We start from the raw sequence: 121,577 nt of genomic DNA on the forward strand, positions 1-121,577 counted from the left end.
CAATGAGCAAACAGATGCTTCCTGCTAATCAGCTGCTCTGCAGGTAATGGGTTAGTATCTTCTGTGTGTCTTATTAGCACTATCTTTTCTTGGTTCAGTGTGAGAAAGCCAAGTTCAAATACTTGTTCAGCTCAGTAGGTGGTCTTATGCATGTAATTGTAATGTAACTTCAGAATTGTTATGAGTTTAAAATATACACACACATTGCTTCTTGGAGAATAGGTAGGATACGGATGTTAATAAAGGAACAGAATAGATCCAGAACTACTTCCCCCCCTGCCTTTTCTTTTCCTTGAACCATTTAACTTTTCTTCTATACATGGCTTCTATCTTATCTCAGGTGAACTTTATTGCTTTGAAGCACTCTCACTAGGCTTATGTTTAATCTAACGCTGGAATTGCCTCTCAATAGTCATAAAATCTGAGGTCCTCCGTCTTAGGATCAAACAACACACCAAGAGCAGCAGACCAAAGTGATCTGGACTGTCCAACATGTGAACCTACTAATAGTCACAGAGACTGTAGCTCAAGGACAGAGAACATGCATTGCATGCGAAATCCCTGACATCTCCTGTTGAACAACTGCCAATCAGACTGAGCAGCACTGGACTAAGTGAAGGTATTCAGCTAAATTCTACTTCGGGGAGACCCACTGAAATAAACAAATTTAGTAATGGGTCTACTCTGAATAGGACTAGTGTTGAATAACACCTATAATCTGGTGGTATAGGCAATGCCGTTTCTGGGTGTGGATTCATTTCAAGTTACCCAGAAGACATTGCCTCGTGTCCACCCAGCATAGAATGAAATAGACTCTGCTTCAACCCATGTCACTGGAGAGGTTGAAAGTGACCTGAGAGGCAACCCAAAGCAGCACTGGCTGTTTAACCCAGCAAGCGAAGGTAAGGCTGACAATATGAAAGGAAACAAGTTTCGACACTAAATCCTCTGGAGGATGTGATACCCAGGCATGTGCAAGCAGGACTCACTTGGACCAGGCTTCAGCACATAGCATGGCAGCAGCCCATTACTCTAAATGCCAGAGAGGAAGTCACACCCAAGAAAGCTATTTTAATCTTCATAGCAATGTTCCCTTTCTTGTCATTTGGATCAGTACTGATCGTGGCTTATGTCCCAGCTTTCATGATGTACTTCTATATCATCCCACTATGCCAGTATAATGCCAAGGCCAAAGCTTCCGTTGATTTGGGTGAACAATTGCCTACCTATAATGACAAGATAGTAAGGCAGTTAGCATGTCAGTGTTCTCTTTAGGCAGGGTGGTCACAAATTTGACTCATTCTTTAGAACAGGTTGGTCCATTCCAGTAGAATTGTTCAATTGAAGTAAAACTGTGGCACTACTGTTGAAGCAAGAGATTTATTTAATTTGTATACGACTGCACATTTGTTAAAAGTGGAAAAGTAGCGTCAACATGTATAATTAAATGCATAGAAACTGGAATTGTGGAAGGCCACATTCTATACTGGGATTCTGATTTTTTTACTTTAAAAATATTAATGGGAGACTCCCCAAAGGTTTCTGAAATATTATTAAATGGCGTGGGAGAAAGAATGTAAATGGTTGTGTCTATTTTCTTTAGAACCATTATCTGCTGCCAAGAAAAAATAGTACTATACAGTGGTACCTAGGGTTAAGTACTTACAGTGGTGCCTCGCAAGACGAAAAGAATTCGTTCCATGAGTCTTTTCATCTTGCAATGTTTTTCGTCTTGCAAAGCACGGTCCGTCGCAACTGCGCCTCTTCAAGCGGCTTTTTAAAAAAAGTGCAAGACGTTTTCGTCTTGCGAAGCAAGCCCATAGGGAAATTCGTCTAGTGAAGCAACGCAAAACCGAAAAACCCTTTCGGCTAGCGAGTTTTTCGTCTTGCGAGGCATTCGTCTTGCAGGGCACCACTGTAATTCGTTCCAGAAGTCCGTTCTTAACCTGAAACTGTTCTTAACCTGAAGCATATGTAACCAGAAGCGTATGTAACCTGAGGTACCACTGTAGTCTAATGCTTCAATATAAAACATACTGCACTGACTAGGCCCCACAAATGAAAGCAGGACACTTCTAAGTAAATATGTACTGATTTGTGCTGAACCATCTATGAATAACACATAATGTGAAAAGAAACCTCTCAGTGCTGTAGTATCTATCCATCTCCAGAACTCAAACTCTCTTCACAGAGAACTCTTGGAATTCTAGCTCAATGAGGGGAATAGGAGTCTTCCAACAACTCTCAGCACCCTTAACAACATACAGCTCCCAGACTGCATTGAGGAAAGCCATGGCTGTTTAACGTGGTATAATAGTGCTTTAAAGGTATGGTATGAATGTTGCCCATGGCATCTTCCCCCAAAGAATTATGGGAACTGTGGGGTGCTGGGAATTGTAGCTCTGTGAAGGGTCTTCCTAATGACTCAACTCTCTTAACAAATTACAGTTCCCATGATTTGTGCTAGAGGAGGAAGTCATGATTGTTATAGCCATGGGTAGGCAAGCTAAGGCCCGGGGGCCGGATCCGGCCCAATTGCCGTCTAAATCTGGCCCGCGGATGGTCCGGGAATCAGCATGTTTTTACAGGAGTAGAATGCGTCTTTTTATTTCAAATGCATCTCTGGGTTATTTGTGGGGCATAGGAATTTGTTCATATTTTTTTCAAAATATAGTCCAGCCCCACACAAGGTCTGAGGGACAGTGGACCGGCCCCTGCTGAAAAAGTTTGCTGACCCCTGGTTAGAGTGCTTTAAATGTATGTTGTGGATGTGACCTCTGTTTTGTTGTATTTCTTACTAGAGGGAGTTGGGTATTTTTTTTTTTTACAAAGACCAATGCTTCGAGCTTGAAGGGACTAACTTCAATCTCCCAGTGCTGTCCAGAGGCCTGCTCTGCATTTCAGACCAAACACACTGCTGTAACCGTGAACCATCTCTACCGTACCCATCACACAGTTCTGCTTAGAAGGAATAATGAAACATAAAGTTTATGATGACACACCTTTTATTTTTTGCTAACCAACAACATTGATACATTTTTTTCCAAAAAAATAAAATTAAAAAAATCTAGTGATTCCCTGTGCAGATTGTGTATTGTAATCCTCACAGCCTGGCATAAAAGACTATAGTTACGGGTTGGAGGGTGATCTGAATCCTGGTTGTGTGTGTGCGTTGCACTTGTCCAACTACAGTAGTTTAACCCACTCTAGCAGCTGTGGATCTCTAACGGCCACACACACATGGCTGTTAGAGTGGGACAGACAAGTTGGACAAGTGTTACCTGGAAGATTTGCTTTTGTTGGCAGAATCACTGGCCTTTGCCTAACTTAAGGAAATAGCCACAGATTCCTTCTAGAAGGGGACATGTCCTCATTTCACCTCCCTGTGGGGGATGATGTCATCCAGCTGTTTCTGTGTGAACTGAGACTGCAGTTTGGGTGGGTGGCAGGGGTGAACATACTGAAAGAGGCATAGAGACTCAGGGGGCAGTTATTTGCTCTCTGTAAGAAAGACATCTGGATGCACATTGTACCCCTGCAGTTCTCACCACTGGGAATTTGGGATATGTCTGTGTAGCAATAGTTTAAAAATATTATTTCACCAATGAATTGGCCCTGTTTGGCCCTAAAAGGTTTCCCTAAATAATACTATTTTTGCATCCATTCCTCTAATCTCCCTTGGCAGCAACTTGACTTTTGAGCAATTTCTGTGATTCATAGCCAGCAATGAGTTTCGGTTGAGAAAACATTGATGTGAAAGTGGAGCTTCCAAATTCCTTTATGATAGTGGCAATGTTCTTCCTCTTTTCTGACAGTGCGACAGCAACATGTTATTCCTAATACAAATGGCTTTGTTTTCTCTAAGCACATACTTTCAATTCCAGTTCATTAACGTCAAAAAAATATGCAAGAAACAATTACATAGAAGGCAATGATTTTTTTTCTTCTTTTGGTCAGGACCAAAGAGGACAGCTGAATGTTAAGAAAGTCAAGGGTTTCTTTTCTTGGCATAATCTACAGTGTTTTCAGAGCTGTATATTTTAAGAGCCTCCCTTTAGGATGGCTGCATAAATTGGTGTGTTTGTTATTACCATATGCAAATTATGCTTTTCCATCCACACAGAGCACAATAACAAAGGTTGCCCTTGGGGTGTCTAGCTTCACTCAAGAGCTGCAGTTACAAATAAAATAAAATCATAATATTGGTACACTTCACACTGCAGTTTCCAAGTCTGACAGATTCTCAGTGTGATAAATCTGGAGCTGCTTGCTGTACTTGGTATGCTGAAAATAGATACAGTGGTACCTCAGGTTACATACGCTTCAGGTTACAGACTCCACTAACCCAGAAATAGTACTTCAGGTTAAGAACTTTGCTTCAGGATGAGAACAGAAATTGTGCTCCGGTAGTGCGGCAGCAGCAGGAGGCCCCATTAGCTAAAGTGGTGCTTCAGGTTAAGAACAGTTTCAGGTTAAGAATGGACCTCCAGAATGAATTAAGTACTTAACCCGAGGTACCACTGTATATGACTGCAGTTTCACACTATGCTGCCGTAAGGTCAACTGTTCTAGTACAAAAAATACTTTCATTAAATCAGGGGGAAAAATCACCTTTAACAATGACACTAGGATTTTACCTTTAAAACTTTTTTTGTCTAAACAGATAAGTGATTTGAAACACAAACTTACAATAAATGAGGACAGACAAAATATGAACACTAAAAACTGATATCAAAACTACTGATCTAACCCAGAGAAGTCCTTAATTAGAGGGGAGAAGCAGAATATTTATTTTTCCCACCCTATGATTTATTGTGGAAAAGCACCTACTCTGTTCCAGTGTGGCCAACCCCCCCCCCCGCTGTAATGTAAATGTGTTTCATTGGCTCCCGTCCTGACCTCTCTGTGGTGTTACAGTAGCATAGTAGGATTCTGTACTGCACAGGTTTCACAGCAGAAGTCCTTGTGATGCTGTTGCAACAGTGGTAGTTTCCTTGTTGTATCCAGTCGTAACAGTTCAGGAGTGGAATGTATATAAACTCTCATAAAGAAAGAATTATCTCTCGTAGGCTGACTTTAAACATTTATGAGCTTCACGTGATGTCAGAAGCTTGCATTTACACAAGTCAAATAATATACAGTAGTAGTATTCTCCTCCATGAGTGAAGCTACTGTAAGATGTCCTGCTACAGTATGCCCTAGAAAGAAAGCCCTTTATATTCCCCATCCCAGGGATCTAATGTCAGTTCTTCCATGTGCTCTGGAAATCAGAGGCATAGCTCATTTATTCACCTATGCTCTGATGCCTATCCTCAGATGCACTGTCCTCACAGTGCCCCAATTATGAGGATTGTTCCTATCCGCTGTTGCCAAATTCATGGCACCCCTATTTGGTATTCAGTCTGTGCTGCCGCAAATATCAGACAACCTTCAGTTTCTACTTGATATATATATATAAGGACCCAGGGAATTCAGCATAGGGTATTTTGTTCTTTATGAATAAAAGTGAGCTGAGAAGTTTGTTTTACAGTACAGTATAGCACTTCCTCACTACAACAGTCTGATATAAACCCGTTCCTGCCATCTAGTGGTCAAAAAACCAAAAATTCATACAGTAAACCTTTTTTTAAAAAATAAAATAAAACAATTTTCAAACATCTAAAAATTATCCAGTGACAATTATATTCTTAAAAATGGTTCTGACTGCTATATAACCAACTGAACTAAATCTAGTAGGATGTAATTTGTGCCAAAATAATTTGGCACCTTTAAAACAAAATCAAGTGTAGCCTGCAGATTGAGGTTTCAAATGAATTTGCTTTCATTACTGCTACATCTCATATCTGGCTGTTATCTTACAAGACAGCAGGCTGTAAAAAACACTTCTTGTTACTGTAAAAGGCACCTATGTTTATACCTAAATTACGGAACCCTTAATCTTATTAGGCTTTTTGTATGATTAATAGTGATACCTCAAGCTTTACTCAGAAGTAAGTCTGCCTGAACTCAATGTGTTTATTCTTTGGTTAAGTGTGTTTAGGATAGCAGCAGCTTGCTTCAGTCTCCTAATTTAATGTCACGTTATAAAAATAATAATGAAAGCCTTAAAGAATAGGTAGTGTATTAAGGAAACAAACCCAGTCAAAGGGGGCTGATTCAGCCTTTGTCTCCATCACTACTACAGATTGCCTGGATAGTTGCACTTGGAGAGCAGTTCTCACCCCAACCCCTTTTAGAGCCAAACTATTGGCTTCTTCCTTCTGCCTCACAGGGTCTCATGCAAAAATCGAATAGGATGATGGACCATGCCAGTGGCCCATTTAGTCTAGCATTCTGTTTTCACAGTGTTCAACCAAACGCCCGTGAGAAACTGGGAAGCAGGACCCAAGGACAAGAGCACTCCCCCATCCTGGAGGGGAGCAACTGGTATTCAGAAGCAAAGCTGCCTCCCAATGTGGAGACAGAGCATAACCATCATGGCTAGCAGTCATTAATAGCCTCCTCCTCCTCCATGAACTGGTCTAGTTTTCACCTCTGCAGAGATGGGGTGATGGATCCAATTGGTTTCCAGACGGCTCTGCAAAATCTTTTTTGAGGCGAGGCGACAAAGCATTCCAAGTGCACCGTAGAATACCAGCGCACCTCTGCTCTGTGCGTGTTTACTCGAGAGTAAGCCCAACTGAGCTCAATAGGCCTTACTCCCTAATAAGCGCTCACAAAGGACTGCAGCCTTTGGAACTTATAAACAGCACTGAGAATAAAGATCGAAGGGCGCAGCAAGGAGGTTTACAGCCGGCTCTGTTTTCCGCGCAACAGACACCCGCAAACAACGAGGAAGGAGGAGCCGTCCTGCCGGAATGACCCTGCACCACAGAGACAGAAAGCCACCATCGCTATCTAACTTTTGCATTAACTGAGCCGGTTTCCCACTTGAATTCCAAGGCAAAGTACTATAGAGTTTCCACCTTGGAGATATCAGAAGCCTAGAGCGACGCCTCTCTGCATTGGCAGAGCCTTTCCATCCCTGACAGAAGTTCACGCTCTACCACAGGGACTCTACTATTTCTATCTCTCCTCCTCGGCTCTAGTCCCCGCCTTTCCCTCGGGAAACTCCCCAAACAGAAAAGTGTTTGTTTTCCCATCGGCTCCTTGGGTCGGGATCATAGAGATAGGAACGAATACCTATGAGCCGATGGGCGGCGATACTCGTTAAGGTGAAAGGTCAGCAGGAAGAGCCGCTCGCAGACTAGCGGAAGCGGAACTGTTTTCGTCACTTCCGTGCTTTTGCTTTTTAGAGCTTTGGCGGGCACACGTGCTGCCTGCGAGTAATTTTTTTGTTGCCGCAGCCGCCCTTAGGTTGGTCTGGTTGCTATGGTGAGTGGAAATGTGTCTCTGTCGCGCGTGAGCTGAGCCGCGACGTGGGGGAGGTTGGCGGCTCGCGAGTCCCAGGCGAGTCTGCGGGCGGGAGGCGAGGGAGAACGAGAGAAGGAGGGTCCTTCCTTGGGAGGGGGGAAGGGTCGTCGGGCATTCAGAGGTCCCCATGTCCAGTCCTTGGCATTGCCCCGCTTCTGAGGGGGGGGGGAGCGTGGACGAGAAGGTTGTACAGTGGTACCTCGGGTTACAGACGCTTCAGGTTACAGACTCCGCTAACCCAGAAATAGTACCTTGGGTTAAAAACTTTGCTTCAGGATGAGAACAGAAATAGTGCGGCGACAGCGGGAGGCCCCATTAGCTAAAGTGGAACCTCAGGTTAAGAACAGTTTCAGGTTAAGAACGAACCTCCGGAACGAATTAAGTTCTTAACCTGAGGCACCACTGTACGTCGCAAGCCCCCCGCGATGATGCTCCTTTTCCTGTCCCGCGCAGAGTCTGCCTCTCAATCCAAAGCCCTTCCTAAACGGGCTGACTGGGAAGCCAGTGATGGTGAAGCTGAAGTGGGGGATGGAATACAAAGGCTACCTTGTCTCCGTTGATGGCTACATGAACATGCAGGTAAGCAAGGTTGGCTGGTGGGGAGCTTGCATGACCGCTCTTTAATTAACACACACTGTTGCTTTAAATATTAGGTGCTCTTTGAGCATTTTAGAACAAGGTTGAAAACTTGTAGTGATGTAATTCAAGGTGACGATTCACAGCAAAGATAGCTAAAAAAAAATTTTTTTCCCTAGCATTGGACACAAAGCATCCCCTTACAGCATAAAAAGTTTACAGAAAAATGTTTCAACGGCTTCTTGGTGCGCACACACAAAATCCAGTCAAGACTGTGCCTTTGTCTGGGGAGGCTATTTTGTAGCCCCTGTGCCATTTGAACATTTTTAGGTATTTAGTAGCTGGTGCAGCAGGGAGAAAACACACACTGATGTGCCTGTATATTAAAAAAAGAACCGCAACCCATCATTGTAGAATATGTGGTTCTGAAATGCAGAACGCAGTGGGAAACACAAATTGTCATATTGATGACGATGTTGTAGGTCATTATGTTCAATGTTATTCTAAGTACTCTTTATGTCACCCAGTGCTAAATGCTATATGTAGCTGAAGCTTGAGAGTGTCTGGTCCAAGGTCACCCAGTGAGCTTCATGGCCGAGTGGGGATTTGAACCCAGGGGCCTAGTCTGGCATTCTGACCATTCTGTCTCACAGGCAGTATAAAATTTCAGTATACCCTCCTTTAACATAGAAACAGCAGTATAAAACGCAGGTATAAATTCTTACTTAAAAGGAAAGAGAATTTCATGTACACAGTTTCACCTCAAACTCAAAACTATGTACTGCTTCCCCCCATTTTCCAGCCTTCTCACTGTTTTCGTCTACTGTCATTGTCAGCAAGGGATTTTTATTCACTTGTCTACTGCTAACTCAGGGTGGATTGGTTTGAAATAAAGATGATTTAATCAGGCTGATTATCTGAATAAAGAGTGCATACCAACAGTGCAATACAATGCATATCTACTCTGAAGTTCAATGGGGCTTATTCCCAGGTAAGTGTGTATAAGGATTGCAGCTTAATTGTTTGATAAAACGTTAGTGGGGTGGGACCACTGCTCAGCGGTACAGCTTCTGTTAGGCATGTAGAAAGTCTGCGGTTCAGTTCCTGGCATCTTCAATAAAATGGATCTTGGGTAGAAGTTAATGGGAAAAAGCAGCTGTTCAATGTAGATAATATTAGGCTGGATCAACAAAAGCTCCGATGGTAAGGTGATTTTATATAGATTTCAAACTTTAATAAACAAGCCTTTATTCTACCTAGGAGTATAATCTGACATTTCTAATCATGCAGATCTTATTACTTTGCATTACATCATTTTGTATATGAAAGGACAAATAGTGAAATCTGGTTTTCTATGCATGTGCAAGGATTTTTCAAGATTAGGAGTCTTATTTTGAAAAACACTGACCATTCTGCCCATAAATATAACTCTAAACTAGACTGCTGCCTTAACTACAAGGAAGTAAAGCAGACAAAACTAATTTTGCCTATGTTAAAATAAAAAAAATTCCTTCCAGTAGCACCTTAAAGACCAACTAAGTTAGTTCTTTGTATGAGCTTTCGTGTGCATGCACACTTCTTCAGATACTTCTTCAGATACAGTGTACTGGAAGGAATTTTTTTATTTTGACTATGGCAGACCAACACAGCTACCTATCTGTAACTTTGCCTATGTTGTTTCATAGCTACTACATTTGACACCAACCACACTTTCCCCATAGCCTTTGACTTTAAATCATTGTGTGATAGTTTTTAGACTTGTACAAATTTGTCATGTTTGTATTAAATTTGGGTTTCACTTAAAAGCAGACAGGCCGTTTTAAAAAAGTGACCTTTCATACAACTTTAATTGGTTTACCTTTAAGATGTTTTTATTTAACACTGCTGTAACCTCTCCTCCTCTGTAGAAGTCATCATTCTAGTCTTTATTTAAGAGCTTTGCTTACTTTTACTTGTTCTTCACTCACTCCTCTCATTTCTGTGTCTTTATATATATTGCTTGGTCAAAAGAGAGAATGGCCTCCCACATTGATTGGGTACTAGGGAAAGCAGGTTTGTATCCCAGTTCTATGTATTTTATGCAAAAGTAAGTCCTACTGAATTCAGAAGGGCTTACTTTCAGATAAGCACTGCAGCCACACAGGACTGGGCTGCCCAGATAACAGAGGAACAAAGGGAAGACCTAATGTATTGTGCTAATTGCGGCAATAAATATGGACTTTAAAGGGATACTTTATTGCATCTCAAACTGTTCAGTGTAGTTCTAACTATTTACAATAGACGCTTTCTGTCTGGGCAAGCAGTTGGCTGTACATCTGTCTGCACATCTAGATTCAGGCTTTTGGTGCTTCTCCTGGAGCTTTTCCAACCCAGCTGGTCATCAGAATAACTTGTAACTATTAATCTCCTCCTTCCAAATCTGTTTTCTTTTTGTGCTCATATTTTTAGATTGTAAAATGAGGCACACAGATAGCCTCATTTAAGTTACCTGTAAGTCACTTTCAAAACCTTTTTTTTGGTTGAAGAGTGGGATAAAAATGCTTTAAATAAATAAAAATATAGAGTGCTGGATTTGCAAGTAACCAGAGCCATAGCTCAGTTATTTAGATTCTATAGCTGTCACTCTGCAAAGTTTGTGAAAACAAGAGGCTGTCCTTAAACAGTGCTATATATAAAAAGAATTAATACAAGATAATTTAGGATATGCAGGGAAAGATGAAAATTACTTTAAGGAACTGCAGAAAGAGGGGGAGGGAATTCAAGGCTTGAAATGTTAAAATTATTGTTGAACGACTTGTGAAATGTTTTTCTTTTTGTTATAATCTAAAATTAAAAAAAACAACAACAGTGCTATATTCATGACTTAAAGAGAACTGTTAACACTGAGTAGGATTAAGGCATGCTTTTTTGTTTGCTGAAGGGATTCTTATCCAGTGGAAGCAAATATTTAATGTTTGAATTTATATTAGATGTAAGAAAGTTTTGTGGAAAACCTTTATTGGTATAGGAACATATGCTATCCTTTGTAGCTTCTTTTCCTTATAAAATTGTGTCATTTTTTTTTAAAGCTTGCAAATACAGAAGAATATATTGATGGCGCATTATCTGGACACCTTGGTGAAGTTCTGATAAGGTAACTAACATTAGAATTAACGGTATTTACATGCTGTGTGTGTCTGCGCGCGCACACACACATGTGCATGTTAAAATCCATTAATTAGAATATTAAAATACTGATACCAGAAATTTATACTACTTAAAATGCAACGTGAAGCAGACTAACTTTGGTGAGAAGAAATTATTTCAGGTGTTCTCTGAAATCTGTGCCATCTTTCTGGTGATGGAAGGAATCTCAGTGGAAGAGGGGAGGGGCAATTTTTAGCAATTACTGCATTTTTCCATCTATAAGACGACGTTTTTTACCCAATTTTTTATGTTTGAAACTGTGGGTCGTCTTATCCATGGAATATAGCAAATAAATAAATACAGTACTTGCTCTAGCAGTCACATATCCTGGCAGTGGCGAGCCACGGGGCCTCCATAGTCTGCTTGCCTCCTCCCACTCTGTGTGCCCTACAGCTGGGAGGGAGGCTGTCGGCAGTCCGTTTTTGCTGTGCGCCATCTTCGCATGGCTCCATTTGTGCGCGGGCAGCGCAATGTTACACAGGAGGAGCGCGGCGATTGAAGTAATATCCCCACCTCTGCACCTTTCACATCAGCGAAACATCGCGCTTGGCACTCCTGTGTAACATTGTGCCACCCACGTGCAAATGGAGCCACGCGAAGACACCGCGCAGAAAAAACAGATCGTACACAGCCTCCCCACACAGCTGTAGGGCGGGCACAGTGGGAGGAGGCAAGCAGACTAAGAATGCCCCGCAGGAAAGGTGCTGCCGCTCAAGTTGGCTGCGGCGATCAAAGATATCTCTCCCCCCTGTGCCTTTCTTGCCTCCTCCCACTCTGCCCACCCTACAGCTGTGGGGGAGGCTGCGTGCAATCTAGTTTTTTTCTGCATGGTGTCTTTGCGCGGCTCCATTTGTGTGCGGGTGGCGCGACATTACACAGTAGGAACACATGGTGCGATGTTTAACTGATGTGAAAGGTGCAGAGGGGGCAGTATTACGTCAGTCGCCGTACTCCTCCTGTCTAATGTTGCGCCGCCTGCACACAAATGGAGCGGCGCAAAGACACTGCACAAAAATGGACTGCCTACAGCTTCCCTCCCAGCTGTAGGGCGGGCAGAGTGGAAGGAGGCAAGCAGAATATGGAGGCCCCGCAAAAAAGGCGAAAAGTAATTGGGGGGGAAATTCACCACTCTTCCCCCCCTCCAAAGAAAGCTCAACTCTGCCCCCCCCCCAGCACAGTCATTGCCAACAAGGGAACAGCTGATAGGTGGCATGTTAGATGTGTGCACGGCTGTTAGCCTCTGAAGATCCTCCGCCCCAAAATTTCAACAAGTCAGGGCAATTTCCCCCCATTTCTTAATTTGGAGTCCCGCAAAATAGGGGGCATCCTATACATGGGGGCATCCAATACACGGAAAAATACGGTATCCAGATTGCTGCACCTCCTCTCAGTATGTTGCAGGGGGTTTCCTGTCTCACTGACAGTGTAATTGTGATGGGTGAGATGGCAGAGAGCACTGAAAATTGTCTCAGTTCCCTGTACCAATAGATTACTTCTGTCAGTAGAAAGACAGTACAGTGGTCCCTTGGTTTAAGAACAGCTTAGTTTATGAACAACTTGGATTAAGAACACTGCAAACCTGGAAGTAGGTGTTTGGGTTTGTGAACTTTGCCTTGGAAGCAGAACATGTTCCGCTTCCTGTTAAGTGTGTTCCATTTATAAATTGAGTCCCCTGCTGCTATGGGAAATCTCAACTTGGTTTAAGAACACTTTGGTTTAAGAACAGACTTCCAGAACAGATTAAGTTCGTAAACCAAGGTACCACTGTACTGAATGCTACCTGTATGTAGAGTTGCTTTATTATTTCTTTCTTATGCAACTGAAAGAGAAGCATTTGTGTAATAGTAAACCTATAAAGTTTAGTATTTAAGCCTACACCAATGATAGCAATTGGGAAAAAATTGTAACAAGCTGTATGCAATGAACAAAGGTAAATTTTTATTTATTACCAATTAAATCGAACATAGCAGCAAACATAGAATACTTCAAAATAACTTGGTATATGAAATAGAGGGGATGTGTAACTAGCTTTAGAAAACAATATTCCAAACTCATGTGGATCACAGCAGAACTAAGTAACTTTTGGTTTGATTTGCAGGTGCAATAATGTCCTTTATATAAGGGGTGTGGAAGAAGAAGAAGAAGATGGAGAAATGAGAGAATAACTATTTTTGGGGGAAAGTTGCTGTTGTTTTTTGACTGTGCTAAGAAATTTAGTTGTCCGGTTTTGTTTGCTTGCTTTTTTTGTCAAGTTTTGTCAAGTAACATTTTTTATGGCCAAACAATAAACATTGTCATTGAAGAAAAATTACCACTATGGAAGAAAAATAAACATACTATTTCTGACAGTTCTTAATGGATAATTATATTATAGTCAAACAAATATGTATTTTAAAAGGAAACTGGATCAAACATCTGTCACAGTTTACCTACTATAACTCTGCTAAACAGAGCTAGAATCAAGATCTAGTGCTATTCCAAAAAGAAATGTCGTGAAACAAGAAGAATTCAACAGAAATAGTAATCATCTTCACTTTTTGTAGTTAAATCTACAACTTGTACCCCTTTTTGTTTAGCTTCTGGCGGCTGGGAGCGGAAAACCAGTTTTCTTCCCACCTAAAATGAAGACAGAAAATATAAAACTACTTTGTTAAATCAGCATGAAAGTTTTTCTTTGTAAACTTTTTTTTATAATACAGATTCTAGTTTCTTTTTAACATGCACACTATCACCATGTTGCAGTGTGCCCCTAACCATTTTTACTCAGTATTGGGTACTACTGAGTTCAGTAAGATTTACAGCCTAAGATATATTTTTAAGCACTCCTACTAACCCTTGTCTTTGGTACTGCAATTGCTCTTTCCAGAGCATGCTTCAGCCGTTCTTCCTGGATTCTCTTCAGTTCTTTCAATTTATCTTCACGAACTCTTTTAAGAATCAGAGAGAGATTTTAGGAATTAGAGGACGTTAGTATATTGTGAGAGGGAAGTGCCCACATCTTCTCCCTCCAGTGATGCAGCCTTGAATTGTGCCTATGCGTGTAAAATTCAGCATTACTGTGGTAACAAAAATGAGGGCGCTAGAGACAGTTTTGTGCACAGAATTTCTAAGGGATAAACTAGTTGCAACACCGTTCGCACTGTGAGCAATTGGTGAATTGATTAAAAGTGGCTGATCCACTTCAATTCTTTCCCTCCTGCTCCAACCTTAGTCTGAATTGTTGAATTAGTGTTTGCTATTTGAATTGAGAGGAAAGCACTGGCAATAACTGTATTGCTAGAAATAGCAAGCCCCAGGGACCGGGCCTGGATTGACACCTCCATGTCTGCTATTTACCCAGATCCTACGTAATTGCTAAATTATGTGAATGATGTTATGTCTAGTCTGGCCATAAGAAGGTGGGACAACTAATAGTCATTTATAAAATACTTATAATACTAGGGTGAGGATGTCCATCTAAACAGAAATCTTTTTCACTTTGTGAAACTCTTAATGCCTATAGGCTAAAAACTGGCGACTGTTGTCTCAAAAGTTTGGTCCAGAAGATAGTGTTGCAAGCTCAGATGTGACTAAGTGATGGGAATACATAACTGGCATACTTCTTTAAGCACTGGCATTAAGGTTACCTCTGCCGTCTTTGTTTTGCTCGGAGTTTCTCCATAGTTTCAACAGTCTCAAGGTATTCTGGTGGAAGTATTTCCAACATCTCACACAGTTCTGAAACTCTGATTTCTATTGCTTTCAGCATTTGAAAGGCGGTCATGCTGGATACTTCAATCGTTCCACAGCAAGCCCTATACACCTCTGTTATTTTTTTCTTAAGTGTATTCAGCGATTTATCCTTAAGATTTAAGAAAGGGATTTTATGTAAACCACAGCAAATGCTTACATTATACTAAACAAAAAAAAGTCTACACTGAAACTTTAAAATAAAATGAACTCGCAAGCAATATAAAAGATATAACCATTTTCTAAATATAATATAGACAAATCATTCTACAATCCTAAAAAGTGAAACAGTCCTGAAAATGTGATGGCCACTTATTCAGCACATAAGGCAAAACCATAAGAGAACTGGCAGAATAAGGCACACGGATTGCAATGTTAAGTCAATGCAGTGTTGAATGTCAAGTAGGATTAAATCCAATAAAGGCACAAATAAATAAAGTAGCTCAATGCGTTTTTGAGCTTTTGGGGGCTCTCCAGGGGGAAAGTGTTTTTACAATATTACAGGGACGTAATTCCTGTAGATCCCTCCTCCAAATCATTGTCATTGGAGTACCCTGGGAAAATAACTTACTGCGATTAGAAACTAAACCAGCTCAGGGAGTCCCTGATACGCCTTGAGATGTCTAGTTAATTGTGCAACTCAGAACTAGGTGAACCCCTAAATCATATGGAGCTGGTGCACATTCCTGTTTCCAGTATATGCCTACACCACTACTTCTGTGTCCACTTTTTGGGCACCAGGTAGGATGCCAGTGTTGGGCTCCCTGGTACTGTATCCCCTAGCCTTACTGGCCCTGGTTCAAACTGCTACACATGGGCAATGTGGTATCACATAGACAAATTGTGATACTTCTACCCAAGTCATTAGAGATAGTATTAAACTGAGTTGTACTCAAAGTAGACCGGTTGGAATTAACGACCCTAATTTCAGTGGGTCTACTCTGAGTAGGAGAAGCACTGAATACCACTGGCGCTGTGGTCTTGTAGCCTGTCAAAGGTTTTTAGAACACTGAGAGCTAGTCTATGTTATAAAGATTGTATAAATATACAAAATTACCATGGATATTGGATTATAGTCTCCGGAGGAAAATACTTTGATTTTTAATTCCAGTTCAGCACTTTTCTGTTCTTCTTTGAGGCGAGCAGCTGTAAGAGCTTTTTTCTCATTTACTATATCATTTATCCTTTTTTCCCTATAAAAAAGGCTGTGAAAAGTTGTAACTAGTATTCAAAACTATTTTGTAGATTAGTTTTTCTGCGCAATAACCCAATTCTCATATTCTGGCTGTTCTAGGCAAAGCAGCATTTTTATTCTACAGACTTTAACAGGTTTAATAGGATTTCTGTCTCCCCAGGAAATTCTGAGAATCGCAGTTCAGTGATGATGGGCAAAGATCTCTCAGAGCTTGTGCAAGTGCTGCTACAAGATGGTTAACGCTTGTAAGTGGCCTACCTGTATAAACAGAATAGGCTCAAGGGGAGTGAGCTCATTAAAAATCACTCCTTGAATAGAAAAACCATTGTTTTTCTTTTTAAAAAAATTGAAGATACCTGTAAAACAACAGGGACATACTTGTGCAAATGATGTTGATATTGGAGAAAACGTTTAGCATGGAAACGTATATATACATCTTAAATAAAAAGATGTAAAAAGACTGATGATGGCATTGAAATTGTTCAGATGCTTTCGTCAACAAACTGAAAGTTGAAACGTACTAACCCTCATCTTGAACACCTACAGTCCCCAGTAGTATTTACCTCCTAGTCACTGGGGGGGGGGGGACCCCGCCTCTCCAATAACGTTGATATTTTCAATATCAATTGCACTATGTTCCACCAATATTCAGTGTTAGAAACCCAAGATATAAAATCTAATCGCCAAATGGCACCTTAAACCTAGGTTACAGTCACCACAATGAAATGTCTAGGTGCCTTTTTTTGCAATAAACTCTGCTAATATTATTATTCATTTCTAGGCTGCTTTATATTTTAAAGAACAGATCTCAAAGCAGTTTGCAAGACATTAAAACATCAAATAAAACAATCCAGAATAAAGCAAATTCAAGCTTCAAGGAAAATTATTTCCAATCTTTCTCTAAGGGACACCATGTGGGGATCTGTTAACCCAGTTAACAGATCCCCACATGGTTGCAATTGGACCCACACCAGTTGCAAAACACACCTGGTGCCTGGCTAATTTCTAATACTGCCAATATTGTATGCTCCACTGTGGAACTAGTCCAGGCTGAAGTCTCCTAGAACTGCTGATTGGCTGTTCAAACTGGTCCATTAAGAAGCCATGGGTGTTCTGTTTAAGGCATAGTTAACCCTAGTGCCCTACAGATGTTTAGGGCTATAACTTCCATCAGCCCCAGCAAGCATGGCCAAAGTCCAGGTCTGTGCAACTGTATCTGAAGAGTGCCATATTGGTTATCTCCGATTTAAGGAATCGGTGTAAAGGCTACTGCTAAATAACTTGGTGATTTTCTTTTATTCCTGTCTGTGCTGCTTTTCTGCTCTGGCTTTCAGCATGATAACTTGTTTTGTCTATGACTTGCTATGGTGCTTCAGCTGCTACCAACCTCAAGCCTAAACTAATCCATGGTCTGCAGTTGTGGTGGGGAACAGAACATTCCCATCTCATTCCATCAAAGCCACTTCACTCTCCTCTTTCGGAGCCCCAGCAAAGCATTCCCTGAATTGATGAGATTTCTGCTACACATTAACTCTACTTCTATTTTTACAAAGTTCTGTCCTCTTGTCATGTTAGTTTTCTATACACATTGGCTTCACTAAACAAATATGTAGTAGTCGTGTTAGTAGAAGGGAAGGGGCCCCACTTTGTACCCGAGGAGGAACAGAAGCAGCGTATTTCAAAATGTTTCACTTTTAAATAACTTACATTCCCTGAACAATGGCGTGTTCTCTCTGCCGTGCGTCTTCTAGTGTTCCACTGAGATCTTGAATATTTTGAAACAGTGATAGATTTTGTTCCTCAAGATGCCTGTACATCTGAAGCAACTCATCTGGATCTTTGAAATATATCTCTGGTTCCTAATGCAGGAGAAGGAATACTATAGAGTTGCTGAAAAATGAGTCATATCAATGCAGTTGCAAACAGTTCTTGATAAAATAAAAATTGTTAAAAATGGGAGGGGAGATTTTTAACACTGGGCTGCGTTAGGTATGATAGATTGCACTTGCCTTGCTACTAAATTTTAACAAAAAATGTTAAAAATTATTGTCCAAGTGAAGGCCAATTCACAAGTTCTTTTTCTGCTGCACGTTAATCTCAGAACACTGCTTTGAAGCCAGATTCCCTTATGCATGTCCACAGCACACTTGCAGGTATGAATACGAATATGCAAATTCTTGATCTAGAGGGCCAAGAACACTGAAATCTACACAGAAAGTTCCCTTAGGTATGAAGAATTTACATTTCAACATACGGATGGAATCCATACATGCAGGAATCTTACAGCCATGCTTGCAGCCAGTGGCTACCTCCTAGCAGTTTTGGCCCAGAGATTGTGAAGATGTTGTGCAATTGAATGAAAAGCAACAAAAGGTCCCATTTTTATAGGATTCTGTTGTATTTAACAAAGATTAATTCATCACCTCGTCAGTGTCTAGATCTTCAAGCGAAATATCATCATCTGAAGAGGCAGAGATACTTTTTTCACTTGAACAGCTGTTATAAAAGGAAAAATTAATTCAGATTTGTGTTTATACATTGAAGTTTGCCAAGTCAGTGCTCAGTGGTGGAAGGAACATTGTGTTCGATAAAATTGAGACCTTGTTCTTTGTAAGCCCAGGCTAACCTACGTGCAGTGCTCCCAATGATGTTATGATTCCAAGTCCCCACTGACACTCTAGTTAACATGCTGATAGCCAGGGGGATGATAGATGGGAGAGCTGGCGCTCAAAAGCAGAATTGTACAACTACAGTGGTACCTTGGGTTACAGATGCTTCAGGTTGCATGTTTTCGGGTTGCGCACTGCGCAAAAACCCGAATGTACCAGAACGGGTTACTTTCAGGTTTCGGCGCTTGCTGCAGGTTGCGAACGTGCCTCCCGCCATGGATCATGTTCACAACCAGAGCGTCCACTGTACTTCCACATGTATCCAAAGGGATAAGCGCTTCTCTTTCTTGAAGAGAAGCTCTTCATGTTACATCTACAACCCGAAACAGAGAGAACTTTTAAAAGCAATTAAATTTCATAGAGTACCTTGCTAGCGATTTTTTTCTCCCTTCTACTGAGAATCTTTTGCTCAGTGATAGTCTTGATGCCCTCTTAAAAAACCTGTAGTCGCCTCCTTCAAAAATTAACAAGTCTGTATTATTACCTTTATTCGGCAACAGGGTTATAAGAACTATATTACATATCTTACGTTATTTTCATTAATATCGGAGTGCCTATCCTGTGGCCATCCAGATTTTGCTGGGTTACAATTCCTAATTGTAATGCTGGGTTGCTCTGAACTGGAGTCCAGCAACATCTTTAGGGCCACAGCTTAAGACACCCTTGCCTTATATTAAAGACAGGATGTGGAGCTGCCTTAAAGAAAGACATCAGGATCCTGCATACAAGTATTCGTTGTGCAGCTAGTGCCTGTTAAACTTTGCCCAAATGAACTGTTGCCTGTAGTCAGAACTAGAAAGGCATCCTTGCCACTAGCATTTACCATGGGGGGGGGAGGTAAGGGAGTGGGGGTATTTTGTCTGCCTTAACTTATTTCACCCTATCATTCCTTATGTATCACTTCCTGAGTTTTGCTTAGATAAGAGGTGGTCCCTGATCCCATTTGCCATAATGTGAGTGGCTGAAATTCCTGATCGCCTTCCTTCAGCTACTCTCTGTGAGCAAGCTCCAGTCGACACTTAAATTACAGAGCAGAAGCTTCCCTGGTGGAAAGAGCGATGTATTCCCTCAAACTGTTGCTGTACAGATGGGCAATGGGAGGCGTATGCTTCACAGCACACAATTTAAGGCTCTTAGATCATATACAGCTGGGACACAATCCAATACTCAATATACTTTGGTGGCAGGGATGGTGGGACGAATTAGAGAAGCCCTGGTATTCCACCACAAACCCAAATATGTCTCTCCCAATGATGATATGCCAGCAGAACGTCACAGATATACCGGTACTACTCCATACTGGCAGAGTGGCCAAAATGTAGTGGAGGGGGGCAGGGGAGACTGATCCCATCCCCAACACTGGCATAACATTATGCCAACTTCCAAAGTGGGGGGGGGGGAATCAAAAGCTGCATACAGAAGTTAGCAGAGGGGAAATCTCCATTGCCTGCCCCATTTCTGACTGCCCTGGCTGGCAATGGTGGATAAGGCATTTGGTCGAATCCTTAGTCTGTTCCCAGGAGCTGGTGCATCACCGCCTTTGATCAAGTGCAATACCTCAGGGTACCCCTGGGGATCTGGGAGGAAGACTCTGTCCAGAAGCCCAGATGGGGAGTGGGTGTATCATGGCTGAATGGAGATTTGAACCTGGTCGAATGCTCTAGCCCAGGGGTCAGCAAGGTTTACCTGCCATGGGCCGGATCACTCCCACGGAGATCGTTCGTGGGCCGGACTGGCACGGCGTGATACCAGAAATCACGTCTGCGCATCTCTGTGGCGCCAGAAATCGCTTCTGCACATGCCCAGACGCCGGAAATCGCGCCTGCACAGATGCGATTTCTGGTATCTGTGCATGTGCAGATGTGATTTCTGGCACCGCTCGGCGAGTGCCCGCGCTGCACTGGGGACTCGCTCTGCAGGTGGTTCAGGGCGGCTTGTGGGCTGGTAAAACAGTCTTTGTGGGCCACATCCAGCCCATTGGCCACACGTTGCCGACCCCTGCTCTAGCCACTACACACCACTGTGGCTCTCGCAGCCCTTCCTCCATTCATAATACGGTCCTGCCTGGAATATCTGGTGCAGGCAAAGATGATATTCCTACAAGAAAGTCCTTCTTCCCATTGGCTCCTTACCTTGGCTTTTCTGATGGTCTTTCTTCGCATCAGTTTCAGAAAAACATACTGATGTCGATGATGAAGGTAGCAGTTTCTTGGGATTATGTTGCCCTTTGACATGAGCCCATTTGTCTAAAGACGCGGTTCAAACAGCACAGGAATATTTGGTAGTAAGTAACTTGATAGGCTATTTATACACAGCAGCTTGCTAAATCCAAACCAGAGTGGGACACACCCACACCATACTTTTAAAGCACTCATACTGTATACTGGTTTAACAGTCATGACTTCCCTCAAAAAATCCCAGGAACTTTGATTTGTTAAGGGTGATGACAGCTAGATAGAACAAATGGTCTAACTTGGTATAATAATACCACATCCTTCAAGTACCAGAGCCAAACTGATGGTGAGGGGAAAAGGAAGGAAGGAAGAAGGTTCACAGAGAGCAGACACCACTGTGAGGTAAAAGTTGGAGGGAAACAGTACAATAGACACAAAACAAAGGCTAGAAAGTTGTTGTTGTTTTTTAAATCTCTCAAATACAAGGTAAACGATGAGAAAAACCAAGGCTCCTAAAAAAACCAGTCACACCCAACCTTCACTGACTCTAGGCAGGACCAGTCAGACCCTGAAGTGGAAGAGAAGGCAGAAGGCTAACAAGGACTGCCATCCCATCAGTTGGGAATGTCGAGTTTGCATCATCCAGCAAACTAAAATACTGCTTCACTGGTCTGCACTTTATACATCAATGGGGCAGATATGGGAACAACATTGATCCTTAGACATTGTTTCTCAGTTTCCACTCTGGGAGAATTGAAAAAAGGGGGAACTGAAGTGACTCCTAACATGCAGGGGTGCAGTGCAATATAAGTTTCTAGTGGACAGTACTAAAATGACATACTTACTTATTTTTTGGTGTAATATGAAAGAAGTAGACCCCATCCTGCTTTTCTCACGAGCAGGAAAAGAAAACAAAGACTTTGAAACGTCTCTTTTATCCTTTTTCAATAGCTTCTTTTTTGCCATCTGTTGTTCTTGCCACTCTTTAGGAGACACACTCAACAAAAAAGCTTCGTAGGATAAATACAGTCTCAGATTATCTTCACTGTTTGCAATTTCACTGCAGACATTAAAGGACGATCATTTATAAGCAAGCAGTCATATTTTAGTGAAGTACAACAGCCAAATGTTATAAAGAAAATAAACTGACATTATTGTAATAAACAATGCAAAAGCAAATGAACAAGAGTTTTTATCACAGTTATGGGAGTCACATCAAGGTTTGTTTCATCTTAGAATTAGCATTTTAGCTCAAAATATTAAGTAAGTCTGAATCTTAATACACACGCACACAATTTATTTCTCTACCTGCTGTTTGTGTGCGGGGTGGCAGCAGCGTGCAACAATATGTGTGTTAGTGTTTAAATTCTATTATTTTGAAAGTATTGAATCCATAGCTATCCTGCCTACAAGAGGTATTTTCCATTCAGAGAAGGGCTTTGACATATTATGTGCAGGCCTTGAGCAATATAAAAAAGAACTAAATGCATAACTAGTATTCCACTTGTGCAAGCTGTAGTATGAAAACTGCTATAGAAGTTATCCCTTATCTGACTTCTTGTAGTTTGAAAACCAATTAGGAAATGCAATAAGAAGTGTTGAATAAGTGAATGACTTACACATAGATGTATAAACACCCTGCAAGCAAATCAGGATGAACACTCATTGCTGCATAACCACCTCCCCAAAAAACCTGGCAGCAGCCTAGGTTATGCTTTGCTAAATATGTGAAATAAAGAACTCACCTTTTAAGAGAGAACAGCTCATTCATTGCTGACCTCACTTCCGATGTCACCTCCATTTTAGCTTTTGCTTCATGAGTTGCACTAAAAATAATATAGATGTTGTAATTCTGGGTGCATATAGGCAGATTTTAAAATAGAAACACATTTTTCTGCCTGCACCCCCCAGAAAATAGGTGAACAGTCTGGTTTGCTTTTGTCCACAAGTAGCACAAATCTGCAATCACTCTGAAAACCAGTTTCAAACTGTTTCCTTAGTAATCAGTGCATTACAAAACCAATGAACATTTTCAGACTGACGAATTGTTCCGCTAATGACAGTCACACCTTGCACAGCGCATTTAAAAACCTCTCAATGTCGGTATGGAAACTTGCAGCCATAAGAATCAACCAGAAATTCCTTTTTTTTTTTTATAAGATTTTTATTGGTTTTACAAAAGTTTTTATAACAAACAAACATTAAAAAACAAAAGACAAACAAACAAGTATAATTTCATAATGTCCTTTCATAAACTTCTTTCCTCGGACTTCTCCATACCTCCCCTTTCTGCATCCTCATGTCCAAATTTTTATAGCAACTTGTAAATGTTTTTTCCCGTCCTAATTCATCATAGTCCTTTCTTAATCTAATCTTATATTACTGCAACCCTTTCTCTCTGTAAAATCTCGACATTCTAAGATTCATCAAGTTTATAATAGTCCTTAAGGTAAATCTTAAATTTCTTCCAGTCTTCTTCCGCAGTCTCCTTTCCCTGGTCACGGATTCTGCTCGTCATTTCCGCCAATGTCATATAGTCAATCACTTTCATCTGCCATTCTTCCAAGGTGGGTAGATCTTGTGTCTTCCAATACTTTGCGATCAGTATTCTTGCTGCTGTTGTTGCATACATGAAAAAAGTTCTATCCTTCTTTGGCACCAATTGGCCGACAATGCCCAAGAGAAAGGCCTCTGGTTTCTTAAGGAAGGTATATTTAAATACCTTTTTCATTTCATTATATATCATTTCCCAGAAAGCCTTAATCTTCGGGCATGTCCACCAAAGATGATAAAAAGTACCTTCAGTTTCCTTACATTTCCAACATTTGTTATCAGGCAAATGGTAAATTTTTGCTAGCTTAACTGGGGTCATGTACCACCTATAGATCATTTTCATCACGTTTTCCTTTAAGGCATTACATGCCGTAAATTTAATACCGGTGTTCCACAACCTTTCCCAGTCAGCAGACATAATATTATGACCAATGTCCTGTGCCCACTTAATCATAGCTGATTTAACTGTTTCATCTTGTGTATTCCATTTCAACAGCAGGTTATACATTCTTGACAAATTTTTAGTATTGGGTTCTAACAGTTCTGTCTCAAGTTTTGATTTTTCCACCTGGAAGCCAATTTTCCTGTCTTGTTTAAAAACCTCCATTATTTGATAATAGTGGAGCCAATCTTGTACTTTGGGTTTTAGTTTTTCATGGCTCTTTAATTTCAATTTCTCTCCATCCTGTTCTAAAATCTCACAATACTTTGGCCATCCGACCTCCATATTGACTTTCTTGTGTGCCTTAGCCTCTAAAGGTGACAACCATCTAGGGGTTTTGTTTTCCAACAGATCTTTATATCTCATCCAAACATTAAACAGCGCTTTCCTAACAATATGATTTTTAAAGGCACTATGCACTTTAATTTTGTCATACCATAGATATGCATGCCAACCAAATGCATTATTGAAACCTTCTAAGTCCAAGATATCTGTATTCTCGAGGAGCATCCATTCTTTCAGCCAGCAGAATGCTGCTGCTTCATAGTACAATTTTAAGTCCGGCAGGGCAAATCCCCCTCTTTCCTTTGCATATGTTAATATTTTATATTTTATTCTGGGATTTTTGCCCTGCCAGACAAATTTCGCAATGTCTTTCTGCCACCTCTTGAAACAGTCCATCTTGTCAATAATCTGCAAAGTTTGAAATAAAAATAACATTCTAGGCAATACATTCATCTTAATCACTGCAATTCGGCCTAACATTGACAATCTCAAATTTGACCATATTTCTAGATCTTTTTTAATTTCTGACCAACATTTTTCATAGTTGTCCTTATACAAATTCAAGTTTTTAGATGTTAAATTAACCCCTAGATATTTCACCTTCTTAACCACCATCAAACCTGTCTCTTCTTGAAACTTATTCTTCTCCATGTCTGTTAGATTTTTCCCTAAGACTTTAGTTTTTTGTTTATTCAATTTAAATCCAGCTACCTGTCCAAATTGTTGGATTATTTCCAACACTCTTTTTGTACTAGTGTTTGGCTCTTGCAAGGTCAATACCAAGTCATCTGCAAACGCTCTTAACTTATAATGTTTGGCTCCGACCTTTACACCTTTAACTTGCTGGTCCTCTCTAATCATGTTCAGCAACACCTCCAGGACCGAAATAAAAAGCAATGGAGAAATTGGGCACCCCTGTCGTGTTCCTTTTTCTATCTTAAGTTCCTCAGTTATTACATTATTTACAATCAACTTAGCTTTTTGTTCGGAATATATTGCACCCATACCATTCTCAAATCCTTGTCCTACCCCCATCCCATGAAGATTCTTTTTCATAAAACTCCAAGAAATATTGTCAAAGGCTTTCTCCGCATCCACAAATATCAAAACTACCTTAGTATTTATGTTCACCTCTAACTTTTCCAAAATGTCTATTATATTCCTAACATTGTCTGAGAGGTGTCTCTTTGGGAGAAAGCCTGCTTGGTCTCTGTGAATCTTCTCCATCAGTACTCTTTTGAATCTTTTTGCTAAAATGTCTGCAAAAATTTTGTAATCCACATTGAGTAACGAAATTGGGCGGTAGTTCTTCAGTTGAGTCTTTTCAGTCTCTGTCTTTGGTATGAGTGAAATATATGCTTCTTTCCACGATTCGGGTGCCCTTTTTCCCTCTAAGATCTCGTTACAGACGTCCTTTAACGGTTGTATCAGCCATTCCTTTAAAGATTTGTAATATCTGGAAGTCAGTCCGTCTGGCCCTGGAGATTTGCCCAATTGCATGTCCTGAATGGCACCCTCTATCTCTTGTTCTGTAATTCTCTGGTTTAGATCCATCTTGCTTTGATGAGAGATTTTCTGTAATCCAAATTTGTTAAGGAATTTATCTATGTCCTCTTCATTTTGTAGTCCTTGAGAATAAAGTTTTTTAAAATAGCTCACAAAACAATTTCTTATCTCGTTGGGTTTAGATATAGTCTTTCCATCCACTTCTAAACTTGTAACTGTATTTAATTTCTGTCTTTTCTTTAGTTGCCATGCCAAAAGTTTACCACATTTGTCTGCCGACTCAAATGTCTTTTGTTTCATTTGCTTTATTTTCCACTCTATCTCTTGGTTCATCAATTCCATATATTGTGTTTGATATAACTTAATCTCCCTTAAAATCTCCTGGGACTTTGGGTTTGATCTTAATTTTTTCTCTCCTTCTTTTATCTTTTCCAAAAGTTTTTCCTTTTTCTCATTCTGCTTTCTCTTCTGTCAGGGAACTGACCTCAGAGGGAAAGGAGGTGATAGGGCTCCCAGAGACTGGGAGAGACTCAACAGCCAAAGCAGGGACCAGCAGGGGGAGCGCGGGGTCTCTGGAGGAGGATCTCAGGGATACTGAGAGAGATGCAGCAGCGCAGGCAGGAAGCAGGGGGGAGAAAGGGGTGAGAGACACGTCCAGTGAAAATAGTGGGGAGGTGTCAGAAGCAATTGCAGGGAGACCCATGCTTCGTCGGAAGCTGTCACGTCGTGAGTCCAGGAGACGTGTTTCCGTTAAGGAACTTCTTTGTTGGAGGCGTTTCCGCAAACAGCCACTGTCGGACTCTAACAGTGACTAGAGCAGACATGTCTGAGGAGCTCTGTCACACACAGAGGTTTGTGGGGCCGCACAAACTCTGAAGGGGCACCATTTTAAGCACAAGCAGCTAATCATCCCCTAATAGCAGTCCGACAGTCTCTGTACGCTGCCTGTGCAGGAGAAAGCATCATGAGCGACCCAGCCGGAGCAGGGGGAGGAGCTGATCCAAGCTTGGAAGAAAGATGCCGAGCATTGGAGGTCCAACTGGCGCTGCAGACGGCGAGGCTCGAGGAGAGGAGGGCTCAAGATGCAGACAAGAAGGGGAGAACCACTCAGTTCCCCAGAAAGGTACCAGGATTGGTGCAGAAGTTTGGGGGGGACCCCAAGGATTACCATGCCTTTAGGACTGAAATGCAATATGCCCTGAATGTCCAGTTTGATGAGTTCCCTGATGAGGAATCTCGAGTTGCTTTTGTAATTGGGCATCTTGAGAAGGGCGCGCGAGACTGGGTTCGACCCCTGATGGCAACGCACAACGATATCCTAAAGGACACTATGAAATTTTTTCGTGCAATGGATATCATGTTTTCCAGCGACGTTGAGGAAGGGGCGGTGCGCAGACAGTTAATGGCTTGCAAGCAGGGAAGCAGATCTGTCCGTGAGTACTGGACTGAATTTACCATGCTGATTCACAGATTGGGGTGGGATTTATCGGCAGCACCCATTCAGATGCTATTTGAAGAAGGTCTTTCTTCAGCTGTGAAAGACGAGCTGGCCAGGAGCCCCAGGGCGGTGTCTATGGATCAGCTGACCAAATCTGCGCTGACCATTGGAGCGCGCCAGGAGGTAAGAGCCTTGGAGAGGCGGGAAGGGAGAGGGGAACGTTGGAAGGAGTTACGCATTCCAGACATTCCTGAGCCAGCTTTCCCGCCGGCAGAGCCGATGGAAATCGGAACAGCCCGCGCGCGCGCAGTTTCAAAGCCCAGTGAGGGGGCGAAGAAGGAGGGAAAGGGAGCCCGGAAATGCTATCTCTGCCAACAGCCAGGCCACTTTGCCAGAGTCTGCCCCCAGAGGAAGGAATGGCAAGGGATGGTGGGAACTGTTGAGGGGGAAGAGCAGGGAGAAACGGAGCAGGTAAAAGCCAACGCCTGGTTGCCATCAGGGCACTGCAGCCAGGCCAAAGAGCAGTGAAAGTGCCCCTTCCCCAAGTGCCAGTGCCAGAAGCTCCTCGACCGGCTCTAGTGATTGAAGTGTCGCTAGAGCTGCAAAATGGACACCCCCTAAAAATAAAGGCACTGTTGGACTCAGGCAGCTCCTGCAATTTTATGAGCAAGGAGTTTGCTGCTGAACACCAGATACAGACTATCCCTTTAAGCAACCCCCTGCAGGTGACCACGATCGATGGCAGGGAACTGTTGGGAGGAGGAGTCAGCTTGCAGACCATCCCAATGATAATGAGGGTGGCAAGGCACACAGAACTGATAGCGTTTAATGTGGCCACCTTGGGAGGTGCTCCCATTATTTTGGGAATGAGCTGGCTAGCCCTACATGATCCGCTGGTGGGCTGGCATCAAAGAGTGGTTTCCTTCGGTTCCGCACATTGCTTAGAACACTGCAGGGGGGAAAAGGGGTCAGCAGGGGCCCAAGCCACCCTGGCAGGGACTGAAGTAGTGGAGAAGGGGAAGGTGCCACCACAGTATGCTGATCTCAGCGACGTGTTCAGCGAGAAGGAAGCTGACCAACTACCTCCGCATAGACCCTTTGATTGCCAGATCAATTTACTCCCTGGAGCACAGCTTCCTGTAGGCAAGTTGTATGCCATGTCAGACAGGGAAATGCAGGAGTTGCGAGCGTTCATTGACAAGAACCTGAAGAGGGGCTTCATCAGAGAGTCCAAGGCAGCGGGGGGTAGCCCAGTGTTTTTTGTGGACAAAAAAAACACGGACAAGCCGAGGCTGGTATGTGACTTTCGGGCCCTAAATGCAGTGACAGAGCCGGCGGCTTTTCCTATGCCCAGGATTGATGATATTTTGACCAGGGTGCGGAAGGGAAAGATTTTTACAAAGCTGGACCTAAGGGGGGCGTACAACCTGATACGTATAAGGAAAGGGGATGAATGGAAGACCACCATGTTCACCCCTTTGGGGGCATTTGAATACTTAGTTATGCCTTTTGGATTACAAACAGGCTCCGCGTGTTTTCAAGCTTTCATGAACCACGTACTGGGGCCTTTGCTCTACAAGAATTGCGTGGCCTTCTTAGATGACGTGTTGGTGTATTCGGAGAATGAGGAGCAACATGTGAGAGACGTCAGAGAAGTGTTGAGCAGGCTGCAAGCCAACCGACTGTGGGTGAAACTGGAGAAGTGTCAGTTTCATACCAAGGAGGTGGAATTCCTGGGGTACCGCTTGTCAGACAAAGGGTTGGCCATGGACCCCGGCAAGGTTCAAGCGGTGCTGGAATGGAAAACACCCAAGACCAAGAAGGATGTGCAGAGGCTCCTAGGGTTTGGAAACTTTTATCGTAAGTTCATCCGCAACTTCGCCCACCTGACGGCGCCCATCACGGACTGTCTCAGCAGCAAAAAGAAGTTTGTTTGGACGGGGGAGGCGGAGCGAGCGTTTGAGGAACTGAAAAGGGCCTTCGCCTCTGGCGAACAACTTCTACATGTGGATTTACAAAAAAAGCTGAGGGTCGAAACAGACGCGTCGGACCGAGCCATAGGGGCGGTGCTTCTTCTGCAGCCGGGGAAGGAGGGGTCGGAGTGGCGACCGTGTGCCTTCTTTTCGCGGAAGCTGAACAAGTCTGAGAGGAACTACACGGTGTACGACCGGGAACTTCTTGCAATTTATGAGGCCTTCCGGAGATGGAGGCACCTACTAATTGGTGCACAACAGAAGGTGCAAGTGTGCACGGACCATAAGAATCTAGAGTATTGGAGAACTGCGCGAGTGCTCAACCAACGGCAGTTGAGATGGGCCCAGGAGTTCTCCAAATTTAACTTTGAGATTTGTTACGTACCAGGCCCGGAGAACGTTAGGGCGGACGCTCTCTCACGCAAACCTGAATATTTGGAGGGAGAGGGTGTACCCGAAGAGACCCATGTCATTCCCGAGGACCGCTGGGTGTGTGGGGCGGCATTGGTGGGGCAAAGGGAACTGGTAGAGGGAACGGGGCAGGATGTATACGCCCAGGACAAACTCAGGAGTCTTAGGAGGGAGGGAGACAAACCCGGGGGTTTTGAGGAGAGAAATGGGGCGTTGTACTACAAGGGAGCGTTATACATACCTGAAGGGGAATTGAGGGAAAAGGTACTCAAGCAACTGCACGATAACCCCACAGCAGGGCATTTTGGGCAACACAAAACCATGTGGCTGGTTACCAGGGAATTCTGGTGGCCCAAGGTCAGGGAAGATGTGCGTGAATATGTGAGAGGGTGTGACCGTTGCCAACGAGCCAAGGGGGAGAGGCGGGCACCGGCAGGTTTATTAGAACCACTACCCACGCCGGAAAGACCGTGGGAGGCAGTGGCAATAGATTTTATGACTGATCTGCCCAGGTCCAAAGGGAAAACAGCCATTATGGTGGTGGTAGATCTGTTAACCAAGATGGCACACTTTATAGCCTGCTCACATGCGGTCACAGCAGAAGAAACCGCCAAATTGTTTGTGGAAAATGTGTTTAGGTTGCATGGCGCCCCCTTGAGGGTGGTTTCGGACCGAGGGAAACAATTTACTTCCAGGTTCTGGAGGAAGCTCATGAGCTTACTGCATGTAGAGGTTAATTTCTCTACTGCCCGTCATCCAGAAACCAACGGGCAGGCGGAAAGAGCTAATGGTGTCCTCCAGCAATATTTGAGGTGTTATGTTAATGACAGAGAGAATGATTGGGTGGAGAAGCTGGCGTTGGCAGAATTTGCTTACAACAATGCAGAGAACGTGTCCACGGGAATGAGCCCTTTTTTGGCCAATCACGGGTGTCATCCCCGAGCCTTCCCAGGGGGGGAGGGGGAGAACTGGAGCGTTCCAGCAGCAGAACAGTTCGTTGAAGAAATGGAAGCGATCCATCGCCAACTCCAACTTAATTTAAACCGGGCGAAGGAGGAATATAAGAGGCAGGCAGACAAAACCAGAAGGGAAGGGGAAAGCCTTAGGGTGGGAGACCAGGTGTGGCTGTCCACCCAAGGGTTACCATTTAAAGGAGGTTGTAAGAAGTTAAGACCCAAAAGACTGGGCCCATTTGAAGTCACGCAACAGGTCAACCCAGTGGCTTTCAGACTCCGGTTACCGAACCACATGAAGTTGCACCCAGTGTTCCACAGATCGTTGCTGTCACCGTATATAGGGGACAGAGAGGGGAGGGTCAATAGGGGACCAGCGATGGAGGAAAAAGAACACAGCTACCATGCAGCGGAGATCCTAGATTCCAGGTGGAAAGGAGAGCAAGTAGAGTATTTGGTAATGTGGGAAGGGGAACCGGAGTCGGAAAAAACCTGGGTCAGAGCAGAGGATGTAGATGACGAGGTTCTAATTGAAACTTTTCATCAGAGATTCCCTCGAAAACCCCAGCCAGTGGCGAGGTTCCGGAGGGAATACTTCGCCACCACAGACGAAGAAGAGGAGTTGGAGGGGTTCTCTGATTCCGAGGTGGAGGAGGATTCAGCGAGTCGGAACAAAGACCGATGGAGGGAGATGTTCGAGACGTCGGAAGATGAAGAGGATTCGTTTCGGGGTTTCAGCTCCTCACCGCCCAGAGGAGAGGGAGGGGGCGGGGGGGAAGGGGGCCCTGGAGGGGAGGTGGATGTCAGGGAACTGACCTCAGAGGGAAAGGAGGTGATAGGGCTCCCAGAGACTGGGAGAGACTCAACAGCCAAAGCAGGGACCAGCAGGGGGAGCGCGGGGTCTCTGGAGGAGGATCTCAGGGATACTGAGAGAGATGCAGCAGCGCAGGCAGGAAGCAGGGGGGAGAAAGGGGTGAGAGACACGTCCGGTGAAAATAGTGGGGAGGTGTCAGAAGCAATTGCAGGGAGACCCATGCTTCGTCGGAAGCTGTCACGTCGTGAGTCCAGGAGACGTGTTTCCGTTAAGGAACTTCTTTGTTGGAGGCGTTTCCGCAAACAGCCACTGTCGGACTCTAACAGTGACTAGAGCAGACATGTCTGAGGAGCTCTGTCACACACAGAGGTTTGTGGGGCCGCACAAACTCTGAAGGGGCACCATTTTAAGCACAAGCAGCTAATCATCCCCTAATATCTTCTTTATTGAGTTTTGTTGAATCAAAAATCCTCGCATCACAGCTTTACTTGCGTCCCAGATCACTCTTTTTTCCACATCGCCCTTTAGATTAATTTCAAAATAGTCCTTTAGAGTTTTTTGGGCCTTCTTGTGGATCTCTCTATCTCGAAACAGGGTGTCATTCATTCTCCATCTAAACTGACCAGTTGTTGTAAATTTCATTTCCATCTTCACGGCGTTATGGTCGGAGCAGGTTTTTGGGCAGATTTCTACCTTCTTAATCTTCGGAGCCATTCCACTAGTAACCCATATTTGGTCGATTCTGGTCCAGGTCATCTTTGCTTGGGAGAAAAAGGTTCCCTCTCTTTCAAGAGGGTTCCTTGTTCTCCAGATGTCTATTAAGTCCATATTTTCAGTCATTTCAAAGAAGGTCTTCGGGAGTCTCCCTTCTTTAGTAAGTGTCAGTCTTTGTGTCTTGTCCATGTTTGTAGAGACTACGCCATTCATATCTCCCATAATTATCATATTATATTCCAAATAGTCCATCAAGGTTTCATGAAGTTTTTTGAAGAATTCTGCTTTACCTTCATTTGGTGCATAGATCCCAATTATCAAAAATTTTTCTCCTTGTACCTGTATCTCCACCGCTAAATATCTTCCTTGTTCATCCTTGAACATCATTTTTGGGGCCCACTTCTCTTTTACATAAATCACAACTCCTCTTTTTTTCACTTTGTCCGACGAAATAAATTCTTGTCCCAATCTTTTATTTATAAGCAGTCTCCTGTGAGCTCTAGTTATATGAGTTTCCTGTAAGCAAATCAAGTCCAGTTGTTCTCTGTACAAAATATGGAATACTTGTCGTCTCTTCAAAGGCATGTTCATCCCATTACAATTCCAACTAAGGAATTGCAGGGCCATCTTGTTATTTTTCTGGTATTCCTCCAACAGCTCCCAATTGTTGTTCCTCCTCTGTTGGTGGTGGAAGGTTCTGTCCAAACGAGAGGTTCAAGATGTCTATTACACTCTTTTGCTCAGCAATTGGGTCTACAGTTCCTTTCTGTAAGTCTTCTTGATTTCTTTGCAGGAACCTGTCTTTATCCTGTATCGTCTTTATTTTCACCTTCTTCCCCCTGTAATCAAAAGACAATCCCTGTGGAAATTCCCACCTGAAGAGAATGGTGTTCTTCTTCAGCAGGTAGACCAAATCCTTATAAGAAGCTCTCAAGTCCAGAATGTGTTTAGGAATATCTTTAAAGATCTGTATCGGTGAGTTCCCGATTTGTAAGGCTTTTTCAAAATGCAGTCTTAAAATTTTGTCTCTTTCCTCCTTCGATCTCAAGGTAATCAAACAGTCTCTCGGTGCCTTTCTGTTCTGTTTTTTGCCCAGTCTAAATGCTGTTGTGATTTTAAATTCGTCTTCCTCTAGATCTTCCCAGGCATCAGCAAACTCTTGCATTAAGAAGTCCGTAAGATTATCTCCTTCGTCCTCTGGAATTGATCGTAATTTCAAATTCCTTTCTTTTCTTTGTAGTTCCCACAATGCCAGAGTTGCGTCGTGGTCATAGACCTTCCTGGCAATCGGTTCTAATTTTTCTTGGGTCTCTCCAGCAATAGTTCTGGCTTCCTCCGCAATTTGACGTGTGGCAGAATTTTCTTGCGTAAGCCTGTTTATAGATTCTGTATTCAGGTCAAGTCTTGTTGTTAAATCTGTCAATTTCTGTGAATTCTCTGTCAATTTCTTGGTATTTTCTGCCGTCTGCTTTGTTAGATTCTCCAGAGATTGGTTTATCTTAAGAAGGGCTTGCGACACTGCATCCATGGAGACTGCTGTACCTTTTTCTTGTCCTGTTGTCACTGTAGGGGTTATGCCTGAGATCGAGCCTCTTTTCTTTTGTTGCTGTAGCTGTTGTTGATGTTGCCTTGTCTTGGCTCTCGTGCTTATCTCGTCTGCTGGGCCACTCATATCCCAAGGTCGTTTCCCACGGGAGTCTTCTCCTAAAGGAAAATTCCACTGTCCCAAGGTATAGCAACTTTTAATTTACCCTCTAGAGGGAGCAAATCAAAATGTCCACAAACAAAGACAAAGAGTATTTAAAAAGCAAGTATATCAGGAGGCTTCTATATGTATATTGCAACACTTTCCCAATAGATACAGTCCCAGCCTTCCCTGATATATTGTAGCCAGAGTCCCAAAACTTTGTATCAAGTAAGCAGTAAGACTTCCACTTTGTTACTTTCACAGGAATCTAGAGTCAGTTCAGTGTTCCTTTATTTTATAAGCAGTTTGTGCCAGGTTGAAGGCTGCAGAGAATTTCCTTTTCCTTTAAATTGATCATGCAGCTTATAAAGTCGCTTTTTCCTCCCCTCTGCCCTGCAAGCTAGAGGGGATAGTCAAAGTCCAGATGTCGGATTCAAGCAGTTAAAAACAATATCCCATACGGATGCAGCTTAGTAACTTTCGTTGCTTTAATTGTCATGCAGTCGGGGGAAGGCAGACTTCCTTAATTTTCGCCTTTCCCGTTTTCAGCCTAATTTCAAGTAGTTTTGACACGAATAGAGGTTCAATCTTACTCACGGGTCTTTTTTGTCCAAATTATTCAGGAAGGAATCGGCGCTCTCCACTAATGGCGACGCGGCTTCACCCTGCGGGCTGGGTAGCGATTCTCAGCACCGCGCTCCCCGTTGTCGTTCCGGAGCCTTTAAAAAGGCTCTTTCTGCGGTAAAGGGGGGCGCTTCAGGTGCCCACCGAATCTCCTTGTTCACAGGCTCCGTTCCTGTGATTTTAGGGGTCCCCCGCTTGCCGTAGCGGGTCAGACCCGAACTCGCAGAGCCGTCCTCTCTCCGGAGCTCGGAGAGGGAGCAGCCATTAGCGCTGGCGCCGAACCGGAAGTTTCAAACTGTTTCCTTAGTAATCAGTGCATTACAAAACCAATGAACATTTTCAGACTGACGAATTGTTCCGCTAATGACAGTCACACCTTGCACAGCGCATTTAAAAACCTCTCAATGTCGGTATGGAAACTTGCAGCCATAAGAATCAACCAGAAATTCCTCACCTCTTAAAAGTCAATGGACTAGAGGAAATAACATTAGAGAATGAAGCAAACGCCAACCCTCCAACCCATCTCGTCAAAGCCATTATGCCCAAGCTTGAGGTAGAGGCCTTGCTCTCTCCCACCAAAACCTATAACACCCTCCCTGCTGACACCCATTCATCTTGCCCTCTTCCTGCACACAGATGGCTACTGAAAACCGAACTATTCAAGTGAGCTGCTAACATTTTGATGAACTGCTGTTTCAAATATATATACCGTATTTTGTGCCCCATAAGACGCTCCGGCCCATAAGACGCACCTAGTTTTTTGGGGGGGAAATAAAGAAAAAAAATTTTCCCCTCCAGGTGCGGGGCTGGAAGAACCAGGTTGGGGAACAGTGGGAAGGCACGCTCTGCCTCCCCGCTGTCCCCCGAGCTTGTGGGGCTGGCAATGGGGAGAAGTGCACCAGTCCCGGGAGGGCAGGCAGCTCTGCGCCGCCATCCCGAGCGGGGCGGGACTTAGCGCCCCGCTCGGGATGGTGGCGCAGAGCTGCGCTGGTCCCAGGACCGCAGGCAGCTCTGCACGGCCACCGGGAGCGGGGCGGAGCTTCTCCCCCGGCTCCCGGTGGCCGGGCAGAGCTGCGCTGGTCCCAGGACTGCAGGCAGCTCTGCGCAACCCTCGGAGCCGGTCTCCCGAGGGTTGCGCAGAGCTTCCTGAAGCCTGGAGAGCGAGAGGGGTCAGTGCGCACCGACCCACCTCGCTCTCCAGGCTTCAGCGAAAGCCTGCATTCGCCCCATAAGACGCAGGCACATTTCCCCTTCATTTTTGGAGGGGAAAAAGTGCGTCTTATGGGGCGAAAAATACGGTAATTCATCTGATACCGTTGTCAGTTCCTTATTTGTAAGTACAGTATAATGACCTCCCCCCCCCCCCATTCATTCTTCTTAGGTATATTAGCAAAAACTGGGGCAGAGACATCACATTTCGGCAACTACATCAGCAAAAAGTAATCTCTGGTCAGACATGATGTTGGGATCTAATGGGGGCAATCTTCTAGTGGCAGGGTAGAATGATCTGGGGTTGTTGAAAGCTTGTTTTTGGATGTAAAGTCCCCAGGTTTCTTACTTGTGAGCGTACTAGCAAGAAAAGAAAACAGTGGCTGGGTCACATCATGCTTGAAGAATGTCTGCTACAGCGATACAGAGGACCCACGTGGCCTTCCTGTTCTTTGCAATGGCTACTGGGGCAGCCTGTGTGAGCACATTTGCGTGGGAAGGTAGGAGGGCACAAACAGGACCACCAAGCCCTATGAGAATTCTCCGTGTGCAGGCCCCACAGTCAAACCATCTAGCTTGTTATTAGAAGAAGAAGAAGAAGAAGAGTTTGGATTTGATATCCCGCCTTTCACTCCCTTTAAGGAGTCTCAAAGCGGCTAACATTCTCCTTTCCCTTCCTCCCCCACAACAAACACTCTGTGAGGTGAGAGACTTCAAAGAAGTGTGACCGGCCCAAGGTCACCCAGCAGCTGCATGTGGAGGAGCGGAGACGCAAACCCGGTTCCCCAGATTACGAGACTACCGCTCTTAACCACTACACCACCCTGGCTCTCATTAATAATAGAGATTGCAACAAAGTGTCTAACCTTTTAAGAGCATCAACAGAACGTCTGTCGTTTTCTTTGAGAAACTCATCAAATGCTATTGCATCTTCTTCTAATTTTGTTTCGGCGAGTTTGGCCCTCCTCTCTTCCTCCGATACCATTTCCTCCAGCTTGGCTATGGTGCGTCGTTTCGTTTTAACCGCATACTGGGAAGGGGAAACATTGCATAAAGTTAAGCACAAAAGGATCTTCGTATTCAAGCGCCTTGCAAAGCTGAATGCAAAAAAAGGCTATGCAAGGCCTGGTTGCTACTCTTTCAGATTAGTACCCTGAAGGCTTTTCGATCAAGCATTCTCATCCTAACAGCAATAAAGTTAATAGTCCTATCAGACAGCTAGTGCATGCTACAGAGAAACCATATTCTCATTAACTTAAGGGTAAATCGGGGTTTATGGAATCTTTGGGTTTTTAGTCAGAAACTTTTTTCTGTCTTCCCTTGGGCAGGTTTATTATGCTGTTAATGGTACATGGGCAAAATAAAAAAAATTCCTTCCAGTAGCACCTTAAAGACCAACTAAGTTAGTTCTTGGTATGAGCTTTCGTGTGCATGCACACTTCTTCAGATACACTGAAACAGAAGTTGCCAGACCCTTCTATATAGTGAGAAGGTGGGGAGGGGTATTACTCAGAAGGGTGGTGGGAATGGGAGATTGGCAGATAGCTGAGATGAGCCTGTTGACGACTCTTAACGACTGTAATAGGTCTTACAGGAAAAGGCAAGGGGTGAGAAATGGCTTAGTCATGTATAGTGAGATAAGAATCCAATGTCTCTGTTCAGACCAGGTCTCTCCATGGTTTTAAGTTTGGTAATGAGTTGCAATTCAGCAGCTTCTCTTTCCAGTCTATTTCTGAAATTCCTTTGTAGTAAAACAGCTACTTTGAGATCTTGTATAGAATGTCCTGGGAGATTGAAGTGTTCTCCTACTGGTTTCTCTGTTTTGTGATTCTTGATGTCAAATTTATGTCCGTTTGGTACATGGGGTCAGAATGGAATACTCAGGCTTATTCACTAACCAATATAATTAGTCAGGACACTAAATAGTAAATAATGAATGTATAGTTTAGAATTAAGACAGTGAGTACATATTAAAGGATGATTTATTCCAAACAAAATCAGTGCCATACAGCCACCATGTTTAGTGCTCAATTACTTTGATTTAGTGATCTGTTCTGAACTAAACAGAAATGTTCCAGTGTGTAGCTGAAGCTACTGTAACTAGAACTTTCCCATTTTTAAGTGCACCAACTACATGAAACAAAATGGTTACCTCCAGTAGAAACAACTCTTTCTGTTCATTGATGTATTCTGTTATAGACTGCTTATCACTCTGAATACCTTTAAAACAGTTAGAATTGTTAGATTCCATCTTCAAACCTCTGCAATTTGTAGGTTTAAATAAACTTAATGTGTTCTCAATTATAAACAATATTTGAAGTATAACCATCTTTCCAGACATTATCTTGGATTCACTAGTTTTGCATACTATCTCAATGTGGACCCAATGCCAAACCATGGTTAATGAAGCTATGATTTGGTGTGATACCTGAATCAATGAACCGTGGTTCATGATGAGTCAGCAAACTAGAATCAGAAAGAGGTTTGCCACGATATTTGAATTGACAAACCATAGCTACAGCTGCTGCTCTGGCTCTAAGGTGCAGGAATCTAGAATTCTATATTATCACAAGTTGTGGACCTTCTTTTGAATTTAAATATATATCTTAAATTACGTATGACCTATACTACAGGTTCTATAGTTACGTATGACCTATACTACAGGTTCTATAGTATATAAATTAATCTATAAACAAGTTAATCACAAGAGTCCAAGTTAATCAAATTAATCTATAAACAAGTTAAGATCCTGCATATGAATAGTTGAAAATTCTTGGTAAATACAAGATCTGGTAAACTCAGGTTTATATTTTTGTAACTCATTTCACTCACACTTTGCAAAAGCAAGAGTCCAGTCCAGAGCAGAAGTCTCTTTCTCTATTTCTTGTTTTGTTTCTCTTTCAATGGCTTCTTCCAGCTTTTTGAGAGCCTTTCGAGACCTAGCTCTTGATGAAAATGTGCTCTTTTCATGCACCTTCAGATTGTGTTGAACTGTTCTAACCTGAAATTGAAATCCATGTTATCCAGCTTTTGAGAACGGTACCGTAATCTCTTCTCTCACTTAAACTTCACACTTAACTGAACTAGATGAGACACCCAAGACCCATGATTGGATCTACTGAGTGATGTATAAAAGCAGACATGGGGGAGGAAAAAATGGATCAAAGTCACTGTGCTGGGTGAGGGTGTGTGAACATTTCTCCACGCGTCATTTCACTGACTGAAAAGGCTCTAAGTTATGCAAGTCCAAACAAATGTGAACTTTGAATGATGCCAGAAGCTAAATGACAGCCAATACAACAGCCCAAAATTTGGTTTAATATGTTTTCTTCTTCCAAGCCCTCAAAGTTGCAGCTTCTGAACAATTTTTGAGGATGCTAAGGGGTGTGTGTGTGTGTGTGTGTGTGTGTGTGTGTCTATGAGTGAATGCATGTACACATGAGTGTGGGCATTTCACCCAGAAGAGTGAGCCTCATGCCAAAAAATTAATAAAAATTAGCCACCCATACGCATCCAATTAACAGATTTACATGCTTAGAGGAGCTTGTCTCATAACATTGTTTTACAACTGTTGCCATTACAGTGGTACCTTGGGTTACATACGCTTCAGGTTACAAACGCTTCAGGTTGCAGACTCCACTAACCCAGAAATAGTGCTTCAGGTTAAGAACTTTGCTTCAGGATGAAAACAGAAATTGTGCGTTGGTGGCACGGTGGCAGCAGGAGGCCCCATTAGCTAAAGTGGTGCTTCAGGTTAAGAACAGTTTCAGGTTAAGAATGGACCTCCGGAACGAATTAAGTACTTAACCTGAGGTACCATTGTATATGAATTAGTGGTACCTTGGTTTACGAACTTAATCTGTTCCGGAAGTCCGTTCTTAAACCAAGACGTGCTTTCCCATAGCAGCGGGGGACTCAATTTACAATAGTAAATTGAGTAAATTTACAATTTACTCAATAGGAAGCGGAACATCTTCTGCTTCCAAGGCAAAGTTCACAAACCCAAACACCTACTTCCGGGTTTGCAGCATTCTTCATCCAAGTTGTTCATAAACTAAGCTGTTCTCCAAGGTACCACTGTATTGGGAGAAGTATGTACTATCTCTACACAAAACTGCCCCACTTTTCCAACCTAATAGGGCAAACGTTTTAAATAATAAATACATGAAGGTATGGGAATTCTACTAGAAAAAATGACTTATAAACTAAGAGCCTCTAGAGGTAAAAAAAAGTAAATTTCTGTTTGGTTGTGTTCTGTATTATCTACGAAAACAATAAAATCAAACTGCTCACCTGGCCTATAAATGGCTGTGGATGATAGAATAAAATAAGAATCTGTGGAGCTTCACAAACCCTTGGAAAATAAGGGCTCTCCATGTTAATTGTGTTTTTAAAAATGTTTTAGACTTGTTATAATTTCTATTATACTAAAAGTCTGGAAGGTATTACTGATACCTCTGGCCTACTTTTGCGTCTCTGCTCTGATATTTCTGTTTCCTGTGATGTTTTCATTTATGCTTGATTTTTCATTTAATGAAAGTTTGAAAAATAAAAATAAACAACTAATGAAAACAATTACAATGGCAACTATAGTCAATTATATATTTGACAATTGGAAATACATACCTTTTCTTTTTCTGTGCACTCAATATCTCTATAAAGATATATTTCAGCATCCATGGCTTTGAAAGGGCTCTTTGGTTTGCCATCTTGCCACATAAAATATGAAAGAAAATACTATTTGCTTTCTAATACCATTTAGGAATATTAGCATTCAACTCCCAGCCCCCCACAATCCCAAACCATTAAAAATGGCAAATCTCAACTCAAGGAAAAACTAGCTAAAGAGTTATCCAGCAGGAATGAGAATGGCTTTTGATTTTCATTCATCAGTTCTGTGAGTTTCCCAAATCCCTTTACAAGAAAAAAAGCATAAAATGATATATATTATCTGTTCTGGGAGCACTTTGTGCTGAAGTTTATGGCTGTTTTATATTTAAGTACCAGACTAGCCGTCAAAGGCACCTAGGAATTCCATGCCAGTGAGTGCCTGGAATTCCAAGTAGTAAAGTCAATGAGCAGATGACTTTTCTCTTCTGCGAACCTGCTTGTTTTCCATGTTCCCGGCAGAGAAAGGAAAGTCTCTTCCTCCGCAACCAGCAAAGAAGTACATCAGGCTGGCAGAGAAGGAACAGACCACAGTCTTCCTCCTTGCCTTGGAAGAAGACAAATATTTTTCTTAGCCTGCCTTTCCATGCTTCCGCCGCTGTGGCCAGCATTGAAGCTTGCACAGTGTACTAGGCTTTAGGCAGGTTAGTAAAAAAAAGTGTGTGGGGTAGTAACTTCTGTGAGCTTAATTAAAAATGAGTTATGGAGCAGAAATTTAGTAAGTGAACAATTTAAATACATGCGCCATGTGTAGAACGATGGGGAAGAAAACAAACACAAATCACTGCCCGTAGCAGCAGTGATGCATGTCAAGGGACAAAGTAGTAGTGGTGGTCTTCTAGTGATGGTGCTGCACTCGTTGCACCAGGGATAAATAATAAATAAATTCTTATTTATACCCCGCCCTTCCCAGTTCAGAAAACCGGGCTCAGGGCAGCTAACAAAAAATTTAAAACACTTAATTTTAATATAACATAGAAGCAGCATAAAATACAGTATAAAAGCATGAATAACAATAAAATTCAAAGTTCAAAAATCAATTTGGGGGAAATCCATCCAATAAACTTTAGCTAGTCAGCAGGGCTAGCTGGCTGAATTAGTCCTACTTGGGCCAGCAAGGAGGCCAGGGGAGAATTAGCTGTGGGGTCTCAGAGTGGGTAATCTTCATAAAAGGGGAGGAGGAGGGAAGAGAAGGGAAATAAAAGATCAGGCTGAATTCAAATTAAAGGCCAGGCGGAATAGCTCTGTCTTACAGACCCGGCGGAAGCAGGTTAAATCCTGAAGGGCCCTAGTCTCATGGCACAGGGCATACCACCAGGTTGGAGCCATCACTAAAAAGGCCCTGGCCCTGGTGGAGGATAGTCTTGACTTCCTTAGGGCCTGGGACCTCTAAACTATGGTTATTCATGGACCTTAAGGTCCTCTGTGGGGCATACCGGATAGGGATGTGGTGATAGTCAGATGGGGGGGGGGAGTTCTGGGTTGAAAGCATTACCCCTAGAAGGTGCATGTGCTCCTGTGGGGCTGTTGCTGCAAACCTGGAGGTTCCTGACATCACGATATTCTGCAAAGTGCAATCCTGCAGCCAGAAGGGTGCCACTTCACTCTTGCATAATGCAGAAGTATCCAAGGCCATCCTATTTATGGGAACTCCTAGATGCACCAAGCATGTGTAGGGCCATCCTGAACTTCTTGGTCTGCCATCGGTTGCATTATAAAGATCATAGCCTCCACATCCGAATACCTCATTAGAGTTGGGTCCAATGCATGCCCAGATACCACGCAGAGCCCATTACCGAATTTGCTGTTTTCCCCATGTTCCAGATGTTGACTTTCTAGAGCCCCTGACAGTTCAACCTACAGTTTGTAAAGCTATTTGATATTTTGAATTACCCATATCAACTTTTGATCCCAAACACTGTGTTGAAGCCATCTCCATACTTTAACACCCTCCCGAGATCTAGAAAGAAACACAATTGCAAGAAAGTTTAAAAACACATTTGCTTTTTAGCTGTTTGAAAATTCAATACAGGGATAAACAACAGCATGAACAAAGGCAAATGACTGTTTAATCTGACAAAATTCAGCATTAGTTGAATGAAACAAAGAGACTTAGCATATAAATGTAGATATCTTGCATGAATGTGAGGCTTGCTAGACAGATCAATAAAACATTTTTACATTTATCTCCCTGTGTATTATAATGAATATTTATTGCCTTCAAGGTAATGCTAAACTACCATGGGGGTGGGGGAGAAGGGATTACACGACAAATAAATGGGAAAGCTGGACAATGTCCCCCCCCTTCCAATGTTACATTTACTTAGCTTTGTTTTAAATGAGGCGGGATGGGAAATGGCCTAGACACGCGTCTAGATGAAAATAGACTCATCAGGTGCAAGTATGAGACTCTGCTGATATAACCTTTTTCTTCCTTTATGAGAGAAAATAAAAAAGCAAGCTTTGGGCTCACACATATGTCTTCTGCTGTACAATGTTTTCCTTGGATGACATCCCATTTTAGTCAGAACAGACCCATTAAAATCAATGGCCTTAAGTCCACTTATTTCACTGGGGTTGCTCTGAGGAAATAATACACGTACCAGTACAACCCTTCATCTGTTCTCTAAAATCTCTCTCAACCTATTATTTATAGCCAGATCGAAAGAAGGTTATGGCCAGCAGGTTCAGAGAGTCATTATTTTATTTTGGGTACACTGAATAAAATTTCGCCCACGACTGTACGGGGGTGTGTAAATGCATAAGCAACCAATCCGCGGGATGTAACACGTGTCCAGGCGAAGCTGCCTTGATGCATGTGCGGAGCGCTAGGTGGGACGCACAGCTGGTTTCCCACTTCTGAGATGAGGACTACAGGTTTCCGGAGGAGAAAGTGACTTCTTCCAGGTAAGCTGTTTTTATTGTTATTATTTATGTGTGGGGTGTTGTTGTTTTTTTGCAAAAACTGGGCGAAGGGAGGAACCAATGCACCGCACAGCGGCTGCACCCCAAACCTCCCCGAATGCAGCCCCTGCCCTTTCTTCGAGAAGTCTGCCTTCCTCCTTACCGGAGAGCGCCCGGGCAGTCGGAGGAGGTAGCTAAAGACATGCGAGAGCCGCTACCGCAACAACGGCGCCTCCCGGGCTGTGAAGGCGGTTGGGAAGAAGAGGCGCCCCGGCAGCGCGAGGCGGGAAGCAGACGCCGCTCGGCGCCGGCGCAGCTCCGCCCACCCCTGCGTGAGGCCGCGCGCGCCTTGGCAGCTTGCAAGGAGCTTGGCGAGACTTTTCTTCGCGCCAGGCCAAGCACCCCTGGGATGGAAGCGGAGCTGGCCTCCTCCAATGCACCGACCCTGCGCACATGTTTGAGTGAAGAGTTCCACATTTGCCTCCTTCCTTCCTTCCACCCGAACATGCATAGCATTGCCGTTTAGCTTAGGGTTGCCATATTTCCTGACACCCTCAAAATGGTTGAGCTTTTTTTTTTTTTTAAGGAAACCACCAAAATTGTTTATCTTATGAAGGCTTAACGGGAGCCAAAGCTCAAGTCCCCAGGGTCTGCTTTAGATGCTACATCTAAAACAGGACATAATGAAAAGTGCCTCTGAGCATGTGCAGAATGTTATTGTACGGGAAAGTAATTGCCATCTACTCTCACACTGCCCAAAAAAACCTAGCCCAAAATTAGAGATTTTAAACTCTTCCCTGACGTAAGGCAAGCCTAGTTTTACTGCCCGATGCAAATTTATCTCAGGCTTTTCCGATTGCAATCAATCGCGCTTCACAGCTTGACATGTGACGCTTCACAGCTTGACATGTGACCCACCAGCTAAGCCTTATTGCTGATGCCCGGCCGCCACTGGGATGTTTTTTATATTTGCATCATCCTTTGTCATTTGCCATTCTGGCTGCAGTTGATGGGAGTCCGAAGCATCATTTGGACTATTGAGGAGCATTAAAAATGAGATTCCCCTACCTACAATTGAAATAGCTAGGGGTCCATTCTGTATAACCACCTCAGAACAGCACCAACTCATTTTGAATTCTGTACAGTCCAAGCCCACCCCCACACCCCATGTGTGTTTGCTTGTTGTGGGTGAAAACTGCCAACTAAGAGAAATGATGACGATTCCAGGAGCAAAGAGAAAGACCTTGCCCTGGGAAACTCGTGAGCATTCTCCCTGCCTTGTTGACGCTGTCTGGGCCAGTCCCAGACTTCCCAAGCTCTTTCGTATCTGTCTGGAAAGAGCAACATGGCTGGTGAGTATAAGCTCCTGCTTGAAGGCGCCCAACAGCTGGTGCTTGTCTGCACCAAAGGTGAGAAATACCTCCTGGAAGCTGGCATGCAACATCTGGCCGTGCTGGAAAACGGCAGCGTGGTGATTGGCAAGTAAGTGAATCTCCCGGGAGGGGGGGTGTTGCTTGCTGGGGGCGGGGGGAGTCTCACCAGCAGAATCTCTCTCCAATGGGAAGGTTTCTGTTAGTTTGTTTTTGTACTGACCTTCTCTAACGACAGGAAAATAAATGAAGTTTTTACAGAAAATATAAAACAAAATTATTTTCTGTCTCTCTTCTGACAGTCACCAGCCGACCAAAACGTATACTCTTGAAATAAAAAAAAGATCAACTTTCTTATAGCCAATGAACTAAGTCAGGGGTATGTAACCTAAGGCTTAGTGGCCCAATCACCTTCTCAATCTGGTCCACGGACAGTCCGGGAATCAGCATGTTTTTATATGAGTAGAATGTGTCCTTTTATTTTAAATGCATCACTGGGTTATTTGTGGGGCATAGGAATTCATTCATTTTTTCCCCCAAAATATAGTCCGGCCCACCACATGGCTGAAAAGGTTGTTGACCCCTGAACTAAGTTGTTAGTTACTTTGGACAAGTAACAATGTGACAGTTAATGAATTTTAATTTCCTGTCTACACTGAAGAATCCAACAATGATGCTAGCTAAATAACTTACTAAAGAAGGCATTGGTTTAAGTTTTAAGTACATTTGCTTCAGAAAAGAAGTTTTAGATCGGGGTATAAAAAGTAATTCTGTCTCACCTGCTTTGAAATTAATGGTAAGCCTTTTGGTCGGTTTATTTTCAGAGACGGTTGTATAAAGGCTGCGGGCGACTCAAGAGCCATTCGCAAGCAATTTTCAGGAGCATCTTTTGAAAAAGTCATTGATTGTTCAGGAAAATGCATCTTACCAGGTAGGTGTCTAATATTTCAGAGTTCAACACACCAAGCAGAAAGATGCAATATTTACATAGGCAGAGATTGTCAGCTTCAGTTAGTCTAACATCCTCTGAATTATTTTCCTTTGGAATAAAATGTGATGGCTCCCCCTCTGGGCTACCTTAGCACACAAGTGGGGACAAGGAGCTGGGTAGTTTCTGAAGAAAATAAGTATTGACTGTGTACTATAGCTCTGTGTGTGGTAAACTACACTTCCCATGATTCTTTGTGGGAGGGGTGTGCTTTAAACATGTGGTGTGTACACAGCCATTAGCCTGGATTTTGAGAGACTTAAGTCTATGACCCTACTGCTTTCCAAAGTGCTGTTTGATCTAGCATGGACAATGGGACAGCCCCACATAATTTGCTAGTAATGGGTATACTGAATCAGTACAACCAGCCACTGAAGTTTAAGCAAAGCTCAGTTTAGAAATAAGGTTGTCAGTCACCATATCTTATCAAAAAAGTCTGTGCAAGTTAGTGCCTAACATAGGGTTGCCGTATTCCCCAAAGTGAAAAGTGAGCTTTGGGGGGGGGGTCAAAGTTATGGAGAGCTTTAGGGGAATATCTCCCTTCCCTCGAACAATTATTAAGTTTTGGGCTGCTTTTTGCAATTACAGCCACAAATCTTTCAGGATGACCTTCAGTTGCTGCCTCTCAGTCTCTCCCAGCCTCCCCTACATCACAGGCTCGATGTGAAGATAAAGGGGAAGGGGCTTCGTACGCTTTGCTGAGTTTCTTGCAGGAAAGGTGCAGTTTAGCAGATCCTGATCCTGCTTTGGTGCGTGTCAACAGCAGTACGGCTTGCAGAAATTAAGCATCCGATGCTTTTTTTTTTCTTTTTTCGTTTTCCCTTTTGGAAAGTGAGGGGTGGAGAAAATGTCTGTTGCTCAATGTTTGTATTTCAGGCAGCTTTTGAAGGCACCAGGGTCAATGACATAAAATAAAAGACCAAGCTCCCATCTGGAAGCATTCCAGTCAAAATCCCAGGAAATCTCGAGAGAAAGAGTATGTGAAGAGTCCTGCTGAATCGGATTTCAGGTTTCATCTTGTCTAGGTCTAGGTTTCTCTTGGTAGCCAGCCCAATACGATGAAGCAGCCAGCAAAACAGAAAGTGGCACACGTGGTTCTCCCCTTCTTCTTCTTCTTTTCATCATCACAACATCCCTGTGATGCATGTTAGCCAGAGGGCTGGTAAACGACCCAGTGAGCTTTATGTCTGACAGGGAATTTGAACCCTGGTCTCCCAGGACCCAATCCAGTGCTCTAACCACTATGCCACACTGGCTCATAACAGCATTTTATATACTGAAGGATCATGCTTTTTGATAATGTTTCTCCAAGGGCACATAGATAAAATTATTAACTGCTAATGTTTCCTGATTTTGTTTCCTAGTGGATATGTCTGAGATCATGCAGTTTGCTGTGTTTGTTTTTGTTTGTTTTTTTAAAAAAACAGGTCTGGTAGATGCACACACACATCCTGTATGGGCTGGTGACAGAGTCCATGAGTTTGCGATGAAGGTAAACTTACATACTGTAATTGCAAAGGATTTCTTTTACCTGCGCCTACCTTCTTTTACTGTAGATTAAAGTTTCCATAAACTGTTGGCTCTGACCTTTAAAGCCCTAAATGGCCACGGTCCTGTATACCTGAAGGAGCGTTTCCACCCCCATCGTTCAGCCAGACACTGAGATCCAGCGCCGAGGGCCTTCTGGCGGTGCCCTCATTGCGAGAAGTGAGGTTACAGGGAACCAGACAGAGGGCCTTTTCAGTAGTGGCGCCCGTCCTATGGAAAGTCCTCCCATCAGATGTCAAGGAAATAAGCAACTATCCTATTTGAAGGCAGCCCTGTTTAAGGAAGTTTTTAATATTTAATGCTGTATTGTTTTTAACACTCAATTGGGAGCTGCCCAGAGAGGCTGGGGAAACTCAGCCAGATGGGCGGGGTATAAAATTTATTATTATTATTATTATTTCTCTTCTTCTGTAAAAGGCACAAATATCTTCATTCCAGCCCCTTCTCGGATGCAAATCGATCTCTAATAAGAACATAGGAAGGAATCTGCCTTACGCAGAACCAGATCATTGGCTCATTTAGCTCAGTAGTGTCTAATGTGACCCTCATTGTTTCTCCATGGTTTCAGAAAGGGCTGTCTCTACCGGGAAAGGCTAGGAATTCAACCTGGAAACTTCTGCATTCAAAGCAACTGTTCTGCCACTGAGCTGTGATCCTTCCCCTACCAGGGCACTTTTGGAGAGCCATTGGACTTCTGGGATTTCATTGCATGAGGGGTATAGTTTGCCCATTAACGCACGTTTAACAGATAACTTTGTTTTAAAGTTGGCAGGAGCTTCCTATATGGATATTCATCAAGCAGGAGGAGGGATACATTTCACTGTGGAGCACACCCGGAATGCCTTAGAAGATGAGCTCTTCAGCAGCTTCAGGCACCGGCTGCTACGCATGCTCAGAGCTGGCTCCACTTTGGTTGAATGCAAAAGTGGATACGGGTTAAACCTGGAAACGGAAGTTAAGATGCTGAGAGTGATTGAACGGGCTCAGCGGGAGTTGGACATAGGCATTTCCTCTACTTACTGCGGAGCTCATTCTGTTCCTAAGTAATGTACCTATTCTCTCTTGTCATTTTAAGCGCTGTGCTAGAACACAATTGGGTCACACATTGAACAGTTCTTCTGCAAAACAGAACATACCTAATTCTTGCAGTGTTTTTGTTTGCCATCTACTATTAGAGTGGTGTGTGGAAGTGCCCCAAGAGAGTATTCAAGCATAATGAAGACTGAGGGAGAGTGGAAAGCCTGAGATGTGCCTGACAGTTCCTGTAAAGCATCTGAGGGAGAATAATTATTATTATTTAATTCAGATGTGATGGAGGCGAACACAGCGAGAGGAAGTTTAAGGCACCACTTGCGTTTGCAGTGTTACCCTAACCTCTTTCAAAATCAGCCGGAACATAGAAAGGGAATCTTGAATAATTTGACTTAAAAGAGAAACATATTAGTTAAGGGGGGAATAAACCCTTGGCCCAGTCCAGCTATTTCTCACAGTTGGGGAAGTCGCAGAGCTCTCATACACACACAAGAGAAGGAAGCAGATATACAAGTACATTGGCTCTTGTCCTGACCCTGGAGCCCAGCAGTGACCAGGACACAGAGATTGTGAGATCTCTGATGTAGAATCTGGCAGGCAGGAACCTGTGGGACAACCTTCCATAGCATCAGGGCCCGTGGAGTCAAAGCCTGGCCCCTCAGGGGCAGCTTCTGCTGAATGTGAGGAACCAGATGCCTCCCAGGGTAGCTCACAAGCCCAGCCATGTAGGGAGTCCACCAGAAAGTAGCCCCGAATTTCTGGCCAGAGGGATGGCCCTTTAAACAACTAAGTTATCCACAAAGGGCCAGTGTCTGCTCCCCCTCCAGATTGGTGTTTTATGTGGGTGTACCCTGCATCGTATTCTTAGCATAATAATTGTGCATTAGTCGTGGGTTTATTCTGCTTTAGTTTGTGCTTCAATGGTTCCCCACGTTATTGCTATCCAGAGGGGCTACAGCGCAACAAAAGCAGGACCAAAAAATGAGAACATTTGTGATATAAAATTTTAAAGGATTTTTATATGGGATATGCACTGGTTGTGAAACAGTGAGACCACCCCAAAACTTTTGCAGGCCACATGAAAACTTAATCTTCTGGTTTTTGTTGCATTGTCTGTTGAATAGGGGGAAAAGTGCCATTGAAGCCACAGATGACATTGTTAGCATCCACCTTCCTAAACTGAAGCAACTGGAGCTTAATGGTGAAATTCATATTGACAATATAGATGTTTTCTGTGAGAAGGGAGTCTTTGATCTGCCTTCGACCCGAAGAATTCTTCAGGCTGGGAAAGATTTAGGGTTACAGATCAACTTCCATGGGGATGAACTGCATCCAATGAAAAGCGCTGAGGTACTTATTTTGATATATTACATAATTTTATTTGTATGTCACCTTTTCACAGCTCAGACTATGCCCTAGGCAGCTTATAACATGAAAAATACATACCACAACATAACCAAAATAGTAATACACAATAAAGAAAACGTTAAAAACACACACAACCAAACTGAATAATTACCACACAAATCACAACAAAATTTAAAATAAATATACAAAAATCCCTCACCCAACAGCAACAACTCCCAAAAACCAACAACACTCCACCCCAATAATCTGTTTGGCAGTCTCAGCTTTTGTAGCTGGAGTCAGTCAGGGCCGTGCCCACTCAGGCCAGGCGGAAAAAGACCTGCAAGGCAGGGAACAGGTCTTCCAGCACTCACAGCCAAGGTGGTCGTCTTCACTGAAGGAAAAATCTTACACGAATTCTGATTTGGGCTTAGCGTACTGGAAGCACCACGGCACAGTTCTTTATTTCTGCAGTAAGTTAAAAGAAAATGTGAGGTTGGTGGAGTTAGCGAGATGGACTTTCTGACCTTTGCTTTTTACATCCATTCAAACATTGACTTTGCTTATCTTTTCCTTGTGATGTAAAATAAAAAGAGGAGCATCTGACAAACTCTTTCATTAGTGATAACATTGCTAGATGCACATTTTAATAGTTAATGTTTGTGTTTTTAATATCTTTCATAGGGTACATTTGTTTCACCATTTATAACTGCTAATATTTCTATAGTATTTTTCTTTATTATTAATATTTATTATGATTTTGCTATTTGTACCTGGTCCACCTTACTGGGTTGCCCCAGCCACTCTGTCAAGACAGGATGAACAAACCCGATGCTGGAGGGGATTTGGAAGTGTCATAGTTGTCCCTCTTCCTAGTCCTACCTGCTCCCACTGGGAGGGGAGCTGTAGCATTTATAAATGCCTCAAAGCTCCTGCCCAGGCAGGTGGAAGCTGCTACTGGCGGTAACCAGTGGTAACCCCCGAAATGGGGTGTTTCAGGGCAGTGAAGGGTCTGTGCTGAGCCAGCACAGGGTCTGCTGGATCCTGAGCCAGGCCTGCTGCTGTCACATGATGGTACAGGGCATGATCCAAGCTTCTTTGCCGCCCGGGCTGGTGCAGCAAATAGATTTCCCCCCCAATCCATTCTGACTGGTGTGAGTAGCAGGGCTCTGGTTACACCGCTGCATTAAGCCCCACTTCAATCTAGATTGAAAGCAGCAAGTTGAAGCTGAGCATAAATGATTCTGGGTTGAGGAGAACTGCATCTTTGTGCTATATAAACAGGTTGTTGTGTGTGCAGCCTTATGGATAAGGGAGGTTCTTTTGTGACTGACTTTTAATGCAAACCTTGCCTTGGCATCTGTTTAGCTTGGAGCTGAGCTAGGAGCTCAGGCTGTCAGTCATCTAGAAGAAATCAGCAATGAAGGTATCGCTGCAATGGCCCAGGCAAAGTGTGCAGCTGTCCTGTTACCAACCACTGCCTATATACTGAGGTAACCATAGTTCTAATATACATTGCTAGGCTGTATTTTACTGTCATTTGCTATGCCTTTGGGAAAATATGTATTATCTTTTGAAAGAATGCATCCAGTGAACAACTGCTGTTAAGAGTGATCCTCCAAGGATGCAAAAAGTTGCCGGTCTTTTAGTAGAGCCTGATGGAATAGCTGCTTATAAGTGACAATTTAGTTGAAAGCCTAATGGAGCTGGTCTCTTAACAGAGCCAATGGAGAAACCTAGAGTCTCATCTCTCTCTTTTCATATCTCCCTCTCCTGAATTCTGAAAGAATCCTATAATATTGCTGAAGTGGTTTTACATTGAAGCTTCATTTTACATTGCAGTTCAAATGGTAGTAGCCATTGGTTTTTTTTTTTACTTTGCAGATTAAAGCAGCCTCAAGCTAGAAAAATGTTAAAAGAAGGAGTGATTGTCGCTCTTGGCAGCGATTTTAACCCAAATGCTTATTGCTGTTCCATGGTAAGATGTTTCTTTACAGCAGATGCAAAATTAATGTTAATTTTCTTCTATCAGTTTGAGCATCAGGCTTGGAGTATTGATTATTGCCTTGATTCTTTGGGAATCTCATTTACAGTGGTGCCCCGCAAGACGAATGCCTCGCAAGACGGAAAACTCGCTAGACAAAAGAGTTTTCCGTTTTTGAGGTGCTTCGCAAAACGAATTTCCTATGGGCTTGCTTCGCAAGACGAAAATGTCTTGCGAGTTCCTGCGGGTTTTTTCCCTTTCCCCCCCTTTTTCTAAGCCGCTAAGCCGCTTATCAGCTGATCCGATAAGCCGCTAAAAGCCGCTAATAGCGCTAATCCGCTAATCTGTCAATGGGCTTGCTTCGCAAGACGAAAAAACCGCTAGACAAAGAGAATCACAGAACGGATTCTTTTCATCTTGCGAGGCACCACTGTAATTTTCTGTACTAGCAGGACAGTTGAGTAGACCACGTGAATTTAAATACACACACTATTGAATTCACACATGAACTCTAGCCATTGAAAAGCAGCTTTTGCTTGGAGCAGATGGTTATCAAGCAGGAGACTGGCTTTCAGCACAGATAGGCCCTGTCTTTCTTGCAGACATGAGCCCTATTCAGGCATGAGCTATGGACAGCATAAACAAGCATACTCATTCCACACAGACATATGCATCACCTTTCCATTCTTTTGTCAACTTGTAGAGGGCAGCTGTCTGCAGCAGATGTCTTCTGTGCTTGTGGAGTCTCCCCACTCATTTTTAAAACCTTGGGGGAATCAGGATTCTCAAAAGTCCATGGAGTTTGATCTCCAGATCACAGAAGGAAACAGGGCGCTAGTGAGTTTGTTTCCACAGCCCCACCTGCAGTTAGAACAGCTGAAGAGTGTTACAGTTAAATTAATTTTACCTGTCACAGTGAACTCAGGGTTTCAGATGGCATGGCAATGGCTGTCAGACTGTTGGTTTCTGTGCACCTATGTGTAACTTCAAGCTTAACTACCTCTCTCTTACTAGCTCATGGTTATGCACCTGGCCTGTGTAAATATGAAGATGTCCATGAAAGAGGCTTTAGCTGCTGCCACCATCAATGCCGCTTATGCTCTTGGGAAATCGCACATGCATGGCTCCATAGAAACTGGCAAGCAAGGAGACCTCATTATCATCAATTCACCAAGGTGAGGATGCAAATAGCTCTTAAAGGCCTAATGCTCTGCATAAGTTGGAATGAAAATCTAACATCCGGAATAAATTAAATGCGTTATGATGAGCAATAATTACTCAATCCAAGTGCAATATTTGAGTCTTCTCCCAATACAGAACATATTGACCAGACATAAAGGGAAACCTTAATCCTTTAAAAAAAGTCATACTTTTATATGCTTTTTAACCTCCAGTTGCGACTTTTTTCAGTCTGTCTTACAGCTATGTCAGTTGAAAGTTGTTCTTTAAAAATAAACATTGAATTGTTCAGGAAATAATTTTCTGGCACCGTGCCAGAGCCCAAATTTCATATCATATATTGTTGTGAACTAAACATACCATCAGTTTTTGTTATTTATTTAAATTGATCTATATTTTCCAAGTATATTTTAATGTTGATATGCTTGTCAATTTTATATTTATTTGTGTTTATTGTGCTTTTTTATATACCATGAGCCACCTTGAGTGGGCTGTGCCCCCAAAAAGCAGCATATAAATAAATGACTACAAACATTCACAATGTCTTTTCAAAACAGGCATATGAATTGCTAGCAATTGACTCCTGCTTTCTATTAATCACTCAACATGTTATGTTAAAACTATAAGCTTTAAAACACTCCTCCTGCCACATTCCTGATGTCGAAGGTGAGGTTATGTATGGGGCAGTTACAAAAGAACCACCAGGAGCTTAATGTGAGCTCCCAATTATTCTTTCTGCAAGCTTGGCTCCCTGTTAGTGCTGATGATCACTGCCATGTAACGCTTGTGGAGAACTCTATAGTGTAGCTGACGGACTTACTATCTCAATTTAGAAGAAACTGTTTTGATTCAAACTGCTTCCTCCAAATACAGCATTTCTTCCACTGCAGAGGTAAAATTGCTTTGTTTGGAGGAAGTAGTTGGAACCCAAACTGACTTCAAAGGGGCTTCCTGTAACTGCCAATCAACAGTTACAGTGACTGAGCTCCCTTGAACTTCTGCATGTGTCAATCACCTGATGTCATTATGCTTCCTGGTGATTGTCTAGTGAGCAGTCCCACCCACCTGTCAAAGTTTGCCTATGGGGAGTGAGGAATTAAGGATCCATCCCACTAGCTAGATCCAGTTCCCTACCCCTGCTATATGAGATACTACTGCATGTCAGTTTTAAGTTATGAAGTTTAATGGATAATAGCATATAGCTCTGCTATATGAAACAACAAAGATCCCTATTGTGCACCTAGGGACAAATGGGCAAGGAGGCTTGTTTGACACAAGCTGCTTGTTCAAAGTAAATAAACAATGCAGGCAGAATAATCTATCATGCTTTCTATTTTAGTCCTATGCACATGAGAGATTGTTGGTTTTTTTCTAAAATATGATTGTAACCTTTTAAAAATCTTTAGATGGGAACACTTGATTTACCAGTTTGGCGGCCATCAAGAACTGATCGAATACGTAATTGTTAAAGGAAAAGTTGTTTATAAAAACGACAGTGTTCTGGGCTACTGAGGAATTCCAGAAGGAAGAAATACAGCAGTTGCCAGACTCTCTGAAGCAAACACAGGATGATAATCAGCAGGGTCTCACATCTTTAAGATCATACTTCCTTACCGGTCAAAGCTCAAGAAATTCACTGGTTTTTATTTTAGTTCTTCCTTTGTATTCGCATGAGGAACACTAGGCCATGGTCCGCTAGAAAATAAACCTACATGTAACCAAACCATTAACTCTGGTTTTTTTCCATTAATGAAGGTCCTCTTGTATAAAGAAATCAAAGCTCTGCATTGCAATGTGCCTACATACACCTCATAATTTTTCACAAACAGAGTTAAGAACATGAGAAGAGTTCTGCTGCATCTAGTCCAGTGTCATGTTCTCACAGTGGTCAGGTGAAGCCCACAAGCAGGCCCCAATGACTGCAGGGAGTTCACAGATAACATTTATGCAGTGGGTTGGACTTGAGCCCAGCTACTTCCATCTACCCAAGGTGGTTTGTGAACATGTGTTTCCTTTGAGTAACAACCTCCCCTCCACAACATGATATGTCGTTTATAGAGATGACTTCACAAAGCAAGATTTATATGGCCCAGGAATCAGCACATTGGCTTTTTAATTTTTTGGGTAAGAGACCAAAGCTGGTATGGTATAGTCATCCGTCTCTGACTAGGTTCTGGAAGGCCAGGGTTTAAATCCTTACTTGGCTATGAAGTTCACTGGGTGACCTTGGGCCAGTCACTGACTCCCAGCCTAACTTGCCTCACAGGCTTGTTATGGGGATTAACTGTGGGGAGAAACCGTGTATCCCACCTTGTGCCCCTTGGAGAAAAAGGTGAGATATAAATGCAATAAGGAGAGGAGGAGTCTCTGTAAAGATTGCAACATTAGATTTATTGTTCTTATAAATTAAAAAAAGCTAGCTAATTTTAGTTGGCTAAATTATAGTTTGATGTTAGTGTGGTTAACAACTCACAAAATGAGTCACATCTGCACAAGTTTTGTCGCATCCACCCATTTGCTACAGCTAAATTTAACATTCACCTTGTTTTTGTACAAAGTTCAGCCATTGTGAAATCATTCAAACTGATACGGCACTTTCTCAATGCCCATGAATATTTTCGGCTTTGGAATCTTTTTATTTTTTGGCCTTTGGCATAAAGTACAGAATACAGGAGTTATTAAAAACACACAGATTTTGCTATCAGCTGAAGTACTGGGGTTCGTTTCTGATAGCATTTACTCTTAATCAAATTCTTCTGAGTCGCTATGATGATGTTGGTGGCGACAGCGTGAGGCATTTTCACTTGCTGCTAATGAAAAGGCAGTAGGGGAGATTGGCCTGGACTCAGGGAGGTGCTCCCTTCTGTATTTTTCAATGTATGGTTCAGCTACTTCCCAAACCTACAGGTAGGAAGAGAGAAAGTAGTGTCAGAAGCAAAAGACTTAGATTTTGGAGGAAAATATTGGTAGATAACATTTCTCATACATGATCCTAATCATATACTTAAATACCATTGGTGCAAGTTAGCAAAAAAAAACCTACTTTCAGTGGAAATGTACAGTGCAAACATCTGGACAAAGTAGGCCCTGTGGGTATGCCCAGATGGTGGTTTCTGAGGAGGACTGATGTGTGTCCAATGTACATTGCCTCCGTACTCCATTCCATCACTCTCTACAAGGACACACAAGACCAGCTCTATAGGGGAGGGAGGGGAAGAGGGAGCTGCATTTTATGGTGGGCTCACTTTAGCAAACAAATGCCAAACACAGCACAGGAGGCTGCTATCATTTCCACCCACCCCTTTCTCATGCTGGAACTAATACTTGAGAAAAATATATCCAGAGGCTGTGCCTGGCCTTAGAAGACTGTCAGGGACTCAGATATGCTGAGGGATGGCTTTGTAATATGTATACTAGCCAGATGGAGCACGTGCAACATGTTTTTTTTGAACAATAAAACACACTTAACACAGAATGATCAAAAACAAGATTCTCATTTCTTTATTATGAACTTCCTGTCAGAAGCTCAAGCCTCCTGCAGACATACATGTTAATTCAGCTGTGGATTCCATGTGGTCTATGGCCAGACATACAGAATATGACTTGTCATTTGTAACACAACTGTCCAGGCTTCTAGTCCACTAAGAAGCACAAATTGAAGTGTTGTCTTTGATCTCTAAAGCCCTTTGTGTCTTAGGGCTCTTTGCTCCCACATGAACCTGCCCAGATGTTAAACTTCCTAAGAGGTCCTTCTTTGAGTCCCTTTGCCATCATCAGTGAGATTGGGGGTGACCTTTGATTGGTCCTTTTTAATCACCTCTGCCCTGTCTTAGGAAGATTCTCCCCAATCACCTGAATCCAAGCTTTGTTATTTTTGTTCCCAGGTGAAGACCTTTTATTCTTCCAGGCTTTTTAGATGCTGTTTTAATTTGACCTGGCTCTGGTATTAATATTTGGCTTTATTGTTCTGCTAATTATTTATTGTATTGTATGCTTTCAATTTCTGTGATTGTGAGCTGCTTTGAATAGTGGGAAAGAAATATCTGGAATAAATAAACATGGTTCACTTGCCTAGCTACAATCTGTCTTTCACTTTATGATAAGCATGATTTACTTCTCTAACCCCAATCACTCAAATGTTTGGTGGTAGACTTGTGGTGCTGAACAAGTGTCAAATATATGGTTTCCTCCAACCTGTTTTCCTAGATAGCAAATTAAGTCTTCTTGGTACAAGATTGTTTTCCTTCCTCATAGAATGTCGGAATAAATCATAAGCATGAGGGCACATATTATGCAGCAAGTAGCTAAACACACAGAGGAACTTTTAAAAATCACGGAGTCTCCTCATCAGACTCCATTAGCTGCCAATATCAACACTTGCCTTCTGATCCACAAGCAGTCTGTGAGCTGCCTCAATGTCTGGGGCCATGAAGCGATCTTTCATCCAAGGCCTGAAAGGAGACAAATTGAACAACTTCTAAATCGGCTAGTAGTGGTGGTAAGTGGTTAATGTTTGGCCAATGTTCTCAGAAGTTACCGTCTCTGGGCAAGTGTTTGTTTGACATACCTGACAACAGAGCGCACAAGGTCATAGACTTTTTCCAATGGGGTCGTAGTTCTCAGGGGGCGTAGAAACTCAATGCCCTGGCATGCCGCAAGCAGTTCTACAGCCAATACTAGTAAACAAAAACAACATAAAACACCATGGCAAATTCTGGTCATTTTTAAAACATTCGATGTAAACAGATGAGGATGAGATCTTAGGACTAGTGCCCTCACCATCAAATGGGCACATTGTTACTATGGGTTGACTGGATATATGAAATGCAGAATCCTATATTTGAAATGGTTCTATGAATTTAGATGCAAGTAAAAGACTAAATAAACTTAAATCTACTTTCCTATGGAGTGTGTTAATATTGTGGCACTCTGTGCAGATATATATGCACATTTGAATGAATTATACACACATAAAACCCATAAGCATGACATGAAAAGCATGCAAAGATTCTAGAACAGTTTTACTGAGTCAGGACTCAAAGCCTTGGAAAGAGGAATTGTGATGCCAAGGTGGAGGTGAGGTTCTGCATCAAAGGCAGAAGAATTAACTTCTCCCTGTGGCTTGGATTTCCTAGGTTCAGAAGTCAGATTAGTTTGCCTTACTGCCACAGGGGCCTAGGACTCGTCTGTCCATTCCCAACAGCAAGGGCTGGTGGATTGGCTGGCTGGGCTCCCTCCCCTGCCTGCCTGCTTGCTTGCTTACTTTGAGGCCGCCGCAGCTCCTGGCAACCTGGCCAGCCCCAGAGGCACCATTCACCTGCGGAGCTTGTAGCCAGGGCTGCTGCAACAAAGAGCTGGGCAAGCCTTTGGGAGGCAGAGATGCAAGAGAGAATCAAAGGAGGGAAGGAAAGAAGGACAGAGGCCTGTGTTGCCTGCGGCACCCTAGGGTGCCATGACACACTGGCTGAAAACTACTGATCTATGCAATGAAGCACAATGAAGCAGGATCTCTTCTTTACAGTGTCAGTCTAAGAAATTTTGTTGCCTGAGTTGAAGTCCAAATGCCCCAAATTCACTAGAGCCCCACACTTAGTTTAAAAATACATGTAGCAGCACTGACACCAATTTCTGCATTCATCTATCTTTCCCTCAAGAAGCCAACCGAGGGAGGCTGCTCCACTCTGTTGTACTGCAGGGCCTTTCCAAATAGTTTTTGGGTCTGCATTAAGTCTTATGCCATTCTGACCCTAAACACTTTGGCATAAAATAATGCAGGCAATTCTTAGTATTATGTCTTGTTATTGACAATCCACAGCAGTTCCTCTGTAACATTTTCTGAAATTATTTGTTCTTTATAATTTATATTTGTTGCTACTTATTATCATCTTCATCTCATTTCTACAGTGTTTTTTTTAATAAATTTCAATATATATATTTATGTATAAGTGTGAAATCCAGTCAAATGTATTTTTAAAATGCAAGCAATTCCCATCGATTTCCATGAAGCTTACATCCAAGTCAGTGTGCTTAAGGTGGTATGAAACACTGGTCACACCCACACTATATATTTAAAACATATTTAAAACAATCCTGGGAACTGTCGTTTATCTGCCACAGAGCTGCAATTCCCAGCACCCTTAACAAACCGCAGTTCCCAGGATTCCTTGAGGGAAGCTCTATGCTTTCTGTGTGTGGCGTAGATGTGACCACAGTTAATATCCACTTGTGACTATGACTTTACCTTGTTCCACGTGCTCAATGACTTTGAGTGCTTTTCTCGCAGCCCATCCCCCCATGGACACGTGGTCCTCCGTAGCAGCACTGGTCGAAAGAGTATCCACAGAAGACGGGTGGCACAAGGCTTTGTTCTCGGAAACTGCAAAAGTCCAGTTTGAATAAATGGTAGCCTCTGAGGCAAGCCACCATGTAAACCATGGGTTGTCAATCTGGTCCCTACCGCCCACTAGTGGGCGTTTCAAGATTCTAGGTGGGCGGTAGGGGGTTCTACAGCACAAGCTGAATCCTCCTTCCATCGAGCACTGGTGGGCGGTAAGGAAATTTTACCATCAAGAAAGATGCATTAGTGGGCGGTAGGTATAAAAAGGTTGACTACCCCGGATGTAAACAATGCCCCACTTTGAGCAGCCATCAGTGAGGGAAACGAGGATCCCTGAAACGCTTTTGTAACAGTACTCTGTGCAGATCGGCAGCGTAATATCAATATATAGCATCCATAAACCTTCTTTCCCCCCCCAATGTAGAGGACACTCCAAAAGCGCTCACACTGCCAAGGAGAAAGACAGCATGGAAGGAACACCAAGACAAGCCCTGTATTTGTGCTTCCCATAAGCATCTGCCTGGATCAGGTGAGCTTCTGGGTCTGACCTAACAGGGTTCTTTTTACATGTTCAAAGCTTCCTATACATTATCTCAGCAATGTTTATCACAGTAATGCTGACAGCAGCCCTGCAAGGTATCCTTGTGCTGCCAATGGGAGAGAGGCCAAGACCATGAATTAGAGAATAAATGGGCAGAGAAGAGATTTAAACCAGAGACTTGGGCCATGTACACATTACTGTTAACTCTGGCTGCAGTGTGCTCCCTCCACTAAATTTTGAATCTGCCTACTCAAGACATTAGGGAATATCTAGAGCTATCCTGTAGTTTCTTGTAACGTACTGGTTGCATGTGATTTATTTAAATGCATTGACATTCTAGAAATGGCCTAGCTATTCCAGCAGTTGAACTCATGCTGGATTTAGGAATTAGGAGACACATCCCAAGTGTAATGGTCATGTGTACGTAGCCCAAGACTCAAGTACCTGAGAGGGAAATGCAAGAAGACCGGTCAGAGCAGCAGATTAACTCTGGGATATTGAGAGGTCCGTGTATTCAATCCCTCTGGCAGCCCCTTCAGCCATTTTGTACTCACCCAAGGATGCTGCTGTGCAGTGTGCAATCATGAATCCAGAGTTCAGACCTCCTTCTGTGACTAAAAATGGCGGCAACTCACTGAGGGATGGGTTGCAGAGCCGTTCGATCCTCCTTTCGCTAATCGCAGCAAGTTCATGGACCCCAATTGCAAGATAGTCCAGAGCCTGAAAGATATATATTGGTTTTTAGTGATGGTTTTTAAAGCCCTAAATTGTAAAAAGTATAAAAAAGGGGGGGGTGTTGTTAACTACCTTGGCAGGGTATTCACCATGGAAATTTCCTCCAGAAATTGTCTCCTTCCTCTCAGCAAAAACCATCTTAAGGAACACATTAAGGCTTCAGCAGTAGTGAGGTTGGCCATAGCAAAGCCCAAGTTATTCATTTATTATTGAATTTGTTAGAATTATTTCTCTTCTACTTTTCCATTACAAAAAAGGCACATATTTAAAGATGTTTTTAAACCAATAATGTATGATGAGGAATATATATATTTCCAGAGGGTCAACAAAATACTTTATTTTTCATCTGGACCACCAAACTACAAGGTGTTCATATGGGACAGTGGAAGACCAGAGAGGGAGTTGATATAAGCTTCTTGAGGCAGGGAGTTCCAAAGGCTAGGTGTGGCCGCACACCCTCTCTCACATTCCTGCCAATCGCACCCCAATACTAATAAGTTATAGAGAAGACCTCTCAGTAGATCATAATGAGCAAATAGGCTCACATGGGAAGAGATGGTCCTTAAGGTATCCTTGTCCTAAGCTACAGGTAGGTAGCCTATGTATCTGAAGAAGTGTGCATGCATACAAAAGCTCATACCAATAACAAACTTAGTTGGTCTCTAAAGGTGCTAGTGGAAGGATTTTTTTTATTTTATTTGTCCTAAGCTGTTTAGGTTAGGGCTTTAAAGATGATAGGCCTCAGGTAAGTTAAGAACGATACGCTTTAAAACTTACAATCTAAATGCACAAGTATGTAGGATCAATTTTGCCTGACAGCTCCTACAGAAACAATGAAAGCCACAGGTCCATGTGGAACGGTTTGAAACATACACTTGACTCAGGCAGCAGAATTATGCAAAAAAGATACAGGATTGTCTGTTGCGCTGTTGAGTTCTGTGGTGATTATGTCCTTGACAAATGCTATCGTGTCATTTGCAATGCCATGAACCTAAAAGAAATTTCAGATATTAGCCACATATTTTGCATCTTTGTAAATTACTGTTTTAAATACAGACCTAGTTTTATCTCTGTCCTGCTCCTGGGACCTCCAAGCTTTGCCTTCCATGGTTCTAACTTTTGTTAAGAAGAATAGAATTCAGCTCACTGACAGATTTGAACCATTTTCTTTACATGTGGAAGTGATAACTGAGTTCCTGGCTACACGTGTCAGAACCAAGTTTACATTCAGCTTTACCTGAGGGCAGCAACGCAGTGTGTATGCATCTTGTACTCTATCACAAAATCGATGAGATTCTGCAACACAGTAAAATGAAAACTTATTATTTTAAAGAAGAAGAAAACATAGCAAAGTTACTATTTTAATTCTAAACCTCTCTAGCGCCAAGTCAAAATATGAGATTTGCCCTGGAGTATCACATGCTTGGATAATGTGAAATGTTACACTTACAGTGTATTTTGTTTTAAACGTTTTACAAAACAAGATTTAAAAAAGAAAATGAAATGAGATTTGCATATTGTCAGGCTGAAGTCTGACAGTTGGATATATTTAATGAACAATTTCGGTTTTTTTAATATCTGGGACTTTTTAGTAAGAAACGGGGGAACAAAATTCAAGGAAAGCCTTTCTGGTAACTGGACCAGTGCTGAAAACTATGTGGAAGGGGCTGAAACAATTACCCAGCTGAAGAAAAGACATGCCTTTGGTTTCTTGGCCTTTAGCAAATTATATCCAGGACTTAATTATTTTTTCTTTCTTACTTTTGAGGGCTAGATACAGCATTTTAAAAATAAACCGAGATGAAATTATCAGATTGTTCCAGCTTCTTTTCTAAGCAAATATGCCAAGTATGTATCACCCAAAATGGCCATTCACCTGCTATTTCAGAGGGATGGTGATCAGAATCTAAAAGTGACCTGAATCGAAAAGCCACCTCTATCTGCCCTCGATGTGGTCGCAGTGCATGAATATCTGTTTTAAAACAAAGATAGAGAGTTACAGCACAACACTTATCCCCTCTCTTCAAATTAAGGACAGTTTTGCAAGCAACACTTGGACAGGTGTATTAAGCCTGGGACTATAGTTACGTGAAATCTGCAGCAAATGCTACAGTGTGGAGTGATTCCGGCCAGGATTCTAGCCAGCCACGCCCTTTCCAGTATACAGTGGTGCCTCGCAAGACGAAAATAATCCGTTCTGCGAGTCTCTTCGTCTAGCAGTTTTTTCGTCTTGCGAAGCAACCCTATTAGCGGCTTAGCGGATTAGCGCTATTAGCGGTTTAGCGGCTATTAAAGGCTTAGCGGCTTAGCGGCTAAAAGGCTATTAGCGGCTTAGAAAAAGGGGGGGAAAGCGGAAAAAAATCGGAACACTCACAAGACGTTTTCGTCTTGCGAAGCAAGCCCATAGGGAAATTCGTCTTGCGAAGCAGCTCAAAAACGGAAAACCCTTTCGTCTAGCGGGTTTTCCGTCTTGCGAGGCATTCGTCTTGCGGGGCACCACTGTATTCCATTCTATTTGCCTCTCAGCCTATATCAGCAACATTCAGTGACAGTGAGCATGCTCAGTCTCTCTCGCTTACATTGTTTTGGATGGTTCTGTAAACTTTGTGGTTCTCCTAAACCTACTGGTACCTGGCTATAATGTGTGAATGGCACCATTTTGGCTACTTAAGAATCCACACTTGGAGACTGAGATGTTGGAGCTTAGTATATATGACCGGGCTTTAAAGCAGTATAGATCACTTAAACCGTTTTCCATAGGGCGTTAGCAGACACTAAAAGCAATGACGTTGGTAGTTCCTACGGTCACAATTCTGCTGGCACTGTGAAGATCAGAATCACATCATCACAGAAATGTGGGAGAAGCAACAAAGCAAATACCCAAAACCCCAGATTTAAGTATGTTCTGTAAAAGGGACGTAGCAGCCTTAGAAAATGCAATACTAACCAGTATCAAAGGCTCTTGTTGTGCCCTTCAAAACTTCTAGTGTGAGGGCAGCCACTATGTCAGCTTGTCTAGCAATTGCACTGGCCCGTTCAACTGCTTCACATCCTAGAGAAGTAATCATTTGTGTCCCGTTTATAAGAGCCAGGCCCTTCAAAGAAACAGAAAGCATTAATTTTCAGAGACTCTCTCTGTATAAAGACACATGCGTTTCCCGCCTCTCCCCTCACAAGCAACGGCTGGGGGGAAATAGGGACATTCCGGGATCAAATGAGAAGCTGGGATTGCTTTTGTAATTCTGGCACAGTCCCTGGAAAATAGGGACATTTGGAGTTTATGAACTTGACATCCGTTGCTCTGGCCTCACCCACAATTGTGGCCACTGGAGTGAAAAAGCTTCTCCCGACTTAAAGCCGCTTCACCGTAAAAGTGCCTTCTAGTGAACAGTGCAAATTAGAAATGCTCCCTTCGCCATTACGATACCTGTCAAAGCATCCTGATTTGACTGGGACATCCCAGAATTACAGAAGCCACCCCAGTTTCTGATTAGATCCCATAATGTCCCATTTTTGGTGCTGCTCTCTCTTGAGAGACAGCTGGCTCCCACGAGAGTTTGACACTGAAAGATCCACATTTTTTAGGAGAAAGGAGGTGGCTGAGCTGGAGCCCATGGGGTGGGAGAGAGAGGGAGCTGCTGGTGGTGCAGGCCAGGCCACCACCACTGATGGAGGAGAAGACAAAGACAGGGATGGCAATGGGGATGGGGAGGAGCCACTTTGGGGCTCGCTGAAGGAGCTGCTGCTGGTAACGGAGACAGGGGGCTGGGGCGGGGAAACCCCAGCTGGCTCGCATGTGCGTTTGGCACAAAAACTGTGCATCCCAATTTTAATCAGAAGAATATTGGAGGGTACGTATGACATGGTCTAGCTACATAGTACATGCTTCCGCCTACTGGACTATTGCTGAGATTCTATGCCTTTTATTACCTCTTTGGGCTTCAGTGTAATTGGTTTCAGTCCATGAGCTTCCAGCACCTGTAAAACAATATCAGTAACAAACTTATTGGGCTCATCTTTTGTTACCCCATAAATATTTTTAACTACTCTACTGAGAAGGAAGATGCCCGAGCAGAATTGAAGAAGTGGCTTCAAGGATGTTTCAACACCCATAGTTTTAAAAAAACTAATGGTTTAAATTAGTAGTAGTTTCAGTTCCATACATGGAATCCCACTTCTGCATTCTTTTAACATGCCCTTTCAGGCTCTTGTAGTTCCTCTAGTTTGCACCGGAAACAACATATTCATTTTAGGAAGCCTCTCCCTATATCGCCTTATCAGCATAAAAATTAATTAAAAACATGACCCCGTGTTTCCTTCTGAGCTGCAATTCTGTGCATGCTCAATTGGCAGTGAGTCCCAGTTAAATCAGTGGGACATGCTTATAAGGAAACATTACCACAGTTGCTGTCAGAATTCATTTATGTTCATCACTTGAAACCATTTGAAGTTAACAGACCCTTGGCTGGCAGAACATTTCGGCTTCAGAAAAGTTCCGGCATTTGCATGCTAAGAATACACAAACCCTTTGCTTTGTCTATGGGTTACGACATCTATATTAAAAACCATGGTAGACATTGTGCAGGATCATTTGCTCGTGCTACCAGAAAATCATGAGCAGCACTCAGTCACTGTCACTGAACAACAGAAGGGCACCTTGCCACTCCCATTGTGCTACAAAGCCAGCAAGACATTCCGGATAGATTATTTCTACTGCTGTCTGTTCCAGTTCTTCAGCTTGCAGTTCTCCATACATGCTGATCAGTAACGTTAGACTTAGAATACCAAGAGACTGGATGCAATCCCAATCAAATTTTTGCTCTTGCACTCTTCCTTTGGGAGGGGGTGGGAATTAAAAGGTACAAAGGTACAGAAATGCCATTGCCCATGCCCAGAATGGAAGAAAGTAAGTTGAAAGTGGGGACTAGTGGTTGAAAGGAAAGGGCAGAAAATACAGCTTAGAAACATTCCATCAAAGAAAAAGTGGACAAGCTATGAAAGCTCTAAGACTTTGTGGGAGGCGGGGGGCGGGGCAGCGGACAGTGTGTGGATGGTCACGTGCCACTCATACACACATTAAAAATAAGTTATGAACATTCAGTTTGTGACACAAAGCCCTCATATGTCTCCCTGTTGCACATCTGTTATAATTGGTCAATAACTTTCCCCCATTAAAATCTAGGACTGAGATCCTAAATTTACTTATAAAATTGCATTGTAAGAAGCCTAAATTTATTACAAATCATTAATCTGCAAAGCATCAGAACGAAACACCCCTCTTCACCTTCCACTGTTCTCACGAATGCTTCAGCAAACCAAAATGAACCAGCAGAGCATTGTCTCTTACATATTTTGCATCAGCCCATCCACTCTTTGGAGACCACATCTTCCCTTCTCCTATGAGTCCCAGAGCAAGATGGGAAAGAGGTGCTAAGTCTCCACTGGCTCCAACAGTCCCTTGCTCAGGAATGTAGGGCAGGCAGGATGCTATAAGAACAAGAGGGTGAGGGAGAAGCAGACCTTGGTTACACAAATACACATACCATAATTCACCCTGCCCCTTGAAATTTAGCAGTGAGCTTTACTCCTAGTGACCTGAAGGAGTGCCTTATGCAAACCAAACTTGCCCGTTGCCTTTCATAGCTACAACACTCTATTGACCACCAATATCCCAAATGGCACTGCCCCTTTCAAGGAGACAGTCCACAGCACATTGCATAGGCCTTGCTTCTATTGGAAAGTATATTCTGAAATCAATCTTTCTTTAGAAGCTGCAGGTGCAGGTTAAACTGCAAGGTGCAGGATGTCACCACCTCTCTTTGCACATTTCCAGGTACAAATGGGAAAGTTGCTGCATTTTTTTGGCACAGAGACAAAATTGGTTTTTTGATGGGAGCTTCATCCCCTTTCAAAATTATGCCTATTGCACTGAAAGCTGAACCCTGCAAAAATGTGGCATAGCACAGATTACGTTACCGTTAAATGCTTCAATGACTTGATGAAGAGTTTCCAGTGATATTCCACTGTATCCTTTTGCTAAGACATTGATCCTTAGAGCTAAGAGCATACGAGATCTCTCTGGAATCAAAGGCTTCCCAACACCTGCAAGGATAAACAACCACCTCAGTATAGCCTAGAATAAATCGTAGGAAAGCATCTGGAAGATCTGCTCTTCCTTACCTGCAGAATGTGACCGAACCAAATTCACTTGAAGTTCCCTCAGAGGGAGAGAGAAAGAAAGGGGGAAAACACACAATACAATTAGTTCCAACTGCAGGCAAAGTTTTAAATTTCTTGCAAAAACAGAACAAATAAAATTGTAGACAGAACGTTTAACCAATGGAAAGTAACCTCACTAAATAAAACATGTTAGAATCTGTTTGGCTGCATTTTCTATAGGTTTCTTTTGTAAATTTAAAAAAGAGACATACCATAGCTTGCTGTTTGGAATAACAGTTCGTGCAAACTTCCCAAAACCTGTAGTAATTCCATAGACAACTGAAAGAAGAATGATAAAACAAATGCTTTACTTGCATTTTTTAAATAAAAAAAATTGCAATTGAATATATGTAATCACTTTTACATATATTGCAGTACTCCCAACTGCTCACACCCAATTTATAAAATAAAGTAATTAATGGTTACCTCTCTGTTCCTTTAGAATACTTTCAATAACATTTCTTGATTCTCTGACTTTAGTTTCAGCTTCAGGGGTTAACTAGAAATAAAATTGCCTTTATATATATTTTTATTTCGAGCTAAAATGCAAATAAAGTATCTACAGGGGTGCTGTCACTGTAGGACATTTGGGCAGAGGTCTAGGGCCCCCCTCAGGAAAACACACAGAGGGGCCCCCAGATACAACAGGGCTGGCTAAAAGAGGAAGTGGGTCAAAGGTCCAGGGTCTAAAATCATCCAAATTCCACCCCTGGGTATTTTAGAGTTATAATCTTTCCAGTACTCACCTTAATCTTATACAGCCCCTTTCCTAAATTGACTAAATCCTGTGTTGTCAAATGGTTCCCATCTAAATAAATATACTGTATAAAAGAACAGCGTTAGAATAAGAGAATACGACATGGATAAACGTATATAACCAGTTGTGCTATGTGGACACAGTATTTATGTCTCTGTACAGTCAGTGTTACTACAATGGGAATATCATATTTTCATATAAGTGTTTAAAAGAACTATTGCAGTTAATTTTTTTCAGCACTTCAAAAATCTGTGACTATGTTGCATGTTGCATTACAGAAATGATTTTTTTTTAAAGTTCTATTTCGTTACTATTTATTGTGCAGCACAAGCCTGTTAATGTTTTCTCAGAAGCAAATCCCATTGTGTTAAATAGGAGTACAGGCACATAGCATTTAGCATAGTATATATAGCAGACTTAGAACTTAACACATAGAGAGGAGAATTAAGGACAGGGAAAGACATAATTCAAACACCAGTTCTTCATAAGTTACTCTTGCTCCATACCTGTTCTGGTTCTCGATATTTACTATATCTGAAGCACAGCATAGGAAAATATATAATGTAATACAAGACCATTTAGATTTCAGTCCACATTTGCGGGTATAGGAGAGACAACATGCGAAAACTAAGTTCCCTCGACTTATGAGGCCTCAGAAAAAACAATAGACCACCACCACATTTTTAACAAGGATACAAATGAACACCCTCAGGCTGTGATGGAATGAAGTCTGGGGACATTACATCTCCTTGTATCACTGAAAGGAAAGAGAGACAACCATCAATGACATTTTGTTTATTCTGTGGCCAGCGTAGTTATGCTTCCACAGGCTATCCCTGTAATCAGAAGTGTATTTTGCTAAGCATTTGGAATTGCTCCTAAACACCTTTATTCCATTTTCTCACATGAGAAGCTGTGGCTCAGTGGTACTCTGGGAAACCATCTGCTCTACATGCCAAAAGGTCTCAGATTTAATCCCTGGCATCTCAAAGTAGGACTGGGAACTGCCTGACACTCCAAAGAGTAGCTGCTGGTTGGTGTAGACAATCCTGGCAAGATGAGCCAAGTGTCCGACTTGGTGTGAGGCAGCTTCCTGAGTCTCTTTGCACTTCTGATTTCCAACCAGCAACTCCAGTATGTAAGCAACATATCAATGAGGCCTGGATGTGATCAATCTACTATATGATCCATATCACTGGGGGTGTCTGATTATTTACAGCAGAAGCCAAAAGACCCACAAGCTACTGCTTCAAAGACCCTATCAACTAATTTACGTATGGCAGTGAGTTGGAAACGAGGAGGAATAACACAGCACAAAATGGAAGCAATTGCTTCTTTTCTTCCTCTATTTGCTGTAGTCAAAGTCTGGGATGTTACAGTTAATGAGATGCAGAAGACATCCCAGTTTAAGTCCAAAGTATATCTGGATACATGTGGAGTTTTCTTTCAGCCTACCAACATGGAAAATGGAAACAGCACTCTAAGCAACCCTTGTGAAAATAACTGGCTGGAATACTGCACTCTTAAAATGCATGCTAGTCCCCCCCAGACATTGATGGTATTTGGAGAGACTTCCCATCACAATATCAAAACATTTTCATTGTTTCCTGCCAAGTGTTTCCCTTTATGAACTTCTCCTTAATATGTGCAAACATTGCAACTTGTCTTCTGCTTACTTACCAACTTCCACAAATTCATTGTCCTCGAGGGCATCTTCCAAAGTATCGTCCTGATCCAGCAATCCAAGGCCTTTGCAACGGCGGACGTAGAATTGTACTTCCTCCACAGAACCAAAGCCTCCATTGTCAGGCTTGTTTTTCATGTAACGCCTGACAGCTTCTTTCCCCAGCCACCTCACTGTGCTTGCGCCACTTTGGCAAGGCACGGCAAGCCATTCCCCTCGGACATGCACCGTGTACCTTGGCATGCTTGTCCTCCGCCTGGGCTTGTCCCTCCACTGCGGAGGGTCGGTGTGAGCACTGCATAGGTGTGCAATCTGCAGCACATGCCACCTGACTGAATTCCACTGTCCCAATCAGAAAAGGCCAAAAAGCTACACACCCACCCGAAAGTTCCCTCACTCTGCAAACAAGCATGTGTATTTAAGCCAAGTATCAAATCACACACACACACACGGGTGACACACCCCTATCACAACAAAGCAATGAGGAAACGGGAAAAGATGAATCCAAAGCTATGTACACATTGGCATTTATTCCGGACTCAGTGCACTCCCACATCCATGCTCCAACCTTGCCCTACTAAGTTCATTATAGAACTTCATCTCCTGATAAGTTCGGCAAACAAGCTGTTTTCAGTTTTAGGAAGATGCTTCAGATGTTTTTCATTGGGGGCAGGGGGCATGATTGAACCTGACCCATGGACCCTTCCAAAAATTGTTATTTAAGCAGCAGTTGACATTTTATGCTGCTTCCTGATAGCCAATATGGCTCTACTGCCTTTATCCATTACAGTGGTACCTTGGTTTACAACCATAATCAGTTCCGGAGGTCAGTTTGTAAACCCAAACAGGTTGTAACCTGTTTCGCCAATGGGGCCTCCAATAAAAATTGTTCTTAATCCAAAAAAAAGGGGGGGGGTTGTAATCCAAAGAAAGGTTGCAAACCGAGACATGTACTTCTGGGTTTGACGTGTTTGTAATCCAAAACGTATGCAAACCAAGACGTATGCAAACCAAGGTACCACTGCACTTTATTGTTTTTATTCATAGATTGCAAGTCAGGGATGTGGATTCTTTTTAGCTTAAGAGTTATTCCCCCCCACCCCGCCTTAGAGGAAGTCTTCAGGGGGCCACACTGACAATAGCGGGCAAATATATTTGTTGCTCTTGCAGAGCAGGCTGCATTTAAGCCTCTCTCTCTCTCTCCCTCTCTCTCTCTCTCTCTCACACACACACACACACACCCTCTCAATCCACCTGAGCAAGAGGAATTATCATAGTTCAAGGACACACTCCAACTAGGCAAAAGCAATGGTGAAAGGTTTACCATGCTTGTTATAAGCCATGCTGAAGGTTCTGGCAAGGCGAAAAATCTCAAAAATCAAGACAAAAAATGGCAGCACTGGAGCTGGGTTCTGCATGTGCACCAGAAATAAGTCCGTGAGCACGAGAATGTCATTCACCATCAAAGTCAGAGCTGGTGGGTGTCTTCTTACATGCTATGTACATTACTAGTTTGAAAGTGGAAGAGACTGCATGCCAGCTCTCCACTTTTCATCACAAAGGGACAAATGTAATAGCCTCAAGGACTCCAGTCTTCTCTCTGCTGTTCCACCCCCAACTACTTATGTCCCCAGCAGTAGATGCTACCTTTGGAGACATCTCATGATTCTCAGCCTTTGGCACCACTTATAGCAGCCAGCATGTTTAGCAAACCATACATGCCACTGCACACTGTTATCAAGAAGATGGGACAAGCTGCAGAGATGTGATCTACAATTTATTACTTCTATGAGCTACTGCAATCCCAGCTACAAAATCAGCACTAGTCAACCATGGCAATTTAACAACCTTTAGACTTCAGCAACCTGAACAAGAGTCGTTTGTAGTTGGGCTAACTGTATTAATCATTAATTCAGATGTGTCTTTTGGGCACTGTATTATGTAAGTATACGTTGTTGCTCTCACTGAACTGCTCTTAACTTAGGCAATTTCTGACTAAATTGTTTTTATATCTGATTAAGTTGCTTTCGTGCCTGTCGGTACTTTTATTATTCTGCAATGCATGGGGGGGGGGGGGAGATAGTGTTTATGCTGCCATAAAGAATACCACCAACTTACCCTACAGAACTGTTAACGATTACAACTAGGTGATACATGTAAAGGACCTTGAACATTTATGTAGCACTTTCAGGTCTTAAATGTTATTGCTATTTCATACTTGTTTGTTGTTAGCCACTCAGGTTTCTGTAGACAAGGTAATTTAAGTAACAAATATGGCAGAATTCAGATAATATGAATTTCCAAAACAGTGGGAGTGATGTTGCCATTATTTAAAAAAATAAAACTTCAATTAAGAACGTTCAGGGTGGCTTACATACAATAAAACAGATTTAAGTACCTCCATGGAAAGAACATGACAAGTGAGATCAAATGGAGTTCAGAAACTTAACTGCTTTATCATCCAGTGTTAAGGTCTCAGAGGGGTGGAGAATGGGCTGCCTTGAGACTAGATCAGGCCGGCAGAACCTTCTGATTCAGGCCATGATCCCTTTCACAACAGAGCATGGTAGAAAGCAACTGTGTTGCATACTCAGGCCTTTAGCACCTGCATGTGTCTGCCTGGTTCTTCGTCTCTTTATCCTTATGGCAACTGGATTGCTGCAGGCTAGCAGTTTGCTGGATGGTGAGTGCTTGGTGGAGGATGGAGACAAAAGGGAATGGAAGGGAATGGAATGGAAGGGTATGCATGAGAGTATATATATGGAGGGGGAAGAGCGCATGTGCATGTTTGTGTTTCACACCCAACACCAGTTCTGGTCCCAACCACCACTGGGAATGCAAGGGCTAGACAGTAGCTTTTTGCATGCCATACTCTGTATACTGGGACGCGGGTGGTGCTGTGGGTTAAACAACAGAGCCTAGGACTTGCTGATCAGAAGGTTGGCGGTTCGAATCCCCACGACGGGGTGAGCTCCCGTTGCTCGGTCCCTGCTCCTGCCAACCTAGCAGTTCGAAAGCATGTCAAAGTGCAAGTAGATAAATAGGTACTGCTCCGGCGGGAAGGTAAACGGTGTTTCCATGTGCTGCTCTGGTTCGCCAGAAGCGGCTTCGTCATGCCGGCCACATGACCTGGAAGCTGTACACCGGCTCCTTTGGCCAATAAAGCGAGATGAGCACTGCAACCCCAGAGTCGGCTACGACTGGACCTAATGGTCAGGGGTCCCTTTACCTTTACTCTGTATACTGGAGGCAATTAAATATACGGAAAGACAATCCGATTTATCATAAAAGATTTATTGCTTCAAATAAAGCAGTACATGTAGCAAAACTATGAATGCTACTTGTGGTGAAGTGCCAAATGCAGTGTCAAAATATATCTTATTTTTTCCCAGTTTTGCAGAATTTTAAATGAGGCACAAGATTGAGATGCCAGCATGAATAATCAGGGGTGGGGGCAGGGGGGCGCTTATTGATTCAGCATCAGAACAGAAAGCTAGTTCAGTAATCAAACATGCAAGTTACAATGATTCTTTTTCACGGAGGGAGTGGGGAGAAGAAACTCATATCGGAGTTGATCCTTAGGTCTGCTGCAAAGGTTGGGCTGTTTGTCCGTCGAGTCCCAGGTCTTTGGTTACCAACATCGCAGTCACTGGATGCATGGAAGCCTTGTGCTGGTGGAAAGCGCTGACAGCTTGAGCACGGGATTTGTCAAATTTATAGAGGTCCCTGAAATAGACGCCACAAAATAAATTTTAAATGACTTTTTAAAAAATCAAGACAAGTACCATTTATCTTTGAAGAACCGCTTTGTACATATTTAACATGTAAGATGCAGAGAACTTCCTATATTGAACCACTGCCTGCCTGCTTAGGTAATTGTCTTACTTAAACAAAGGACGAGTGAATTTCATTCTGCCTTGTTCTGTAGCCATCTTCAGGGCCAAAGGAATGGCATCTTCCCAGTTGGCTTGAATGCAGAGGCGCAGCCATCTGAAAAGCAGAATTAGCCTTAGTTAGCTAAATCAAGATCAAGAAAATCCAAGTTTAACAACAAGCAGTCTCCAAAGAGTTGGGACTAGGACCGGGGATACTTTGGGACAGTCACTGTCACAATCTAATCTACCTCACAGGGATTCTGTGAAGACCAAACCATTTACACCACCCCTTTGCTCTTTGAAGGAAATGTGGGATGCAAGTAATAATCTTTAAATTTATATATATTTAAAATGCTTGCATAGTTTATTCTGCATCTAAGATTGCTTATTCAATGAATTTGGATCTCATTGGCAAGATGTTAGGGCCCCACAAACCACATGCTTGCATGTATCTCTAAATAAACAGGTAAGTTTAGAACTTTGCAACCAGCTGTTCCTGGCTGGACAGTATTCAAAACTACTTTCAGGGATCTATACCAGGGACGAACAGGATTATTTGTTTTCACAGTTGTTTTACAACCTCAGGTATGAATGTGCACACACATCACTGCTCACTTCTATGTACTTGTGCTTTCATTTATATTTTACATATAACAGGCAATTCGACTGCAGATTTAATAAAAGTTACTACCATATAGTATCGATCCATTACATTCGTAAAATTTCAGAATATTCCTACATTTTACAAACCTGAATCTAATTTCAGAGTTGTTCACAGCATTGAAGTCATAAACTTCCTGCATTCGCCTTACATGGCTCACTGGAAGGGGATTCTAAAAATATAAAACAAGGGGTACAAAGAAAAGCAACATCAAGTCATCAACTCTTCACTTCTAAATAATTGTGCCAGCTCTAGAGTTCACCCCTGAAGCAAGTAAGCCATTGTGCCCGCACAATAGGCCCACGTGTTTCTGAAATGACACAGACCAAAGTTGTAAGCAACAAAATGACGCTCATTCTGCAGTCTGCTGCCAAAGTGCATTCATACTGTTCAGGGTGGTCAGAAAAGTAGGACAAGATACCAACATCCCACAGTGGTTCTACAATTCTATATAAGCACAGCAATAAGTTGGCAGTACAGTGGTACATCGGAAGTCAAATGGAATCCGTTCTGGAAGTCCTTTCAACTTCCAGAACGTTCAGAAGCCAAGGCATGGCTTCCAATTGGCTGCAGGAAGCTCCTGCAAGCGGAAGCCGCGGAAGCCGTGTCAGACATTTGTGTTCCAAAGAACATTTGCAAACCAGAACACTCACTTCCGGGTTTGCAGCGTTCGGGAGCCAAAACATTTGACTCGCAAGGCGTTCGTGAACCAAGGTACGACTAAGACTTAGACTAAGGTACGACTAAGACTAAGACTTAGTCTCTTATCTACTAAGATGACAAGATCTAACAGTCATTGGAAGAGAGAAATGAACATGCTATGACTAATAACTGGACGCCTTCATCTGCCCCAGCTGCAACAAAACACGCCTCTCCTGCATCTGTCTCTATAGCCACAACAGGAACTGAAACCTTCCAACAGCACTCCTCCATTGTCTCTTGAGACAAACAGATGCCAACCTCCCCTAAATTTCACTCTACAAACTTGGAAACGCAACAAGATGGTGCCACAAACGTTTATCCTGAAAGGTAAAAAAACCCCTTTTGCCTATATTTACCTCCAGCAGCAGTAGTGCAAGAAACTCAATAAGCTGGTGTGAAGACAACTCTTTTATATCAGCTGAGCTGAAGGAGCCAAGATCGTTTTCCGTGGCCTATAAGACAAGCAGAATTAGGAGGAAATTAGAGAAGCAGGCCTTTAAGAAATTACAGGGGGGGGGTATTGTCTTTGGTTCTAAACACCAGCAGTTAAGATTTGAATTTAATTTGTTTAGAAAACCTCATTTGGATATATAAAAGTCAAAAGAATAACTCAAGGGCTCTGGATTCTTTCCTCTTGGGAGGAATGCTATCTGCATGGAATTCTTATGAATTACAGTGACCTTTCAGCTAATGTGTCAGTAGATACCCAGATGGGCACAAGTGGATCAAATCAGCCCAACCCACCTCTATCTATGCCCCGATCCATAATCAAATCATGAATAAAGTACTGTATTATGACTAACTTGTTCTTAAAACAGCACCAGACTAGAGAGGCAGGCTGAGACAGCAGCCACAACCCTGAAGGAAGATTCAGAAAATGCCTTAGCTTTTGAGCAATAGCCCCTTCTCTTTATCTGATCTGCCCAGCCTCCAACACCCTATCTCCCCCGACCTGGCCATAGTGATCCATGCGACAGTCATCTCCAGGCTTGACTACTGTAATTCGCTCTATGTGGGGCTGCCCTTGAAGCTGTCCCAGAAACTCCAGCGGGTACAGAATGCTGCAGCGAGGCTCCTCACGGGGTCTCTGCCATGGGAGCATATTCATCCAGTGCTTTTCAAGCTGCACTGGCTCCCGGTGGAGTACAGGGTCAGATTTAAGGTGCTGCTTTTGACCTTTAAAGCCCTTCACGGCCTAGGACCCTCGTACCTACGGGACCGCCTCACCTGGTATGCCCCACGGAGAGCCTCAAGGTCCATAAATAACAACACCCTAGTGGTCCCAGGCCCTAAGGAAGTTAGATTGGCTTCAACCAGAGCCAGGGCCTTTTCAGCACTGGCCCCAACTTGGTGGAACGCTCTGTCTCATGAGACCAGGGCCCTGCAGGATCTGATTTCTTTCCGCAGGGCCTGTAAGACAGAGTTGTTCCGCCTGGCCTTTGGCTTGGAGCCAATTTGATTCCCTCCCCCCCATTTTCTTTTTTCTTTTCCTTCTCCTGCAATGAGGCTACATTTTAATATTTTAATGTTCCATTATTTTAATGTTGTATTTTATTTTTGTTTTTAAGTTGTAATCATTCATCTTGTTTTTATTATTGCTTGTAAGCCGCTCTGAGCCCGGCCTTGGCTGGGGAGGGCGGGGTATAAATAAAAAATTATTATTATTATTATTATTATTATTATTATTATTATTATACCACATTTACTGCCTCTAATGTAAGAGAAGTTTGCAAGCTCATGTAAAAAAAATAATGAAGTCTGAAGTTAAATAAAAAATTCAATAAAATCTGAAGTTTGCCTCAATTATAAATTGACTTTACTAAATTCTACATTGCATTGAATCCCCAGTTATGCATGTTGAAAGACAATGCAAAATACAACACTTACAAGTAATTCACTCAACATATGTTTAACACAACATTAACTCACTTTGACCCATCTTTGACTCAAGGCAACACAAGCATTTGACAGTGTTGAATCATACCTGGTGAAGACATAAAAATGAGTATGTCTTGTTTAGAAAATGTTTGTATCTTGAACATACCCAGAACACATACATTTGTATCTAGAGCACATATCCAAATTCTATCTTGCCAGCTGCTACAATATAGTTTATGAGCAGCTCTCTTTTATACTCCTCACTGATCACATCTGGCTTTGAAGAAATAGAATAGACTATATTACTGTTACAACCAACAGTAGAAAATGGAAAATGAAGTCTAAAGGGACATTTTATAGAGCAGACACATTTAGAAATTGGCATAACCAAAATTGTGCAGGTGTTTGAGGAATATTTTTTATTATTGAAAGAGACATGCTTATGTTGCATTTAGATCATTGGCTATAGTCATACTTAAAACATTTCTTACCCCAGTCCAAAAGGATCAAATCAAGTTAGGGAATATACATATATATAATTGACCATAAATTAAAAAAAATAAAAATGGGAAAAGTGATTACATTAAGGATCTAATATAATCAAGGATATATTTTTATTAAATATATAACTGAATATTAAATTCTAATAAATTCAGCTATATAAATAGCTCTAATTATATATTTAATTTAAATTACATTATAATTAAATAAACATGATTATTATTATACAGAGGTGCTCTTTCAAAACAAACAGAAATGTTACACAAAAAGATTATGTGCTTACGTTGGTTTTACTGGAGGCATGCCAGGAGTGTTCATCCATGCATTCCAGTCAACTTTGTTAAGAAGGTCAGCCTAAAATGAACAGACCAACAAATTACCCAAAATCTTGGAAGTGTTTTATTTCTTTGAAACTCATATTGATTCCAATATTTTTGAAGATTTGTTTTTAACTGTTCATTGATAATTTTAATGGGAATCACATATACAATGAAATGATTTGACTAACTTGAATTAGGAAATCTGAGGTTTCTTCTACTCCTTTCATGCTTAATTCCATATAACAGTGTAATGTGTGGTTCTACCAGCATTCTGCGACACTGATGACACAGCAAAGATGGCATAATTGAGAAGGCCTTATGAAACTGAAAGCTACAGACTTCAGAAGACTAAGCCCTCAAAAAATCATTCAGCAAAGTGGATTTTTGGGGAGGCGGGGAGAATGACTCATTGTCAGCTTAAACTTTTCAATTAACACTGTTGTTGCATGATAAACACAAGTAAGCAGGCAGCTAATCAGGAGAGGTACACATATCTCTGCAATATGGGAACTTTTAGGAGAGAGGGGTAGCTGCAGTACAAGTTTTTTCTAGATGGAAGTTTACTTTCCTATGACACTATAACTCTTGCTGACATTTGTTGCATAGCCAAAGGGATTGGAGGCTGGCTGCTCTTGATGGGGTTACACTCCAGCATCTTGAATTGGAAGATTAGCACCTAACCTTGTCCTTGAAGTAGGAGTACAGGAAATTCTTCCAGTCTTCCGTGTCTATGCTCTTGTATGCAAACTGCTGGATGTATGCCCTCAAGAAGCCAATGAAGACATCTGGGAACATATAAGATGCATTAACCAGAAATAAAGTGCTGCAACAGGGAAAAAAAAGCCACACATATTTAAAAGCAAATTAACCAATACCTGGCCCTCCAAGAAGCTGTTCTAGATAAAGTAGTAAAGCAGAGCCTTTCTCATACGGAACAGAAGAATATGCAACATCAGGATCTACTTCTTTCAAATTAGGAATCAGGTGAGTCACAGGGTTTGTGCTTCCAAGGGTGTTAATCTAGAAAGAGAGACATATTGCTGGAAACTGATGTGCTTGTAAGTTGTAACAGAACTCTACCTGGCAGCAACCAGATTGCTGAACTTCCTCCCAAAAGAAGTCTGATTGTTCCTCTTGTGTGTTTTCGGAGGGTAACAAAGTATTTGTATCCTAATTCATCTCCTGCACTGGAATGTATTTTAAAACTTACTCATTGATTTTATGCCATGCTTATACTGCTGCTTTGTTATTTAATTGATATACTGTTTATTTCCCTCCAATTTTTACTGAAATTGTGCTTGTTAATCTGGAAGCTGCCTTAGAGGCCAAAAGGCAGAATAGAACTTTTCTAAAGATAATTACAGCAATATAGAGCAGAAATTAATTCTATCTGCAATACCAGATAAAATAAATTTGCTCTTAATTTTACATGTGCCCAGTGTTTCTGAAGAAAAGTTATGTGTAAGTTACTTTTCAAATCAACCAGAAGCACTCACCGTGTTCTGCAATTCTCTCCAGCCTCCCTGAGCTTGGAAATGCCTGAACTGCTCACCGAAGAGCCGGCCACCAATCCTGCGTTCCAAGTAAACTGTGTGTCCTTCGTTTAGCCTGAAACACCAAGCGCACAAGTCATTATTTCTGTAAATTAGAGAAATCTTTTAATGAGTTAAACACACACCAAAAGAAAGCCAAGTACGCCTTAAAAGCACATGGATTTCACCTACCAAAAATGCTCCCAGGTCTTGTTTGTTACCAAATTCCCAGTCCAGCTATGAGAAATTTCATGGGCGATAACCTGAAATGTACAGAAGTGGCATAAGCACATAGCGGTCTCTTTTGTCACAAACACACATATCCATAACAGAAAGGAGGGTGCCACTTAGGTGCCAAAGATGCCCTAAACTGGCCCCATGCAGACATGGTAATAACCATGGGGAAGTTGCTTCAATTTACATGGAGGTACTTGGGTTATCCTCCACTGAAATTAATCATCAACTCCCAAAATGCAAAATACTGTTGAAATTGTTACACATTTTAGTGGCATCTAACCTAACATTTTAAAATTTGTTTGGTTTCAGCTTTATTATGGTTTCAATAGAGAAGCCTTTTTATTTTTTTAAAAAGGGGGGAGGACCAGCAACTCCATGATCCTAAATACATTTTTTGGGCTTTCTCACACACAGAAGAGGGTCCCAAAACAACTTACAACATAAAAATAAAACCACACTTGTTCCAAGAAAGGCAGGTTTAATGTACAATATCTTAGTGAGTCTCCATAGATCTGATTTCCAGATCACCAGCTACCTCCACTCCAGCAGCTACTACCACTGTTGTTATTGTCGTCTTTTTAATTCACCATAATTTGTTGTCTTTTTTTAATTCACGTAATGCTTTGAGAACAGTTGGTCTAAGTGTTAACTGAGCAGACTGTATTGTGCAGAACTCTATAAAGTTGCAACATTTTCAGTTTCTTAATATTGAAGTTTAAACACTTACAAGACAAGTAAACAGTGAGAAATAGTAGGTGATCTCCAATGTTAGTCAAATTCTAAAATAAATTTCATTCATTTCAGTGGTCTACGTCTATTCCAAGTATGATTACTGCTTAGAAAACATACATAGCACCTAATGTTTCAGCCACCTTGTTTAGATTTCAGGGGGAAAGAGCACCTTCAGTATAAATACTTGAATACAGCTGGACTTATACTTACATTGGATAATGATCTGTCACCAGCCTGCAGCAAACAGAAATCAAAAAGTTACCTCTCTAATCCATGTCAGATGAAAGATTAATATAGTATCATTTCCGAATTCAGGCTAAGTTAAGGTCACTTAGCAAAATGAAAGCCACCATGCAAGTCCCAAACTCTAAATGGCTTTAATGTGATGTCCTAAGGAAAGCTATGTAATGTAACCCATAAGAGAGGGAGACACACTTACCAGTAATGTGGGAGTCACAAAAGTGAGGCAGGGGTTCTCCATACCACCATATGGAAATGATGGTGGCAACACTAGCAAGTCATACTGACCCCATACATAAGGACCTGCTAGGTCTTCTGCAATTTTCAGCATGGCTTCTGTCTGAAAAAAAAGAGGTCAGTGAACTAAAATTGGTTCTAATATATATACAGGTAATGCCCAATTAGTGAGATAAGATACATCACAGGCAGGATAGTAACTGACCTGTTCGTACAGAATGAATTTTACTCAGACAACAGAAACCAAGTCCCTCCTGACTTGAAATTCAGGAAATCTGTAAAGTCATTATTAGTGGGGAAATAATACAAGTGGCTTCATATTTTAAGAAGTGGGAAAGAACTTACAAACCTGTCACAAATATGGCATTTTTAATTAGAAAACACAATTGTGATAGAGGTAGGATACAATCACTTTCAAATCATCTTATATGCAGGTGACAGTTGTGGAGCGATCCTCTGAGACTATCTTGAAGCTGAGGAATGCAGTCAGCTTAGTCAATTAGCTTTTAATGTTCAAACTTGCTATGTTTGCTTTACATAGGGTCTTGGGAGAACACTCAAGTTTGCGTTTCTTATGCAAAATGTACAGCCATCTAAGGAATAATTAAGTACAGGCAATGGCCATTTCACACAGAGGCTCCATTCCCAGCCCCCACAAATGTCAGCTAAGCCCTGCCCGTTCTGCCATCTTCCAGGTCCAAAAGCACCTGTGCATCGGCAACTACATGTAAATTAGATATAGCTAAAATGATCACTGCCTCTACCAGCTATTCATCTTTTCACAATATACCAAAGTCATATAGCCATAATTTTCACTAACCTCTGAAAATTCATGTGCCGATTTGTCCACAAGCTCCTTTTCAGCCCACACCAAAGTTCTGGGACCAATCTCTCTGAAGAACAAAATTCAGTCAGAAAAACCAGGAATACCATCTTGGATTTCCTGGCTGCTTATTTCTTAGCGAAAATTTCAATGCAGATGTTTGTGAACATTTTAGTAGCTGGGGCAAGCAAGTGGCTGTAAAAGCATTATTGAAAGGCTGATGTGAACAGTTCCTTTAATTGCCTCTGGTTCCAATGATTGGTGCAGACATAAGTCCATATCCTGGCCAGAGTTTGTGCATTAGGAGAAGGTGACAGGGCTTCAAGAAACCCTTCAACACTTTTCCTTTTGCAAGCAAGTTCTCCCTGCCAGCCTTTGTCATACTTAGTCATGATATTCACACTCCTCTTTATTTAAGTATTCTGTAGCCCAACAACTGGAGTGACCTGGAAGGACTGGTGCAAAGATGCATTGCCCAAACAATGTGCATGTACCAGTCATGCACCTGCAACTTCTACTTCTTCCAGAAACTCAACTATATTCTTCAGTGAGGAAGCAACAAAAGAAATACTGTCTAATTCTAGAAATCGCTTCCAAAACAGCCCGTTCTTACTGCATACAAAGTGATTAGAAAGGTAGAAAGTTGTCTTGCCTGTCCCAAGCTAGATTGAACTATAATGTTCTGTTAGCAGCCAGTGTAGAACAACAGATGAAGTGTGCTTTCAGATTCCTGTTCAGATATGAATCCTACTGAATCATTTTTACCGTCCTCCAAAGTGATATTGTAGCAATATTGATAAATAGGCCGCAGCCTAGTCTTGAGCCCTTGAGAGAGGACAGGCTCAGGCAATTTCTACACTTTACAAATTGAGGAATTTCTGCAGTTATTGAGTAATACTCACCTGCTTTCCAAAGCACCAACAACTAAAGCAATCAGATAGCAGGGTATTGGAACCTAACCCCAAAGGAGAGAAAAATAATAGAAACAATAACAGTGCTCCATGTCACATATTTTGCACCTACAAGGCTGAAGCCAAAGTTATCCAATTGCTCCATGAAATGATGCATATCTGCATTCTGTGGTCTGAAAGTGCATAATGGCTTACATTTTGTATGAAGCGGTATATCTTCCTTGTGCTTTCTTCTGGGTCAGGCAAGTCTCCATCTCTCTTGGCACTCATAAGTGCCACCAGCTCATTCGGAACCGATATCTAGTGAAGTACAAAAATATATTTGTTTTTATTTAATATGTTAACTATTGCACACCTTGCAGGCAATGATACCCTAGAATGGCAATTCTGTAGCAGTGCAGCTCAGAAATAATTCACTTCTCGCCTTACCTGAAAGCTCCCCTTATTTTCTGCCATGCTCACACCTGGGTTTTTCAGAAGTGTTAAGTGACACATTCCCCGGTGTCATGACAAACATCAAGTTACTTGATCACAAGTAACACATGCCAATGTGCAATTTTGATCTTTTGGTTCCCTGTAACATACTGATCTCTTGGAGAGAATGAGCAGTGACTGTTCCTGCAAAAAGACACCCATAAGACGTACACTTTGAGCAGTGCTGTGTGGACAGTAAAACACTTTCTGGCAGGTAAGAAGTGTTGCAGGTCCTCTGCCCCAAATTAGACTGGAAGTGTGACAGAAGATAAAAGGTTAAAACTGCCTCCCATGGTCCTGGCCTGCTTTGTTTTCCCCATCAACTCTTAAAAAAAAACCAACAACAACAACTGTGCAAGGGCTTAACAGCCCATAAGACAGAGGCCTGGGAACCTGCACCCAACATTGAGCAACCAACCACCAACATATCCGTCTCCAGATTTCTGACAAAAGCAACCTCCTATATGTTTTGCAATGCATAAAGAAAGCTACTCTCAAGGAGAACATGTGGATTTGATGTTAAAATGTTGAGTCAGCTATGTTAATAATGCCACAGCAGTTTCCACATTCTGGAGTTCTAAGTGCTGAAACTGCATTCTCACAACCACCCTCTTCAGCTATTTAAGTGCTTATCATGACAAATCTGGCACAAATGATGCAAAACTTGTCACTCTGCCATCTGGTTATGGGTAATAAAGTGTCTGGGGCTGGTAAGCAAGAGATTCTGATTTCCAATAAGCTTAACTTTATATCCATCTGTTTCTTACGGCATTCTTTATAGGCAAGGGTAAATTATACCCTTGAATGTTTTAAGTGTGTTCTAAGGTGCAATTTACACAAACAGCAACACCGCAGCAACTTGAAAAGTTGCTGGGTTGAGGCTGCAGCATAGACAGTTTGCATGAGACTAGGTTGTAAAATGTTCTTTGCTTTATTTATTGGTAACATTTATTGCCCATCTTCTTCCACTACAGAATTCAAAGTGAAGCACATGGAATTTCCCAGTGATTTCCCAGCAGGCACTGGTCATGCCCAGGCCTCCTTGGGTTCAGCAGTGTGGCTGCAACATGTACCCTCAAGATCCTGCCTACACTTTTCTTCTTTCCTAACCTCCCCTCTTTTTCTTGGTAACAGTTTTATTCATTATCAGCGTTAAGCTTTTTAACATGACTGCAGCATTGATATATCCATCTACCTTCGTTTACACTAGAGCATATGACATGCAACAATTACATAAAATTAAAATAAACAAACATTTCTGAATATAGTAACAAAGTTGTATCAAAGTGTATCTACCAAAATTATTGCAATAATTGCAGATATGAAATGATGTATAGTAACATGCATTTGTATTTTGTATCAATAACAATTAACATTTATAGGAATTTAAAGGAAGTGGGAAGGAAGGAGGAAGGGGAATTTTTTTAAAAAATGTACTTCGTGCATTCATCCTTAATCTTTTGATCCAGACTATGATATTTGCATGGATCTCTGAAAAACATGCCTGCTTTTCTCAGATTTTTCTTAAGACCAGATTGGGGAGATGTCATGTGGTCCAGTCTATACATGACTTGTCACCTGCCAGATCATCTTGTTTTCAGGCTTAGGAAAGCAATGAGTTCAAGGCTCCCCACGGCTCCTGCTGCTGAGGTGCAGGCTTTAGCAACTAATTTACATGAAACCTGTCTGTGGCCATTCTCTACTGATACATAATTATCCCACTGGTCCCTCCAGAAACCCTTGTCCAGGGCCCAGATCAGTCTGAGATGTTGGAAGATGCAGCCCCGTAACTGCTATCAGTGTGCCCATTCTTTTAGCGAAGAAGCTGTGGCTCAGTGAGAGAGAACATGCTTTATAATTTCAAGTCCAGTCCTTGAAATCTCCAGGCAGGACTGCGAGAGTCACTCATCTGAATGCTAGGAGAACCACCCCCAAGCCACACCCTCCTGAGCAACACCCCTGACCAGACTTTCTCTGCAACCTCCTTGACTGTTTTTGCCTTGCTGGAATGTGTCTTCAAACTCTGATCAAGCTTTCATGGATGGATGGATAGAGAGGGATGTAAAAGTATAAGGGAACTAGCTTCCTGTGCAAAGGTAACATTCACAATGTTGTTCTGCCCACTTTTGCCTCCAGCCCTGCCAATCACTAGCATGTGGCCACCGGAAGGTTGTCCACATAGGAATGTGGCTATGGTCTGAAACTGGTTCCCCACCCCTGATGCAAGCGATACTGAGCTAGATGGGCCCAAATTCTGAGACTGCGTGAACCAGCCAGCTTCATATGTTCCTAATTATCTGATGCAAATTTGCCATGCAAGTCTGATGATAAGCAAATAGATCAAGCTCTACCCAGCTTACTGAATGGCTCAGTTGTTCAAAGGACTTATGTCATGGAGCATAAGAACAATTTCAGAACAAAGTTTTCAAAGCCAGAGAGCTTGGCTTCCTTGGGCTGGGAAAACAAACATCTTCAAGCCTCCTTTATTTAGCAACATTTTCTTTAAGGATTTCCCTGAAGATAGAAATTGGTTTTACTGTAAGCTTATAGTGGGAAAAACTTCTTCTCAGCCAATTTACTTTAGCCGATTTGTTAAGATTCCTGTGTTATGAATCCTAAGCAGTTTCTGCCAAGTACTAGAACAAACAGACAGCTTGACATGTGCTTGTTGGATTCAAACAGTCACTTTTATATACAAACATTTCTTCCACACTCACCCAAACCCAGGAGAGAGAAGCAGTCAAAGGAAAAAAATCCACTTGAAAGAAAAAAACTGAAGCTAAATAGAGAAGCCACCATGGACAAAAGGCAGGAAAAGGGACGCACAAGACCAGCTGCTTCCAGAAGTCAATTTTCCTGCCTTTGGACACTAGATGGCAGGGTTTCTCACATGCTGGGCCATCCTCCATGGAACAAGGTATTTTATTTCTAACATTGCAAATTCAATCTGTCAAAACCTATCCCATGGCGCCCTCTTACAATGAAGGCTAACCAACTGGTTTTCTGCATATTCAAGAGTGGCTCCAGATCAAATAACTACCCTGGCTTCATAAGCCAAGATTTATAGAAATGGACAAGTTTGATTAAGCAAGAATCTTACTGTTTGGTCTGTACAGGCGCACCATCTATGTGGGGCCATGGCGGCCAAGCCTCCCCAAGTTCTACAGCGGCCCTGTGCACACACACCATTGGGCGACCACACGCCCTGCGACATGCGCAAGTGACATCAGCACCTGGGTCTGTACTAACACCTAGTTCTCCAAACCCCATCTATTTGTTGAAAGACAGTGACACCTTCCAGATAGAGCATGATAAGGCAACCAGCTGGAATCTTATAAAGTAGGAGACACTTAAATTTGTGCACCAAAGCTTTACGAACAAAATAACACAATCAGGTACCGGCAAAGAATGCAAGAGTTTTTCGCTATACATTTTCAGGTTTTTTTGTCTGCATGTTCACTTAAGTTGCATAGTTTGGTGGCAGGGTTTTAATGAATACCAATGCACTAATTGAGATTATGCATGACTGCTAAATAAGAGAGCCAAGTTTGCACCTCAGGGGTACAGAGCTTTCAGGTTCACCTACTTCTGCATAGTATGTTAGCTTCACTGAAGGAGTGTCCTGGCAGGGAAGAACAGCTCTGCAGTGTGTGGCCTAAAAAACAAAGTGACACAGATTACAGGTTGCTATTCTTACAGGCAAATATAGTAATGCACAAGGAACACTTTTTTAATATTACATTTAAGTTTTGCACTACACTGCTACCATTAAAAGCATAATACCCCCAAGTAACCACATCTAGGCACAATTTAATTAGGCTCATGTGCCTGCTTCAAATTCATATATACATTTCACATTCCCTAATGCAGTCCACCAATCAAATGCCCCTAAGTTTAGAAGGCAATTTGAAGTTTGAAAGGCAAGTGGACCAGTAAGATCACAAGCACATGTACTATTTGAGATTGCCTCACCACATTATAAACATTGCTTCAAAAATGTCATAACAGAGCACCCTCCAGAACTTTATACAACATACATGCTTCCAAATAATCATAAAAAGGCAGTAACCAGTGATATGGGTTTTCTGCGGGGGAAACTGAACAGGAAATTTCCTAGACTCTTCCTCAAAAAAGTGTTATATCCAAAAATTCAGCAACTATCAAGCATTCCCCTCCCTACCATATCTGTTCCTGTGTAATTCTATGAGCAACTCTGAATTTACCTGGTAGCACACCCTACATCTGCTTCATCCTGCACCTAATGGATCGATCTAAAGCAAGCTCCTTACAGGAATGGTTCTACTAAGTTATTTTCATACCCCAGTACAAGGACTTTAGGAAATGGGTAAAGTTTTCTCCCTTTACTGCTCATCTCCAGAAGACCACAGGGAAAGTCTAGACAGCACCTCCATCATCAATTGACTTTGGTGGAAATTAAATGGTTTAATGTTCTAAGTATCAAAACGATTTCGTTTTGCAAATTTTGTTCAACACTATTATCAGCTTATTTCTGACCTTTGGTAAAGAATTACAACCCTATTAACAGTTGCACTTAGTATTATAGTTCATACAAATGTGTTGAACCATAAATGTCTGACATTTAGAAGATAGTACACAAGATTTGCAAGACACAATGACCCTGTTCTCTTAGCCACCAGGTCACAAAACTTCTTTTAAAGAATGTGCAATTTCTTGAGATATGCAAGAACCAGATCAGTTCCTCAGCTCCAATATAACTGAGGCCTTTTATGCCTTTGCACCCAGCCAATGTACCCACTATGCAATGGGGAGTTATCACACAATGGGATCCTGAGAGCCTTTACAGACTGCTACTCACTCCCCCAGCATACTGTAAGATTGTATGATATATACCGGTACTTTAAGAGAGTCTGTGGCAGACAGTCTTGGCTCAAGTGATTTCAGTTGACAGGCACCGTTTGGTCAAGTGGAAGCAGTGCAGGATACACAAAACTATAAGTAACATGTGGGAAAAGGTTGCCCATAGCAGAGAAGGAAAACAATGGTTTGCTCACCTGACACTGACTGAAGAGAAATGGGTGCCTTTTCCCCGATGTCTGCTCTGGCGTGAACCATTGGAGAGCTGAAGACCTTGGAGACGTTTCAAAAGTGATCTCTACAACCACATCTTGACCCCTGTGAATATTGGAATAGTGTGCATTTTTGAGAACAGGTCAGATGTGATACCTCCATCATCTTTGGAAAGTTCTAACTTTTAAATTTGTAACTGCAAATTTAGGGATAAAATTAGGCAGCCATTTTCTTAAAATTTTAACAGCCAAGCAATTTAATTATGTTAATGAAGAGTATGTAGTGGGCAAATAATCTTCCATTCAAACAACTACAAAGTTGTTTGTGCTTGAGCAACAGTAGCCCCAACTCACAAATACATTGACTGGTATATATTAGAATTTCAGGACAATGAGTCATAACTACCTCAAGGAACAAGTCTTATCTGATTTTATAGCAAGAAAAATAGCAAGAAAAAACCTAAGTATATTTTGCTAGACTCTTAAGCAAATTTCTGCAAGTCTGGCATCATGTCATATGCTACAATATTACACAAGCACAACTGCTAGTTTAGCATGACATGGCCTCTTAATCTAGCACATTTTAAGATAAGATCATCAAGAGACCAGAAAAGGGGGATAAACTGAACACGCATACTTTCCCAACTCAAAAGGTAGCGTGATTTCCAGCGGTGCTCCTTTGAAGCTATGACGTTCCCCAAGAACAAATTGTGCATCTTGCTTATTGACAACCACTTTGTGTATTGTTAGATCCTTTGTGTCCAAAACCTGTAAGTGAGTTCATGAGCTATTATTGACAAACACACTAATATATATTGAAAATTGAATCAATATACTCAATATTTTAAATTGCCAGTATAAATTCTATCTGTTCATAAATACCCAAAGAAATAGAGAAGCAGACATTTACAAAGGCTCAAAAATGTCGCCCAGCCTTTCCTTGCATGTTATTAACAGGCTTTTCCTCATAGTCATGCAAAAGGATTATGTTGCCAAGACAAAGGGGACTGAGCAGCACTTGATTGCATTGCCCAGCTCAATTTTCAGAACAGTCGGTGCTATCAATCTCTAGGTGCTATATGAATACAAGACAAGCATCTTGCAAAGCTTTATCTGCACAGCACAAACAATTACCGTATATGCTTCAGAGCTACACAACTGCAGCTATGTTGTGGCCAGTTTTCTACATCTGTTTTTAAGATGTAGGAAAACACAGTATCTAGAGTTAGCTGTATTTCACTTAAAATGTTCTGTTCATTCCACAACCTTAAGTCTCTGTGCCTTCAAGTACTTACAAAGAACAGAAACTGGCATTGCTCCAAAGTACTAAACAGCTGACGATACAAAGATACGTAGGATTTTTTTTGGCCAGGTGTAACCCATTTCTGTGGCCAGGAGAGTCAACTTGAAGAAACTATTATAAATCATACATTTATTTACACAACAGCAGCACCAAGTAAAGTATATCAGTCCCTGAAGTGCATTAAGTATTTTTTGGATATTGTGTAATCATTAGGGACAATATCCCAGAAACTGACAGACTTCCCTTTACTGAGAAACTTGACTTGGATCTTTGTTTACAATTTAGAACATCCAGCGATCTCTCCAACTTCAAATCAACCGAAAGACTTTAGCAATCGCCGCCAGTTCTTTATCAAGGATTCGGCCACTTAAGTTTAGAGAGAGAGAGAGAGAGAGAGAGAGAGAGAGAGAAGCCCTTGAGGAACTTGCTTTTGCAAGCACCTACCATACCAGCGTGACAAAGTACAACTTCCAAGGAAACAAAATGCAAATGCTGCAGCCACGAGAGAAAGTCGCCAGCCTCAGAGCATCTGCTTAAGACAAACCAACTTAAAACAGAAGCCCAAGCCAACTTTGCGCACAATCCCTACGCCCGTTTCCTCCAATGCTGAGATTCCCAAGGCGGGGCACATGCCCCACAGGGGGACAATTTGATTTTTAAGGGGGGCAATTTGGAAACTTGTTTAGACCAAGTTGTGGCCTTTAGGCTTCCTCCACAGGAACAGGAGTTCAATTATTGAATAATAAACTATATGTCACGGGGGGGGGGGGATCAGGATTTTAGAGATACTTAGGAGGGGCATGGCCAAAAAAAGGTTGGGAACCACTGCTCCAAAGGAAGCTCCGCTGGGTTCCTCCAAGATAAACGCGCCCACAGGTAGGAGGAGGAGGGAGAAAGAGATATTATCCTGGGACGAAGGAGGCGTCAAAGGAGAAGGTGTCACCCAGTAACTTTCCAGCCGGTGCGGCAGCTGCGGCTTCCCAGGGGTCCCTTCCGGTTACCCTCCGTCCCACAGAGGGGCCTGCGCTCCTGCCGGCTCCACGACGGAGGGCGGCCGGTCCTCCGCTCTCCCTCCAGACCTAGAGCCCCGCGCCCCGCCCGTCTAGGGAAGGAGTTACCAGTCGGCGCAGGCTGTCCCTCTCCGCCCTCACGGTGAGGGCCGCGGTCCCCCTCAGCGAGCGGCTGGCGAAGTCCACGCGGCAGCGCAGGTGGAGGTGGTGGGTGCGGCAGCAGCCGGGCGACGCGAAGGAGCTGGGGTCCGCCTCGGCCATGGCTGCGCTCTCGCCTTTACGCCAGCCGGCCCACGGCGCTTAAGAGCCGGCCTGCCGGCCACAGGCCCCTCCTCGTGAGGCGGGGTTAAGGGAAAGGGATTCTGGGAAAGATAGTTCTTTAGATGGGGAGAGCCTAAGGAAAATACGGAGGGAGGACTACCACTCCCACAATCCACTACGGGAAAGCCTCGTTCAATGGCTTCTGTTTGGATGGGTCGGTTATCCTATGGCACGCCGCGAATTCTCCGGAGGAAGAATTTAAATTGACGGAGGAAGAGGCTTGACCAAGTGGTTCCTCGTTAGTATAGTGGTGAGTATCCCCGCCTGTCACGCGGGAGACCGGGGTTCGATTCCCCGACGGGGAGGTGCTCTGTGTTTTTTTCCTTCCTTTCCTGTCTATACTGTATATATAATACAGTATACAGCAACTATTTCGAACATGTACAATTCACCTACTGGTTTATTAATACTTGTCTCTGCTTGTAGAGTAAGTGCCCACGGCTTTGCACTCGCAATGCTTACAACAATGGCTAATGATATTAAGCTGAAAAGCAGCTTTTTAATAGAAGTTCATTATTCATACCTCAAGGGATTACAGGAAACCTAGGGTGGCATCATTAAATGAATTCATATTTTAGATTGAGATTTAGTGCTAGCGCATTTTACTTGATTAAAGAAGTGCCATCCTGTTTCCTCAGGGATGGGGGAATTTTGCAAGACTGCTGTGTTTTCAAAATTTATAATTATGACCGGTGATGAAAATTAATTGTGTATTATTAATTATGAATAGTGTTCACAATCGTGGCAAATGGATAGTTGATTCCAACTGTCCACTTGGACTGTGTGGCTCACCTGTTGGAGTGGCTTGGGATGGAACTTGAATGTAGAGAGGAACTCTTCTTCCGTTAATAATAATAATAATAATTCATAATTTTATTATTTATACCCCACCCATCTGGCTGGGTTTCACCAGCCACTCTGTGCAGCTTACAACATACCGTATCTGTCAGAGCTGCTTGAAGATCCTAGCTCACAGAGGATCACGCTAGCCAGCGATCATTTAGTAAAAGTCTTTATTGAATTACAGTTTCCATTCTCACGCTGCTGCGCGCAACTCTACGTCTAGTAGCTAGATCGACGAAGCTCCGTCTGAGTCTCCGCCCCGTGCGCACCAACTTAATATCCTAGCCCTGCTCCACCTTTTCCGCCTGACTGTCCTCCTCTGGGTCCCTCTACCCCCCGGGGCTTCTTCCTTCCGGGATTCTTCTGACGCTGACCCGGACCCTCCTGCCTCCTTGCGCAGGGCTTTAGGACCTGGCTCCCTTTCCGGGCTGCTTACTGCGCCGCCTTCCTCTGCATTTGAACTTGGCGCGCGCGCCCAACCTTCCACTTTCCTCTTAACCGTTTCTTCGCTCCCCGATGGAGGTGTGGCCACTCCTGACTCATGCCCTCCCTCCTGTGGTGAGCTGCCAGCGCTTGCCCCCTGGCTCCCTTCCTCTTCCCTGCTCTCTGGCGGTGACGCTGGTCCCGATTTCCAACTGCTCTCCTCTGAGTCCCCTCTGGCTCTATCTTCCTGGGGTGCCCCCCTAGACTCCCCCCTTGCCCTGGCCACTGGTGCTCCTTTCTGTGAATCCTCTGATTCACTGGAAAGACTCGGAGATCTCGGGTCGTCGTCATCACTCATCTTTTCTTCTGCCTCCTCCCCTTCGCTCTCTGTTTCCTCCCTTGCCCTTGCCTCTGCTCCTAAACCCCTGACATCCATCCCCCCCTCGAAGCCCCCCATTCCCCCCTCCCCTCCTTCCGGTGCTGGAGCTGGGGTGTGCTGTTGCAAAGGGACGAACGTCGGATATCGTTCGCTTCCCGTGGCGGGCCTCCATCTGAAGTCTCGCGGGTCTTCCTCCCTGCTCTCGTCGACGACGGTCACCTCCGCTTCCATCTCTGTGCCGCCGTGCTCGAAACCAGGGTCGTCCCCGAAAACGTCCATGTCCGTCTCTCCCTCACTTCCTCCTGGCGGCGTTGCTCGTCCTGGGCCTTCCAGCCACCTTCTGCGGAACTGCTCCTCTGGTCTATCGTCCCACCAATACGAGGGTTCTGATGCAGATCCCGAGGGTGACCCCTCCGGGGAACGGACGTCTTGTGTCGGGTCCTCGTCCGAGTCGAACCCCCGGAAAGTGCTGGCCGAAAGCGTGGGCGTGAAAAGCCAGTCGTCGAAAAAGTCTGCTGGCATAGGTCTATGTGGGAAGAGGGCATGAAACTCGTCTTTGAGTAGAGGTTCGTCCAAGGCGTAGCCCGGCACCCAGCTGTTCGCACTGGCCAGGGTGCCCTCCTTGGCGAGAAAGTATTCTACCCCCTCTTCCCCCCATCTGGAGTCCAAAATCTCTGTGACGTCATTGATGCGCTCCTTCTGTGCCACTCCCGCGTGCCCCGTTCTGTCTCTGACCGGACTCGGCGCCGTTCCGGGTTCCTGGAACCTGTGCGGTGCCTTGTAGGGAGTGAGCACCGATCTGTGGAACACCGGATGCATTCTGGAACCCTCCGGAAGTGCCAGTCTGAAAGCTACCGGGTTGACCTGCTCTTCGACTTGGTAGGGTCCCAGTTGTTTATGCCCTAGTTTCTTCTTGGCCAACGACCTGGCCGGCACTGCGTGGGCTGCTAACCAGACCCAGTCTCCCACGTGGAGCTCTTCGCCAACCCTTCTGTGCCTGTCCGCTTGTACCTTGTATGCGTGTTTGGCCAGCTCCAGGTGGCGCCTCAGCTGATCGTGGACTTCCTGCAGCTCCGACGCGAACGCATCTGCTGTCTGCGGCTCCCCCTCCCCCATTCTTTCCAGTCCCGGGAAGGTTCTGGGGTGCCTCCCGTTGTTGGCGAAGAACGGCGTGACCCCCGTGGACACGTGCTTCGTGTTGTTGTAGGCGAACTCGGCAAGCGGCAGGTAATCCACCCACGTCGCAGGCTGTTGATTCGCATAGCATCTCAGGTACTGCTGCATGATGGCATTGACCCGCTCCGCTTGCCCGTTGGTCTGCGGGTGTCTCGCCGACGCCAGGTTGATCTTGACGTTTAGGAAGCCCATCAGCTTCTGCCAGAAATTCGAGATGAACTGCCGCCCGCGGTCGGACAGAATAGACCGTGGCAGACCGTGAACCTTGAACACGTGGTCTATGAACAGTTTGGCGGTTTGCTCCGCCGTGGCCACCTTCGCACACGGAATGAAATGTGCCATCTTGGAAAACAGGTCCACCACCACCAGCACTGCCGTCTTGCCCCTCGAGCTGGGCAGATCTGTGACAAAGTCCAGAGCCACCCTTTCCCAAGGTTCGACCGGAGTTTGCAGCGGTTCCAACAGTCCTGCCGGCGGTCTGTGCACTGGTTTGGCCCTCTGGCAGGTGTCACACCTCGCCACGTAGTCTGCGACCTCCCCTCTCATTCCAGGCCACCAGAAATCCCTGGCTACTAATTCCACCGTCTTCTCCTTGCCAAAGTGCCCGGCCGTGGGCGCGTCGTGCAGCTGCTGCAGCACCTTGGCGCGAAGGTCGTCTCCCGGCACGTAGATGGCCCCTTTACGGATGAGCAATCCATCTCGTAGCTGGAAACCGTCGGCCGCAGCCTTGCCCCTTTGCACCTCTGCCATCTTTGCTTGCGCGAAGGAGTCATCCTGCAACGCTCGTCGCACCGCCTCCAGGTCCACGGTGGCCGCGGCGCACGCCCATACTGTTGGTGCGAAGATGTGCATGGCGGCCGCTGGCGTTGCGTCCTCCAGATACTGTGGCTTACGGGAGAGGGCGTCCGCCATGATGTTAGTGTCCCCCGGGACATACTCTATGCGGAAGTCGAAGTTCGCAAAAAACTCAGCCCAACGTATCTGCCTCTGGTTTAGGAACTGTGCCGTGCGCCAGTGCTCCAGATTCTTGTGGTCCGTGCAAACCTGCACCGTGTGCTTGGCGCCGATCAGGAAGTGCCTCCACGCTTTGAACGCTGCATGAATGGCCAGCAACTCCCTGTCCCAGATGGTGTAGTTCTGCTCGGACTTGCTGAGCTTCCTGGAGTAAAACGCTCCCGGCCGCCACACCCCCTGCTGGTCCTTTTGCAGCAGGACCGCCCCCACGGCTCTGTCCGAGGCGTCTGTCTCCACCCTCATCGGCCTGCTGGGGTTGACGTGAAGCAGCTGCTCTTCCGACGCGAAGAGACGCTTGAGTGCCTGAAAGGACTGCTCCGCCTCCTCTGTCCAAACGAACTTCTTTTTCTTGGAGCTAAGCGTGTCTGTGATGGCCGCTGTCTGCATAGCGAAGCCCTTGATAAACTTGCGATAGAAGTTCGCAAAGCCGACAAACCTTTGGACCTCTTTTCGGTTGCGTGGACTCTTCCAATCCAATACCGCTCGAACCTTGGCGCTGTCCATGGCGGGCCCCTTGTCAGACAACTTGTAGCCCAGAAAATCCACCTCCGTCACGTCAAATTGGCACTTCTCCAGCTTGGCGTAGAGCCTATGTTGCTTTAGTCTGGTCAGCACTTCCTTGACGTGTCTGTCATGCTCCTGCTGCGATTCCGAAAAGATCAGGATGTCATCTAAGAAACAGACGCACGTCTTGTAGAGAAGTCCCGCCAACACGTGATGCATGAAAGCTTGAAAAACGTGGGAGCCATTTTGCAATCCAAAAGGCATAACTCTGTATTCGTAGGTACCCAGTGGCGTGAACATGGCCGTCTTCCACTCATCTCCCTCCCGCATGCGAATGAGGTTGTACGCCCCTCGCAGGTCTAACTTGGTGAACACTTTTCCCTTCCGCACCTTCGCCAGGAGGTCGTCGATTCGTGGCATGGGGAAGTCCGACGGCTTGGTCCCATTGTTTAAAATGCGATAGTCCACGACCAGTCTTTTTTGGGGCGTGTCTCGCTTTTTAACAAAGAATACAGGACTGCCCCCCGCTGCCTTGGACTCTCGGATGAAACCGCGCTCCAAATTATGATCTAAGAACTCTTTGAGTTCTTGCAGCTCGTCCTCTGACATGGAATACAGCTTCCCTTTGGGCAGCGCCGCCCCCGGCAGCAGGTCAATTTTGCAGTCATATGGTCTGTGAGGGGGTAGCCTGTCCGCCTCCTTCTCGCAGAAAACTTCCAAAAATTCTGCGTACTTGTGGGGAATCGCTTGCAGCGTGCCTAGCTGCAGCTGTGACTCCTCTTGCTCCCCTTCCTGCTGGGGCATGATGCAGTGTTCAGCACAAAAGGAAGAGCCGAAGGTCAGCTGCCTCTGGTACCAAGCCAGCGCCGGGCTGTGCTTGTCCAGCCAACTCATGCCCAATACAATGGGCGTGTCCGATAGCTGAGTGACGTTGAAGCTGATGATTTCCCTGTGATTCCCAAGTCGCATCACCATTGGCGGCGTCTGCTTCACCACTTGCCCCCCTAGCAACTCCCTTCCATCCACCGTGACAACCTGCAGGGGCAGCGTGGCAGGCAGCAACTGTATAGCGTGCTTGTCGACAAACTCCTGCCCTATAAAGTCCGCGTTGCTGCCCGAGTCGATGGTAATTGGCACGTCCATGGTGATTCCATTGGGCAGCTGGAGAGATGCGGTGAGCCTCACCACTGGTTTGGGCGGGAGGGGGTTCACGGGCTGTAAAATCTCTGGGGACTGCTTCACTGACATGTCTGGCTGGGCCCCAGTGCCTCTTCCTCCAGCCAGACATCGTCGTTTCCCTGCTGTGGTTCTCCTTGCTGCGTTGCTGCAGTCACCATTGCTGAGGCTGCAATGAGCTTGTGGAGCCTCTGGGGACACTCTTTCGCCATATGCCCTGGCTCCTCACAGACGTAACACTTCCTGTTCCCTCTAGGAGGCTTCGCTTTCACTGCTGCCGGTGCTAGGGCTCTGGTTGCTGACTGAGCCCTTGCACCTCCAACCTCCATAGGTTCGGCTCCTCCTCCTGGCGGAGGCGTGGATTGCGCCCGCGCTGCTTCTCTGGGAAGGAAGGAGGGGCCCCTGGCTGATTCGCGCCCTCCACGCCCTTCGTCCCTGCTCCACGGACGTTCTTCCAGCCTCACCCCCACTGCCAGTGCCCTCTGAACGACCTCCTGGGTGGTTCGGGGTCTCTCCCCCCTCGCGATCTCATCTTTAATCAAGCTGTGTAACCCCTCCCAAAAGAGGTCTCTTACAGGGGCCGAATCTCTGTCCCATTCCAGGGCACTGACCAAGGCGAAAAAGCGTGCATGATACTGTCTGACGCTGGCCCTCCCTTGTCTTAGCCCATGCACCTCCTTCCGGGCAAGATCCACGTCAATACTTGATAAAAAACACCCATCCATCGCTTTAATAAAGGCATCTGCATTCTGGAGCGCCGGATCCTTATCCCTCCATAAATTGCGTAGCCATGCTTTAGCATCCCCATGCAAATGGGCCATGATGAATCCCACTCTCTCTTGCTCATCTCTAAAGTCTTTATGCAGCAGTTGCAGTGCGCACAGTACGTCTGCTCTAAAGTTGGGATACTGTTGCAGGTTCCCATCGAAGTGAGAGACCAGCCCGCCTGTTCGTCTCGCCAACCCAATTCCCTCCTGCCGGGGTGTCTGCTTCGTCAGCACGTCTAACCTGATCTGGAGATCCCTGCAGGCGGCAGCTGCCTCCTCCTCTCTCTTCCTGGATGCGAGAGCCTCGGCATTCAGTTGTGCCACTGCTTTTCTGAGTTCCTCTATCTGCTGCTCAGCCGTCATGTCGTCTGCTGTTCGTGAGCTCACTAGTAGGCACCTGTTTCTCTCCCCTCCTCGGGGCTGTAGATGCCCACAATTTGGAGACGGAGCTTACTGTCAGAGCTGCTTGAAGATCCTAGCTCACAGAGGATCACGCTAGCCAGCGATCATTTAGTAAAAGTCTTTATTGAATTACAGTTTCCATTCTCACGCTGCTGCGCGCAACTCTACGTCTAGTAGCTAGATCGACGAAGCTCCGTCTGAGTCTCCGCCCCGTGCGCACCAACTTAATATCCTAGCCCTGCTCCACCTTTTCCGCCTGACTGTCCTCCTCTGGGTCCCTCTACCCCCCGGGGCTTCTTCCTTCCGGGATTCTTCTGACGCTGACCCGGACCCTCCTGCCTCCTTGCGCAGGGCTTTAGGACCTGGCTCCCTTTCCGGGCTGCTTACTGCGCCGCCTTCCTCTGCATTTGAACTTGGCGCGCGCGCCCAACCTTCCACTTTCCTCTTAACCGTTTCTTCGCTCCCCGATGGAGGTGTGGCCACTCCTGACTCATGCCCTCCCTCCTGTGGTGAGCTGCCAGCGCTTGCCCCCTGGCTCCCTTCCTCTTCCCTGCTCTCTGGCGGTGACGCTGGTCCCGATTTCCAACTGCTCTCCTCTGAGTCCCCTCTGGCTCTATCTTCCTGGGGTGCCCCCCTAGACTCCCCCCTTGCCCTGGCCACTGGTGCTCCTTTCTGTGAATCCTCTGATTCACTGGAAAGACTCGGAGATCTCGGGTCGTCGTCATCACTCATCTTTTCTTCTGCCTCCTCCCCTTCGCTCTCTGTTTCCTCCCTTGCCCTTGCCTCTGCTCCTAAACCCCTGACAGTATCTAAAAACATCAACCCTTATAATTTTTCCTAAAACCATTGATTGTTAGTACATACAGAGATTGCATGTGCCCAGCTCATAGATAACCACATGGATCTTTGGATCAGGTCTGCTTGTTTAAAAAAATTGTATTCATTTGTTTCTTAAGGAAAGGTTCTACACTTGATCTTAGCCACAAATTACAAATATAAAGAACAACAACAACAAAAAAGACAAACTAGTCTATTCTTTTATCTGTATAGGTACATCTGTGCGCAGGTCTGAAAATCCATGTTATACTGGAGTCCTCAGCACAGAAGAAAAAAACTCGAGGCAGCCAGATTGAGATGTAGGGCACTGAAAATTGATATTGTGGTGCTTTTGGCTTCCTTGTGTAAGAAATAAAATGATGCCACACACACACAAAATTCTGGTAAAGAGTTAAGTCTGGTGTTTTTTTTTACTTTGGGTAATTTTTGTATCATTTTGTAACATTTCCCCAGTAGGGCAGTAATATAAAGTTTATCATACAACCTGTCAATAGAATGCTCTCTCTGTCATGTGTTCATTTCATTGGTTATTTATGCCTCTCTGAAATGAAGTCACTGTGGGGAAGGAGGGCCCGGATATGGGCATCTGATTCTCTTCCTGGGTGTTGGGTACTGAGAAACTTGTACAGTGGTACCTCGGGTTACATACGCTTCAGGTTACACACTCTGGTAACCCAGACATAGTGCTTCAGGTTAAGAACTTTGCTTCAGGATAAGAACAGAAATTGTGCTCCTGCGGCACAGCGGCAGCAGGAGGCCCCATTAGTTAAAGTGGTGCTTCAGGTTAAGAACAGTTTCAGGTTAAGAACGGACCTCGGGAATGAATTAAGTACTTAACCCGAGGTACCACTGTAAATGGAAGCCTCTTCTCTCTTAAGGCCCTTTTATCAGTTCAAATATATGCTAGTTTAGGAAAATTAAGAAACTGTGTTTCTCTCTCTCTCTCTCTCTCTCTCTCTCTCTCTCTCTCACACACACACACACACACACACAAATCTGGTTATAGAAATTAATGGTCTTACTTGTGTTAGATTCACATGAAAAGCATTATATTCATTGCCAGTTGCTTACTTAATCTTGCTTTCTGCATGAGTTGATTATTCATCTACAGTACAATGCTGAAATTTCTGTGCTAAGACCATGCATTGCAAAACCATTAGTTTTAGTTCCTCAGAACTAATTTCCTGACTTCAGAATTACGGATAACTTCCTTTTTCTTGTGGTAAATCCCTTTGTATTTAGCTTGCTTGCTACACTGCATTAAGATATATACTGATCTTTAAGCATGTGGCATCACAAGTTCAAGCAGACTTGCATATTTATAGTACGGACAGTTTCTAATCACTTATTTTAACATTTGCATCCCGTTCTCATTGCAAAGAGTATTTTGGGGCTGACTACTTGCTAGTGCAATGGGATGTTGTGCAAGCATAAAGAGGCGCTGTAGTAAGTTCCATCCGATCACATCATTGCCCCGTGGTGTGATGGACGGCACTGCTGTCCGTTGCCTCTGAAAGCTTACACAAGAGCAAACCAGTTAGGACGTGTTCTGAAGCTTCACAGGGATCGGATGTTCAAGATTGCTCCACATAATCTGTGGCTACCTCATTCCTCCATGCTGAAGTGTAAGGGGCAGCCCCACGCAGTGCTAAGCATGCATCAATATTTCTGCATGCAAGCTGGAACTACTATTGCATCAGAGCATCGCTCTTTTAGCTGCTGCACATTTCATCTTATTTTTCCTTTAGGCAATGCTGCAGTCACTTCAGCGTACCACCATATGAACATGGTTGCTGTTGTTTAGTCGTTTAGTCGTGTCCGACTCTTCGTGACCCCATGGACCAGAGCACGCCAGGCACTCCTGTCTTCCACTGCCTCCCGCAGTTTGGTCAGACTCATGCTGGTAGCTTCGAGAACACTGTCCAACCATCTCGTCCTCTGTCGTCCCCTTCTCCTTGTGTCCTCCATCTTGCCCAACATCAGGGTCTTTTCCGGGGAGTCTTCTCTTCTCATGAGGTGGCCAAAGTATTGGAGCCTCAGCTTCACGATCTGTCCTTCCAGTGAGCACTCAGGACTGATTTCCTTAAGAATGGATAGGTTTGATCTTCTTGCAGTCCATGGGACTCTCAAGAGTCTCCTCCAGCACCATAATTCAAAAGCATCAATTCTTCGGCAATCAGCCTTCTTTATGGTCCAGCTCTCACTTCCATACATCACTACTGGGAAAACCATAGCTTTAACTATATGGACCTTTGTTGGCAAGGTGATGTCTCTGCTTTTTAGGATGCTGTCTAGGTTTGTCATTGCTTTTCTCCCAAGAAGCAGCCGTCTTTTAATTTTGTGACTGCCGTCACCATCTGCAGTGTTCATGGAGCCCAAGAAAGTAAAATCTCTCACTGCCTCCATTTCTTTCCCTTCTATTTGCCTGGAGGTGATGGGCCCAGTGGCCATGATCTTCGTTTTTTTGATGTTGAGCTTCAGACCATATTTTGTGCTCTCCTCTTTCACCCTCATTAAAAAGTTATTTAATTCCTCCTCACTTTCTGCCATCAAGGCTGTGTCACCTGCATATCTGGGGTTGTTGATATTTCTTCTGGCAATCTTAATTCCGGCTTGGGATTCATTCAGCCCAGCCTTTCGCATGATGAATTCTGCATATAAGTTAAATAAGCAGGGAGACAATATACAGTCTTGTCGTACGCCTTTCCCAATTTGGAACCAATCAGTTGTTCCATATCCAGTTCTAACTGTAGCTTCTTGTCCCACATAGAGATTTCTCAGGAGACAGATGAGGTGATCAGGCACTCCCATTTCTTTAAAAACTTGCCATAGTTTGCTGTGGTAGACCTACCGGTACATTTTTGTGTGCCTGAAGTTTAAGCTTCACAACCAGCAATGAGGTCTGTTAGCTTCTTTAGTGGGGTTGTTCATAGCCATCTTTACAACAGCTGATTGTCAAACTTTGGGATTGTTGAAATATACACAACAAAACACTCATAAATTTGCGTTGTGCAACCCATTTTTAAAAAAGTAATATGGACTAAAGTTGCTTCTGGGGCACCTCTGGGATAACAAATTCTCCTGTGGCACAATGGGTCAGTGTCTCTGGCTGTTAACCAGAAGGTTGGTGGTTCAAGCACACCCAGGGATGGCTGTGAGCAGAATTCCTGCACTGCAAAGGGTTGGACTAGATGACCCTTGGGTCCCTTCTAACTCTGCAGTTCTAAGATTCTGTACTGTATTGGCTTTGAACTCTTCCATTAAAAAGTATATTGTGAGCTGTTAGGAGTCCACCTAGTGGGGAAAAGCGGGACATAAGCTTTGAAAAGAAATTCAAAAGCTAATGTAATTTCACTCCTTTCTCAATGCCTGGAAGTCACAGTTAGTAGACAATTCCGAGCAAAAGAGTTCAGTAGTCTTATCAGCCCAAAGCAGTTTCCTGTGTCCTAACTCTTTCAGTTACTGGCTGGTTCAAAGAAATTTGATACATACACCCCAATGTGACAAAACCTCTACCGGAGAAAGAGAGAGGACACACTGATAACACTTGTGGTTGCAGCCTCCACCAAATATAATATATTATTTGCATTTAATAAGAACCATGTATCTCAAGTTGGAAGCTGGTGAAATAAAGGAGATATGTACATACGTTTGGTTTATTCCCCAACCATTGGCTGCACACTTTATTCATTCCATCTTTCTTCCTCCCCCAAAACAAAAGCTAGCAGCAAAAATAGGTTTGTTATTTACTTAACCGTCTGCTGTTTATATGCAAGCCCAGTCAAAATAGGAGAATAAGAAAAACCTGAATGTCATCATAGAGGTCTTCTTTAAAAACCAGCACCTTTATTTCCTGTCTCTCCTGCCACTGTTAAATGCAATTATAACTACAAGGTGGCTTTCAGACACCAGCTACAGAATGACACGACAATAAAATAAAGCCAAATTAAAACAAGGAACTCAAAAAGTACTTAATTTGGAGACAGCTTGCAATGGAGAAGCAGGAGTGCAAGTTAAACACCTCACACTCTAGGTACAAAGCTGGACTTGCTAGAGGGAGCAGTACAAGCTTTTTATATATATTTAGATGAGCTTAATAAAAGTTGAAGTCCAAAATGTCTTGCACTAGTCTTTTGCAACCACAGGTATTACCTTCACAAGTATTATTTGCAATTTATTATTTGCAGAGGAAACTGAATAGATTCAGAATAACTGTTACACCTGATTCCAGTCCTGGTTTGTTTGAGGGGCTGCAGCAACTATCTCAGATTCAATTCAACTTATGAAGAAGTCATTTTCACCCCGGTCTGCATTCCATAAATTGGCTGCCAACCACTAGGGTGTACCATTGTCAATGCTTCAGCAAATAAGCAAGCAAGCAAGCAAACAAACAAACAAACAAATACTTTGTGAAAATAGAGGAGAGAGTTGGAAATAATAGTTTCAAAACTAACTCAGTTTTTTTTTAATTAAAATTTGGAATAGGAAATAAAACAAAAATCCTGGTGTGAATTTCATCCCTGCTATAATGTGTGGCACTTCTTCTGTGATATGTGCAATGGAGAAGAGAATCTCTTTGATATCAGAAACCATCAGGCAAGATTCAGTTACAATATCTTAAGAGGTGTCCAAATGCACAGCAAACAACTTGCCAAAATATACAGCTGATAAGCAAATGCGACATGCAGCAATAGTATTTTCCCCACCAGTTCTTAATCTTTTAAAGCCTTATATTTAAAAACAACACTGTAAGCAAATTTCCACAGGGAAATATAAATTGTTTCTCTTCAGTGAGCTATGAAGCCATAAAAACACAAAATGAGTATCAGGAAAGCAAGCAAAAAAATTACATATTTATTACCAGTAATGCAATGGGAGTCAGAAAAGGTTATAGACAATGGAAGGCAATAATGCCCTTATCTTGTGGCACTGGCACAAATGGGGGATTATTCCACTTAAGAGCAGGCTGCTATGCAGTTGGTTGGTTTCAAGCTGACTGGACTGATTATCCACAACGGTTAAAAATGATGCTCTGTGCTGGAAGTTGGAAACAGTAAGAACAGAATCTGGTAAACTCAGAATGTGCAGTAATTCTTATTTGTGTTCCAGCTTTAAAACCTTTGGGTAGACTATTAGAATTTTTTTAAAAATATTAACAATGTGGTACGCTTTTAGTATCCCTGGAAAGATCTTTAGTGTACAATTCTGTATTTCAAGTCATATTCCTTTCACATTCATCCACATCTGAAGTGAATAATAAGTTTATTATTATGTAGTCCGAGGAATGGCTTTTCATAGCCCATTGCTTACTTGTCTCTGCCATGGAATATGCAGAAGAGCATCCGCAGTAAACTACACAAACTGAAAAGCAATAGCAACAAAAAGGGGCTTTGCAGATTCTAGAGCAGGGATAAGGGCCTTTTGGCCATGGGGAAAATAAAAGTAGCCCCAAGCAGATGCTGTCTTTCCCCCAGCTGTGTGCCCACTAGCAGAAGACAACAGGAGACAATAGCAAAGTTGAGAATAGGAGGTTGCCAGGGTAACAGGCGGGGCATGGTGTCACACAGGAAAAATGTGTCCCTTTGAAATTTAGAGGTTGGGGGATAATGCTGGGCTTCTGTGAAGGCTCGGCTCCTCCTGAGATGTGGATGCCATGAAATCTCTCTCCATTGAAAGCTTTCAGTGGAAATACGTGGAAATAAATCATATTTCAAAGACACTGTAGACTGCACCACACCTCATTTCCCCCAAAGGAACACAGACTCTAGTTGAGTTCCAAGACCCCTTGTAATCTTGCGTACCTCTCGACAGAGATTGGGGCGACAAGTAACAATATAATAAATATATGCAATTTCAGTAATAGGGAATTCAGTGCTGAGGTAGGACCCAGGGTCACCAAGATTTTAGCCCTCCATGACAAATCAAAGGAGGCTGGCCTAGATTGTGAGGGAAGCCTCACTCACCCAAATTTGCTCCTATTTGTACTCTCCGTCCCTTGTAGCCCTTTGCTGCTTGTTTACTTTGTTGAGTTTCTGGTAGAGATACTTCTTCACCGTTACTATTATCCAGGCAAACAGGTTTTCCTGCACATTTCTAACATCTTCTTAATCAAGAATACTAAAACAATGTTAAAAGCAAGCTAAGCAGTGTTAGAGTTGAAACTTGTTGCAAGGTCTGATTTCTACTGCAAGGGTGTTAAATAAGGCCAGTTTTGTAACTTTGTGGCGTGTACTGAGGTAAATGAAACCCATAATAAGCAGGTGGTTAAAAGAAAAACGAAGCTTGCATATGAAGGAAGTCACTATGCTAATAGGGTGAATTACAGTATGTAGTACATTTTGCACTACTAATGTAATTAACCAGACTTAAGTAGCTTTTAAAACAAAAACCCAAGTTAGGAAGTGGACTAAGATTCTGTTAATAGATAGCAGGAGCAGGTTTCCTGTCCCTACTTATTTCCTCATGACCATTTTTTCCGACCACAGCTCAGGAAAGACTTGCACCTGACCCGAGGGCTATTCAGCAAAATTGCTGATCCACAATATACATTCAAAGCACATTTAAAACACACAACACCCCTCACAGAATCCTGGGAAATGTAGCTGAGCTATAGATCCCAGTACCCTTAACAAACTACAGTTCCAAAGATTCTTTGGGGGAAACCATGTACCTTAAAGGTGTGATGAATGTGCTTTAAATGCCTGCTGTGGTCCGCCAAATATTGTTGGAGACCCAACTCCCATCAGCCCTAGTCAGCCTAGCCAGTGGTCAGGGATAAGGGATAATGGGAGTTGTAGTCCAACAACATCTGGATGTCACCCACCTCCCCACCCTGCAATACTGGTATATGCACACTCACATTTAAGCCAAGTTTGCACCAAGAAAATTTCATTTCTATTGTTACTGCAACCTCAGCCTTCTTTTCCCACTGGACCTTCTGCCTCCATTCTATGGGGTTTGGGGAAGTAGTTTATCTCTCATAGCTACAACTGGTATAAAAATTTAAGAGCTAATAGCCCAGGTAAACATTATTAGGAACCTCCCCTGCCCTTCCCCATCCACAAAATGTGTCTCCACTTAAAACAGGGGTAGCCAACTTGGTGACCTCCAGATATTGGCTGGACTACAGGCCCCATCATCCCTGCCCACTGGTCATGTGGGATGGGGCTGATGGGAGTTGTAGTCTAGCAACACCTGGAGGGACCATGTTGGCTACTCCTGATTGAAAACAATGCAGGTTGGAAGAAAGAAACCAGACACTTCTGGCTAGCAACTGTATAACATTACATATGCATTTGGTACCGTGTCATATATTTTGAAACTGCACAAAATAGCACACATTTATTTGCTCAGGTGTATCAGTTATCACAAACACTGGCACCACTGAAGGAGCCGGACTGGAGCAGCACACTCAGTTGCTAATATACCACACAATGTATACTTTCCAACACTGGAAATATGTCTCAGGAAGTCAGCTGACTGGCTGGCAGACATTTAATTGCTACAGTGGAGCTGTTGTGCCAGACAGACTTCATGCTGCCTTGACTGTCAAAGTATATTGGAAAGGAAACCAGTAAAGTAACACTTTTGATTAAGAAGCTGGGGGTGGGGAACGACTTTGATGAAATTGCATATGGATTCCAGAAAAGTCCATTCCACTACTGAACATCTCTTATTGTCATAAAGTTCTTTCTGATACGTATTTAGTCGGAATCTCCTTTCTTGTAACATGAATCTATCAGTTTGGGTCCTACCCTCCAGAGCAGGAGAAAACAAGCTCCCTCTTTCATGTGATAGCCCTTGACAATATTTGAAGATGGCTATCATATCTCCTCTCAGTCTCCTCTTTTCCAGGCTAAACATACCCAGCTCCCTCATTTGTAATACATTCTGCATAAAGGTAAAAGTAAAGGACCCCTGACAGTTAAGTCTAGTCGCAAATGACTCTGGGGTTGCGGTGCTCATCTCGCTTTACTGGCCAAGGGAGCCAACGTTTGTCTGCAGACAGTTTTTCCGGGTCATGTGGCCAGCATGACTAAGCCGCTTCTGGCGAAACCAGAGCAGCGCACGGAAACGCCGTTTACCTTCCCGCCGGAGTGGTACCTATTTATCTACTTGCACTTTGACGTGCTTTCAAACTGCTAGGTTGGCAGGAGCAGGGACCAAGCAACGGGAGCTCACCCCATCATGGGGATTCGAACCACTGCCTTCTGATTGGCAATCCCTAGACCACAGCGCCACCCACAAATCTATCATTTGTAATACATTCTGCATACAAAACACTAAAAATAATGTTCTCCCAATGAGATCACTTGATTGGCTCAACATTCAGACAGATTCAGTTTTTAAATCATGTTAATAATTAATATTAGTTCTCTAAAATATGGAAAGTATGAGGTAATTTCAATTTTTTTTGTACTGTATAGCATTTGCTCTATTTTGTATAGGTATCTTACAGTATTAATGCTATTCATTTGCATTTTTGGAGTTGTTAGTCTTATGCACTTTTAATAATATCAAAACGAGCCTTGATGCCTCATCACTCAAAAAGCAGAGAGACCTAGCAGATGCATCCCCAATAAAAAACTGCTTATGTTCTAAGTACTGTATCATTTTTCTATAATTACATTGGAGAATCGCACACATATAAACAAATTACTTTTAATAAGCAGCTACTGAGATCAATATTTATTGCTGATATACGTAATTGCATAGAGGACTGTTCATGTCTCAGTGGTCCCTCTGTGGAGCAAAACCTCCAAGTTTTGTTGTTTATTTGACCATGAGTGAGTGCCTTTGTATTGCAGACATAGTGTATTTTGGGAACCAGAGAAGGTGCTGTCAAAGTGCAAAACCCCACTAATATTATTATTACTGTTTTTTGAACTTACGTATTTCACATTGTGAATAGCTCTGGGTTTTCAGCATGTGAAGGAGTTGAGGACAGAACTGTGAATAAAATATTCCCATTGTTTACATGTCCCTTTGTGTGTCTCAGTTTGCAACTTCACATATATATATATACTTGTTTAGCTGAGGTTTCTGTGTGTGCATGGACAGGCACCCCTCCCTAAGGAAGCTATGACAGAAGGCCTGTGCAAATGTGCTTCCTCTTCCTTTTACTCCCCAACTTTTAAGGTCAGAGGATCTGGAAAAACCTCCTCCACCCTGCGATTTGATCTCATGATTGCAACAGTGCCACTGTTCCTCTCCCCACTGCCAGCCCCCTCCAATCCACTTCCCTTCTCCACCCTTTCCTCTCCTAGTATAGCTGTTAACCCCTTAAATGCCACTTATTGATTCAACCACTCCATATGGATATAATAAGAGAGAGGAGGAATGAGGGAACGCAACATTTCATGCAGTTACCATGTACTGGAGTGACTCTTAAACATTCTAGCAGTGCTAGAATATAGGAAAATTATCCTATTCTGGTGCCCTAGGCATCTGATTTGTATGCCACATTTTCATCTTTTGTATGCACATAGAGACATACAGAAATACTTTTCTTTACTCCAGTATCTTTACAGGGTTGTGGTTTGATGTGAGCTGGATCTCTGGCAAGATCAGGGGTGTCTGCCTCACTTCTATAGGCATTGTATTTGGTGGATGAAATTCTCCACGCTATCTGGAAAAGCAATGATTTATAAAAGGCCAAGATAGTTAGCCGGGGTATGCAGCCTCCTTATGTAGACAAAAGTTGGAGAAACAATCTGAAGATTGCAAGTGCTGCCAGCACTGTTAAAAATTGTGAAGCTTTGCCTCCTGTCCTATTCATCCACTGGTCTGTTGCATATCCTGCCTGCTATGGCAAGAAACTGGGAGTCCCATTTGCTACAGCTAGTTGGTAGAAGATGAATTGGGAAGTCACAAGGCTGCATCTTCTTCCGCTGTTTTGATACCATTATAGATAGAAATACTACTTCCAGGCAGTGAGCTTGTCACCCAAAAGCAACATTGGCAGTCGTTAATAATGATTGTGTAAATAGATCCATTTACATTATATATGTACTAAAGAATGTATATAACCACTGGCAGAGGAAGTGGGTGTGGTGGGTGCGGGCCGCCCCGGGTGTCATCACTGAAGGGGTGTGTGACATTGCCGCCCCACCCCCTGCGATGCTCGCAACTCACCACGGGCAGCAGCACCTCGGGACACTTGCCATTTGAGAGCCAGTGTGGTGTAGTGGTTAAGAGCGGTAGTCTCGTAATCTGGGAAACCGGGTTCATGTCTCTGCTCCTCCACATGCAGCTGCTGGGTGACCTTGGGCCAGTCACACTTCTTTGAAGTCTCTCAGCCCCACTCACCTCACAGAGTGTTTGTTGTGGGGGAGGAAGGGAAAGGAGAATGTTAGCCGCTTTGAGACTCCTTAAAGGGAGTGAAAGGCGGGATATCAAATCCAAACTCTTCTTCTTCTTCTTCTTGCCGCTTGCTGCGGGTGGCACCCCCCTGGGATGCTCGCCGCTCGCTGTAGACAGTTAGCTCTGCCCCCAGGTACACAGCATGTGCGCTGCTCTGGGTGCCAGAGCAGCTAGTTCCGCTTCTGTATGTAATACATAGTGTGATTCAAGGTATCTGCTTACATCAGGGGTAGGCAACCTAAGGCCCAGGGGCCAGATGCGGCTAATCGCCTTCTCAATCCGGCCTGTGGACAGACCAGGAATCAGCGTGTTTTTACAGGAGTAGAATGTGTGCTTTCATTTAAAATGCATCACTGGGTTATTTGTGGGGCATAGGAATAGAGCAGGTTGTCATGGGGAAAGCTTGGGGAAAAACAAACAAGGAAACAAAAAACACTTGGAGACTTCTACCTCGAAAGATCAAGGCAAAAGTTAAGTGTGGATGAGCCCCAAGTTCAGCCTTTATTTATTATTCCCCACCTTCACGGTGCTGCCTGAAGCAGGCTACTTCACACTTCTGCAAGGCAAGTGTCCCATGCCCAATCTGCAAACTATTTACAAAAGGTGCTAGTCTTTAAAGTACTATAGCCCCCCTTGTTTCAATTTCCCTGCAATCGGAGCATATAATCATTGCTTTGCTGTTATGTGATACCATACAGCTTTGAGTTGTAGCACTTCTTTTTTTTCCTTCTTAGAATAATTCAGTGCACAACAGGATAGCCACATTTTCTGCACAGAGAGCAAAAGCCCACCGTTTGGCTGAACCCCTACTCCTCATTACACAACCTCAAGGGCGTCCCCACATACAGCACATTGAAATAGTCCATTCTTGAGCTTATCAGGGTGTGGATCACTGTGACCAAGCTACCCTTGTCCAGGAATGTCAATAGCTGAAGCTGGCAAAATGCACTCCTTGCTGTAGAGGCCATTTCTGCCTCTGTTGACAACGACAGCACTTAGAGCACCTCCAATCGAAGCACCTGCTCCTTCAGAGAGAGGGAAATCCTCTCCTGACTCAAAACAGCAGAGTGTTACACCAGCAATTGGCTGGTAGTTGTCATCTCCGGGTCCAGTGTTGTTTCTTAAGGACCAGGTGTTTCACTGTCTTATTTGGACAGGAAGAGCTTAGTCTGGTTTCCTTTGCCTAGTTCACCCATCCAGATCTCAGTAATACCTGCTAAGCTGGACCCACAACCATGATAGATGCTTTACTCTGCACCAGGCATAGGCAAACTCGGCCCTCCAGATGTTTTGGGACTGCAACTCCCATCATCCCTGACCACTGGTCCTGTTAGCTAGGGGTGATGGGAGTTGTAGTCCCAAAACATCTGGAGGGCCGAGTTTGCCTATGCCTGCTCTGCACTGAAGAGCACTGCCAGAACAGAGGGCAGGACAGCAGGGCCACCTAGGTCCAGGTGGAGGATGGACTGGCCAAGAGGACAGCTGTCAGATGCTATCCATCTGCTTACCTGACCTGTCCATCCTCTCATGTCATATCTCACCCTGCTCAGCAGTTAATATCCTGGCACCCCAACTCACCCCACTCGACACATATACACACACATTATATTCAGCCAGGCATGTGATAGGAGACAAGTCTACTCCTGTTGCAAATGCATCCAGATAAATAGGTCCCACCTGGTAAGGGCAGGCAGCACCTACTCAGATGCAGAGGTTTCCCAAGGCTCGCATGTAGACACAGACCTAGATGTTAACAATGTATGTGGCTATACAGATATCGCACAAACTTCCATGTAGTTTCTGGGTCCCAGAGATTTGGCTGCCAGAACACGGCATGACAACAGAATGACCAGCAGCTTAACCAGCCAGAGACAGGAGAGGGAGCTCTCTCCACATTAGTCAAAAAAGAAGAGATGCTGTGAGGGTATCCTGCTTACCAAGCTAAGAGACAAGAGCTGGAACTCTCCCTATTACTATTGTCAGGTTTTGTTTTTGATTTTGTTTAACAAAGACCCACCTCTTTACTTCTTTCTGGATACATGATTCTGAGGGAAAGTACATGTTGGTAAAAATAAGTCAGGGTGTTTTGAAATGTAGTGAGATTAACATTACCTGCCTTCCTTTCTCATGCCCATTCACAATTTTCAAAATATTGTTGCATACCACCCCAGTCTCCAAGTGGTGTGAGATCACAGTGTTTTGAGGCACTTACCCAGAGTTCAGTTTCCTCGGAATGAGGGACAGTGGAGACAGTAGTGTTTTTATGATATATGGTTTATTTACACGGATATACAACCTGAGCTTATGATGCTCACAGTGTTAACACCCCAACAAGACCTTGCTTCTCCTATAGCCACAGCCTTGGATTCCAGCAGAAATCAAGCATGTCTCTCCCTCACAGACTTCAGGCTGCCTCCTCTGTCTAGCGTCTATCTCTCACACACTTCAACTTTGGGTTTTGTGCTTCTAACTGCCAGCAATTTGGTGGCATACTTCACATAAAATGCTCCCAGAATCAGAGACCCGTCACCCCATCATTGCTAGGGAAGTAAGGAAGGCAGCTATACTTGCCCTTACTGTACCTGCTCTCTGGCTGGGGAGGGGTGGAGGAAATCAGCCCAACACCTGACATTTTCGAAGTAGAGTAAGTCCCTCTGAACTTGAAATTTCCTTCTTAGTAAAGCATGCAATAGCATCAGGTAACATAAATAATTTAAATCTACTAGTAAGGCATGATATTTTTGTAATTTATAAAAAGCGATGAATCCACTTTAGGAGGAAAGGTACTGGTTTGCTGAGAAGAAATTGAAAGGGCACCGCCATTTCTTCATCCTGTCTAGACTGAAAACAGTTGACGTTCTATCAGTGTTTGTGGTCTGCAATTTTAAAAGAAAGGGAAAATAAGCCCTGCAAGTTGGCTTTGTTCGTCTGCCTAGTGTTTCCAGGCAATGGATGCTGCACCAGCATGTCTTACCCACAGGATAAGTGCTTTCTAACATTAGCATTGGCCAATGTGAGCAAAACAAAGATGTCTACATAATTATACCTTTACATGCAGTACCATTTATTCCAGGAACAAAGTGCCATGGAGCATGGTTTGAGGAAGCTAGAAATAATTGCGTCCTGGAAGAAATCTTTGCGAAATGCCTCCATTAGCATGCCTCCAAAAAAGCATGCCACTCACACAAGAATCTGTTCCATGCAAATCTTTCAGACCTCTTAGAATGTTTCGTTTGACAGACAGGAGTAGATTGGGCATGTGCAGATAAATTGGAGAGGGGCAAGGCATGTGTCTGTTTCCTAGCAAGCACTGGTACTCTCTGTACTGCTTACAAAAGATGCATGGAATATGTATTGCTTGAAGCAGAAAAGCATCTTCTTTTCTCCATGAGATCACATTGCATTATGTGTATGTGTCCCTTCGTCTTCAAAAAGCAATGTAGGTAATGGTGACAAGAACGTATATTTTGAAGGCACCCATTGTAACTGTTTGTACATTAGAATCTAGACCTGGTTTTGGCATCTGGGATGCACTTCATCAGAGCTAGAAAAAATCCCAGGTGCAAGATCACCTGCATGCTTCAAATTTGCAGCTAGATCTTATGAACATTAGTATTTGTTGTGCCTTTCCCACTCTATGTAGGGCTATTAACCCACAGGAAATATGTCATTGGTTAGAACCAATGGTAGTCAGAGGCGGAGATAATGGTGGACAGAGCCATCCTTCTTTGCTCTTCTCCAGTCTTTCCATACCTGCCCCTTTCTCTGTCTTTTTGTGCAAGCATGATAAGCAGTGGCATGATTTAACAAAAGCCCCATCGGTAAGTAGTTCTCACTTCAAACCTTCCGGGCATCTTCTAGATCAGGAACCCTCAAAAGGCAGGGTTCTTGGTTGTGAGGAGGTTTGCGCTCACAAACCTCCTCACAACCAAGAGGGGGGCATGTCCCCCTCAGATCTCCACACAAATTAGATGAAGGCCAGGAATGGAGGGGGGGGGGTGTCCAGTGATGTTGGGGGTTGGGCCAAGGGGGCATGCCTCCACCCTCCTACACACTTGTGCCCAAGCTGTTCTGTCAACAAGACAATACACTCAACATTTTGCTTACAATAACAACCTGTTAAGAGTATTTTGTGGCTTCAGATTCAAATCCAGTGGAGAGGACAACCATAACAACTCGACAATAGGCCCCTTCTTAAATAGCACTCTGCTATGTCCTAAGCATTGCAGATCTCCAGAGTGAGGTTGGTCAACAGACAGGAGCTGACATAGTGAAATGTACTGAAGGACCATCATTTCTCTCCACTTTGAAGAGAGCTAACCTTGCAGAGTCTAGCATGGGTTTCTTCCTGCTCAGGGGAGGAGAAGCCAACCGCTGAACACTGTAAAGCAAAACAAAAGGCAGAAGAAACCAATCAACAGAAAAGACTAGGGAGATGAAAGAGTCTGAAAGATGAAAGTAAGAAGAGTCTGATGTGGAAAAAAGTAGAGTCCCTCTAGATTACCTCTGAAAGGAATATATTCCAAGATCACAAAAACCTGGAAGCTAAACAAATGTAAATATGTTACTTCGTTTAAAAAGGCAGAGAAGAGGGGGAGGTGCCACAATGAATGGCTTGTCTGCTCTAGAATCCCTTTGAAGACTGCTCCTGATTCAGAAACCTATGCCTGCCCTGATGTGCGAAGGAGGACACAGCACCGTGTTCATATTGGGGCACTTGCAATGGATAGGAGCATCCTGTACAAGCCTGGAGTATAGAGTTTATCTCAAGTGATTGGATTGTATGAGAACATAGAAGGGAATGTTTAGTTAAGTGGGATAAAGCTACAAAATGGTTTATTGTGTTATTTTTGTATTCTTCTGTTTTATCATGTATTATGTTTTAAATTTTTATGCAACCCACCCTGGGATTACCTTTAGTGATAGGAGGAGCAAGTAAGAAATACTTTCTTTCTTTTCTTTTCTTAAATTAATTTTTATTTTATTAACATATAAAACACATACATATACATTTACACAATACACGTACACAACGCACTATTTTCATAACATAAAACATACCTACATTACTCTACATAATATCTATCTATACTATACATATCAACATACCTACACACCCACCCCACACGGACACCTATCAAGTGACTTGACTTCCAGCCGTACTTGTTACGCTACTTTATTTTTCCAACTAGCTTAAACGCATTTCATTACAGTGGTACCTTGGGTTACATATGCTTCAGGTTACAGGCGCTTCAGGTTACACAGTCCGCTAATCCAGAAATAGTACCTCGGGTTAATAACTTTGCTTCAGGATGAGAACAAAAATCGTGCTCTGGCGGTGCGGTGGCAACGGGAGGCCCCATTAGCTAAAGTGGTGCTTCAGGTTAAGTTCAGGTTAAGAACGGACCTCTGGAACGAATTAAGTACTTAACCCGAGGTACCACTGTATTTCTTTTATCTCTTCGCAAGTAAGAAATACTTTCAACAAACAAAAATAAATAATACAATATGGGTGGCATCTGACTCAGAGTACATCCACTGAAATAAACCAGTTTAGTTGAGTCATGACTTACTTAAGTCCGTTGATTTTAATGGGCCTTTTCTGAGTATTACATTTTTATTTGAAGCCTGACTTCCAAAAAGCTGGGAGACAAGATAGATTCTGGAAAACATGGAAATCCTACTGTTGATGTAATGGACTGTCCTGTTCCTTGTGCTTTTTGTTTATCATCTTTCATCCAACTTTCTTCTTTGTTCTCTAAGCTGAAAGGGATGCAACTTCTCATATGACTTCCTCAGATTTAGTAGTCCTCTTCATTTCATTGCATAATGTGCTAGCTGGGAATTAATTCCTTTCTGGATATTAATTCTTTGGGTGCTCGTATTAAAAGCAATAGGGCTTCTTTACAACATAATTCCCACCTCAGATAAATAGACGTGAGTGCAAGAGAATGAAAAAGGTAAAGCTAAATATAATTAGGGCTGAAACAGAAGAGTGCTAGGTCACTAGCAGTCAAGCATATGGGGAGCTGGAAATATAAATATCAACAGAATTAGAAATAGTCAAGATGGAGTGTTGGGCAGATCTTATACAGTGGTACCTCGGGTTACATACACTTCAGGTTACATACACTTCAGGTTACAGACTCCACTAACCCAGAAATATTACCTCGGGTTAAGAACTTTGCTTCAGGATGAGAACAGAAATCGTGCTCTGGCGGCGCGGCAGCAGCAAGAGGCCCCATTAGCTAAAGTGGTGCTTCAGGTTAAGAACAGTTTCAGGTTAAGAACGAACCTCCGGAACGAATTAAGTACTTAACCCGAGGTACCACTGTACAGTGAAACCTTGGTTTTCAAACATAATCCATTCCAGAAGTTCGTTTAACTTCCTAAACATTCAAAAATTGAGGATCAAAGGGCTGGCAGCAAAATCCATTGAAAAAATGGAGAAATGCACCTCGGAAGCCATTCGACTTTCGAGATACGTTCGAAAATGGAAGCATTAACTTCCGGGTTTTCAGCATTTGGCTTCCCAAACGTTTGGCAGCCGAGATGTTTGAAAACCGAGGTTTGACTGGAGCTGGGTTAGGCAATGTTGTGCCCTCTAGATGCACGAGAGAAATTTGCCCAAAGCAGGACATTGTTGAGTGAGTCACTGCATGTCAGGGACTCCAATGCACAGGCCAGGAAACTCTTGGTTTAGTCACTGCTATTCCTGTCACAGATCAATACTAAGAATGGGGTAACTTGAATGGAAGGCTGTATCTACACTGATCTGGAAAACACTATTTTTAAAAAAGTAGCAAAGCTCTCAATGCAATTTTACATTGACGACAGCTTGCTGCTCTACAGCACCATCTTGTGTCACATGTTTATAACACATTTTTACGTTTTAAATGACCAGTGTAGATTAGTCCTTAGGATGAATAAGTTTTAACATATGAGGAAAAGAGAAAAATGGAGCTCCTCAGAAATCACATATTGTAAACCAGGGGTAGGGAACCTCAGATTCAGAGGTAAATTGCAGTTCTCTGGGCCTCTCTATCTAGCCCTGGTACTCTTCCCAAGCTCCTCCTCCTCCTCAGCTATACCCCCACTTCCTGCCCCAGGCCAAATGTGTTACTAACCCTACTTTGCATCCTCCTAGAATGTTTCCACCTGGCTAAAACGTGTCATTGAACTCTGATAATTAATGCCTAGATGGAGGATACAGAAGGGTGTGCAAAACTAGCTTAATGTAAAATGTATATTTGCTGCTCTGCACATAATTTGCTGACCCACCACACCCCAAAGGCTGTCCGGAAGGAAATATGGCCCTCAGTATGAAAAAGGCCCCGGCCCCTTTTGTCAATGATGATAGGAGTCTTTTAAATATATATATTCCATATAACCTTAATTTAAGATGCATTATTGTTTTGTCTTCTGGTCTGAAACTTCCTTTGATATAAATGAAAGCTCCCCAAAGAAGGTTATCTAAGTAGTGTGTTGCTACTGGCAGGTATTTAGGATAGATCACATAAGGTAGAAACATATCTAGATCCCAGTATGATCTGAGAAGGGGTGTACAAACCCTTATTTTGTTCTTGTGGTTAACAACTCAGGCTTCTGTCTGCCACATGCACAGTGCACTCTAATTTTGTGTGTGTTTAAGACAGGGGTCAGCAAGGTTTACCTCACCTGGGCCGGCTTACTCCACCAGAACCCCCCCCCATGGGCCGGATTACGTGTGTGCCCACGATTTCCGGCGTCTGTTCGACACGATTTCCAGCAGATGCGTCTGCACAGATGCGTTTCCCAGCGTCTGTGCATGCGCAGACATGATTTCTGGCACCGTGGAATTGAGTCCCTGCACCGCGCTGCGCTGCTTTAGTGCAGCGCGTGGGGACTCACTGAGTGGGTGGTTCGGTTCGGGGGCCCCTAACCCGTGGATTTGCGCCCCCTAACCTTAACCCCCAGACGTTGCGCCGGGTGCGGCTGGGGCCCCCCCTGCACCCCCCACGCTACGCCACTGCCTATGGGCCTTAGGTTCTTAGGTTGACTACCCCTGGTTTAAGCTGTCTGCAGTCACTGGAAGATTTTGGGGCCTCAAATCTCCATGGTGCTCTACGCAACGAAAAAACTGATGACCCCCCCATCTCTCGCCTTCCATTTTACATCAGAGTTGCAGCACCCCCCACAGCACCCCCAAGGCTTCGCACACAGTGCAACCACACCAGTCGCACTCTGGCAGAGTGATGGTGGAAATGGCTATTGAAAATACATCCGGATAAAAGCTGTAGGGTTCGGACGTGGGGTGGGGAGGTGTAACAGACTAAAAGTTCAGCCTGCAACCGACAAATCCATAGTGGAGTTAATTAATAACACTCTGGTGTCAGATAGGTAGAAAGCCACCCTTCTCCTCAACCCCTTTTCCTGTTCATTCAATTGAAACAATTAAGAGAAAAGGCTTACCCACCCTTTTCTCATTTATCTTGGGCTTGCGTTCTTGATAAGATCCTGGGATTCTAGTCATTTCGATTAAATTTCTTTTTTTAAAAAATCCAATTTTGACAGTGAACATTTCATACGGAAAATGAATGCTATGTGGTTGCATATACATTTAACTTTTATCTAGTTATGAATTCAGAAATGGACAGAGGCAAAATAATAAGCTAACGTTTTGATAGGAACATTACATTCTTAACATTTCTGCAAGGAAAAGGATATCCCTGCAGGAAGGAGAAAGGTGGAGCACTGCCTGTGTAGCATTTCTTGTTCAGCATTGTACAATCCTTTGCAGGGACACAGGAAGAGGATACGGAAGTTTCTACAGGAAGAAGGAGGAAAGTTCAAACATAAACAGTGGCCAAAAATTACCAGCAGTTCGTTAGATTTCCTTTTGCTTAAGTCTTTCAGTGTAAGTCAATATAAAAAAAAAGTCATATACAAAGGTGTGCTGCTAAACACGCTAAAGCAAATAAGATTAGAACGAGCACAGTGTTTTAACATTAAAGCAATCATTTAGGGAGTAAAAATATGAATAAGTTTAAAACAGCATGCTGGCTATAAGGCAGGCATTACTATGACTATTTGTGGTTTCTAAATCTCCCACCTAAATTAATATGGAAGTAGGACTTCTAAAAAGAGTTAATGTCCTTTCCTAATTAGATTTGAATCTTCATCTTTGCTATGAAAATTATAGCAACTTTTTTTGGGGGGGCAGTAAAATTTAGCTTCGGCTAGTCAGAAAGTGATGATAAATATCCCTTCAAAAACTGAGAATTTGGATAGTCCAGTTCAAAAAGTAGTTCCTGAAACTACAGAGTAGACCTGCACATCTGACCCATCAAGCCAAACTCAGGTGGAATCTACACACATATAAAAAATGCTGTGAAAATGCTTTTGGGGAAAAAAGTTTTGAAAAAATACATTGAATTTGGCATAGCTCACTGTCACCTTCTAGTGTCACATTTGCATACTGCACTTTACAACACATTAAAAATGTTTCATTTGCAGCTGTGTAGCTGAGTCCGCAGGGATGCGGGTGGCGCTGTGGTCTAAACCACTGAGCCTAGGGCTTGCTGATCAAGAAGGTCGGCTGTTTGAATCTCCACGACGGGGTGAGGTCTTGTTGCTCGGTCCCAGCTCCTACCAACCTAGCAGTTCGAAAGCACATCAAAGTGCAGGTAGATAAATAGGTACCGCTCCAGTGGGAAGGTAAATGGCATTTCCGTGCGCTGCTCTGGTTCGCCAGAAGCAGCTTAGTCATGCTGGCCACATGACATGGAAGCTGTACACTGGCTCCCTCAGCCAATAAAGCGAGATGAGAGCCGCAACCCCAGAGTCATCCGCGACTGGACTTAACTGTCAGGGGTCCTTTACCTTTACCTTTAGCTGAGTCCTCAGTCAACTAGTCATGTGTGGCAGTCACCCAGAACCTCCTTTTGATTTCTCCCTGATCCAGACTGCAAAAACAGGATTGGGGTAGCCATAAAGATTTGAGATGTCAGAATCCAGTTAGACACTGGTAGCACAGGTGGTGAACTACAGAGCCTGAATCTGGGTGGATGTCTTTCTCATGTCAATCAAAAAAAGTGTTCACACCATGATAGGGCAGATTCAAAAACAGATTTCTAAATGAATGGTCAAACCATTGATGACTTCCTTGCAGCTTATGCTACATCTTCACAAATAGGTGACTGGATCTCCTGTGGTTTGTGTGTTTTTTAGAAACTGTGTCGGCTGAAAGCACACGCACACACACACACACTCCAAGAATGTTGGGAAATGAAATTTGTTAAAGGTTGTGAGAATTGTAGCTTTGTAAACTACAGCTCCCAGCATCCCTGTTGTCGTTGAGGGAAATGGGCTTTAAAAGTACGGCATATTTGTAGCCAAAAATGCAACTGCTTAGGATGTTTGGTCAGAGCAGCAGCCCAAGGAAAGGGGGTGTTTAATCTCACTCTCTATTTTCCTTATCAAAATCACACACATATCCAGGGTGCTCTTTGTCTAAAAGGGGACTATACAATGCTCCCTTGTAGTCTTTTCTTTGCAGGAAAATCAGAAGCCTGAATTGAAGAAGGCAATTCTGATAAGGAAAATAGTGGGGAGATGTTTTAAACACCCATACCCTCACTCTCCTCTCCCCAACCTGACTGCTGCTCTGATCTCTTTGAGAGAACAGGAATTGGATGAGGAACTCCATCTTTGTCATGCTAAATTTGAGACTACAGGAAAATACAGAGGACAACTGAAATGCGGAATGAGCTGAATGGCAGAGATTTGGATTTAGAAGAAGGGGCCCTCTAATGCTATGATTATATGAATGACTGCATGCAGGGAGCATAAAAACAACCACCACTGAATTTTCTGCTTAAATCCAATTGTGCTTGCTCTGATCAGCACAACTAACACAATGCACTTATCTCCCGGGGTTTGTGTTTCCTTCTGGAAATGAGACTGTGGTGTCTTTATGATATGTGGTTTATTTACACATATACACTATTTGAGCCTACAATTCACAGCATTAACACCCAAAAAGGGTCTTGTTTCTCCCATAACTGCAGCCTTGGAGTCAAAGAGAAATCAACCATTGCTCTGTCTCTCTGGCTTTCCAGATTCCTGCTTTCATCACTGCAAAACTCAACTCTAAATTCAAGCCATGTCCTTCTAACTATCTCTGAGTTGTGGGACGGGCTCCACCCATTTGCTGTCTCGCACAGAGCCCTCTTTCATTTGTTCTCCTAATGGCCCATCATCCAGGCAATCGGATCACCTCATCAGGAAGCTAGCCTGGCTTGATTAGTTTTTAACACTTGCTGGATCCAGGGATTAGAAGGATCTGGCACCCAGTTTAACACACACACACAAACCAACTCATAACATCATGAAGAGGAACCTTGCTGTAAGCAGGATCCAAACATAGGAGCCCAAGCATGTGGGTGGGAAAAGAGGACTCTACCTGGGCTCAGAGGTTCATTGGGGCCTGCCCTGGTTGCAAGCCATAGCTGTCAACTTACAAATTTGAAAATAAGGGACCAGCAGCCTCGAAAATAAGGGACCAGCAGCTAAAATAAGGGATTTTGCTTAGCTTATGAGTTCCATCGGCCCTTCCCCGCCCAAGGGGGAGGGAGGGAGACTCTCGCCCATCACACCCGTGAGCCCAGCATGAGGTGGTTGCGGCGCTGCAGCAGCCGCTGAAGCGCCACTCTTCTGTGTCCCTCTTCATCCCCTCCACTTCCTCCTCCCTCAGGCCGCCTCCTCAGCTGCCGCTGCCACCTCCGGCTTCCCCTGGCAGTGCGGCCAAAGTCTTGCAAGAGAGGGGCTGCCTGCCGCCACTTGTCTCCTCATGACGCATCCCTGAGGGGGGAAAGGGAGAGACGGAGACGCAGCAGCTCGTGCACGTGCGCTCTCTCACTCTCTCGAGGCGGAGGACCCCAAGCCGCTGCTTCCCTCCCGAGCCGGGTGAGCATGAAACCCAGGAAATTGAAGGGACATCATCAATCCGGGACAGCAGCAGGACACGGCGCTGGGATAAGGGAGTTTCCCGCCAAATAAGGGACGGTTGACAGCTATGTTGCAAGCCCATTACTACAAAGAATAAAAAAGAGGCTAACTTGTAGATAATTATTGAGGATGTTATTGCAAACCTATTTCCCTGTTTTTATATGGGGTGTCCAGACCTTGTAAGATTTGCTAGAGTCAATAAGTATTGTAAGAACAAGAAAGACAACATTCTGAGTAGTATGTGCTCGCCCTTATCTAAACAAAGCTGGGGACACACACAGAATGTAAGTTGCACAAGAAACACTAGAACTTGCAGTCTGAGAGACTTGTGCCTCCCTATGGCATATGCATTCTCAAGAACTACAGAGTTCCTTAGTTGCTGATGGCATTCCCTGTACAGGAATTTTCACCTAATCACTTTGCACCAGCAGTAGCTGACATAATGTCCCCCAGACATTACTGGGTTACAATTTACTTCAGCCCCAGCCAGCGTTGCTAATACAGTCGTACCTTGGAAGTCGAATGGTATCTGTTATGGGAGTTTGACTCCCAAAACGTTAGAAAACCAAATCTTTGCTTCTGATTGGCTGCAGGAAGCCATGGAAGCCCCGCCGGACGTTCAGCTTCCCAAAATAGTTCGCAAACCGAAACGGTCACTTCCGGGTTTGCAATGTTCGGGAGCCAAAACGTTCGGGAAATGAACTGTTTGAAAACCAAGGTAAGTTTGTAGTTAGAAATGATGGGAGTTGTAGCCCAACAGACTTCACTTGCTTTAGGAGAAATCACTTTGCACCTACCTCCATCCACTACTTGCTGAAACTTACAATAAACTCTAAAAAGTTACTGAGACAGGACTTACCTTTGCAGAAGGCATGCTGACTCTTAAGAAAAACAAAAACAAGACTTGTCCATGTATATCATGGGTAGCCAAAGTGATGCCCTCCAAGTGTTGAAAATTCCCATCGGTTTGTAGTCCACAATACCTGGCCAGCACCACTCTGTTCTACGTGCTTGTTAATATTGTATTTAATAATGCTTTTCACCAATAGTTGTAGAGCAGGTGTTAAATTTAGTAGTCCCTTATGTCCTGGATTCCTGCCAATCTAGCAGTTCGAAAACACGAAGTGCAAGTAGATAAACAGGTACAGCTCCAGTGGGAAGGTAAACAGCGTTTCTGTGTGCTGCTCTGGTTCGCCAGAAGCGGCTTAGTCATGCTAGCCAAATGACCCGGAAGCTGTACGCCAGCTCCCTCGGCCAATAAAGTGAGATGAGCGCAACCCCAGAGTCGGCCACGACTGGGCCTAATGGTCAGGGGTCCCTTTACCTTTATGTCCTGGATACTTCCTGATCCCTTTTTAAAAACTGTTATTGCATTGGCTGCTTCTCAGTCCTCTGGTATAGGAACAAGTTCGATGTCTTTGCTAGAAGTCCAGCAACTTCACATGTGAGCTCTTCAAGAACTCTTGCCATGGTAATTTGTTCATTTTCAATTTGTCAGTAAGGCCTAGACCTTTCTTGATGGTCAACCCAATTTGCATCACTTCCTCAGACTTCCTTTCTGAAAAAAATCCGTTTAGGCACTGATATCTGCCCTGCATCTTTTCCAGTGAATACATGTAAATTCATCCAGCTTTTATTCAACCCCCTTATCCTGCGTTAGCACACCTTTTACTTCTGTGTCATTCAACAGCTTCCTAGCTTGCCTTCCTAGCCAGATTGCTGAAGTCTTTAAATAATTTAAATATTTTGTATTTTGGTCTTTTTGCAATATGCTCCTCAAATTCTCCCCTCACATCAGCCCATTACTCTCTGCTACCATTTTTTGGCTAGATTATATATATATATTTGTTCCTTTACATCTTAATTTGGGGGAGGCTTCCATTTTTTGAAGGAAGCCTTTTGTCTTCTAATAACTTCCTTGGCTTTGCTCTAGAACTATGCTGGCATTCTCTTAGGATTTGATGGTACCTTTCCTAATCTGCAGTGCACATTCTGGTTGAGTTTTGTTTCCATTATTTTGGTTTTGAATAAGCAACAAGCGTTCTGGAGATATTTGA

The 121,577-nt window shown here is 43.4% G+C and overlaps 5 protein-coding genes and 1 long non-coding RNA gene across 8 annotated transcripts; 3 read left to right on the plus strand and 3 right to left on the minus strand.

Annotated features, from left to right (window-relative positions):
* Positions 1–7,209: 7,209 nt before the first annotated feature.
* Positions 7,210–13,526, plus strand: SNRPF (small nuclear ribonucleoprotein polypeptide F). The gene is made up of 4 exons (XM_082240814.1): positions 7,210–7,374; positions 7,867–7,992; positions 11,058–11,122; positions 13,274–13,526. The coding sequence occupies exons 1-4, from the start codon at positions 7,372–7,374 to the stop codon at positions 13,338–13,340; spliced, it is 261 nt and encodes an 86-aa protein (XP_082096940.1). The 5' UTR covers positions 7,210–7,371; the 3' UTR covers positions 13,341–13,526.
* Positions 13,092–43,442, minus strand: CCDC38 (coiled-coil domain containing 38). Of its 2 annotated transcripts, none has more exons than XM_082240787.1 (16): positions 43,287–43,442; positions 42,113–42,179; positions 40,178–40,260; positions 38,384–38,552; positions 37,704–37,771; positions 36,418–36,581; positions 22,688–22,768; positions 21,788–22,002; positions 20,901–21,014; positions 19,135–19,222; positions 18,523–18,595; positions 17,807–17,958; positions 15,962–16,097; positions 14,802–15,016; positions 14,009–14,102; positions 13,092–13,791 (listed from the first exon to the last, which is right to left on the minus strand). In XM_082240787.1, exons 2-16 carry the CDS (start codon positions 42,156–42,158, stop codon positions 13,684–13,686), a joined length of 1,806 nt encoding a protein of 601 aa, XP_082096913.1. In that variant the 5' UTR covers positions 42,159–42,179; positions 43,287–43,442; the 3' UTR covers positions 13,092–13,683. The 2 variants fall into 2 exon arrangements, with proteins under 2 accessions (XP_082096913.1, XP_082096912.1); XM_082240786.1 differs by having other exon boundaries at positions 15,962–16,109.
* Positions 43,443–44,341: 899 nt separating this feature from the next.
* Positions 44,342–54,258, plus strand: AMDHD1 (amidohydrolase domain containing 1). Of its 2 annotated transcripts, XM_082240802.1 has the most exons (9): positions 44,352–44,605; positions 45,318–45,424; positions 46,909–46,973; positions 47,795–48,072; positions 49,186–49,411; positions 50,777–50,901; positions 51,293–51,386; positions 52,407–52,567; positions 53,978–54,258. In XM_082240802.1, exons 1-9 carry the CDS (start codon positions 44,469–44,471, stop codon positions 54,081–54,083), a joined length of 1,299 nt encoding a protein of 432 aa, XP_082096928.1. In that variant the 5' UTR covers positions 44,352–44,468; the 3' UTR covers positions 54,084–54,258. The 2 variants fall into 2 exon arrangements, with proteins under 2 accessions (XP_082096929.1, XP_082096928.1); XM_082240803.1 differs by lacking the exon at positions 52,407–52,567 and having other exon boundaries at positions 44,342–44,605.
* Positions 54,259–55,184: 926 nt separating this feature from the next.
* Positions 55,185–69,156, minus strand: HAL (histidine ammonia-lyase). Its single transcript, XM_082240777.1, has 20 exons — positions 68,841–69,156; positions 67,857–67,917; positions 67,667–67,694; positions 67,150–67,224; positions 66,830–66,902; positions 66,616–66,682; positions 66,365–66,402; positions 66,161–66,286; positions 65,532–65,671; positions 64,115–64,162; positions 63,132–63,279; positions 62,061–62,156; positions 61,422–61,480; positions 61,095–61,175; positions 60,257–60,322; positions 60,004–60,169; positions 58,813–58,947; positions 57,139–57,247; positions 56,953–57,022; positions 55,185–55,472 (listed from the first exon to the last, which is right to left on the minus strand). The coding sequence occupies exons 1-20, from the start codon at positions 69,085–69,087 to the stop codon at positions 55,314–55,316; spliced, it is 1,992 nt and encodes a 663-aa protein (XP_082096903.1). The 5' UTR covers positions 69,088–69,156; the 3' UTR covers positions 55,185–55,313.
* A 2,961-nt stretch (positions 69,157–72,117) lies between these two features.
* LTA4H (leukotriene A4 hydrolase) lies at positions 72,118–89,594 on the minus strand. Its single transcript, XM_082240785.1, has 19 exons — positions 89,437–89,594; positions 87,653–87,783; positions 87,001–87,121; positions 85,554–85,622; positions 81,689–81,793; positions 81,485–81,537; positions 80,580–80,652; positions 79,722–79,862; positions 79,493–79,516; positions 78,506–78,576; positions 78,278–78,389; positions 77,657–77,801; positions 77,463–77,566; positions 76,745–76,815; positions 76,012–76,066; positions 74,439–74,534; positions 73,470–73,552; positions 72,730–72,834; positions 72,118–72,570 (listed from the first exon to the last, which is right to left on the minus strand). The coding sequence occupies exons 1-19, from the start codon at positions 89,587–89,589 to the stop codon at positions 72,423–72,425; spliced, it is 1,860 nt and encodes a 619-aa protein (XP_082096911.1). The 5' UTR covers positions 89,590–89,594; the 3' UTR covers positions 72,118–72,422.
* Positions 89,595–89,775: 181 nt separating this feature from the next.
* Positions 89,776–97,548, plus strand: LOC309542184. Its single transcript, XR_014224129.1, has 2 exons — positions 89,776–89,899; positions 97,384–97,548. It is a non-coding gene; the product is annotated as an uncharacterized lncRNA (long non-coding RNA).
* The last annotated feature ends 24,029 nt before the right edge of the window (positions 97,549–121,577 follow it).

This window comes from Podarcis vaucheri (genome assembly GCF_965113315.1).
Source record: "Podarcis vaucheri genome assembly, chromosome: 10".
NCBI lineage: Eukaryota > Metazoa > Chordata > Lepidosauria > Squamata > Lacertidae > Podarcis > Podarcis vaucheri.

Excerpts from the sequence above, each read along its gene's own strand:
- SNRPF (XM_082240814.1), top strand. Across the intron at positions 7,993-11,057 it reads ATGGCTACATGAACATGCAG|CTTGCAAATACAGAAGAATA; the intron begins GTAAGCAAGGTT and ends TTTTTTTTAAAG. Across the intron at positions 11,123-13,273 it reads CTTGGTGAAGTTCTGATAAG|GTGCAATAATGTCCTTTATA; the intron begins GTAACTAACATT and ends TTTGATTTGCAG.
- CCDC38 (XM_082240786.1), bottom strand. The coding sequence starts at position 42,158 with ATGGAGATGGCTTCAACACAGTGTTTGGGATCAAAAGTTGATATGG. Across the intron at positions 37,772-38,383 it reads GACTCTTGCTTTTGCAAAGT|GTATTCAGAGTGATAAGCAG; the intron begins GTGAGTGAAATG and ends ACTGTTTTAAAG. Across the intron at positions 14,103-14,801 it reads GCAAAACAAAGACGGCAGAG|AGTTCGTGAAGATAAATTGA; the intron begins GTAACCTTAATG and ends GATTCTTAAAAG.
- AMDHD1 (XM_082240802.1), top strand. The coding sequence starts at position 44,469 with ATGGCTGGTGAGTATAAGCTCCTGCTTGAAGGCGCCCAACAGCTGGTG. Across the intron at positions 45,425-46,908 it reads AGGAAAATGCATCTTACCAG|GTCTGGTAGATGCACACACA; the intron begins GTAGGTGTCTAA and ends TTAAAAAAACAG. Across the intron at positions 51,387-52,406 it reads ATGCTTATTGCTGTTCCATG|CTCATGGTTATGCACCTGGC; the intron begins GTAAGATGTTTC and ends CTCTCTTACTAG.
- HAL (XM_082240777.1), bottom strand. The coding sequence starts at position 69,087 with ATGCCAAGGTACACGGTGCATGTCCGAGGGGAATGGCTTGCCGTGCCT. Across the intron at positions 67,918-68,840 it reads CAATGAATTTGTGGAAGTTG|TGATACAAGGAGATGTAATG; the intron begins GTAAGTAAGCAG and ends CTTTCCTTTCAG. Across the intron at positions 62,157-63,131 it reads AACAAGAGCCTTTGATACTG|ATATTCATGCACTGCGACCA; the intron begins GTTAGTATTGCA and ends GTTTTAAAACAG.
- LTA4H (XM_082240785.1), bottom strand. The coding sequence starts at position 89,589 with ATGGCCGAGGCGGACCCCAGCTCCTTCGCGTCGCCCGGCTGCTGCCGC. Across the intron at positions 87,784-89,436 it reads GGGACAGCCTGCGCCGACTG|GTTTTGGACACAAAGGATCT; the intron begins GTAACTCCTTCC and ends ACTCACTTACAG. Across the intron at positions 79,517-79,721 it reads TTGTGACTCCCACATTACTG|GCTGGTGACAGATCATTATC; the intron begins GTAAGTGTGTCT and ends TGTTTGCTGCAG.